Here is a 144,179-nt window from a genome sequence, read left to right as displayed (position 1 = left end):
ATGTGATGTTAAGAATCCAAAAGAATACAAACTACATCGTGGCTCACTGCAATTTATAATCTGGCAAATGAAGAAAATTTCCATATTTTTAAAATAAGAAATCAGAGTAAGCCTGCAGCATTATCAAACTCCTTCTCCTAAGTAACTTCAGACTACCACTTTACTCTTACCTCATCACTGATGAGTACGTGAATCCCTGTAGGCCCTTGTTTGTAGATTTGGCTGATTTGTTGAGAGGAAATGCTGAAGAGTTGGGCTATTTTTTCTGTCAGCTCTACAGCAGTCAATTCTTCTAAGTAGATTGCATGGTAAACTGCAGAATCAATAAGAATGAATAAGTAGGAACAGTTGATCTTAACTAGGATGAAGGGAGAAAGTGCTTTTAAAAAAGCAAATGGCAATACTGTCTTTTTTATCATTTTCCTCAGATTCTGCAACCAATTCTCCTATAATCTTACTCTACTGTTCAAAACAAATGTACACATTCCCTGACTAATAAATAACGGTTTGAATGTCTCATTTCTTTCAATAGACATTGTAATATCTATGATATACAGAAGATAGAAAATTGTCATCAGATTTATATGATAGCAGTAATATTTTAAAAGCAGTGGGCTCATATTAGAATTAAGCAGATGAATGGAATTGAGAAATTTTGGTGCAACAAAATCAAAAATGAACTACAACTAAACTGCAACACTGATCACTGATATAACTTATACCATCATTCCCATCACCACAGGTCCAACATCTTCTTGAAGTGATGAACCCATTACAAATAATATATCTCTGCTGGTCTTGTTGTATTCGGGTCTTTTCCCATGTAAGATTGAGATTGTCTTGGCAATGTTTCGGCGAGGTCTCACTCGCCATCTTCAGGCTGGGTTTTGGGCTTAAAGCGTGGCCGGAGCTGCCGTTTTTCTATAAATCTTGGTGGGGTGTGTGGAGTGCTGGCTTTGTTTCAGTAAATGGATTGATAGGGTGTATGGCTGTATCATGATTGGTAGATTGGTGCTGATTTGTGCTGGCTGTGTGTCCATTGTTTCGTGTTGTAACGGCCGGGGTGGTGGGTGGGGCCCATTTGTTGACTAAGGCTGGTTTCCAGATGTCTGGTAGGCAAGAGGTATCATCACGTTTATTCATGTTGTGGGGGTGTTTCTCTATTTCGATAACTTCCATAATTATTCTCTTGAATAATAATTTTCATAGATTTTCATGGGTACAGGTATGCGTATTCGGGTCTTTTCCCGTGTAAGATTGAGAGTACATTGGTGACTTTTCGACGAGGTGTCAGTCGCCATCTTCAGCACATCACAGCCATCTGCTTAGGACATTACATCACAGAACTCAGGAGGTTACAACGCAAAGGCTCAGGATGTTACAACGCAGCCAACCTCCCAGGATGTTGCAGCACAGGACCCGGGATATCACTACACTTGAGCTCAGGATGTCATCACACAGCCCAATACCCAGGTCGTTACAACACAAAAGACTAATGGGCACACAGCTAGTACCTCAGCCACACAGGATGTTACAAAACAGCCAACTAATCTGCATGTATCAACCCCATCAACTAATCAAGATGTAACAACACAGCCAACCAACCCGTTTACAGCAACAAAGCCAGCACTCCACACACCCCCACCAATATTTATAGAAAGATGGCAGCTCCAATCACGCTTTGCTCGCATAACCATGAAGCCGAAGGCACCAGCCTGAAGATGGTGAGTGGAACCTCGTCGAAACGTCGCCAAGATACTCTCAATATTACATGGGAAAAGACCCGAATACACCAAAACCTGCATACCTATACCCGTTAAAATCTACGAACACACACACACACACACACACACACACACAGACTTTACCCTTTACCTTCCCAATGCCCTTACCGAAAAAAGTACCATTGGCTGCATCCCCATCTTCATGTTTCTGCTGATCTCTCAACTGTTGTGACTCTTGACAAACATAGATGGTCAACCTTGGCCGTACCATCCTATGAAGAAAAGAAGACAAGCACTCTCCAGGATTAGTAGGAATATGAGTAATGACTCTTGAATGAAAGGGGAGGAAATGGATATGTCACCAATTGACTATTTATTGAGCTTCATTTGGACCTCATCTTGCACAAAAACATTTCAGAGGAAGTAATATTGTTAGTTAACTGCCAAACATTTAATAAGGCATCATTAAAAAAAAAAAACATTAGCACCAATAGCAACAAAGGAAACAACATGAAGCACACCACATTCCTTACAATCTAATCAATCATTCATAAAATAGTAAGACTGGCACTAGCCAAAAGGAAGGAACAACTGTTGTGACAGCATTTTGCAGATCACCACAATTTGATTAGTTTATACATTCAAAAAATAAGATACAAAACTTTTCCTAGGATTATTTTGTGTCCAGGATGCTGGTTAAGAAGACCGCAAATGTAAATAAATAAAAAAGAAGCTTTAGGCAAAATCAACAGGTAATTTCCTACTTTATTTCCCTGCCTGATCTCTTGCCCTTCATTTGCAGAATTTATATATGGAGGCTACTCAAAGTTCATGGGAAGCCAGAAAGATAAATCTTAATGTTTTAATGTATTACATGAGCACCTACACACATACGTTTGGCTCAGAAGATGAAATGGTCATAATTTATTTGCTTATCAGTAAGACTAAAAATGAATTTGGACTTTGTTTCACTATGGCTCACTAAACAAGCCATAATTACACATTGCACTAAGCCAAAATCACAGAGACCACATTATGACTCAATCTGTAAGTCTAACCAGGGTGTTTTCTATTCAGTAAACCATGATGTAGAGAAATCTTGATTTAGCCTTATGGGAAAATGAAGTCATGAAGTCACTCAGCAGATCCAAATCATCTTGAATTATTGTGGGATAAATATTATCCAAAGATAATATTTCACTGCAGGCACTCCCTCCCTCACATAAACATTGCATGTTTAAGGGCTTTTTCTATTCTATGTAGACATATTTAACATGGTGATGAGATGGAAGAACTCTCAACATTAAATTGGGTGGCTATGATGGCAAAATCCATTCTTCCACATTTTGCATCATCTTATAATCACATTTCTGCAGCAGGTTGGCATCATTTTTTCCATTCTGCTGAAGCCCAATTGAGCTGCAGTGTTTATTACCATTTTCTACTAAATTCAGTGAAGAGAAATAGAAGTAAACGGGGAGAGGCAGGGGGGAAAAAACCCAAGAAATGTAAAGAAAGAAAAAGGGATACTGAAATGAGATGCAGAAAGGTCACACAGTATTTCCACTGAGTAGAAAGGGGAAAAAACGGCGGGGGGATATTGTATGCAGATGAAATAGAAAGAGGAAAGACATACTAGTGCAAATCTTCAGCAGTAGACAGGAAATATGCATATTATGAAGTGAAAGGAAAATAAAGGCATCATAAATATACCATGGAGAACAAAGAAAAAAGGGGGGTTAACAAGATACAAAACTTTTTATAAAATAAAAAGGGTTGCAACAATGCCTGTGTGCTCTTAATATGGTGACGCAAACCCTTACGTAGTGTACAAAACTGGCCCATATTTAAATCGTACTGAAGCTGTTGTTAATAAGATATATTTGTAGAGGGGAGTATTTTAAAACAAGTAGTCTTTGCTTATTTTTTTTTTCAAAAAAGCTGCAAAAGCAGCATCTGTTTGAAGTTATGATGGTACTGAATGAGGAGATCGAAGACTGGCCTTTGAAGGTGTGGCTGTGGCAGCATCCTTGCGGTCTCATGAGATCTTGCACACATCCCCTTAACAGCAAGGGCAGGGAGCTTTCTGATGCAGAAGCAAGCAGTACATCAATCCAGTGAAAAGCGTATCCAGGGTGGGGAAGCATCACCCTTGCGGTTCTCTTCTTTTTTGGCGCATTCACTGCATAAAACCAACAAAGCCTACAGCATTTCCCCCCCACCCCCACCCAACTTTAGCCAGTCCTATCTGAACAATCAGAACTGGTACATTAACTTGGTGGTATGATGTGACATTAGGAAAACTTTTTTTTTTTTGCCAGAAGCTGCTATTAATCTGGGAATATCTGCTTTTTATTCACCTGAAGGACAATTAACAATCCAAGAAACCTGCACATTATTTTTTTTTTTATGTTTTTCTTTTTTTTTATTTATATATATATTTTATTATGTTTTTCATTCTATACAATCACATATTTACTGTGCTTAATCAGGGCATATAACATTGAATAATAAACACGGCCCTCACTTATATAGAAAATGCCCCCTACAATACAAACCCAATATACCACCTTGGCCCACCATACACCCTCTTTCAACCCCCTCCAACTTTCATTCTTCCTTCTCACACACCCCTCTACGCCTACTTCCCCTCCCCTTCTTTCTAACCCTAACCCTATCACTCCCTCTAATCCATTCCCTCCCTCCCTTCTCCTCCTCCTCTCTCTCCCCCTCTCCACCCTCCTTCTTCTTTCACTCGACTCTTTCCTTCGGTATATTTCTATTACCTTCCAGTATATTCGGTTTGTTCTGTTTTCGCACTAGCATTAAAAAGCAACAGTATACAAATGCAATCATGGAATTTAACACATATTGTATTTCCCCCCTCCCCCCTCCCCCTAAATCCCCACCTCCCTTCCCTCCCCCCGACTTCCCAAAGACCATATGTGGTATAACTTTTGGACAATCACAGTCTAAAATATCTCTACATTGAGCTCAGCTTCTTACTGTTACCCAAATTTTAAACAATTTAAATTGTTACTGATACTAAGCATAACCTGCACATTATTAAAGCCTGCTCTAGTCGCACCTCAAACGTGGCCAGCAGGGAGTGGTGGGGGATATCCAAAATGTATTTTAAAAAGAAGGGAAATTAAGAAGCAAGCCTTTATTTAATGAAAAAAGCATATACGCTCACATTTGCCCATACTTGGCTACCAAAAGGAAGAAAATGAAAAGCTACATAACTGAATTCTAAAATGCCAAAAAAGGGCATATATTTGTGGTTTTCTCTAATTTGCCTCATCCTGACTGTATTGCACATGCTGTAATAATCAAGTTTATTTAGTATCCTAGTACGATTTGTGTTCTCTTCTGTTTCACGGAGGCACTCTATAGAAGAGGTGCTCTTCTGGAGTAATATATCAATATTGATTATAAATAAGCAAAGTGTCACAGCCAAGTGCCAAAAAGTGATCAAAAGACAATTGGGGGAAAAAGGCATGTTTGTTTCAGTACTTCCCAGCACACATAAAGCTTCAACTGTGTAAAGTCCATTTGGCTGATACACACCGTCCTTTCAACGCGTTGAAGAGTCTGATGCCATCTGCAGGACCGCATATTTGTATGACATCTTCTCTGGTTAATTTCAGTAAGTCTGACCCTAAGATATTTTTTTTTGAAAGTGAAAAGGGATAAGAAGCATTAGTGTTGTTATTGTTGTTGTTATCAACCCCAGGCCTGGGACCAAAGTCAAATTTTCGAAGTTTTCCAGAATCCTAGAAGAGAGGAAACCTTATCTAGGGGGGAGAGAGGGGTGCTTTTCCAAAGAGTGGGAGCCACAACAGAGAAGATCACACAGGACAGCAATATGTACTTGGCTAGTGAGATGGGCAGCATATAAATTTAATAAATAGTGGAGGGGGCATAGAGTGCACCCTCTCCACTGGAAAATACTGGTTTGGAAGAAATGATTAGAGACAAGCACTCTTTGATATCCAAAGCTCTGTGTCATAGAGGGCTTTATGGGTATTCAACCAGCACCTTGAATTGCCAACTGAGAAGCCAACTGGCAGCCAATGTGTCTCGCAGAGAAGCATTAACACATGGACACACTGAGACACATCTATTACTGCTCACACCATTGCATTTTGAGCCAGCTGCACCTTTTGTGTGGTCTTTAAGAGCAGCCGTTGTAGAGAGCATTGCAATAATCAAATCCAAAGAAACCAGTGCAGGATTGACTATCTAAAGGGCCTCCTCATCGAAGAAAGAGTGCAATTGATGAAAATACTTTAAAAAAAAATAACTCAGCGTAACAGGTTATTTCACCCAATTTTCTTCATTAATGAGGGCAACTTAACCTACAGTGCAAACCTCATTTCTGTTCCCCTTATTTCCAACAATTGCTTATTTTTCTCAATTCATTTATTCATTGCTTTTCCGCTCAAACAAAGGTCAAAATGAATGTACTGAGTTGCAGGCTATTTCAGTTTTTTTTTAAAGCTCTGCCAATCTCTCCCTTCCCCCAGCCCCATGAAAAATGTGGCCCTGCCCCCTCCAGCAATCTCCCTATTTCAGCTCCTCACCATCTACAGCACTTAAGAAAATAACAACACATCCTAATCTTAAAAAAGGATTTCTGCTTCAGAGCCCAGTGCATCTGAATATTAAGTAAAAAGATACATGGTGTGCAAGGGGGAGATTATTACCCAGGTCATAAATGATCTATCACTGCCTTTTTGGCACGGGATGAAAGAGAAGAGACCCAGGTCCTTTGCCTGTTTCAGATATGAAGAGGTAGGGTATATTTTTTTAAATCTGTGCAGGCTAAGTGGTGGGGATTATAAGGTTTCTTTAAGCCTTCTCCCTCCAAACATTTAAGCAGCATTATCTGCCCAGAACATGCAGCTCATTTGTACTGCCATAACCAAAAGCCGATACAAAATGGTGCCCCTGTGTCATTTGGACAGGAAAGGTGAGATAATCCTCAAGGTAGAGAACTATTCAAATGCATTAGCCTGAAAGGAATTCAGAGGGGACAAGTCATGAAGGGAGAGGGTTAAGAGAAGGTGGCAGGGAAATAAAAGGATGCAAATTCAGAAGGCCTCTCCCAGTTATCAAAGAGAAAGGAAAAAAAAAGTGTTGGTTTTACCTGAGAAGTTTGTGAAAAGCCGTGAGAAAGCTGAGAAGCGATTCCGGTGCAGCCACTGCTGAGCTTCCTGAGGTGTGGATGTTGGCAAGAGGTTCTGGAGGGAGGGGAGGAAAAGAGATTCAATTGCTTCTCTACAAGAAGAATGCAGATTGATTACAGAACTACTGTAGATAACTATTACCACATTTAAATTTTGAAACTGGGACTTCATACACAATTTTCTCTCAGCATCTCCAAATATAACGTGAAACCTCCAACTAAACCTGCAGTGTTTTTGCTACGTGTGAAGCCTTGGAGTAATACCAATTTGTAACTTCTATTGGCCAGTTTGAATAGCAGGTTGAGGGTAGCCCTCCAAAAATGGATGGAGGCAGGACCCATTCTAGGAAGGTGGTTTAGGAGTTTAAAGAGGCAAAATAGGTGCCATGAGCATCTGCACAGTTTAAGGCGTCAATTTTCCCCTTAAATCTTCCCACATTTTGGCTCTACCCATGTAGGAATGGCGGGCGGGCTCCATGGTAACCTCAGGCTAATCATTTGTCCACCTTGATGGCAAGACTCACTGTGAATCACGTTGCAGCATTTTGCATCAGGAAGAGATAATTCAGGGAAAAGAACCCTTTGGTCAGCTAGATCAGACCATCCCATGCCCACCTGTAGTCAGCAGTGGGGTAGAGAAGAGAAAGAAGCGGGAAATGTGAATTAAAACGTACATCTGTAATTGGAGCTGGAGGTTCAGGTTGGTGGTTTGGAGACCCGTTCCTAGTTTTAGAAAAACAAAACAGAAAAAGCACCTGAATTTTGCTTTTCTCTTCTTGGCATCTTATTTAAATATCCCATATCCTGCCAAAAAGATTGACAGAAGTTTAACAGAATCATAGTTAAAAAGAACAACTAAAAAACATGACCTTTCCATGGCCTTTCCTTTTAAGCATCACTGAGGTTCAAGCTTTTATCAGAATTAATCTTAATGACAATTATTAAGATGGAAGGTAAGGGTAGCCTACAAAATCATTAAAGGTCGTGTGAATGTAACACTTTGTGTTTTGGTTTTGAAATAGATTTTCAGGCTATTTAGTCCAACTCCCTGCTGGATGCAGGAAATCTGAAGCTGCAAGATTCCCTGAATAACCATTACGTCTTAACTCAAAAACCTCCAGCCAATAAGGAAAGCTAGACTTTTGCTCAAAAGTGGAAAAAGCAACCACTTTCCTTTCTTCTATTTTTATATAAAGACAGAGTAAAAAGCTCTTTTGCGTTTGCTGCTGCTGCTCAAGATTAATATCCTCCTCATTTTCTATCTGATTTATATAAGTCAGGCTGCCTGAGAGACATCTGGGAAAAGAATTTTAATAATGAGGTTAGTTTCAGTAGCACCTCTATCCCTGCAAGCTAATACACCTTCCCATAAACAGGTTTTTTCTAAGTGAAAAATATCCATTCCCTTGAACATTCACTCTTTTTGTCCCATGCTTTTTTTAGGAGGGGAGAGGAAGGGGTGTACTAATGCAAAGGCAAGAGAAGATGACCAGGGCCTCAAAAAATTGCTAAACCTTAGGGTAAAGAAACCAATAAATAGAAAGGCTTTTGAAAAAAAATATACAGGCAAAAGGCATATACTTACCCTTCACTGATAGAGAAACTGCTGTGAGAGCTGCTAAAACCAGGTGATGGCACATTGTTGACACATGTGATTTCAGGCCATGGAGAGCACTGGAAGAAAAAATATATACCCTTCTAATGTTCCACAATGTTTCTGTCACATATTTTCTAGTGATAAATATGAATGTAATCTGCATTCCCTCCCTTTGCTTCTATGGCTTTTCACTTTTCCAGCTCTTGATAAAGGGGGAAAAAAAGCACATCCAATTTATCTGAGGAAAAGTACCGTATTTTTCAGAGTATAAGACGCACCAAAGTTTTGAAGAGGCGAATTTTAAAAAAGGTAGGTAGGTAGATAGAGGGAGAGAGAGAAATAGAAAAAGAGAGAGAGAGAGAAATACAGTAGGTAGTTAGGGAGAGAGAGGGAGTAGGTAAGAAGATAGAGGGATAGAGAGAGAGAAATACAGTAGGTAAGTAGAGAGAGAGTGTAGGTAGGTAGGTAGATGTTTCCAGGTGTATTTATCCATGTGCTAGAGAAGGAAATCGCTGACAATCTGCAGCATCTAAGACTTTGTTTCTGCTGGCACAGCACCTGATCAATCGGTTCCACCACAAAACCGCGAAGCCCTTATCCGCGCTGACATAAGTGCGTAGGGCAAATCCGCGCCGTTTGAAGCGCTAAGGAAAAACGCTACCCTACCGCGATGACATAATCGCGGAGGGCAAATCCGCGCCTTCCAAAGCACTCAGCACCCTAAACCTAACCCTAACCCTAAACCTAACCCCTAAACCTAATCCTAACCCTTACCTTAATGTAAATCGGCTTTCTGCCACCGCGCTGTTTTAAAGCGCCCTTCTGCCGCCGTGCTGTTGTCACGGCGGTGATGACGCGCGGTGATGATGTCGCGGCTTTAGCGACACGGCTTTATCACCGCTATTTTGACGAGTGCGGTTTTGTCGTGCCATGGATCAATCAGTTAAAGAGCTTTCCAAAAGCAAAAAAAAAGTTTTTGCATTCTGCAAACGGCCCTGTTTTTTTGTCCAACAAATTGCATGCATAGCCCTATGGAGCCTTATAGAGTGCTGGAGGGAGGGGCTGGGGGGGAAACGGCCCATTTTTTGCTTATTTCTGCCCTCCCCAACCCCCAGGGGCTCTCTGAAAGCCTCCATAAGGGTATGCATGGCCATATTGGTGAAGGGGGTGGGGCTTTGGAAGGCAAAAAATGCTGTATTCGATGTATAAAATGCACCCAGATTTTCAGGAAAAAAGGTGTCTTATACTCCGAAAAATATGGTATACATTTATTCAAATCATTTTGTTCATTCTAAGCTAGCAGCACAAGTTCTAATTTAAAGCTTTCCTTTCGGAAATGCTACAGCAAACAAAGCTTATTTTGAGGTTAAAGGTACAACTGAGCTTTTTCAAAAGAAATCACTAAAGTTGGCTATGCAATCTTTGTATGCTCCATGTTGCTTTTAGATTGCTTCTCAACAGAAACTATGAAAAATTGTTTATTTTCATAAAATTGATATACTAGAGTATTTGAAAAAGCATCTTTTTGCACCAATCCTCATGCTAGTTGGAAGGGATGAAGTAATGCTGATTGTGCTTGTATTCTTCTTATGCAAAAGGTATTGATTTTCATCAAACTGTGACTCAGGTTAACACCTTTTGCTATTTATGAATACAACAGTTGCACCAGTGATTTATAATCTGGGAATCTGATGCAATGATGTACTAACATAGAAGGAATGGCTGCCAGCAATCTTACTTGAAAACAACATGAAGAACACAAAGACTGAATAGGCCACTTTAGGGATTATTTTATTGTTTGTCATGCATCTATAGAATATACATATTAACAGGCCTGAGGAGATATTAATAGCATGGCACAATAACCTTCTCTGTGTGAAAGAGCATACTTCTCAGCTGCTTATCTGTGTTGAAACAACTACTTGATCCTGGAATGGTAAACACAATCAGATTTGCTTAATACTTGAATGGAAGATCCCAGGAAATCCCAAATCCCAGGGCTTTTGACTAGACTAGGGAATTTAAAAAAAAAAAAATTCCAGAAAGTGACAATGATAGATTAATGTGTATGATTGCGAAGAAAGCCATATGGATACATCTGTAAAATCACTAGGAGCCAAGCTTGATTCCTAGAGAGACATTATTAGTTTTCAGTCATTAGCATTCTTTTATTTGGCTGCTTAATACTAGTATCTCTTTACTACAGCCCTCAAATTCTAATTTAACTGAGCTTTCATCCTTTCCAAACATCTTATCTTCAAAATAAATAACTATGCTTACTGTATAAGGGTGTTGTAATTTAACAGTGTCTAAGGGCATTAAACTAGGAAAGCCGGATTTATAATGCTACCAGTATTTGATCTAAATTAGTATTTGATTAGTAATACAGCACTGTGAGCATATGAACAACCCTCTTTCTTGAATCCTAGCCGAAGTGTTTTGTTCACAGATTTTGTCTTTTACCTCTGTAAGTATTGTTGTTTCATATGAAGGTTGGTACTTTTCCTTCTCATGAGGAGTTCGCTTTTCCATTTTCTCTCTGTCGGTCTTTTGTTTTCTATCTGCTCCTTTGGGCTGGAAATTAAACATGTTTATTAAACTAATGTGTAAGACATAGGAAAAGATGATGTTTTCCCTCTGGTTGGGGACATCACAGTGTCCATTTGTGATGCACAAACAGAATATATAAATACACTATGACACTTGGCAGTAATAAGGAGTTGTGATTCCTCTGCCATTAACTGCTGCATTGCTGCCTTTGCTGCCTTTGACCATGAGGGATGCAATATTCAGTTTGGTCGCTGTGTGTGTAGACTTTAGCTACTCTGTTAAGACAGAAGACTGGCCGTGGTGTATTATCATGTAGTCTATACTTAAATTATGATTTTATTTTAATATATTATATTCTGTATTGTATTGTTCACATATCATTCTCTCCCTCCCTCCCATAAACAAATACTTCATGCCATATGTCAAATAAATAAATAAAAACAAACTGCTGTATTTGAGAGGCAGTAGAAAGCCAAGCCAAGTAATGCCCTCCCAGGCTTAATTCAAGATCCTGTTTTTATCTCACAATCAGCACTGACAAAAGTTAGATTCATATTGTTGGATAAACCATCACGTGGTTTATTTGATATTGGCTCAGCTACTGTGTAAAATCAAGTTTATAACTTACTCCAAAGTATAAAGCCAGGGAAGAACTAGCAGGACTGGCTATATAATTTTGGGTCTGCCATGGTAGAATTCCGCCCAAGTGCCTATTAAGTTATTCAGAAACTAGTCAGGATGTTTTCATCTAGAAGAGGCTATCAAAGCTGTTCTTTATTTTTTATTTATTTTATTTATTTATTTTATTTTTATGCTGCCCATTTCCCCTATAAGGCAATTCCGGGCAGCTTGTGTATATTATACATGTAGGTTCTGCTGCAGAAATTGCTGCTTTGTCCCCAACCCCCAGTCCCGTGCGGAAAAAGGCTGTGAACTCTGTTCTGAGTTAAACGAGTATTTCAATGGCATAGATATAAGAAAACTGATGTTTATGTTTAATATTTTTTTCCATTAATCCCCACAAGGACATAGCACTGTCCAGAAGAGAAGGTAACATGCACTTCCTCTACTGGGTGTAAAAGTTCACTCTGAAAATTAATGCAAACATGAAAAACCAGTTCCGCTGCCTCCCTGCACTTTCTGAAGTCCTGTACTGTAGATGCTTATCTATGCAAGCATTGTAGAATCTGTTTGAATAGTTATAACAGCAGTGCTCACCTTGTACAAGATTATGCACAAGTAGTCTTTTTTTTTACATCCCAAGAAGTGTGGGTACTATCTGCAAGATCATCAGGTTAAACTAAAAGTGACCACAGAGGAACAATTTGCTTCACCAGGCATGCCCCAGATGCACACAGACTAATGGGATGTTATTTTTAGAGCAAAAGAATACAAATCCTTTGCCCAGTGGAAATTTTCTCTTCAGGCATACACTAATTTCTAATTTTAAAAAATGTCTTGGCATTTGGTGATGGAATAAAAGTGGTGAAGGTGGGAGATCACTTACCACTTTACGAAATCTTTTGCTCTTGAATGTTTCAGATATACAGCAAATGTGACTTCCCCACTGCCTAATGTGATTTAGCACACAAAACCTGTGTTCTGAATTAGATTAAAACCATCATATGTTCCCATTTTACGATTCTTACCAAATTAAGAATGCCAAATTCTTTTGTAGGATGTAATCCAATACTTCACACACATATAATTCAGACTTGTATCTCATTATATTTACATCTAAAAACTAGGGATATTAGAATCCTAGCTTCCCACACATAAGCACTTAGGCTGAGTCATACAGCAATTGTAAGAGTGATGCTGATTAGAATGGAAACTGCTGGTATGGCTTCCCTTGATGATAAAGTTGAAAAGATAAAAGTAAATGCGAAGGTATCCACAATGAGAGTAAGAGCAGTCCTGAGAAAGTGCCATTTAAAAGAAGGAATTCCAAAAATTAAAGCTAGAAGAAGGCAAATCCTTTCTATATTGTTGTCATGAAACTGTGTAGACACAACTGAAACACATCTATGGAGATTCTCAGTCATCCAGGTCATGGTGGTCCCAAAAGCGCTTTTTTCAAGAGGCAACTGGACTTTCTGGTTTTTCTCTGAAGACATTTTGCTTCTCATCCCTCCAGAGCTGAAGAAGCTTCTTGGATAAGAAACAAAACGTCTTCATTAAAACCAGAAAATCCAATTGCTTCCTGAAAAATTGCCTTTGGGATAACTGAAACATTTGTAAATTTGGTTGTCATGTGATAAGAGCACCACATTGAAAAGCACTGCTTGAGTTACTGAAGAAGAACCCTGAATTTTCTCAAGGAGACCTGAAATGGCACAATGGGATCCAATCAACAAAAGCACAAGGATCTCTGGTCACTGATGGTGCTATCATACTGAAAGGACTACTTTTTATAAGGACACATGCAATAGGAACATGGAACGTTAAAACCACAAATCAAGAGAAAATTGAAACTGTCAAAGTAATATTAAAGCATAATAAGTAAAGCATAATAAGATTAAGGTGGCCAGAAGCACTTTACGCGTTCTGAGATGTCGTAACATTGTAACTTTGAACAGTTATTAAATGACATGTGAAGGGTTACCTGTACTATTAACGGATATTTAGAATGCGAAAGTTGTAAAAATAGAAGAACTTGCAAATGCAGGATTATCTGGATAGGATAAATGTACTAGTTTTATTAACATACATAAAAGGATATAAAAGAGAAGAAAGAAAACCAACAGATTAAAAAAAACCAAAAGCACATTTCATATAAGAAATTATTCAGCCTAATTTTAAAATCCTTCATTAAATATTAACAGAGGCTTTCCAATACAAAGTCAGAGAATTAATTAAAACCAAATGAGCACACTTTGACAATCTAATGTGATAAACCTGAAATCTTTCCAACAGCAAATGGTAATTTAAGGAAAGTTATTCTTCAGTGTTGTAACTTTAACAACAGTAACGTAAGTAAGTTTTGATTAAGATCTTCTAATGAAGAATGGAGCCATATATAAAGAAAGAAATGCTAAATGAATAGGCAGGTTTAAGAAAAGGCAGAAGGATATGACATCAGATAGCCAACATAAAGTGGACAATAAGAGAAAGCAGGAGAGTTTAACAAAGTTTCCCCTTTGCTTAATTTTAAACTACAGAAAAACATTTGAACATTAAATCATGTTAGAATAGTGGTCTATATTAAGGATAAAGGGGTGCTAGGACGCCAAGTTGAATGACAAAAACAAGAGGTTACTGTAATAATTGAATTTAGAAAAACAGCAGATCACAATAGGGAAGAGAGTGAGAAAAGGGGGGCATATTGCTCACATATATATTTAGTGAAAAACTTGAACTAATAATAAATATTAAAGAAAAGATAATGTCAGTCAGCAAGTTTAGAGAACTCACAGTTGACAGCAAAGAAGGAAAGGCAGTAGTTTTGTTTCCTTGGCCTCAACAACTAGGATGGACAGTGTTCTACAGAATAAAGAAGATTAATCTCATTTGGAGTAGGGATGGAAGCAATGAAAAACTAAAAAAAAAATATTCACGAAAGGTAAGAATATTTCTATGAGAAGAAATATCAGAACAGTTAAGGCAATGATATTTCCATTTGAAATATACATGTGAGAAAAATGGACATATGAGTGGGCAGAAGAAAAAGGTAAGACATCTTTAAATTATGGATGTGGAAATAATCTCTCACAGGACCATGGGCTACAAGAATAAGCAATCAATCACTGTTGGGGAAAATAAACAATTGCTCTTAAAGCAATGATTGGTAAATAGAAACATATATACTTTGGGCATGTGATGGTAAGCGATGAACTGGACAAAAATATTTCTATCCAAGATTGAGGGCAACAGAAGAAAACAATTGCTAAGTCAGTTAATTGATCTACCTGTCTAACCAGATAGCCCTGCCATCTTTATTATTCACAGCAAAAACTTAAGACCCCCAAAGGCCTGAACAAGAACATGTACACCAGAAATGCCACAATTCTGTTTTTTCTTCTTATGAAATAATTTAACACCTACAAGCTTTTTTTAAAAAGCAGCAGGATGCTAAGAAAATCAGGATCTGTGTTCTCCAGCTCCTGTTCTTGCATTATGTATCATAAAACACAGGTAATACCTTGAAAACTTTGATCTGGCAACTGGCAGAATGCAAATGCTCTGTGTATTCCCCATTTTCGTTTTCTTTGAAGGTGTCAATCTGGACTCTGAAGGGCACACCTTTCTCGCCACCATGCTTCCTCATAGTGAACTCTGTACTAATGCAATGTACCTGTAAAAGAGAGGCAAAAATATGTTCCAAACTGCAACAGTGCAATAGCGATCCTCATACAACACAGAGTAATAATTAAACTTTCAGTGTATGTCCAAGTCAGTTCTAACAAAGCCTGAGATTCTATCTGCCTAGCAAACCAAGATCGCAGGGACATAAAAGAGCCATGGAGGGTGGGAGGCATTTTCTGCAAAGTGTTAATAGTTGCATTCTCTCTTTAAACCAACCTGGCAAAATACTAGACCTAACCAACAAAAACATAATTAAAAAATGTGCTTAATACACCATATTTGACATCTACGCAGAAACCATATGTGCATGTCCCTCAAAGAGAATGAAGAACAACCATGGATGAGAACAGGAATCACGCCTGGGGTACATCAAAACATGTCATTTATTTCTCTTCTAAAACTTACGCACAGCCCAAGTTATTATAATAAGCAAACTATGCAGCAAGAAAGTACAGATAGTCCTTGACTTACAACAGTTCATTTAGTGACCATTCGAAGTTAACAATGGTATCTAAAAAGAGATTTATGACACTTTTTCACATTGACAACCATTGCAGCATCCCCATGGTCACATGTTCAAAATTCAGATGCTTGGCAACTGACTCATATTTACGATGGTTGCAGTGTTCCGGGGTCATGTGAACATCTGACAAGCAACGTCAATAGGGAAGCCAGATTCATTTAATAACTGTGCTACTAATTTAACAACTGAAGTGGTTCACTTAACACTGAGGCAAGAAAGGTCGTAAAATGGGGCAAAACTCACTTGACAATTGTCTCACTTAGCAACAGAAATTTTGGACTCAATTGTGGTCATATGTTGAGGACTACCTGTACTTCAATCGGGTATATCCAATTTGAAACTCCATAATCTCGTAAAAGATCTGGAAGACATAAGACTGAGATGTACCCCGTATTTTTCAGAGTATAAGATGCATCTTTTTCCCTCAAAAAAGAGGCTGATAATCTGGGTGTGTCTTATACACTGAATACAGCATTTTTTGCCTCCTGAAACACCGCCCCTTCACCAAAATGGCTGTGCATAGCTTTTAGAAGGCTTTCAGAGAGCTTCTGGGGGCTGGGGAGGGCAGAAATGAGTGAAAAATGGGCAGTTTTTATCCTCCCCAGCCCCCAGCAGCACTCTATAAGCTTCCTAAAGGCTATCCATGCCCTTTTTGTGGCAAAAAACTGCCCCATTTCTCGCAAAAAACCAGGCCATTTTTTGCTCATTTTTGGCCCCCACCCTTCCCAGGAACACTTTACAAACCTCCTAAGGGCTATTCATGCCCTTTTTTTGTAAAAAAAACGTGAAATACGGGCTGTTTTTGTAGAGTGCAAAAACTTTTTTAAAAAAATTTCCTCTTCAGAACCTTGCTGCATCTTATACTCTGGTGCGTCTTATACTCGGAAAAATATGGTACTTCCTTTCCTCAGCCTTACAGATATAATAATTTTTATCAATGCTAGCACCAAGTTAATGCTAACAATGCTCTGAAGCCATGATAGGATCCTGGACAGAGCACTATTTTGACTGGGAAAAGAACAGAAATTGAGCAAGAAAAGAAAGAAGCAGGAGAAAGGAAGATGAGAGTTATTTTACTGAGTGACTTTAAACATTGTTCTAAGCCAAGCCATAATGATGATTTTTAGTTTCTGGCTTAATGGGATGTTCCAATTCACTACTGTAGCTAAGATATGTGTATGGTTCAGATCACATTAATTAAACCACATTGGTCTAAAATTCTAGGTCTGTATATGTATCAACTAAGTTAATATTTTAACCGTGATAAAGAAATAAGGAAAACGAATGCATACACAAAATTCACAACACTGAAAATACTGTTTAAAGTTCAAGGAACATAAACTGGGTTAGTTTGTTCTTGCTTTGTTTAGAAGCTTCTAATCTTTTTTAAACAAATAATAATTCTAATCAGTATGTATAAAGCTTTATTGTGTAAAAATGGTATGCATTTATGTTGGAATGGAAAGTGAAACATTGTTTTCCTTGACATAAGGATATGTGAACAGTGTAAAACAAAGAAAGCACGAACACCTAGGACACTGGAAGGCTTTTGTGTGTGTGTGTGAAATCTACACTTCTCTTTTTACTTTTCCCTTAGTTATTTTTACCCTTGAGAACCATAAGGCGTCTATGACGAGACGTTCTAAGATGAAAAAAAGAGACAGAAGTAGCAGCAAAAGGAACACCACATAATTTCAGGAATATGATCGAGGGGGTTGCTCTGGGGACACATTATTAGGAGTGTTAGTTTGCATGATGAGTATTAACTTCTGCTTCAGAAATAAATTCATTTCACAGTTCACGTATGAACTTTGCAGGAAAGTTCAGCAATTCATAGCTTTGAGATTTCATGCTTCTAATAATTACCTACGTCAACAAGGTGTAAAGCTAAGGGAGTACGCATTATTCCTTAGAGTTTAAGGATCAGCAATAGATCAGATATTATATACTGTATGTCAGTTCTAAATTTCTCAATTGCCTAAATGTAGTATCAGACCTTCTGAAAAGGTCTGATATTTTCTTCTCCCTTTCTAATATTTGTCATGTAGATTAGATTAAATTACAGTAGATAGGCTCCTCTCTCAAAACGTCATAAAATGAACGGTAAGTTTACCAATTTTGATAGCTGGGTAGCATTATTATTTAATTTATGAACTTCTCAACATTTACTGAAGCTCCAAGAATTTCCAGAGACCTTCACCAATTGTGATGAAGAAGTTGATCTTAAAACAAAAGCAATGCTGTTTTGAATTGAAACATGGTAACTATGAATCCTAAATTATATTTAGTCATTCATAGACGAGAATTACATCAAAGCAAAGAAGGATGGTCAATAGACAGGCTGGGTTTACACATTGCATTATAGTGAGTTTGGCTTGTGTTTAACTTGTATTTCTCCAGTGGTATCTCCAGAATAAATATTCTACAAATTCTAATTAAACAAACAATGGCATAGCAGAATCTCTAACTTTAACACATATGTTTAAATACAATAATAGAAAATCCAACCCCAAAAATTGGAAAAACAAGAGACTGTGAATTTATTATTGTGATGGGATATATAGGTTACATGATAACTAGGTTACAATATTTCAGTCAAAGCACAAAGCACATTTAATCACACATGTTCTGTAGTATTTTCTAAGTTCTGTTCTCTTGTACTCCAAGCATCAATATTTTAAGTTAACTATTCAAATCTTATCATGTTCCTTCACTATGTACACTTAAAGAGATGTTGTCACATTATATGCATGGTAGAAGAACACGTTATTGGTATAAAAAATACATAAATTTACAAGAATAAAGTAATCAATACTTTGCTTGCTGTAAGTTATATCTATCTATCTATCTATCTATCTATCTATCTATCTATCTATCTATCTATCTATCTATCTTTATATGGCTATCTGTCTCATAAAACATGACTCTTCTCGATTTACCTGAATAAATACGGAAGTTCTCTTTGAAGGATCCCAAAGAAACTCTACTGTATTCAATTGTGTTGGATTTGCTCTGGGATCTATTATACCCACAGACATTGGAATATCTAAAGACAACAAAAATTAGCCACACTTTAGCACAGAAGATAATATTTAACAGGTCCATTCCAGTCCAAGTAAAATAATGTAATAACTAATGCCAAGACTCTACAATCAAAACATGAACTGTACTCACAAGCAACAATCTTGCTGAATAGGAAATTATCAATGATACTCATGTACAAGTAAAACAATTAAGAATGTTGGAATTAGCAAGTTTGACAGAATGCAGGCCAAGGGACAAACTAAAGGCAAAATATTTGTATGTATGATTTAATTGAACTAGAGGCATTATCTCTTTGGCCATTCGTGCCTCAGTACAAGTGAAGACTTTTGTGAGTGACCAAAGTTATAAGAGAACCAGTTTGCTGGTTAAGATATCAGGCTAGAAATTGGAAGACCATGAGTTGTAGACCTGTCTTAGGCATGAAGCCAACTGGATCACCTTAGGCCAGTCATTTTCTCTCAGCTCTAGGAAAAAAACAAGGGCAAACTGAGACATCTTGCCAAGAAAACTGCAGGGACCAGTTCAGGTAGTTGTCAAGAATCAAAACTGAACTCAAGGCACAAAAATGTATGATATATGATAGCTAAAGCATAACTTAATGATAAGAGAAAAAAGGGTTTATGTTGGGAAATAACCTGAAAAATGTACATGTGTGCAAAGACTGTATCAATATATCATATATATTATATATGAGATGTTCCAAGCCAATTTAAGAAGGAATAGAAAATTCTTCAAATCATTTGAATAAAAATCTTTGTATTTTAAATGGCCATGATCTGCTTCCTCCAACTTTTCAAGGCTTTCTCACATTTCAACTCTCTGATTTCTATCTATAAAGAAGAACTAGTATTTTTATTTCTTTCTTAATGGAGAACTAGCAAAGATTCAGCATTTCTAGTATACAGAGGACTTGTAAGGATATTTTCGTCAAATCACTCAAATAAAAACAAAAGCAACTGATTACACATAACACAACTGTGTAGAAATAGGAGACAGGGTGAAACTCTTTTAAGAATTTTACAAAGGTCTTAACTTTTACTAGAAGCACTGGGATCCTTTACTCAGAAATTCAATTCACTTTGTTTCTAGGCGAAAAAAACAGGATTGCTGCTATCATTCCCTACTTATATAGAACACTCTGATTGTTCTATATAGGTAAGGAATTAAATAATTAGGGAAATACACAAATGAAATAAGATATGCTTTCCCAATTTAAAGCTACCTTCAACGGATTAATCGTACAGGAATATGAAGCCAGAAAAACCTAAAAAGATCTCTGATTCTGTGAGGATTTTAGCCACAAGGGCCTAAATAATGCAATCCAAGCAATAATGCAGCCTGAACAGAGTACAGGATTGTGACATAAAATTGTTTAAGAGGACAAATCACACAAGGTAGTTAGTCCAAGCAATCAAAAATAAATCTTCCATTGGAAAATAATATAGATTCAAATGATGTAAACCAAGGAGGAAAACTACTTTCCCAAAGCAATAATGGAAAGTAAAGGTTCCCGTCGCACATATGTGCTAGTCGTTCCCGATTCTAGGGGACGGTGCTCATCTCCTTTTCAAAGCTGAATAGCCAGCGCTGTCCGGAGATGCCTCCGTGGTCATGTAGCCAGCATGACTAAATGCTGAAGGCGCACGGAAAGCTGTTACCTTCCCATCAAAGATGGTTCCTATTTTTCTATTTGCATTTTTACATGCTTTCGAACTACTAGGTTGGCAGAAGCTGGGACGAGTAACGGGAGCTCGCTCTGTTACACAGCGCTAGGGATTCGAACCGCCGACCTTTCTGATCGACAAGCTCAGCATCTTAGCCACTGAGCCACCACATCCATTTTAATAATGGAAAGTAAGCTGTTAAAGAAAATGCTTTCCAAATTCTGTAACATAATAGCACTACAGATTTACAGGGAAAAACTCACCAATATCCAGTATCCTGTCCCCTGGCCTGTTCCACCTCCAGCCCTCCAACTGTTGATGCTCTGTGTACTGCAGCCGCCGATCATGGAACACCACTCTAAATATACTCTAAGAAACAAATGAACTTCCCATTGAGCATAATTAAGACATTGAAATGCAAGCAGGTTTAAAAGACAACCAATCAATGATTGAAAACAAGATGATTCTTGGAAGTGTTTTCCAAAAATATGCCCTCACGAGCAATGTTCCCTCTAATTTTTTTTCAGTGTGAGCGGAAAAGTATAGTGTTTGAGCGGCACATTTTCATGCCTGAGCACCTGAATTTTTTTCACAGATGTCACCTAAGACAACAACGAAATCAGTGTTATTTGAAACTCAAAGTTATGTTTATTCAAGGTGCCCGCTTAATTAAAAGTGTTATATAATATCAGTATCACTTAACAACGGTCCTGCTTAGCAACCAAAATGTTGGCTCAGAAATTCTGGCATTGAAGCACGCAAGTCTTAAAGCTGTCAAGTTACAAGACCCTTGCACCCCTAACCCTTTAGGAAAAAAAAACCCAGGGGTCTTCAAACCTGACAGCTTTAAGCCTTGCTGACTCCCAGAATTCCTCCTCCAGTCATGTTGCAGCAACGTCATCTGCGTGGATCTGCTCCATCTTCGGTTTTTTTCACAGGAGGCAGGGCTGCTGCTGAAGGTGCCAACGAGCCCCCACCGCCACTAGAATATGCATTTGTTTAGCATGACATAGAATAGTCTTTCAACCAGAAGTATGGAATAAAAGAGAGACTGATAAATATTAAAAAAATAAAACCAAAAAGCAGCTATTTATTTGAGTTCTAGATAAACATTTAGTTCAGATTTAATAGTGTTTCAGAGATGTGGCTGTCAGCTATTTGTGTATGTATGTTATTATTATGGAAGGTTAGATGAGATTTCACGAACATTATTCACCCCTGATTAATGCATTCATTCTAATAATCGAGTCTGACTCTGAATTACAAATCTATGTCTGAAGAATCTGGGTTAAGTTTTGGATTGGAAATTTGGGGAACATGAAAGTTTATGCATAATTTTTGTAATTTTTTCATTGGGTCTTAATAATGATTTTATTCATTTGGGATTTTTTTCATAGGCTTAACACAGCTCTAATTTTGTCATTAGGAGCAATGTAACATTGGCCACTAATGTATTGTATACAGGTTGCCTTAGAAGGCAATACCTTTTGTATAGTAGGAACTTAAGATAGGCAGACTTCATACAGATAAACAATTGAGAAATATTGTTCTTTTTAAAAAGCAGTGTTAATTGCTGCACCTTTCTCATATTAAGTATATTAGCTCAAGTTCATGTTAGGAAAAACTTTCAGTCTTAAAGGTTTGGTGAGGAGAAATCCAAAAATTCTTTTAAAGAATTTAAATTAAATTTGAGGCTACCTCTGCTTTCGCTCTCCCTCCCTCAGTTGTGTAGCAGCGGCAGCGGCAGCTCTCAGCCTATGGCGGCAGCGTCACGCAGGCTGTGGAAGGAGGAGGAGGAGGAGGAGAAGGGAACCAAAGAGAGGCTTTTACCGGGTCTGCGCCCCACAGCCAGGACCGTCCTTGCGCCTCAAGCCACGTTTCTTCCTGCAAAGCCCTTCGGGCAACCCGAGAGTTCCGCTTGACGCCAGAAGGGCTTTGCAGGAAGAAACGCGGCTTGAGGAGCAAGGACGGTCCTGGCTGTGGGGCGCAGACTCGGCAAAAGCCTCTCTTTGGTTCCCTCCTCCTCCCCCTCCTTCCACAGCCTGCGTGACGCTGCCGCCCAGGCTGAGAGCTGCCGCTGAAACAAGTTTGGGGAGGTCCTTTGCAGGCGGCCAGTTCTAGCCGCCTGCAAAGGACTTCCCCACGTTTGCTTTGAAAGAAACCTCTGCGCGGCAGTTAGAAACCTCTGCGCGGGGGTTTCTTGCCATGTGCGCGGCCGCGCAGCCGCGCACCTTAGAGGGAACAGTGCTCACGAGGTCTCTCTGCCATAACATTCATGAATTATATGGATGGAAAATATTGAGCTTAACACTAACACCAATCAGCAATTCAAATTCATGTTTCTATTTATAACAAAAGACACATAAAAGCCAATATTCACTTCCACACAGCATTGCATTCTAAAGCAGAATACTAGAGCAATGTGTGAAAAGGTTCCAAATTTCTCAAAGGACTAGTTCAAATATGATTATAAACGTGAGTCAAGGGAATGCATGAACAGGTACCGGTAAAAAGTTTTTGCTTCTGAGTGGATGTTCTATCCAAGACATTTGAATTACAATTTACAGGTAGTCCTCAGGTTACAACCACTCAAAATTGGCCATTCAAAATTATGACAGTGCTGAACAAGAGGGACTTACAATCAATCCTTGGAATTCAAGCTGAGGCAGGGCCCTGTGGTTATGTGATAGCAATTTGGGCACTCAGTGTCTGGCTGACAATTAAAACATTGCCACAAACCATGGTCGCGCGTAGGCCATTTCTGATGTTCTATCAGCTTCACACAAGCAAAGTCAATGGGGAAGCCAGCAGCAACCTGGCACAGCAACCTCTGCTACCCCAGCAGCTGCATACAGCACCCAATCCCCACCTGCATTCGACAGGACCTGCTCGCAGTGTCCCTCCCACCCACCTATAGCTATCATCATGCCTGGGACTTCCACCTCTTCTTGCTTGACAACACTCATAGTCCTATGATTATGATAGTAACTGGGACTGTCGGGATTGCCATCACTAAGCAATGCAGTCATGTGACATTGCCTTTATGACTGCATTGCTTAGCAAAAAAAATTCTGGTGCAAATCACCATTGTAACCCAAGGGCTACCTGTACTTTCATAATTATTTGCTACAATTTAGTATTCCCATGGAGGGATGTGTATCATGTGATCTATTTGGATGTGCCTTGTAATTCAGCATCAGCTACGACAACAAAATAAGGTATTCAGTAAGGTTATTCTTACAGGGAGCAACCCCAACGCATTGAATACTTCCATGATTTCTAAGCACTCCAGAGGCCAAAAGGCTAGAAATTATCACAGTATTCAGAGGAGGGAAACTATCATTATTAGCCAATAGTAGATGATATAATGAATCAAGTTTCTATATCAGGGCCCAAAATGTGATTAATTCAAAAAGCTTAGGCTTCCATGTTTTAAAAAATGCAGTATTAGAAGAATCAACTGTTAGCAACAGACTCATTATCTGTAACATAGGAATATATTTGGGTGAAGTACGCTTACGCACAAGAAGAAAAATGCTATACGTAGTACTCATCCGTTATCACCTATCTTAGCTACTGTTTAATTAATCTTTGTGTGTATGCCTTCAAGTCAGTCTTGAGTCCTGGCAACAATCTGGACAAAATCCCTGCAGTTTTCTTGACAATATTTTTGGAAATAGTTAGTCAGTGCCTTCTTCCTAGGGCTGACAGAGAGTGACTACCCCAAAGTCAACTAGCTGGTTTTGGGCCTAAGGCACCTTAATCTCTTGGTTTCCAATCTGACGCCTTTATTTACTAAACAAAATTGGCTCTGTTTAATTTGCATAAGGAGTTACAAAACGGGATTCTTTGAATAAAATATTTTTCATGGCAGTAACTTTTTATATGTCCACCAATTTTATATTAATAAACATATTCAAGTATAAGCTATAGTCAGAGCGCAAAAGACAGTTACTTATATAATTTAAAACAAAGCCATGATTGTCTGAATATTTAAGGAATAGTTTACAGCACACTGTAAATATTCATGTATCTTCCATGCTAGTGTGTTTTGTCCAGGATATCATTCTATCTTAGAAAAATGTCCAGGTTAATGTTATACATTCCATAACATGGAACAACCAACCAGGCTGGCATTAATAAAAATGCAGAGATCATATCACACTTGGGTTGAAAAGTATTGAACTGGCTGCCTGTTGCTACCCAGAAAAATATATATAATGAGGTGGATATTATTTTTAAAGCCTTATGTAGATTAGGCACAAGCTATCCGGGGAATATTTTTTTTCTATAGTAACCTTATTGAACTTCCTTTGTAGTTGCTGCAAGCTGATTTGGAGGAGCTGGGGTCAAGCCTTCTCTGCTGCCACTTCAGTTCTTTAAAGTGTACTTCCCAAAGGTTCAGGGACCTACCGACTTCATTAGCTTTTTAAAAACCCTTATAACACATTTTACTTAGAATTAGTTTTACTAGAATGGTAAATTTACATTGCTATTTTAACTGTTTTAATACACTGATTTTAAATCTATTTTAATTCTTAACCGCCAAGACTTCAAAGGTCAGAAATTTACTTAGTTAAATACTTTTGCTGTTTAAGGTAGGGTATGTTTTAGCTCAAAGAACCTGGATCTCAAACTATGGGGAGTTGCAATGGAGATGATTTCCCTACTTTGCATATTACTTCAGTTTGTCTTCCAGCAGTAGATAAAAAAGAACATTTGTTCCTGCAATTTCTGCTGTCTAAACATTGCTAAATTTTCCTGCTTTATGTTTGAGTAAATATAAAGCAACCTTACAACTGAAGTTATTTTTCTATCTTACTTTGATGCTGAACCTTCTACTGCTTCCCGAGCTTCATGCAAAACAAAAATAGTGAGATAGTGGAGGGAAAAGTGTCTCACTTGTGTTTTATGCTATTTTGCCATCCCTCTTAAAAATCGTCTCTTACTATACTACTTTATTACTAAACTGTGGCAAGCCACACATTCACAATCTTGATTCAACATCATCTAACAATCTTTTTAATTGATGTGTCTTTGGATGATTCAGTGAAACGTAACACTTTTAAGAGATACAAATTTCCTCTGCCTTATTTATTAACTTTGCAATATTTATGCTTTTGAGTAGCAAGGGCTTCTCATTCATCGGTGGCCTACGCACATAATTTATCACCCACTAATCTTTTATTTTGCTGCTCAATAAATTGCCATTTCTAACATCACCACCAAGATTTGTTGGAATGGTGTACGTGACTGCATCACTTTGTATGATTTACTATCACTTATTACCTGGAAAACATGCTTATGGAAATCTGATTAAGTTTTCTCTCACATATTTTGGGAGAAAACAGATTATTATATACCTTTACAAGCTTCCCATTTAGTTCAGGTAATTCCCCCATTTTCCTGTTATCCAGCATTCTGATTTCATAAGACTGGCCTGAAAAAGAAAATATATTTGCAGTTATGCTTTAAACAAAAAAGAATTGGCTGTCTCAGTCAGTAAGAAAAAGTAAGCAACTGACTGTCCTCAGAATGTATAAGAAGCAATGAAAAAGGGCCATTTTGTGTAAAGGTATATCTGTATTACTATATACTCCTGTTAGAATAATCGGCCTTTCGTTAGGTCTGAACTTGACTGAACCAGAAATGACTTGAAATATTGGTGGTCAGTTATGTTACACTGAACTGTATTACAGCTATGAGAAATGTAAAAACGGGGATGTCAATTAATCTTTTACCTCTCCAGTTACACTGATCCAATTACAAGATACTACAGATTGATGCAGCTGAGTTCCAAGTCATGTTAACCGAATGACACTTCTAATAAAGTCTGTATACAGCTAATATGCCAATGACATTTTTCACCTACCAGAATTATCATCAGCCTTTTTCAAATTAGCTGCATAAATATGCGAGGAGTGTCAAAAGTTAGATGAATACACAAAGTACCACTTAAATTAAGGTTTATTGAAGTTGAGATTCATTTGACAGTAACCAAGGCTAAACTGACTGAGAGATTATAAAGTGCACATTGTTAGTCAATTGCACTGCTTTGTCAGGTATTTCTAAGCCCATGAATCACTTCAAATACTCATGCCTAGGATTCTTGTATTTCCAACTATTTTTTTAAGCTTTACTGTAAAACGTTTTGAGTTTTACTAGACAACAGCATATAAGAATTTCAATTCGATTAAAAATACTACTGTTTGTTGTTTGCCCTTCCTGTTGGAATTTTAGCCCTTCCTGTTGAAATTTTTATTAACATTAGTTTTTGTTGGAATTTTAGCCCTTCCTGTTGGAATTTTTATTAATGTTAATTTCAGCAGCCATCTTACACTGATATGAACCCAGAACTATAAAGCAGCCTTTTGCCCACCTTGTATTCGAACAAAAGAGAAATGTAGCTTACCTTGATTGAGATAGGTGAGTGTTTCATCATGAAGTTTTACAGCAGGAGAAGTGGCAGCACACAATACATATTGGAAGGGTAGAATTTTGTTCTCATTGTCAGTAGGCAAGCTGGATTCTTCTTGCTTAAAGATGGGCAAGGCAAGGACATCGCTACAAAACAAATGGTGTGGTCAGACTAATTACTTTTGTTTGTTTTACCCAAAGCCTTTAAAATTACAGTAAATCTCTTTGGTTGACAATTAAACAAATTATTTAGCACATTAAAATAAGGATTTCTTAAGCAGAATAAGAGAACAATACTGTATGCTGTTACATATCTAGGTTTACCATGGACAACTTCCCTATCAAATAAATTCTTTCGGGACAGATATATGTGTTTTAAAATGAAAATAATATTAGTTGGAAATCTAGAAACTATATTTGTTATAGCATTGCTAAACTGAAGGATGAGCATATTATTATCCAATTTTAAGGCTAAACCTTTCTTAGACTTCAAAGAAAAGGCTCTCTTGGTATTCAGCCGGTTCTCTCCATTTCGGGAGAACCTGTAGCAGTGGCTAAGGGAGGCTGCACCCACCCGCCCCAATGTAATGTGCCAGCACTGCACATCCACAAAAGGTGCACACGTGCAGATGAGGCATGTACAAGCGAAGTGAGCGGGCGCACGAGCGCGCTCACATTTGCAAGCCAGTAGGGAAGGTAAGTGAATCTCACCTCTGGTGAGATGTTTGGGTTTCTTAAACAACTTTGAGAGCACTCTTATCCACTCTTTCCCAAGTTGATGCACTACTTCTACATCAACTTTCAATTCCTATAAGTTCCAGCCAGCATTTTTGGGAGTCCAATGTATCTGGACTCTACATATATTGGACTTAGGCTCCCAAAAAATGGGATTCCCAACCTTTTCTATACCCCGCATCCCTAGAACGCTTCTGACATATTCTCGCACCCCTTACAAAAGTAAATAATTCTATGCATATAACTATGCACATAACTATAATTTTGAAACTTCTAAATCCAAGTTTGGCGCACACACCCCGGAATATCATATTCCACCCCCAGTTAAGAACCCCTGATTTAGAGAAAAGAGAAGCAATGGTAGGTAGGTTGACAACCTACCATCTCCACAAAAGGCAATGTGGTTTTATAAAATGGCATAGCACTTTTGCTATGAATCCAGAGGAGATATGCATTCACACAAGGACTAATTTTTAACCTATGAGATTTTAATGCTACAGACATGTTGAGACTTCATTTCAAATAAACAATAGATTTGACAACCTCTCAGGATAAAGACATTAGTCAAAATACGTTTTTTCATAACCCAACTAAATGCTGCATATCGATGAACATTTATGTCTTTATCCTGAGTAAGGCATAGCAACTTGTGTGACCTAAGAAGGATGCCCCAATGTTGATGCTGCTAAAAAACATAATATAAAATCCTTCTTACCCTTCAGGAAATTAATGCGGATTACTGGGAATTTATTAAGACTCAATATTTCTTCACCATAGTAACTATGGCTGCTTGTTTTCCAAACGTACTTTGAAGCAGTCCCATCCACAATTTCCCTAACTAATAGTAAAAGAAAGATCTCAATTTTTCTCTGCCATCTGCTTTTAGAATCCCAGCATAATACTATAATTTGTTTCAAGTATCAGCACCCCAGAGGTGGGTTCCTACCAGTTCGCACCAGTTCGGTAGAACCCGTTCGTCAAATCTACCGAACCGGTTAGAAGAGGTTCCACCAGTGGACCCGGAAAGCAGGCCACACCTACAGAAGAGGTTCCAAAAAATTTTGAAACCCACCACTGACACACACACACACACACACACAGAGAGAGAGAGAGAGAGAAAGAGAGAGAGAGAGAGAGAGAAAGAGAAAGAAAGGAAGAAAGAAAGAAAAAAGAAAAAAAGAGTGAGAGATGAAAGAAAAAAAGGAAAAAGGGACAGAGAGACAAAAGGAAGGAAAGAGAGTGAGAGTGAGAGTGAGAGTGAGAGCACATGGCCGGCAAGCCACTCCTACCAGGTCACATGGCCAGCAAGCCACTCCCACAAAGGAGGCCACACCCACAGAGTAGGTTCGAAAAAATTTTGAAACCCACCACTGCAGCACCCACTACAAATAGTAAGGGATCAAGAAAGCAGAACCATTTTCACAAATACATGTATGAGCAATCTGAATTCAAAAGTACTTATGTTTATATGGATGATCAAGCTATACTGAAACAATGAACTGGGGAAAAAGCAAGCACACGTGCATATTTAGGGTAAAAACTTCTGGCATAACTTCCCACACAAGCTAGAAATCAACACACAGGAAAAACAGGGTGGCCACCCTACTGGGAAGCTATGAGGGATGAGGTTGAGTAAAAAAATTAAAAAAACTAATGACATTCTTTTTTTTCTGCTCTTTATTCCTTCTCAGAGTCAAATGCAATAAAGTTCTAAAAAAATGATGGTAGAAAGTTACAAAAGACTTACTTATAAACATTTTTATGTACTTTTGTAGGAGAGGCAATTTTGGGTGGATCTAGTGCAAAACACTAATGCTTCCTAGTACCGTATATACTCGAGTATAGGTCGATCCGAATATAAGCCGAGGCACCTAATTTTACCACAAAAAACTGGAAAAGTTATTGACTCGAGTATAAGCCTAGGGTGGGAAATGCAGCAGCTACCGGTAAATTTCAAAAATAAAAATAGATACCAATAATGTTTTTGAATATTTATTTCAAAGAAAAACAGTAAACTAGCTCTGTAAGTGGAAAAGAGGGTCAACAAAAACAATATGGTATCAACAATAACTTTAAAAGTACAAAAACCTTAGCTCATTCAGCAACCAAGCTAAAACACGAGTTAAAATCCTTCAAAACTCATAGGCTCATAATATACATTCTACCAGTGTCCTGCCTGTGCCCATTGAATATACAGCCTGTCCTGTGTCCATTAATTACAGCCTGCCATTGCCCATTGAATAACATATACAGCCTGCCTGTGCCCATTAAATATACAGTAGCCATTGTAAAAATTTGCTCTGGATAACAAATTATTATCACACAATACCGGTGTATTCAATGAAATACTTCACTCACCTCATCTCCATGCAGTTTAAATTCATCTCCCTGGAACACTAAGTTCTCTTTTTATTTGCTAAACTGTTGGACTCCTACAGTAGCATGCAGCTTCATTTTCAGACTTTGCTCTATTGAATGATGCCAAATAAAACTTAAAAAAGAGGAGATTTCTGCAAAGTTTGTCCAAATGTATGCATGTACAACATACCTGTGTTAAAAATTCTTCTCTGACACACACACACACACACACACACATTTCTTGGTTATCCCAAAGGGCCACAAAAGCATCCCATTGCCACTGTTGCTTTCAGCATGTTACATTCCACCATGGATATCTTTAAAGAAAGAATTTGAAACTAATAAAGGATGTGCTGTCCAATTTCTTAAATGAATTATATTTGGTGTAAATAAAATGAACCCTGAAACAATTACGTTGGCCATTGATGTGTTTGACCCTTCCCTTGGGCTCAGCTTGGTCATCTCCTACAGCTATCAGTCTTTTGCATACGTGGATACCAAAAGAACAGTTTACAGATAATCCTTATTTAGTGAACATAACTGGGACTAGTATCTTGGTCATTAAATGGTTGTTAAATGAAACTGTGACTGGGCTGAGGATCCTATTCAGTTTTCCTTTGCTTTACAGGTCTTTTTCACCATCATTATAGCTGCAAACAAAACAATCACTAAACAAGGCAGCAGATACAAGGGGGTAATTCAGTCCACCTCATCCCTTTGTAAAACACCCCCCACCCCCAGCCGCTCTGTGAAACACCCCCCACCCCCAGCCGCTCCTCAGCCCCACCCGTTCCCAGACACCTGATGAGTCAGCACTACTTTCCCAGATGGGGACAGCGCACCCAACGCTTAGGTAGTCCGAGAAGAAGCGGGGAAGGGCCCCACTTCTTCTTCTTTCCACCCCACCTCCGCAGAAGGAAAACTCAAAGCATCACGGCGATCCCGGGAAAAAGAGGCGAGCCGGGGAGCGGCGGCATTTCTCTCTCTCTCCCTCTCCCTCTCTTTGCCGCGACCTGCTGCCGGCGGGCAACAAGGACGGCCACCCACGCCGCAGATCCACGTCCAGCAGGGAGGAGGAGGAGGGAAACCCACCCACCTGTCAGCCACGGGAGAAAGGAAGTCGGCGAGCGGAGGAAAAGACGGGGGAAAAGGAAGCTCGGCGGGTGAAATGCGGTCCCCGCCAGGATCTCACCTCGCCCTCTTAGCCTCCCCACCCTTGACACACATGCACGCACACGCACCCTCCGCCTAGCCCGCCAGAACATTCCCGGGTGGGAAAAGCCGGGGGTGGGGGGAAGAGAGAGAGAGAGAGAGAGACGCGATCGCGTTCCTGGCAGTCCAGAGCAGGAGGCGCTTTTTTCCAAAAATAAACACCGTGGATCATCTATCTCAGTGTTTCTCCACCTTGGAGACTTGAAAGTGTGTGGACTTCAACTCCCAGAATTCTGGGAGTTGAAGTCCACATATTTTCAAGTCTTCAAGGTGGAGAAACACTGATCTATCTAATTAATATAATTAGTTATAATTAGTTGGGAGGGAAAAGCGCTTGGTGCAAAGAAGGACTTTCTTTCAACCAGCGGAACCCCCTGGCGCAATCGGGCTGCGATTGGCGGCCGTCCTTGCTACAATCCGCGCCGAGCTCTGATGAGGGGGAAATTAGATTCCGGCTGACGCGGCAGGGGCTGCGCTGGTGGGGACGGGTGGAGGGGATGGGACTTGGAGTCCTACCATCTTGGCGAGTGGGGAGTCTCATCCCACCCCGCCCCGCCCGCCCCGCCAGCGCAGCCAGGCTGCGATCGGCGGCCGTCCTTGCTACAATCCGCGCCGCCCGCCTCATCAATGGGGTAAAGTCCTTACGTCCAGCTCTGATGCGGGCGTAAGGAAAGTCCTCTCTTTCCCCCTCATCAGAACACAAGCCCGGGAAGCGAGTGGAAGTTCTCTGCGCGACTGAAACGGAAGCCACGGCAGGAGAGTGAGGCTGCTGCCGGCCATTTCACCTCGCGCAGAGAACTTCCACTGGGTCCCGAAATGGAGAAGAAAAAGGGGCGCCCCTTTTTCTCCTCCATTTGGGCAAATTTTTCACTGACTCGAGTATAAGCCGAGGCAGCTTTTTTCAGCCCAAAAAGTGGGCTGAAAAACTCGGCCTATACTCGAGTATATACGGTATCTAAACCAGTGTAGTAACCTTTTTGGCACTGAGTGCTGAAATGGGGGCGGGTGTGTGGCAGAAAGCAGAGATCAGCCACCCGGTGTGCATTCCGGGAAGATGATCTTCCAATTTCTGGCGCATACATGCACAACGGCAACCTGGTCTTCTGATTTCTGGCACACATGTACATGTGAAGACCAGCTGGCCAGTGTGCATGCGCATACCCGAAACCGAAAGACCGCCCAGTGCACATGCGTGCGCTGGAATGATGATCTTCTGGTTTCCAGCATGTGCATGCGCACCGGCCACCTGGTCTTCCAGCACTCACACACACGTGAAGACCAGCTGGCCAGTGCACCGGAACCTGGAAGAGCAACTGCTGACGGCTCACATGCCTGGAGAGATGGCTTTGCATGCCACTTCTGGCACGCGTGCTATAGGTTCGCCATCACTGATCTAAACCTTCATTAAGAGTTACTGTTTATTTCTCAAACAACACTCTCTTTCCTTGCTGGCATGGAAGAACTCTTGGCTCAGTACACACAAAAGCAAGACATCTCCTCTCTGGGCTTTGCCATGCAAGCCAAATACAAACATATAAAAATCTGTTACTCTCTCAAATGCTATTCCTGGGGCAGAATATTTTGAGGGACAAAATCTCCTAGAAGAAAAGTAGTTCCCTCTACTATTCTTCTAGTAGGACCTACTTTTGTAGGTCTAATTTATAAATTAAATGTACAGGTGCATATTATCCCATTACTCATGATTGAATGGTATACATATCTACTATGTTACTGTTTAAAATGCCCAGATGCTTGAAGTTTGAGATGGCACATTAGGCAAAACCGTAATTTACTCATAGTTTATAAATAAATCAGTGACTGTATTGCCTCTACAAGAAAACCCATTAACTAAATATGTTCCCCAAGACATAATGGCTGGACCACACAACGTTAAGTGATCAGTCTATATTTAATCTTTTGAGCATAGTAAAGCTCATCTCAGATAGGACAATGATACTTAGTTAAGACCCTACCATGCAAATAATCTAGTCTCTTTCTCTTTTTTCTGGGAACTGGAGTACTTCTTTATATAGTTTTAACTATGCTAAGCCTTATATTACAACTTTTTGAAACAATCGTAAATCAAAGTTTGAGGGTGCATTTGAAGAAACCTTGGAAGTTGTCAAAACAGGGTTCAATGTCAACTGTGAGGCTGCTTGTCACCTGATCTAATCCAAAACTAACAAACCACATGTCTCAACCTTTTCATAGGGAGCTTTAAGGATTGAATCTTGGCTGTTGCCTGTATCTCCCCATCTCTTGTAAAGTACATCAACTTTCCTATCTTAGAAGGAATGCTGTTTTAAAAAATATTGATTTTCTTGAAGAATGAAATGACGTATCCAATAATCACAACCTACCATCCTTTCAATAACAAAAATGATAAAGTAAACTGTATGACACTTTTTTTTGGATGTAGTTGAATTTACATTGGACATCAACCACATCATAGAGTAATGATGCCTTTCTATGAACGTCAATAATTAAGTTAGCAGGAGGTCAGTACTATATTACAGCTCTGCTTGGTGCACATCTTAATTTCATTTTTGAGAATAAATTAGGAATTGTAACTAAGTTATTGGTACAAAATATATACATCTTATATTCTATTATATTGCTATGGCCAAACATGTAGGTACTCCTACTAGGTAAATCTTTGCTACTCTCAATTTTTTCCTTCATCCCAGATACATAATTACTTTAAAATGTGAATTAAAAATTAATCTGGTCAGCAATAATCAAGGTAATACCAGTAAATGGTATCAAAAGATTGAAACGTAAAACCAGTTTCTATATAGTTCTTTTCCCAGCCCAGCTCTGCATGGCAAACAGCAGCAGTATAATTTGTAGAAACCATAACATTTCCATGATTATGCAAAACGAGAAGCCATGTAGTATGTTTTCACATAATTTATCAGAAGCGCCAAAATAAGCTTTTCTTATTATTTTTTAAACATATTATTAAGTTAGTAAAGATCAGACAGATGACTGATTATGGCTAGGACAAGAAATACGAAGGATGTACATATGTTTCAAAGCAATAAGCAATCCCACTTGCTGTAAAATAAAATGAATGACATAAAAGTTACTTCCAAGATAATAAAACTTCATGGAAATAAGGTTCAGACTAAGTACGTGTTTTTTTCCTTGAAATTAAGCAAAATTTTCTGAATAGCAAGCCTTATTTCATCAAAACCGCTTACCTCTTACTATCCCAATGAGCTGCATTTCTGGAGCTTGACCATGAAGTTCTACATGCATCTTGTCCCAAATGTCCCACCACTTTTAATGGTATTATTCTTAGGACAATGCATATTGCATTACCTTTAAAGTCATTATAATGAAATATATGAAGGTAAGTCCTTTCATTGTAACATTATTCTTTGCTAATGTCCCATGATAGTAATGTGTTAGTACATTATATAATAATATGTAAATATAAACGCGATTCTTCAATTTGGGTTCAATGTATCATATTTTGTATTGTGAATCTAAATTAATATGTTGCCAACTCATTCAGTCTAAATTATGGATTAGAGATAGTTCTGCAGAGTTCACAACTTTCTCTCACCACTATAGATTTCAGGCTCTTTTCATAATTTTGAATTCTTGCTATGTTTTTAAATTAATAGAATCTTAAGTAGACTATACAGGTAGCCCTTGACTTCCGACCACAACTGAGCCCAAAATTTCTGTTGCTAAGAGACAGTTAAGTGCCCCATTTTACGACCTTTCTTGCCACAGTTGTTAAGTGAATCACTGCAGTTGTTAAGTTTAGTGGCATGGTTGTTAAGTGAATCTGCTTCCACATTGACTTTGCTTGACAGAAGGTCACAAAAGGTGATCACGTGACCCCAGGACACTGCAATAGTTATAAATGAGTCAGTTTCGAAGTATCTGAATTTTGATCTTGTGACCAGAGGGTCATAAGTGTAAAAAATGGTCATGTCATTTTTTCCAGCAATGTTGTAACTTCCACGAGGCACTAAATGAACTGTTGTAATCAAGGACTATTTGTATCAACATATGAAATTACCTTCCTTTTTCTATAGCTGTCTCCAACCATGAAAAGCATGTGAGGCATCTGGCCCACAATTTTGACACCTCTGGTTTAGAATCTTACAGAATTTTTTTGTTTAGAACTTTCCCCACTCCATATGAATTTCCTGACATTGCCTTGCCATTCCTCCAAAGTTCTCCCGGAAATTCTGACTAGGGCAATTGAAATAGATCATTTATCTTGGGTAAAACATTCATTTGAATGATTGTAATTGATCTTAACCAAGACAGTTTTAGATTCTTCCACCTTTCAAGATCCTTTTTAATCTTTTGCCATAATTTGACAGAGTTATTCTGACAAGTTTCTTGATTATTTCCTATTAAGTGCAAACTAAATGATTTTGCTGAGTGGGCTAACCACCAGATTTTTTGCAGAAAATTCCTTCTTGTGTTAAAAATCTCTAAATTATTTTCGTTTACTGAACACCAATTTTATATTCCAAATATCCTCCTTATTTATGGATTATGTCCATTAGTCACTTTTTTGCTATTTGTGGTTCTGTAAGAATTAATATTACATCCTCTAGATAAATATTTAAGCTTATATTGCTGTCCATGGATTTTGAGGCTTGTTATTTGTTGTTTGTTTTTCTGCCAATATTTCTAATTTTTTTCTGCCAATATTTCTAATCAAAATCAAAGAAGAGAATCTTTGCCTTGTTCCTGTACTGACTTAAAAAAATCTGCTGTGGGCACTCCCTGAGCTGCAAACTTTGCTTTTTGCCATTAATATATACTTTTAACTGAAGCTTGAAATTTTCTCTGAGATCCATTTTATTCAGAACCCGCTAGCATGAAGAGCCATGGCAAATTATTAAAGGCTTTTTCTGCATCTAAGAAAATTAGGCCAGCTTTCTTTTTTATTTCGTATGTTCCGTAATATTGATTACGGTTCTTCTGTTGTCCTTTATATTTTTCTTGAGGAACGAAAGTCAGTCTGCATAATGCCTGAAATACATTTCTTCAGTCTATCAGTTAACATCGTAGGAAAAAACATATAACCTAATCTTATAACTATATGTAACAGGAAAATTGGTCTACTGAATATGATTGTGATTTCTCAGGGTAATTTCCTTCTTTATAAATCAGAACTATATAAGCTCACCCCACCCCACCCCCCGCCTCTCTATTGGAGGTATTACTTTGTTTCTTTAATTCTATTATATTTACAAATATTCCGATAGCTCTGTATTAGAAAGAATTCAAAGAACAACTATCAGCCCATGTGAGTCTGGTGTTTTTCATAATTTCTTTCATTACAGTTTTTGTTTTTTTGAACAGCTATAGGTATACTTAGTATTTGCCTACACTGGTCATTGTATTATTTGATGAACAACTTCTTGATATACTACAGGTGAAACTCGAAAAATTAGAATATCGTGCAAAAGTTCATTTATTTCAGTAATGCAACTTAAAAGGTAAAACTAATATGTGAGAGACTCATTACATGCAAAACAAGATAGTTCAAGCTGTGATTTGTCATAATTGTAATGATTATGGCTTACAGCTCATAAAAACCCAAATCCACAATCTCAGAAAATTAGAATATTACATGCAATCAATAAAACATCGAACAATATTGGACCTCTGAAAAGTATAAGCATGCATATGTACTCAGTATTTGGTTTGGGCCCCTTTTGCAGCAATTACTGCCTCAATGCGGTGTGGCATGGAAGCTATCAGCCTGTGGCACTGCTGAAGTGTTATGGAAGACCAGAATGCTTCCATAGCGGCCTTCAGCTCTTCTACACTGTTTGGTCTCATGTCTCTCATCTTTCTCTTGGCAATGCCCCATAAAATTCTCTATGGGGTTCAGGTCAGGTGAATCCCACGGTCATCCCACGGTAATCCCACATCTCACATGGGGCTGGGAGAATCCTGCAGACCTCTACAGGAGCTCCGTTTTCACTGTCAGAGGCACAACAGGTTGATCCTTTGCTGTTTCCAGGGCAGCCCTGCAGACCAGATCTAAGCACCCGGCGGGCTAGATTTGGCCTGCGGGCCTTGAATTTGACACCCCTGGCATAGAAGAGAGAAACCTGTTTGCATGTCCTATGGATGCCTACCTATTCTTTTTGAAGTTAGTATGGAGAAAATAAACCTAACAAATAAAAATGAAGTTGCACCAGCGGTGGAATTCAGCAGGTTCTGACCAGTCCTGGAGAACCGGTAGTGGAAATCTTGAGTAGTTCGGAGAACCAGTAAATACCACCTGTGACTGGCCACGCCCCCATCTATTCTCTGCCTCCTGAGTCCCAGCTGATCAGGAGGGAATGGGGATTTTGCAGTAACCTTCCCCTGGAGTGGGGAGGGAATGGAGATTTTACAGTATCCTTCCCCTGCCACGCCCACCAAGCCATGTCCCCAGAACCTATAGTAAAAAAATTTTGAATCCCACTGAGTTGCACCAATTTCTTCCCTGTTGTTGGACATGATCATGATCAACCCCAGTTCATCTTTTTGCTTAATCCCATCAGACCTAATCTAACCCTCTCTGTCCTCTGAAATCCCATCAAAATAAAGAACAAAAGCTTCCTCACCAGCTCATATATAGCCCAAGGGCAGTTCTTATAAGGAAACTGCAACATAGCAATCATTCCATCTTCTATCAACCGATGACTTCAAAATTCCATCTCCTTCACAATGAACTTCTGCTGCCCTCCTGAAAGGCCATTTTGCCAAACCCAAAAAAGAAACTTGTCCCAAATACACTAACAAAAATCTGCCTAAAGATAAAAGTTCCCCTCGCACATATGTGCTAGTGGTTCCTGACTCTAGGGGGCGGTGCCCATCTCTGTTTCAAAGTCAAAGAGCCAGTGCTGTCTGAAGATGTCTCTGTGGTCATGTGGCTGGCATGATTAAACACAGAAGGTACACAGAACGCTATTATCTTCCCACCAAATGTGGTCCCTATTTTTCTACTTGCATTTTTACATGCTTTCGAACTGCTAATTGGCAAAAGCTGGGACAAGTAACAGAAGCTCACTCCATTATGCAGCACTAGGGATTCAAACTGCTGAATTGCCGACATTTCTGAGTGACAAGCTCAGCATCTTAGCCACTGAACCACCACGTCCCTACCAATCTGCTTAGCTATTCCAAATTAGCTAGCAAGTCAGATCCTTGGACTTCCCACCTTGAAGCCCTATAAAAATCTTTGCTTTTCCATTGCACAGAGTCTCTCTTTCTTGTAAAGCAGGCATCCAATGATTGTTGCAATAAAAATGGATCTTCTCAATGTTATACTCCTTCTTCAGACTGAATCCATTAACAGCTTAGCTTTTCCAAGGGAATATATTTTGAAAGACTTCCTTTTACAGTTATCAATCTAAAGACCAGCCTGTAGAAGTAAATTCTTACATGGACATATACTGTAATAAAATCAGACTTTTTCAAAGTCTATGTCCTTCTTGGCGGGATCACATATAGCGCATGGCATAAACCAGTTACACAGGAACTTTTATGGTATTTTGGAAGCAGCCTGATTTCTGTTGTAAAACTGCAGATATGCAAGTCCAGGATGGCAGCTGTAGATATCACAATGCTTACACCTTCCTTAGTACTTAGGAAACTCCTTTTTTTAGGTTATGTGAGTGGAACTTTAATCTTTACTTTTCCTGGATTCAGTGCAAGTACATGGCACAAATTATCTAATCAACCAGGGTAGATAATGACAACAACCTAAGACATGACCTTGCAGATATGCAAAAAACTGAGAGATGGAATGTCAGGTTTACAAAGTTCTAAGTCTGTGGCTTATTTTTTGTTGGACAATAATGGATTTATTAAAATAAAAAGTTTTGCCTAATGCAAAAACACAGTTTGAAAAAGGCACAAACATGTTCAGTTAAATCTAGGAATAAACACGGAACATCCATTTCCATTCACTAATTGAATTATATTTTAGGACAATAAAGCAAAATTTGAAATAATAGTTTGTCGTCTTCTTGACTTTAGAATTATAAGCCAGTATTGCTACTAACCTTAAAATAAATGGCTTATTCAACCAAACAAACTATATTATTGCTCAGCACAATATGGGCATCCAACTAATACAGATAACAGTTTCATTACCAACACACCAACAATCAAAGGGACATTAAGCTTTGGATTCTGTGCAATAAATTAGCACATCATTCAATATTAACACTATAATGTTTATTATGTTTTTTCTCCCATATTTATAGTTAATGGTTTCATTTCTTTTTTTACTGTTAACATTTTTATATTAACGTTCTAGTTCATTCTGGTATTGTTTTATCAGTGGAAACAAATCCTATAAATATAAATTAAGGGAACAAAAAAACCCCGACTTATGAGATTTAAATGTGGATATTACTTCATAATAAAAAAAACAGCTGACATGCTCTCCCTTCTTTAAATAGTTTTGCTCAAACTGACAGGCCTGCAGGTTTTCTCTATTTACAAAAAAGTTAGGAAGCCATATACTAAATTAAATAAGAACTCCTTTAGTTACGAAGCATTTTAATTTGGTTATTTATGCAATGAAAGTATGTAGGAAAGAGCAGGTTTACTTTGTTACTTGGTCCATAAACCTTTCACCAGTACACACCTTTGAAGCAAGAGTTTGTTCTATGCAATTTTACAAGTGCAATAAGATATCTTGAGAAAAGAAGTACAAGGTAACCATTCAAAATTAAGAGAAAATATTTGTTTTTCAACCAGATTAATTGCCAATGTGTTTAATTACTTCAAATATGAGACTGAACTCGAATCAAGACGAAAGTTTCCAAGTTTATTCATCATATAATATGGTAATTTTTTCATCTCCTAGAATATCGTATTACAAATCTATATATACAACAGGGGTCCCCAATCCCTGGGCCGCAGTCCAGTAATGAGCCACAGCCCATTTGCCCACCACTCGCACAAATGGACCTGCACACATGCACACCTGCCGCTTGCACAGAACCATTTCCTCTAACATCTCCTCCCCTGCCCCCCAGTCCACAAAGCTGGAAAGTTTGGGGACCACTTTATTACAAGAAACCCTAACATTTTGGCAGGGTCAACTTTGAAGCACAGCAGTGAATGCAATGTGCAACTCTTCCACCATTTTAAAGGGCATGCAACTATCACTTTCCACATATCTACCAATCACTACATGTTGCAAACAGGGAATGCCACTGGTTCTACATCAACATCAACATGTATAGCCAAGTGTGAAGTATCTGATCCAGTTGGTTATAGGATGTAGAACCCATGGCATTCCACCATGTTTGCACCATGTAGTGATTGGTGAATGTTTGAGCATATTTGCTCTAACTGCACCTCTTCCACCTGACATCACTCAGAACATTCCCAGTCCAATCTTTTTGGGTGCAGCATTTCCCAATCTGTTAAAATCTCTCTGGAAAAAAAAATGGGCAAAAGCACCTCCTTGACTTACCTCATACTGTACGCACCAGCACCTAGCTCTTGGCCAATGCCAGAAAGGCTGGCATCAAAATCCTGAACTAGGCCTGACTCGATGACTTCATCCGCTAAGGGCAGCTTCAGAGCCCAAGCCATTTTTGAAGAGGTTTCAGCAACTGGTTAGCTAAGGATAGAGAAGCAACTCCTCCAGAATCTCCCAAGGCACACTAGGATGCCGCCGTCGGGGCTCCGGCCACCATGCCCACTCCAAAACCACCTCTTTAAGACAAAACAAAATACCAAAAAAAACCAGTTAAGATGCAGAAGGCGTGGGAGACCTTCCTTCCCCAACACATGCAGTTCCCTTAGGTGCTGCAGCTGCCCCTTATCGCGGTGTTTGTAAACAAGCATCCCCTTACTCCTCAAAAAAACTCTTTTTTAAAAGTTTTTGCAAGGGCTCAGTCTGCTTCCAATAAGGACGGGGAGCCAGGTTTGCTCTCCAATCGCCCTCCTCCAGATTTCCGCTTCTCTTGGATTGCAAAGCGGCCGCAGCCCTCCGTAAAGAGAGAACTCCCCACCAACCCCAAGTAAGCAAAGGCACCGGGACCCCTTTTGACAACTCTCCCTCCCAGGTCGGCCACCTCGGCGGATCTCGTCCGGTTCTACTCAAGAGGAGCCCCGCACCAACGAGGAGGGCGTCCGATCGACCACACGTCCCACCCACCACCGTCTCTACAGCCAGCCCGGTGATCTGGATTACCAACCATGCTGGGACTCCGGCAAACAAACCCTTCCTACTCCCGAGGCCCCGAAACCACCCACGCTTCCGGGCAGCACCATTGCTCTCCATCCGACCCCTGCCTTTTGCATGCACCTATTCTGCCTAGGCTCCTCTAGCGATCCAGCCCAGCAACGAACAAACAAAAAAAAAACACCCGAGCGCAGCAAGGTCCCGCTCTAAAAGAGCGCGGGAACGGCCTCCCTCCAGCCCGGCAGCCCCCAAAGCAAACTAGGCACCTTCTCTCCCCCAGCCCCGAGATCCACTCAACATGGAGGCAGACGAGGAAAAAAAAGAAGAAGAAGAGGACGCCGCTACATGCAGCAGCCCAGCCGGGCTCCCGCGCCGGTCCCCGCCCCCTCCCTCGGCTGCCGAAGCCAATCGGGGCTCTCCTTCCCGCCCCTTCTTCCGCTTGACCAATCGAATCGTGAGAGTGAAGCACCGTTTCCCTCTCCCCCCCCCTTGCTTTCCAGGCCGAGCCATAGCCTTGCGGAGATGAAGTAAAGAGAAGGGGCGGGACTTGCCGAGGTTCCTTAGGTCCTGTTTTTAGAAGCCTGGCCAGGATAGATGGGCAGGGTTGATGGAAGGTGGGGGTGGGGGGAATAGGCTAGGTTAATGGGGCAGCGGCATCCTGCATTAAAGCGAAAGTTAGCCAAAGCAGCCGCACGGGGAGTGTTCTGTGGGAATACTTCCCTAAACTTAGCATTCGATTATGGAGCCTCAAGTCCAGTGGTGTATTAACCATTAAACAGGCTAAGCACGTGCTTAGGGCACCAGGCTAAAAGGGCACCACAAAGTTTGTGGTGTATGTACAAAGCAGGGGGTGGGCACCAAGATTTGTCACTGCTTAGGGGCACCTGTGAGCCTTAATCCGCCACTGCTCAAGTCTAGTGGCTCTTAAGTATGTTTAATGACGTGATCCAAAGAAAACTTGAAAGCCAAGTTTGGTGTAACGGTTAAAGACACTAGCCTAGAAACCAGGAGATTTGGGTTCTACTTCTGCCCAAGGCATGAAGCCAGCTAGGTGATCTTGGGCCAGTCACTTTTTTCAGCCCCTTAAGGAAAGAGCCAATGGCAAACTACTTTTGAAATCTTTCCTAGAAAAATGCAGCGACTTGACTAGGGACCGGCCAGGAATCAAGATTGAAGGGACCCCCTTCAAGAATAAAAGCTCATCCTTAGGCTTGAGACTTATAATTTTAGGCACATTTATTTTAGACTATTTAAAAATTTAGTTTAGATTATTATTTTATTTTATTTCATTTTAAACTATTAAAAAAATATTTATTTGAGGGACACGGTGGCTCAGCAGCTAAGACGCTGAGCTTGTCAATCAGAAAGGTCAGCAGTTTGGCGGTTTGAATCCCTAGCGCTGGGAAACCAAGTGAGCTCCCGTTACTTCTCCCAGCTTCTGCCAACCTAGCAGTTCTAAAGCATGTAAAATGCAAGTAGAAAAATAAGAACCACTTTGGTGGGAAGTGTTCCATGCGCTTTCGACATTTAGTCAAGCTGGCCACATGACCATGGAGACACCTTCAGACAGGGCTGGCTCTTTGGTTTTGAAATGGAGATGAGCACCGCCCCCTAGAGTCAGGAACAACTAACACATATGTGTGAGGGAACCTTTACCTTTTATTTTAGACTAGACTAGAGAAAGTCCTATTTACATTATGGAGAGGGTTGGGGGTTTTTTTGGCAAGCAGTACCCGTGGGTCATGTCCATTCATGTGTATCTTGCTTGTTTGGCACATTCATTTTGCATCTGAATATTCATTCTGTTTTTGTTTTTGAAAAAAAGTGAGGACAAAGGCATATGTTTTTGTGAGGTGCAGCTTTAGAAAGTCATGCCATATTTTTTGTTGCTTTTAACATTGTTGAAAAGCCCTTCCCCATTTATGCCTAACCAAAGCATTTATGCTGATAAAATCTCTTCTTCTACATATCCCCATGACGGTGCCTTTCTCCCAGCCCCCATCCTATAGAATGAAACTGCCTGAGGCTGTGTTTAGCTGCATCTGTGTAAAATTGCATTTTTATGCTTGTTTTGACAACATCCAACAGCACTCTCCAGGCGTATGGAATCTGTTCGGCTTTGTCACCTATTTGGGAAGGAGGTTCCTTAAATTGTTGCAGAGAAGAGGATATGGTCAGCCATGAGATAGTGGGTTTCATAACAGCATAGCTTTCAACTGACTAAAGCAGGGATCTCCAACCTTGGCAACTTTAAGACATGTGGAAGTCCACACATCTTAAAGTTGCCAAGGTTGGAGACCCCTGGACTAAAGGATGGTTAGAAATTCACCTCTAATGTAGGTGTGCAAGCCAACCACAGAAAGAATTCTGAAATGTTTATTGACAAGTGTTGTTTTTGTGCTGCTCTTATGTGTAGGAAAGTTTTCTCTAAATGCACCCTTGGACTTCCACTCAGATCTTTCCTAACAGCCTTGCTGTTTTCAAGTGTTCAAAACATTTTGCATCAATTAGATTATAACAGGTCTGCAAAAAAAATTTTTCGAGAGCTGTTTTGGTTATTCCACGTAATCTTTATGTTTTTTGGTGCACTGAATCTGAAAATGACCTTTATATTGTCATAGGACATCACCTGACAATTTAGGTAACTATGTTAAATAAGGCAATACCTCAAAATAAATGGAAATAAGACTTATAAAATTAAAGTTTTATTACAATATTTTCATGAAAATCCTTTTTTGAACTGAAATGAGCTCACCTACACACACTAAACTCGATTCTTCTTCCTTGTGAGGCTGCTCTTGGTGCATTTACGCTTGTGAGTAGATCTGGAATATCTCTCTGAAGCATCCAACAGTAGTCTGCCATCATTGTAATGCTCCATTTTCCCTGGTATCTCCTTTCCATCTCTTTAATGTCTTGGTGGAATCGTTCACCTTGTTCCTCACTCACGGCTCCCAAATTTTCAGGAAAGTAGTCAAGGTGGGACTGGAGGAAATGCACTTTCAAACTCATCAGGCAACCTAAAGCTTGAAATGCTTTCAGCATTCTTCCGACGATCTTTTTGTAGTGAAGATCTTTGTTATTGCCTAAAAATTTCTGTACGACTTCTTTAAATGCAATCCACCCTTCTTTTTGAGGATCCGTCATGGTATTGACAAACTCTTGATCAACTATAAGCCTTCTAATGTCTGGTCCAACGAACACACCTTCCCTCAATTTTGCCTCCGACAGGCATGGAAACTTGGTGACCAAGTATTTGAAGCATTCTCCATCTCTTGGAAGTGATTTTACGAATTGCTTCATCAATCGGTCTCGACTGTCTCATAGACACAGAAAACAAGGGTATTTGCTTGTTGCCCGAGCAGCATGCACAAGACCTTCAAGTCTCCACACACTTGCCAACCATGGTCTTCATATTTAAGTTTACGAAGAACCAATTCCAAGTTCTCGTAGGTTTCCTTCAAGTGTATGGAATGACCTATAGGTATGGAAGCGTAAAAACCATTGTGGAGTAAAACTGCTTTGAGACTTCTTTTTGAAGAATCTATAAAAAGACGCCATTGCTCTGAATCATATTAGATTTTAAATTGACCCATCGATGTAATAAACCAACTTGTCTTCCTGGGCAAAGTAAGGAACAAACTCCTTTTCACAATGTCTGAACCATGAAGATGACACTCCTGACAACAATAAATTCCTGCTTTTCAGCCTTGATCCGAGTAACTCAGTGGCATCTTTGGGAAGATTCAAGTCTCTTACCAAATCATTCATCTCCTCCTGAGAAAACAATTTTGGTCTTGTATCATCTTCAAAGTCAGAACTTGATTCATCATCTGGTTCAGGTATGACTTCACCTTCATTGGAGCTAGGTATCTCTTCCAAGGTAGCAGGGGGCTTGGGTACTGGTATATCTGTGCCATGGGGGATGGGACGAATTGCTGAGTGAAGATTGGGGTATGAAATGGAATGCTTCCATTTGGAATTAAACCCTTTCACATCACATGAACAGAAGTAATAGTCATCACTATGGTTCTTTTGCTCTCACCATACCATAGGAATCCCGTAACGGAAAGATTTTTTCTTACCCTTGAACCAGTTTCAGAGATTCTCAACACACCATTTGCACACTTTATGAGGCACCCAAACTTCTGATGTTGCTTCAACATTGTATATTCACCACAGATGAAACAGAAACTGGCGAATTAATACACTTTCGCAGAGCCATAACATAACGGTTTAAGAATGACGAGCTAACATGAATTGCGCTGAAAAAGTGTGAACAGCCTAGAACCAAGAACCTGATGATGATTTGTGCACAAGTGTGGCATGCAGGAGAGAGCAGCTGTGTCTGTACACGAGACATCACAGTGCTGGCCACGCCCCCTGCACTGACTGGAGTTGCTGCTATCTGCCCTGTGTCTCCCTCCCACTGGATTCTTCAGGAAAGATTAACCCCTTCTACCATTAGAAGCACAGACTTAAAACTTGCTTAGCTTATGTATATATTGCTGACCATCAGATTTACAGTGCTGTATTTTTTTTACATAACTCGGACAAACCCTTTAAGGTTTTTTTTGGTATTTTATATCTTAAATGCACTTATGTGAATTAATTAATAGTAATTTGGACTTTAAATTTGGTTAAAAACCCATAATATAAAAAATACCCCCCAAAATGATAAATTTGAAGACAATTTTGCATGTTGTGGCAAATCATGACGTCTAGGAGTTTTTTCAATATTTTATTTGTTTTCAGCACACTTCAAAATACATGGAAATTAGATGAAAATAATCAAACAGCTTTTTAGTCGCAGACCTGTGTTACATGTGTCCTGGCAACAATTCCTTGAGTCAGAGAACCAAAACGGAGAGGATTGCTTGCTTGAGGGCATGGCGTTTATGGCAAGACACTGTTCTCAATTTTATTATATTGATAACATCAGTCAGTGAGATGAAATGAGAGATAAGTGGCTGGTTTCCAAATGTGGGTCTTTTGATGGTTTGGCATCTCCTTCATCAATCTGAAGCTTATTCTTCCATGGTCATTGACACAATGCTGCCACCACCAGGTTGTAGCATGGTCCCATCTTCATTAGTCCTTGGTGAAGGCAAAAGGAGATATATATCTACGGTATTGGGAAAAACATTGAGAACTGGGTTTCAAAAAGTTCCAAATCAGATACTCACGATAAGCAGAAATGTGGCACTTATAATTCTTTATTCTTCCCCAGTTTGTGAGAATACATGGTGCTTTGTGCAATGCTTCGGTAGGAACAACTGCAATCTTCCCCCTTTCTTCCCTCTTCACGCAATACAGCTCATTTATTAGCCTTCTCTGGGATTTCTTTTTGGTCAAGTAGTTACGCACCCCTCTGTCACCCATATTGATTATGCCAAATATAATCAATAAGAGCATCAGAAAAGCAACATACAGTATAGCACATGGAAAAAATACATTATTGGATCAGAGCAAGCAATACCTTAATAAGGTAAAGGTTCCCCTCACATATGTGCTAGTTGTTCCCAACTCTAGGGGGCGGTGCTCATCTCCATTTCAAAGCCGAAGAGCCAGTGCTGTCCAAAGATATCTCTGGTCATGTGGCTGACGGGTAAACACCGAAGGCACACGGAACACTGTTACCTTCCCACCAAAGCTTGTCCCTATTTTTCTACTTGCATTTTAATGTGCTTTCTAGGTTGGCAGAAGCTGGGACAAGTAACAGGAACTCACTCCATTACGCAGCACTAGGGATTTGAACCACCGAACTGCCGACCTTCTGATTGACAAGCTCAGCGTCTTAGCCACTGAGCCTAATAATAATAATAAGTCAATATTTTTAATAGTGACTAGCAAAAAGAGTACTCCACAGGCATTAATATCTAATAAAGGCAGTCCTTGCTTTACAAAGTTCATTTGGTGACCATTTGAAGTTACAACAGCACTGAAAAAAGTGTTTATGATAATTTTTCACATTTACAACCATTGCTGCATCCCTATGGTCAGTGAGCAACTTGGCAATGGACTTATATTTATGACGGTTGCATTGTCCCGGAATCACATGATCCCCTTTTGCAACCTTCTGACATGCAAAGTCAATGGGGAAGCCAGATTCACTGAACAACTGTGTTGCTAACTTAACAATTTAACAAGCAGTGATTCGCTTAACAAATGTGGCAAGAAAGGTAAAATGCAGTGAAATTCACTTAGCAAATGTCTCACTTATCAACAGAAATTTTGGGCTCAATTGTGGTCATAAATCGAGGACTATCTGTATTTGTAGCTCTCTACTGAATATAGACTAATCTACTCAAAGCTTAAACCCTATATATAATTTATCCAATCTTGTAAAAAAATGCAAGAGGTTAGATATGGTGTGACTAAGAATAACTTCTGCTTTATTCTCTTCTTCCCATTTCTAGAATGCTCTTTGGGGAACCTAACTTAACACCTTTTAAGTATTTCTTTTTCCTTTTCTGCCACCCACCTGACCCCTAGCTTCTGTTAGAATAGCAGTTGAACTTCCTTTTATATTTATTTCCTATACCGAACTTTGTTTCTGCTGGTTTCATTTTGTTATTTCTTTTAAGTTACAATGCTTGGCTATTTTTTATTAATTGCTAGTTAATCAGAGAGCATCCTGTGAAAAGATTGAGTGTTTTTTCCCCTAATACAATAGTCGCCACAAACATTTCTTGTAGTACACTAGTAGTGAATGCTTCCTATTCATCATAAAAATGTACTTTTTTAATGACTTCCAATGTATTGCCATTTAATTGTAAATATTGATAGTTGTAAATACTGGAATTACTATTACAAAGAAAAGGAAGGAAATGTTTTTTTTTTCTATGCCACTCACAGGGAACAGGATTGAAGATTGTAGTTGTAGAGAATTGCACAGATGACCTTGGAGAAGGTATGCAAAGTCAGTTAGCAAAACATGAACTCAGCCCAGAAAACAAGATAGAGTGGAGAAACGTAAAGTGACCCTGCTCTGACTCATTTTGATATAAAGCTGAGGGAAGGGAAAACCTTCACAAGGTGTCAAGCTTCTGGTATTACGGCCTTGGTCAATGGAATAGAATTCTAGTATTTTTATTTTATTTTATTTTTTTGTGCAACACATTTTCTGACTTGACATATTTTGGGGGTTGATAGTAATCTGTCATCTCTCTTCTTCCCACTCCATTATAAATCTCCAAAGATTTGATAGCTCAGTCTGAAATATGTCCATTTAAAAATGAGCAATACTGAATCTAGTGGAATTTATTCCCAGGGAACTTTGGCTGAGCAAAACAACTTCATCTCAAAGTATCTTTAAGTATAAAATGTATGAGCTTGAGATCCATAGATGTAATCTTTTCCCCACTGTCTAGCTGATCACCATAGTGGGTGGATCATAAGGAAATGGACCACCCAATTCCTGCTGCCATTGGTGACAAGTCTATGGTGTGGCTGTTGAAGACAGCTTGTTTATTGCCTGGAAGAGACTAATACTGCCTTCTCTTTGCTGTTGACAACAGGAACCCAGTGATCTGCCTCAGATCATTGGTATGTGGGGAAATGGACGAGAGGAAGATATAAACGTTTACTTATGGTGTACATGTCTGTGAAGGGATCTTTGTATGTTTCTTTTGGGCTCCTCGATCATCGGTTATATACTCTGCGTGTATAAAATGGCTGTAGTTCTATACTAGTCTCCAGACAGATGTCCCAAAGACTTTGGGATTTTTCTGAATTTCCTTTCAGAACCTGATGAGTTCGGATCCTGATAAAGCAGGGGTCAGCAACCTGCAACTATGGAGCCTCATGTGGCGCTTTCATCCCTCTACTGCGGCTCCCTGTCGCTCAAAATATGTGTCACAACCGCCAATGTGTGATATCCACCAGCACCAGTGATTTATTGGGCTTTTCAACCCCCAGTGGGCCAACCATGGATAAATCCAAGGAAAGTTTCAGAAGAAAACAGAACACTTAATTCAACTACATATGCTAGTTCTGGGGCCGTTCAGGAAATAGGCACGGGAAGGGTTTTGTGGCTCCTGGTATTTTCTTTTCTGTGGGAAACAGGTCCAAATGGCTCTTTGAGTGTTTAAGGTTGCTGACCCCCAAGACAGTGCAGCCCTGGAAATCTGTTCCTACCAACCATCGTGAGGGCTTCACAGCACCAGAGGTGGGTTCCTACCGGTTCGCACCGCTTCAGTAAAACCGGTTGGTCAAATCTACCGAACCGGTGAGAGGAGGTTCCACCGGTGGACCTGGAAGTAAGTTCCGGAACGCCTGTCCCGGCCTTGTCGCTTGCTCGCTCGCCCCCGCCGTCCAGAAGCCGCTCCATTGCTCACTCCTCCCGCCTGTCCGCACTATCCTAGCCCCACACACCGCTCACTGATTGGCTACCTCACCAACATACTATTTTTTATTGGGGATATATTTATGAATTTATTTTTTTAACCAACAGGCCAGAACCTGTTCATATTAATAAGTAGGAAATCTGTTGGACATCAAACTTATTTTAAAAGTATCATTATGTAGAACTCTTTTTAGTGGTCTGGATTATGAAAGAATTGCAGGAAAATATTAGATAAGACAGAAATAAGCTAAAATAGGGGTGGTGGTGGTGGTGGTGAATCAACTTCTTGTTTCTTGCCCATGTTTTGTTACAAACTACACTAACTGCTGCCTGTTTTTTTTTAGCAATGATTACATTGAATATGATGTTAATATATAAAGCATGTGATGTGGTTCCAGGATCAGAGCTAGTCAATATTTGAATAGCCTGAAGGTGTGTTAATATTCAAGGAAGCTAAAGCTGCGATCTAGGAAAGGCAGTTCTTGGCCCTCTAAGTATTTGGAAAATAGACCACCTGTGAACCATATGTAAAACCACCCTGATTGCCATATAGAAGAAAGTATGAAATAGGCTTGTATAAATCATTTGGTGGGATTTCAAAGCATTGGAAAGTTGTGGGAGTACTTTGGAACATCTGCTTCATTGACCAGATCTGGAGGAGTGCTCAAAGCCCTGTAAAATAGCTTGCCTAGCTTTAGTACAAATGCTAGGACTACATGGTACTTGGGACTCTGTTCCAAACAAAGTACTGAAGAGAATACAAGACTGTAAATATAGTACCCACCCACAACTCTTTAAAGTAGATATTTCATGAATCTAGGAAAAAGGTGCCGCTGCTTTAAAAAGTACCAAGTAGATGCTGTGGGCTTTACATTCCTGTATATTCAAAAACAGTGCATAGCCCTAACAAACATTATTATTTAATGAATTTAAGCAGTGACATGCAGTCAGGGGAGGCACACCCTCACCACTGTCAATCATGAAAAGGAAAAAAATGTAAACAGGAAAAGGTGAGTGCTGAGGTTAGGCTAGCTAGCTGCTGCCACACCGTGAATGACTGCCTGTTTAAAAAAGCCTCTAAAAAAGCGCCCTCTACTATGAGGTAGGAGAACTGCATGCCTCATCTAGAGTTTTTAGGCGCTCGAGCAGAGTTAAGCGAAGGTTAAAAGCCTAAAAAATCCCGAGGTAGTTAAGGCACGCAGTTCTCCTACCTCATAGTAGAGGGCACATTTTTTAGAGGCTTCAACTCTGTCATTCTGTTTAAAGCTGCAGCGTCGTGCTCACTCTTCCTCCTCTCTTTCTCCGTTTCTTTTTTTTTTTTTAAATATATTTTATTCATTTTCACATTCCATTTTACAATCACTTATATACAGGGTATTTGCTATAAGAAAAAAAAATAAAAAAAAAATAAAAAAAAATAAAAAAGAAAACACAACTCATCATTCACAACCCCACCTGACACTTCCATCCTCCATACACCCCATCTACCCCCTCCAACTTTCCTTTCCTCCCTCTAACGCTCCCCTCCTACTTCCCTTTCCCCTCAAACCTTCCTTCTCCCCTTACTCCCAACACACCCTCCTTACATTCCCCTTACTCCTTCCTTACTCCTCCCTCCTCTTTCCCTCTACCTCCCTCCTTGGTGTATTCCTTTATTCAAGTGTTGTTTATTATAATCTAATAAAAAGTAAAATAAACCAAGGAAAAAAAATTTAAAGAAAGAAAAGAGAAAAAAAAAGGAAAAAAAAAGAACAACCGTATATAAGTGCATTCTTGTTCTTATTGAGACTATGTTAACACCCACCCACCCACCCCCCATAAATCCCCATCCCTACTCCTCCCGACTTCCCAGGGCCCACACCTGGCACTGCCTTCTATCTAAAGTATCTTATATTCATATGGATTAAAAATAAAAGTAATATATTAAAGGAAAAAAAAAACCAAAAAAAAAAAGAAAAAAAGAAAAAAAAAAGAAACTCTTTGTGTTAAGCTCAGCCCCCCATCTTTATATATGCTTAAATAGTGTAAGTCATTCTATCTATATTTTATTCTCGTCTCTTGCTTCTTTGTTATTTACCCCGACCTCCTGTAGACTCTCCCACTCCTCTTCCTTAACCTTGTATTCAGATAAACATTTATCCAAATTTGTATAGACATCAATATACAATCTAACTCAAAAATAATCCCTTCTAGTAAAATTTAAGCAGCGTGGATCATTCCACATATTCAAATATTACTTTACAGAAGAATAATCAAACTTTCCCTTTCTTAACCTTAATTTCAAACAATAATTCAAAATAATCTGACCAAACTTTCCCTTCTTAGTAAAGTTTAAGCAGCGTGGATCAAGTATTACTTTACACAAAAATCAGTTTGCATTCTATCTTGAAATGATCCCGACCAGCTTTCCCTTCTAATAGGATTTAAACAACGTAAATCATTCCGCATGCATTTTGCCCTCATCCCTTGCTTCTCTGATATTTACCACTATCAAATTTATGCAGACATTAGTTTAAAATTTAGCTCAAAATAATTTCACCAAGCTTTCCCTTCTAATAAAAATTAAATAGCATAGATCATTCCACATATTCAAATAATACTTTCAACAAGAATCAGTTTACCTTCTATTTTAAAATAATCTCTTCAAACTTTCCCTTCTAACAAGATTTAAACAACGTAAATCATTCTGCATGCATTTTACATATATACATTCAGTATCACCCCACCAATACATTCCGCTTTTTCTACCGGAGAGAGGTCGCAAACCCCCATTCAATCCACAACTTTGGCGAATATTTTAGAATGTCTAAATCCTCAAACTCCGCTTTTCTGCTACTCCGAGGGAGGGGGAGCTACCCCCTCCATCTTGCAGCCATGTGGTCTGTTGCTTGCCTTCTCCTTCGGCTTGTCTCTCCTCTTTTCCAAGTGAATCAGGAAGTCCCGCCTTCAAAATCTTGTAATAGAAATCTCGAGCCTCCGAAACAGAATTGAGACGAAGTCTTTGATTCTCAAATGTGACCGTAATGCCGGCTGGGGCCTCCCATTTATATTGAATCTGATGATTTCTAAGCTCTTTAGTTAAAAAGGTATAGTCCCTTCTTGCCTTTAACATCTGGAAAGGTATTTCTTTGAAGACAATCAAGTCCTGGCCATCAACTCTCAATCTATTATTGTAAAATTTTTGCATGATCGCGTTTCTGGATTCTTTTGTGGAGAAATATATGATTATGTCCCTCGGGAGCTGTTGCTGTTCCGCTACCAACGAATTCTGTCGATAGATTTTCCGAATCTGCCAATCAAAATTAAGTCCCGGGCTTCCCACCGCATGGCTGAAGGCTTCAACAAAGGTCTGTTTCAGATTCTCTCGCTCCTTTTCGCGGAATCCTCTGACTCTTATTGCGAATGCCTTCTTATTAAAGTTTATCATAACGAGCTGTTCTTGGGTGTCTCTAATTTTTTGTTGTAATATTTGAATATTAGTAGTCAAATTAGAATTAGCCTCCTCCAAACTTTCCAATTTATTCTCTATTTCAGCGGTATAATCTGACAGGGCAGACACGGCTGCAAACGTATTCGCCTTCATTTGGTCAATTTTAGACTTTAAATCACCATGTAGCTCCAATACAAATTCCTTAATTTCTTGTTTAAAATCATTAAACATTTGAAAAAAAAATTCCTGTGTTAAGAATTCTCCAGTAGAGGGCGTAGGAGACAAGGGCTGCGATTCCAGTGTAAATTCTTTAAGCTCATTCACAGATTCTTTAGGCACATTTGTAGAGAGACGCTTCGATTTTGACCTGGGTGCCATTATAAATAAACAAATAAACAGCGCTTTCGCTCCCCTCTGTTTCCAAAAAAAACAAAAAAAGTTATTTTGTTAAGGAGCGGTCTGCAGGAAGGTAAAACCGGCTACGTACATCCCCTATCAGTCACCAACGGAGAGAAATCGCCATTTTGAAGTCCGTTTAAACAAAGAAGCCTCTAAGACAAATGGTGCTGGTATTTAAGATAGTAATAAAAGCATAAATCTCACAGGAGTGGGACCCGCCCGTATTAATCCTAGCTTCAAACAACTTTGCTTTGTCCTGGGGGGGGGGATCGCCTGTCTAGGGCTGCAAAAAAAGGCAGCTGAGAAGAACTGGCTGGAGATAAAAGCTCCGCTCACGCTGGATCTAATCTCTGTCCACAGCCAAAAAAAAGAGAAAGGCTGTGAATTACGAATAGACCCTAGCACACAGAGCTACTCCCTGCCCCTTTATAGCCAAAAAGGGGAGATATCTATGATCTTATTTAGATATACAGACCAGATCTCTGAGAGAGCTCGGTTGAGCCCTCCTCGGCGACAGGCTCCGCCCCCCCGGAAGCCACTTTCTCCTTTTCTGATGCCCCTCCACCCCACACTCCCTCTTTTCCTTCAAATTTCCTTTTTTTCTTTTTTCTTTAACAAATGCAATGCTCAGGCATTCTCTCCTCTCCCGCAACACCCCACTGACTAAAGCACTTTCTTTCACCCGCCTGTGCTCATGGCAGAGCTCAGGTGGGCTGCTGCGAGCTCAGGCGTGCTAAAGAAAGTGCTTCAATCAGTGAGGTGTCAGGGGAGAGGACTGCCTCACCAGCCATAAACCTCACTGCACGTCACTGAATTTAAGTTGTTGCCACTGCTTTGAAGTTAAATTCAGGTGTATGGATGCCTCTTTCTTTTCTGTATAATTTATACCTCTATCCTGACTGGGAATGCTGACATCTTGGCCACTCCCACCCGGTCACATGGCCAGCAAGCCACTCCCACCCGGTCACATGGCTGGCAAGCCACTCCCACCCAGTCACATGGCTGGCAAGCCACTCCCACAAAGCAGGCCACACCAACAGAGTAGGTACCAAAAATTTTTGAAACCCACCACTGCACAGCACTGAGGGCTTCACAGCACAGCTCTTTCAAACGTTGGCAATATCAAAAAAGACTGAAAGGAAGTTGGGCTAAGGCAGTTGTGAAGTCAACCATTGTCACAGTGTGCATTCAGGGTCGTCATACATTATGCAAGTCTTGGCAAAAGGAACTGAGGGAAGGAACAATTACCTTCTACTATCAGGCAATGCAATTCTCTGAGCGGGAGAACAAGAATGGATGTTTGCCAAATACTGCAGACCAAGAAAGGATAGCAAGTGCCTCCTGAAACCAAGAGAAAGTTAGGGTAAACAGCATCAAGAAGGACCTGCCATAATGTATCTATGGACACAAAATTTATTTATGTATACATTCTGTTTCCAAGATTCTACTTTTTTTTTCCTTGCAAAGTATCTGACTAAAAAAGAATTTATGAAAACCTAGTTTTTTTGGGGATAGAGGGCTTGACACATTTCTCTGAAACAACAGGTTTTGTTTTCTTCCAATTTTCAACCATAAAACGAGATACGTGTTAGTCTAGACTAGTATTTATGCCTTGTAAAAGATGCATACCTTGTAGTATGTACAACTTCTACTAACTTTTACATCAATACAATAATCTGTGCGCTAGGAACTATTACAGAAGGATAATGGGTGGGCTGTACCACGTGAAGGGGAGGGGAATATTACATTTGTATTATATTATGCTTTGTTTATGACATTCAAAATGTTTAAAAGTTTGAGATGCAAACAATATGCCTCCTCTCAACTACCATATTTTTTGGGGTATAAGATGTACCCTTCCCCCACTCTTCAAAATCATGGTGTGTCTTATACTCCAGTGTGTCTTATAGTTCTAAAAATACGGTATCCTTTAAAGTTCAAATCTTCTTTGCTTTTTCCTTCTTCCATTTTACCCTTTACTATCACATCATATTCCCAGAATTTCGTTATTGATAACCCATACATATTTACATGCAATTTTAAGGAAGGGAAATCTTTGTAGATGCAAATGTAGAAAAATGATTGCAAAGGTAATAAAAAAATGCTGGTTTTCCAATATACACTTTGCTAGTAATTGAAAGACTGCATATTGATCAAATTCATTGGAGCAGATCCAGTTCTATATTTTTTCCAAGAATGTCCTTCCACACTAAAAAGCTGCCATGCAATTGACACATACCAAAGAAAACTAAAACTTGGTCAAGATGTGCTAGAAGTAAAAATTTCAAAAATCTGCAGGAGGTAAACGAATTTGAGAAAAATTTAAAATCTTGCTTTCAAAATTTGATTTTGACAATCCTTTTTTAATATAAACCTTAAATATTACTTTTAAGGCAATCAAAACCACAGCTTACTGAATGCAACTTTTTACATCCCTTCCCTCACCTTAATATTCCCAAATTGAGTGATTTAAATTAAAAAAAAAACAAAAAACAGGTGTTTTTTGCACACACAAAAAATTGGAAGAGTGGAGAATACATACCCCTTTCAGGAAAAAAAATAACTTTGGTTCAGGTAGGAAAAAACATGACTTTATTTAATGCAATGTTGAATAAAAGAATCATTTTTGTTTTTCCCTTAACAGACCTCCTCAGACACTTACTTTTTACATGCACAATAAGTAATAATACAATTTTTGCATTATTTGTAATGCCACATCAGTTGTGCATGTATTGGAAGGGCACTATGTATCATGAATTACCCATCAGCAGTTTTCTTTCTTGATGCAAGATCACTACTAAAAAAGAGAAAATGATTGTTTCTCCCTAAGAAATGAGCTCTGTGCTACAGTGTGCAATTCTGTTCACACATTTTTAAAAGTTAAAGGTGAAATGTGTTGAATTGTCTCAAAAATGTTGGGGAGGCAGGAAGAGGAACCAGACTGAGGGATTCAAAAAGGCAAGATTAACTCAGGTTTTAAACGCTGTTTTAATTTTTGTCGATACCTGTAAAGATAATGGGGAAGATGACCTTGAAAGAAACTCTTGCCTAAGCAGAGGGAGCTGAAATATCTTTTAAGATCTGAGAAATATTAGGAAGTAGCCTCTGATGTATTGGAGAGTATAAGTAGTACGATAGGGAGGAAGGTACAACACAATCGGACTTGCAAGTTTCTTTTTATAGTAGCCAATCTCAATAAAGTTAATTCTGGTTTTCCTATAGAGTTGATTTCCGCTATCTGGTCTACCAAGTGAGGCTGACATAACCCCATTTCAAGGACACAGCCATATTCCTCCCACCCTCTTTATTGTATAGAAGATAACATTTTTACCTTTTTTTAAATGGAGCCGTTCCATTAAGCTAGAACTTCTAAGTACTGCTGGAAGAAGACCAGGTACCTGCCATGACCCCCACCTGTCCTAGTCCTCTAAGCTCTGATTTGTTCCAAATCAGGACCACCTGCTCAAGGGGTTCAACAGCCAACAACCTTGCTGGATTTTGGAAAACCATCATCAAAGGGTTTCTTCACTGCAAAGAATGGGCTCAGTGATAGAATACTAGCTTTATACAGGTAATCCTTGACTTACAACAGTTTAGTGACCGTTCAGTTACAGTGGCACTGAAAAAAGTGACTTATGATCGTTTTTCAGTTATGACCTGTCCAGCATCCCCATGATCATATGATCAAAACTGAGGTGCTTGGCAACTGGTTAATAGTTATGATTGCTGCTGTGTCCCAAGGTCATGTGATCCCCTTTTGCATCCTTCTGACAAGCCAAATCAGTGGGAAAGCCAGATTCACCGAACAACTGTGTACTAACGTAATAACTGCAGTGATCCACTTAACAACTGTGGCAAGAAAGTCCATAAAATGGGGCAAAACTCGCTTAACAACTGTCTTGCTTAGCAACAGAAGCTTGGGCTCAATTGTGATCCTAAGTCAAGAACTACCTGTATGCAGGAGGGTTTCCAGCTGAATCCCTGATATAGATACTCCTCATTTAGTCATGACAGGAACCACCAACTCTATTGTTAAGCAAAGCACTTGCTTAGTGAAATCATGACTGTTGTAATGGTGGTAAGTGTGAGGATTGGTCATAAAGCTGCCTTTTCATCACTGTTGTTAAGTGCAAACAGTCACTAAATGAGAACTATCTATTTTGCAGGTAGCGTTGGACAAACTGCTTAAAAACTCTAGATCGGTAATGGTGAACCTATGGCACATGTGCTGGAAGTGGCAGGCAAAGCCATCTCTCTGGGCACACCAGCCGTTGCTCTCCCAGGTTCCGGCACGCATGTATGCACTGCCCAGCTGGTCTTCATGTGCAACGGTCTTTGTGCGTGCAGGAGCATCAGGAAGCTGAGCTTCCAGGTTCCGATGGGTGCCGGCCAACTGGTCTTCGCATGCGCATACACGCCAGAAACTGGAAGACCAGGTGACCAGTATGCATGCACACGCCACAAACTGCATTCAGCTTTCCAGCACACACATGCCAGGAATTGCTCTTCTGGTTTCTGGCACTCCCCCTCCCACGCACTCCCATTTTGGCACATGCGCACCGGGAAACTGCCCTTCTGGTTTCTGGTGCTCGCATGTATGTGTGCTGGAGAGCTGCTTGTCCAGTTTCAAGTGCTCCCCCATGCACTCCCATTTCGGCACTCAGTGCCCAAAAAGTTCGCCAATATTGCTCTAGGTAGAGTTGAAGCCAGGCAAAGCTGACATTAATACAACAGATGGACCAGGGTTAGGTAGTTTTTTGTGTTCCTCTCTTGTTACTACTTGGCTAGATCCTCCTTGCCCCTGTAATAAGCTAGGCCCAGGACTACTTATTACTTGTAGTGCTGGCATGAGATTGCCAAGACATCAGGGATGAAATCAACTTATCTTCGCTACCGGTTTGTAAATGTGAGCACACGCAGAACCTTCCATGCCTGCGCATAGCGTCATAAACGGGACGTGATGAAGTCCGGGCAGGTGGGTGGAGCCTGCTACTGTGCATGCTTACAAAGGTAAGTAGAACAGCGGAGGGGGGGAATCCACTGTGCCACGCGATTTAGGTTAGCTAGAAAGCAGGAAACCTGATGTTTCTAACTAATATAAATTGCGAATCACAGCTGATTGTCGGAAATACTAGTTCGCCTGAACTGGTAGCATTTTTTTACTACCGGTTTGGGCGAACTGGTCAGAACCAGAAGCATTTCACCCCTGCAAGACATACACTATCCCAAGATATAAACAATTGCACCTGCCTCCTCCTCCTCAGCATTCTTCTGGAAGGGAATCTTTAACTGGCAAATCAGTCTTAAAATAAAAGAATCAACAGGGAACCAGGATACTAAACGTCAAGATCTTGGTAGCTGAAAAAAACCCATTCAGTTTAATGGTGCTCTGCCTTCACAGTAATATCCATATGGAAAGGGAGATATAAATTATGCCACAGTTCTGCTCAGATATGATTAGAAGATTTTGTTGCTGGATAGAAAATCGCTATGAAAAAGTGGCTCAAATAAAACAGCGTCCCCGTACCCCCAATCATTCCTGGTGGATGCTATGCTGGTGTCAATCCTAATGCCACCTTTGAAAAGAAAAAGAAAAAAAAATGCACACCAACTAGGTGAGGAGAACCTTTTTCCTTTTAACAGATCAGGATTTGTCTGACACAGAAGGAAGTTAAACGCCAATGGGCTCCTAAGGCTTCACAGCTCGGTGCAACGTCAGGGAGGAAGGAAGCAGCTGATGAGTAGGCTGGGATACAATAAAACACGAGGAGATCTCCCCTCTTTTCACTTCAGTCATCACTATAAACAGGTGGCAGGGGCAGGGGAGACTTAGCCACAAAGTGCTCACGGCAGCCAGGTAGGGAAAGGGAGATTCTCACGTTGAGCTCCAGCCCTCAAGGGATCTGAAAGACGTTGAGTTTGCTGGTGTTTTTGAGTGTCTGTCGCCGGTTGCAGAACCAAACCCGGACCACCTCCCGGTCATAATTGAGCTCCTTGGCGATCTCGGTGATTTCGTGGCCAGTGGGGAGGGTGTTTTTCTCAAAATAGGCATTGAGGGCCTCAATGGCCTGTGGGGTGAATGAAGTGCGACGTTTCCGCTTCTTGGAAGGCTCCCCACCCACAAACTCCATCAGGTTCTGCTGGCCTTCCTGATTCCGAAGCTCAGCTTCACTCAGCCACTTCTCCAGCACAGGCTTTAGCTTCTGGGCACTCTTGGGGGTGATATCCAACTTTTCGAATCTGCAAAATCAGCAGGAACCCATTGAGGAAGGCAAGGCGGGCTTCTTGTCACTACTGTTTGCTACCCAGCCCTGAGGAAATAAATATCTCAATGTTCAGGTTTGATTCATTAGTCATTTAAGGCAGGGCAGAGCTCAAAATGATCCCTTAGAAGTAGCTGCCATCATAACAACAATCTACTTAATTCAGGATTAGAAACTTATATGGAACCCTACAGGGGTGGAATGTGTGCCTCGAGGAGGAGAGATTTGGCAACACAGAGCTTTCCCAGAAAGAGGCCCAGAGTAAGAGACCATACAGTTCTGAGGTGGATGTGGCAGAGGTGGGCTGCTGGGGATTTGCATGGTTTTGGGAGATCCACTAGCTAAGATTCCGTGCAGTTCAGAGAACCCCAAAATTCTACTCCTGACTGGCCCCGCCAACCCCTCCCAGGAGTACCCACGTGACCTGTTTTGGATGCAGGTAAGTGCAAGGCGTGCGCAGAGGCTCGCAGAGGGCGAAAAATGGACCTACCGGACTGGAGACTGGAAACGGGCCCAGAGGGCCTCCAGAGCCTTTTTTGCTCGCCTGGAGGCTGAAGGAAAGTCTCTGGAGCCCGGAGAGGGCAACCCCCCTGGCCTGGTGCAGGAGGCTGACTAGGCCATGCCCATGCCCATGCCCACCCAGCAACCAAGCAGAGAACCTCTTGCTAAAAATTTTGAAGCCCACTCCTGTGGGAAGGATGAACAGGTTCAATGTAGCCACCCTAGAATCTGTCAATAAATATAGCAATAGCAATAGCAGTTAGACTTATATACCGCTTCATAGGCCTTTCAGCCCTCTCTAAGCGGTTTATAGAGTCAGCATATCACCCCCACAGTCTGGGTCCTCATTTCACCCACCTCGGAAGGATGGAAGGCTGAGTCAACCTTGAGCCGGTGAGATTAGAACAGCTAAACTGCAGATAACAGTCAGCTGAAGTGGCCTGCAGTACTGCACCACCTCGGCTCTATATATCTATAGCCCTAAATATCTAGTAGAAGTTATGCCTTTAGTTTGGCAAGGTTCTGTCTCATCTCTGGGCTTGGGCCTAACACCTATTTAGGGTTATAGTACTCCGTTTGGGCTGAAATTATTTAGATATCCTCTAGATCAGTGGTCTCCAACCTTGGCAACTTTAAGACCTGTGGACTTCAACTCCCAGAGTTCCTCAGCCAGCAAAGCTGGCTGAGGAACTCTGGGAATTGAAGTCCACAGATCTTAAAGCTGCCAAGGTTGGAGACCACTGCTCTAGATGATCATTAAGAGATACAAACAATTCTCTTTTGCTGCCATGTAGTGGTCCTCTGGATTTTGCATCCTAAATATGATAGCCCCATCTTATTGTTTTGATGATATTGAGCTTGAGAAAGAACAGGGAAGGAGGAAGGCCGAGTGTTGTTTTAAAAGAAGACTGGGCAACCTGTTTTTCTATTGGGGGCTGCATTCCACCCAGAGTCATCTGTACAGGGAAACAGATTTGCTTACCTGCATATAGCAGACTGGCTGTAGGCAGGTCCTTCAGTGGCAGTTAATGCCTGCCCCACCTGGGTTTGGGTGAGACCCAGAGAGAGACGTCGAATCTTAAAGTTCTTGGCAAACTCTCTGATCTCCTCCAGGTTTATGCCATCTTCATCATTTCCACTATTTGAAGGTTGAGGCTCTGGTAGGAGAAAGAATGAAAAAGATACCCTTGTTCCATTTTGCAGTTTCTGACTAAATTGCCCTATAAATCCTTTTCTCCTGCAGCCACATGCATCTTTCATGCCACTGGGCAGGAAGTAGTTTTAATTTCACAGCAGTTGAGTTGTGATCTGAAAATGGGGGACAATTTCCATCAATCTCTTTAGACCTCACACTCTGGTCTCCTTGGATTAGGGGCTGGTGATTCTCCTTCCTGACTGAGCAGTTGGTTCCAGTCAGTTGAAGAGGTTCAGCCTGCAATTACTCCATGACAGGGTGCCACAGGGCTCGCCTCTTTCCCCTTTTTTATTTAATATCTATATAAAGCTGCTGAGGGGTGCCCAGATATCTTCCGGAGCAGATTGCCTTCATAAATAATGAGTAAAGCAATAAAACCTGGCTCTTAGGCAGATAATTTGCAAGATGTTAGATTTTGGTATTCATTCTGTTGGTCAGTGTCATTACAACCCATATTGTTTATTAATGTTATGTTGTTCTAATCCTCTGTTCTTCTGTGTATGCTGCTGTTTGTTATTAGAAGTAGAGTGACATGTTAAAAAAAGTAAAAGGTAAAGGTTCCACTCTAGGGGGCAGTGCTCATCTCCGTTTCAAAGCCGAAGAGCCAGCGCTGTCCGAAGATGTCTCCATGGTCATGTGGCCGACATGACTAAACGCCAAAGGGGCACAGAACACTGTTACCTTCCCACCAAAGGTGGTTCCTATTTTTCTACTTGCATTTTTTACATGCTTTCAAACTGACAAAAGCTGGGACCAGTAACAAGAGCTCAGTCTCTTGTAATATTGTAAAATAATACTGTACATGTTTTTTTGATTAGGATTAACACTTGCAGGCATCCCCACCACCAGCCTTTTTCTCAGCAGCTGTAATGCAGAAATCAGGCCACCCTCCCCCCTCTTTCATGGTTTTCTACCATAAATGTTCCATGCACGTGATCCTGAACCAGTCTCCACATACTGGCAGCTTCTTTCTCTGCCTTCTACAAGAATCACAGGGATACCAACATGCTTACTTGAAACCAGCTGGCTGACAGTTGGTGTCTCTGAGCAGGTGATGGGGACAGGAGTGGAAGCTAGTTTGGATACAGGGGGAGGACTTGCAATGACCACAGTTGGCTGTGAGAGAGCTGGGGCGGGCTGAATTGGCTGGACCTGGCAACGGAGCAGAAGAAAGCAATATTCAGACCAATACAGTTTAATACTGCTTTTGTGGATTTCGCTTGGCTGCCAATTTTCTACAGGTAGCTCTTGACTTACAACAGTTCATTTAGTGACCATTCAACATTAAAACTGCAGTGAAAAAAGAGAGACTTATGATTGCTTCTCACACAACCGTTGCAGCATCCCCATGGTGACATGATCTTGGCAACTCGCACATATTTATGACGGTTGCAGTGGCCCAGGGTCATGTGATCACCTTTTGTGACTTCTGACAAAGTCAATGGGGAAGCCAGATTCACTTAACAACCTTGCTAACTTAACAACTGCAGTGATTCACTTAACAACTGTGGCTAAAAGCTTGTAAAAGGGAGCAAAATTCACTGAACAACTGCCTCACTTAGCAACAGAAATGTTGGTGGTCTTAAATCAAGAACTACCTGTATTTATTTTGCATCGTTTGTAGTTTTATTGTGAGTTTTTCAAATTGTTGCAAGCCGCCAAGAGATACCTGTTTGAGATGAATTGAGATGAATTGGGTGAATGAATGAATAAATAAATGAAATGAACTACGAATGAAGAATGGCCTAATAAGCCATTATGCCGGTTGCAATCAGGGTCAAAGAAGGTGCATTAGCCAATGAGAATTGTGCCAGGTAGGAAATACATTCACTTTTGTTTATTTTATGTGATTTATACTGTTTGAATAAAGTTAACATATCCTGACTCTCAAGTGCAGGCTACAATAGCTCTTAATTCAAGCGTCAGTGCCCAGCCTTCTCACTTCCCAATTGAAATACCAGCCATCAGATCAGCCAATTGGATTGTAGCTCAGCTGCAGGACACGCCTCTCAGCCTTAAAAAAGTAATAGTCCATAAGTATCAGCTAGGCATCACTAAATTCAACTACAAAAGGAACGGGATCAACTTTTCCAGAGCTTGGTGCTAGACATGAAAATGGATTGGAGGAGGACATTTTAGGTCTGCTGTGTCTCAAAACACTGTTTTCTGTTTTCATCTCAATCCAGGATGATATTATTTCAACCAGGATTCTCTGCACATGGTCCTTAGTTGCTAACCTGAGTATCAGTGTTGCTATATCTAGCATATAAATGCCGCTGATCACCTTGACACAGCTATAACATATTTCAGGCCTCAAGCAACACTTGACAAGAGGAGTATTTTACACATTCAGTTACCTAGTCATCAAGGATTAGGGCCAAGCGAAGAAGTTTTGCAGCCTGAGGCAAAGCAGGAAATGATATTCCTGCTTCCAGCCAATTTTGTGACACCTCAGGCTTGATTAACTAATTTGACAGGTGAGATGCAAAATCCCACTGACCTGCCTCCTCTTCCTCAGCAGTAAAAATAATAAAGTGCCTGGTACTGTGCCTTACTTTTTAATATATTTTAATTTTTCATAATGGTTGTTTTATATTTTTATAAGGATTGTATTTATATAATTGTTATTTTTTACTGAGATATGCCATCCAGAGTGGCTTTTTGTGAGATAGGTGGCTGTTCAAATGTGATTGATAAACTGGTATATTAATCTAAAGCATATGAAGAATGATTGGAGGAATTGGGCATGTCTAGTTTAATGAAAAGAAGGACTAAGAGTGACATGATAGTAGGGTTCCAATATCGAAGGCAAGGATGTCAAACTGGCAGCCTGCAGGCCGGATGTGTCACGTGCAGGCCACACCCAAGCTCCATGAAGGGGGAAAAATGTCACCAAATGTCACATGACAGCAACGTGACACTGCGAGTTTGACACCAGTGATCTAAGGGGCTGCCACAAAGAAGAGCGGTCAAGCTATTCTCCAAAGCACCTGAAGGCAGGACAAGAAGCAATGAATGGAAACTAATCAAGGACAGAAGCAACCTAGGACTGAGGAAAGCTTTCCTGACAGTTAGAACCATTAACCGGTGGAATGGCTTGCCCGCAGAACTTGTTGATGCTCCAACATAGGAGATTTTTAAGAAGTTAGGACAACCATTTGTTTGAAATGGTATAGGGTTTCCTGCTTGAGCAGGGGGTTGGACTAGAAGACCTCCAAGTTCCCTTACAACTTGTTATTCTGTTAAATAATTTGGAGCTCTTTCATGACTTCTCCTAGTTTAACAATCTATCAAAAGCAGTAGGCTCCCCATTTCTATTTAATCCACATTCCTCTCTCTCTCTATAGGTGCCTCTTTGGGTATCTTGGTAATTTCTGCTGTTAAGATCCTCTGGTGATTTTTCTCAGCAGCGTTGCTAGTTGCACTCACCTCACTCTTGGCAGGAGATTCGGGGGGGGTTGGTTTCCTGACAGTGGTTGCTGTCTGGATGGTGCTAGCCAAGGTGGCGATGACCTGACCTTGGGCATTTAAAAGCAGCTGGGGTGTCACCGCCTGTACTTGTAGATTTTGTGCCGGCAACGTAGCAGGGGCAGGGGTTGCCGTTGCAATTCCGGCTGGGTTCACTACCCATGGAAGAGTTCCAATAACCTGGAGGACAAAGGGAAAGCACCAAGGTTGCAATGTGTTAATTTTCTCACATTTTCCTATCAAAACCATACAGATTTAGTTTTCCCATTAAGATTTCTGTATCAGAGCCACGATAGTATAATGTTTAGGGTATAGGATTGGGACCAGGCAGAGTCCCATCTGAGTCCATCCATGACTCAAAATTCACTGGATGACTCTGGCTTAATAATTATCTCTCTGCCCAATCTATATCAAAACAGGAGAAGAAAATGCTTTCTAATGCGCTTTAAGCTTTGGAGTAAAGGCAGGTGTATAACATTAATGAATAAGTTGCACAGATGTTTTGTTTAGCAACTAAAAAAAAACATTATTTAAGCACGGCCTACTAATACATTAATTCTGTTTCCAGAATGGTGCAGCACTTACTTGCCCTTGAGCATTAGTCAGGATTTGTCCAGTTATTCCTTGCACACTAGGAATGGTGTTTGCAATGACAGGCGTGGCAGCTAGCGAGCTAAGCAGCTGGGTTGGGGCTCCAAGAGAAGCTGCACTGATCTGTAAAAAATATCAAAAGAAAACAATAAATAAAAAGCAATATATATATTTGTCCCTCTCTAAGGATATGAAGTGCTTATTGTATCAAGGAGCCTGATCACTCCCGAGGAGGTCAGTTTGCCCTGTGCCACGATCTGAATAATAAAATTACCTTTGAAAATATGCAATTGGACTAATCTCGTTCCAAGTTAATACATGGATAATGATTGTCATTTTGACACCAATCTTCAAATATGGCTAACAAGTGATTTGTTACTGAAAAGGTCAATGCTTCCTTCAATGAGAAAAGAGTGGCTGGATTCTTGTTTTTCTTATTGTTAGCATTTCTCTCACTTTGTTGCAATATCTGCTTGTTTTGCACTGCACACTGTAGTCGACACAGCAAAGTTATTAATGCATGATGTGATGAGAGTTTTTGTTTTTCAGCCACCGTGTTGTAGAGCCTGACGCTGATTAGAGCGGAGAAGGTCACCCAAGCTGACTTCTAAACTGAAGGGAGGACTAGAGCCTTGGGCTTGGAACTTGGACTATAACCTAGTCTAGCACTATAACCACTATGGTATACCATACCCGTGTTTCCCTGAAAATAAGACCGGGTCTTATATTAATTTTTGCTCCAAAATTAAGGGCTTATTTTCCAGCTAGGGCTTATTTTCAGGGACATATGATACTAAATGCATCCGTCTGGCTGACAATCTTAACTGGGGCTTATTTTTATACTAGGCCTTATATTATGAGGATCCTGAAAAATCATGCTAGGGCTTATTTTTCGATTGGGTCTAATTTTCAGGGAAACACCATGGTGTTTCATACCACCATTTGAAATGAAGACTGAATAGATTGTGGTTCAGATCGGTGTGGGATTCATTTTTTTTTACTACCAGTTCTGTGGACGTGGCTTGGTGGGTAGTAGGGGAAGGATACTGTAAAATCCCCATTTCCTCCCGATCAGCTGGGACTTGGGAGGCAGAGAATAGATGGGCCAGTCAGAGGTGGTATTTACTGGTTCTATGAACTACTCAAAATTTCTGCTACCGGTTCTCCAGAACTGGTCAGAACCTGCTGAATACCACCTCTGGTTCAGATTTTGTATCAGGGACATTGAAATCAATTTTTATGTATCAAAGAAATAGATTTCTCATTATTGGCGCAGAGGTTTATTCTATACATTTACTAGATTTGTTGAACTTATTCAGGATTGAATTCATTACAGAAAAGTACATGTGATTTTCTTCTTTGGCAAAATCAGAAAGGACCAAAGTGATTTGGAAGGCCTTGAGTTGGGTCAGAAATGTATTTCTAGGTGATTTGTCTGCTCCAACCCTGGTTCCCATGCAGCTCAAAAGTCTTCTTCAAGGGAAAGGGTTTTCCAGCATCTTACTATTCCTGCAAATCCTGCCGGTTGAACCGTGATCTGTGTCGGAGTTTCCAGTGGCTTGGCGACAGGTGGAGTGGCTGTTGGGGTTGGCTGTGACAAAAGAGTTGTCTGAGCTGGTGGTTGGAACACAGTCTGTGTTTGGATGGATGGCCGGGCCTGGGGTGTTGGCTGTGCTTGGAAAGGTTGGCCTGGCTGCAAAGGGGCTTGTACTGTTGTGTTCAGCACTGCTGTGGCTGCAAGAGCAAAACAGAAAGAGATGCATTAAGTATTGGGTTGTCGCAAAATGTACTTTTTGAAGGGGAGGAATAGTCTGCAGGTTTTTCATGATCCATGGGAAAGCAAGGGGAAGAATGACTTCTCAGCATATACGGGAGCTAATGAGCCAAGAGCAAAACCTTAACGATAAAGCAGGGGAGCGGATACAGGTAGTCCTCATCGTACGGCCACAATTGAGCCCAAAATTTCTCTTGCTCAGTGAAACATTGGCTAAGTGAGTTTTGCCCCCATTTTACAACTTTTCTTGCCACAGTTGTTAAAGCGAATCCCTGCAGTTGATAAACTAGTGACCCGGTTGTTAAGTGAAACTGAATGTCCCCCTTGATTTTGCTTGTCAGAAGGTCGCAAGAGGTGACCTGCTGGACACTGCAACCGTCAGAAATGTGAGTCAGTTGCCAAGCAGCTGAATTTTGATCATGTGACCTTGGGGAGGCTGTGATGGTCGTAAGCATGAAAAACAGTCATAAATTACTTTTTTTCAGTGAGGTTACTTTGAATGGTCACTAAACTGTTGTAAGTCGAGGACCGCCTGTATTTCATATTCAAAAAAACCGTTGCACCAGCTGGAGTTAAAAGATACACCACACACAAAAGCAATTATATTGAAACAGACAGGGAAGGTTTGAGTTCCGTGGAATCCTCTCTACTGGTGCTAGAAATTCTCTCTCTAATGCAGTGTTTGTCAACCTTGGTGACTTTAAGTCCTGTGGACTTCAACTCCCAGCTATGCTGGCTGGGGGATTCTGGGAGTTGAAGTCCACAGGACTTAAAGTCACCAAGGTTGACAAACACTGCTCTAATGCAAGATGAAATCAGGGCCACCTAAACAAGTAGCCAACAGCTTGGTAGGCTGGGCTCCATCATTGCCAGAACAGCTGTTGCAACTCAGAGTAACCACAGCTACCCGGATGCTTTGCATGACTGGCTCTTTGTGTGAATTAACGGCTAGCAAGAAGTAGCGCCTGGGGAATTAATCCTAGCTCTACATTTTTAATTAAACACTGCTGTCCTAACAGTCTTCAGAAAATGAAAGTTATTTGCAGAGATTACTGACTTGAGCCATGGTTTCCTTTATAAATAACAGGCCCCTGAAACCAAATGGCACCGTATTTCCTGCTATCACACGGACTAGGAATTTAAGTGACATTATTTAGCCAAGAAACTGCTGGTCTGCAAGGGAACATCCTGGGGGCTGGGAGCATTGATGCATGCATGAAACTTAGAAAGATGTCCCCATTCATTTCGGAGAAGGAAGCAGATCCTTTCCATCAGTGGATCTGGTTCCTGCACTCAGGTTAATGGGGGAAGTCTGAACACCTTGGCCTTTGACCTGGAACAAAAGAGCTAGCCCACCCTCCCATCCTGAAATTCAAAAAAGTTATCAGCCTCCCAACATGCTCCCTCCCAGATTAAGCCTGATTCTGGTTAGGGCCCAAGTGCCTTGGACTCTTGCTCCCCTATGTGACCTTCCAAGAAGCAGCGGTTACCTTGCAAATTGGCTATAGGTGATTTGAAAATTCCCCCAGTAGGAGAGGCAGCCGTCAGTCCTGGGAGGGCAGCCACCGTTGCTGCAGGAAATGTCCACACAGCCAGCCCCTGCTGACTTGCCACTTGACCTGCAATACTGATGGGGATAAGAAGAGGTTGAGTAACTGCCCCTGCTGGAACCATTACGCCTGTCACAACTGTTGCTAAGTTTTCCTGAGTCAAGACCTGCAAAAGCAAACGAGATGTAAAAAAGAAAAAAGGAAAAACAAAATCAACGCCACTGCAGACAGCATCAGTGCAGCAGTCACGTCAGCCAGCCCACCAGAGACCCAGCCCAGCCAGGAGATGCCTGACTGAGATGTGCCGGGTGCGGCTTGCCCCCCCCCCCACCCCCAGTGGCCAGCAGCTGGTTGACCCAGCTCTGTAACACTCCAATGGGGGGGCTGGTTCAAAGTCAACCATGAAAGAACCAGGCACATATCTTTTTTTTTTCTTAATTCCCAGCCCTGATCGATTAGTCTCTGCTGTCTGTTCACCCAACCCGTTTTGGCTCAAAATGCAAAATCCAAAGCATAGCACAGTAAACCCTAGTTATTTTAGTTTATTAGTTATCCGGCCAGTTTTAGCCAGTGATATCTCTTTCAGAAAACTGGCCCTACTGTACTGCATTATGGGATGCATGGCCATCCTACAGGTCAGCATAGACCAGGGGTGTCAAACTCAAGGCCCAGGGGCCGGATTTGGCTTAGATCAGGCCCATGGGGCCGCCCTGGAAACAGTGAAGAACCGCCCCCTTCCGGCTGCAGGAGGCCATCACAGCCAAAAATGGAGCTCAGGAGCACATTTTCGCAGGCAGAGCCACCACAGGCATCCCCACGAGTGACGTCAAGCTGGCCATGCTCACCCTGGCCATGCCCACCCCGGCCTCCTAAGGTCAAAGACAACCCTGATGTGGCTCTCAATGAAATCGAGTTGATACCCCTAGTGTAGACAAAGAGGGAGGAAGAAATAATTTTCTTGTGCTGTTCACAAGCTATCTAAAATACATGCTGCAAACAGTATTGGCTTTGTTTCTCATAAAGGTGGGCAGTAGATCTTTCTGCTGGGAAATCATTTCATGATAAAAGCTACAGCTTTCCTTCCTTCCTTCCTTCCTTCCTTCCTTCCTTCCTTCCTTCCTTCCTTCCTTCCTTCCTTCCTTCCTTCCTTCCTTCCTCCCTCCCTCCCTCCCTCCCTCCCTCCCTCCCTAGTTGAACTACAAATCCCAGCAGCCTTGGCCAATAATAAGAAAAGCTGGGTGGTATTGTTAAGCAATTTCTTGAAGGCCAAATGTTCTAGGATGTATTCCAATCTGCTATTTCAGAGGAAAGTTGATAAACTTATTTGACAATGAAACTGTAGCTGCCAACCGCAGTTTAAAATATTTTAACAAGAAGAGGCACGAGGAAGGAGGACTCTCCCCATCTTGGCAAGCAATGATAGGTGATTTTAATGTATCACCTGTGAAACTGTCTGCATCACCTGAATGGGGAAACATTTTGCCTCTGTCCTCATTCATCTCACTGTTGATATCCTATAATTATTTTATAAACAGGTGAGATTTTCCAGAGTAGGGAAAAGAATTACTTTGTATGAAGTTGTGGAAATCAGAGGTGGGTTGCTATCGGTTAGCACCGGTTCGGGTGAACTGGTAGTGGAAATTGCGACTGGGTTGCTGAACCGATAGGGACAGCAGGCTCGCCAAACCCCCAAACCGGTTGCCCGGTTGCTGCAGCATGGTTTTCTGACATTTTTAATGTTCTGCGCATGCACAGACCTATTTGCAGACAAATTGCACATGCACCGAACCGGCAGTAACGCCAGCAGAAACCCACCCCTGGTGAAAATAACAGTTCTTGCATCACAATTAAATGAATCAGAACTCAAAGGCATGTTATCCATTCCTTTAAGTACCAAAGCCATACAAATAGAATCAAAACCCTCAACAGGTAAATAACCTTTTTCTCCATGTGACAAAGATAAGATGCAGGACAGTGAAGGGAAAAAAATCAAAATATACTGTAGAAAATCAATTTTATTCTCTCTATGTGTCTCAAGATGTTCAACCTTTCAGCACTTTTCTGGGATAATTTTGTTCTTCTGAAGAACTGCAAAATGAGTGAAGAAATTCTACATCCCATTCCAAGAGCTAAAAAAAGGACATTACCTCATGTATCTGACACTCTTAAATGTGTTATTTTTGAGAATGAAACTAATAGTCTGCAGCACATTTGGATATTTTCCTCTTTTGTGTTTTTTTTAATCACTGAATTAAGGCGGTTCTCTTATTTCTACACTGTGAGGCAATTTACACTAATTTTCTTGTACAGCTGTTGCTCTATGAGAGCTTGTATGGAATAAAAGGTATGCAGGCTTTATAGAAGATAAACAAGGCAAATCTCTTTTTAACTCCTTAGTTTTGTTGGGTGGGACTCTCATATAAGGGATTAATCAGATGTCAAGCTGCATTTTTGTATCCTGCAGCACTCTAAAAAAAGCCACACAAATGCCTGCCAAGAAAACACTGGAAGGGTGCATTTGATTTCCACAAAGCTTTGTCAACTGCATCCTTTAAAAAAATGTGAGCACATTCCAGAACATCAAAGCTATCTGTAACAGGGGTCTCCAACCTTGGCACTTTAAGATTTGTGGACTTCAACTCCCAGAATTCCTCAGCCAGCATGTCTGGTTGAAGTATTCTTGGAGTTGAAGTCTATAAGACTTAGACTTGCCAAGGTTGGAAACCCTTGATCTATAACATCAAGAAGTATCTTAAATGTTGAGAACCTCTAAGTTCCATAACACTCTGGGAATATTGCTGTGGGCTTTTAGTAAAGATTCTTCTTCTGCCTAAGTATCCTGCCCATATCCAGCTGCTCCATAGGGCACTGAGATTTCCCAACTCCACTAGAGAAATTGAAGGCACTACAGTATTTCCTTCGTTCATTGAACAAGAGATTCACTCCTGTTTATTAAAACTACTATAGTAGGGTAGTTACCTGTGGTGCCGCTTGCACTGTGACAGGAGTTAAAGTTGGTGTTGGTTGGCTTGTCATTTGGCTAAATGGCACAATTCCTGGGATAGGCACAGGTGTTATTTCAGGCAATGCCTTGATTTCACCTTAAAAAAGAGAAAACATGTTACTCTGTTAACCTCTTCAATTCTCATCCTAGATATTTTATATCAAAGCAAATTACTTCTATTGACCAAAGAGGACATCCTGAACATGGGTCAATAGATTGCATGCATCTCAAATTGGTGGGATATAGGTCACAGTCTATTACATCTTTCAATACGTGAAGTCTTCCATGGCTACCACAAGGAAGAGGGGGCAACTTAGTTACCACAGCACCAGAGGGCAGGACAAGGGGCAATGGATGGAAATTAACCAAGGAGAGAAACAACCTAGAATTAAGGAGAAAATTCCTAACAGTGAGAACAATTAACCAGAGGAACAGCTTGTCTTTGGAAGTTGTGGGTGCCCCATCACTGGAGGATGTTAAGAAGAGATTGGATAACCATTTATCAAAAATAGTATTAGTATTAATATAGTATAGTATAAAAAGCAGGGGGGTGGATGACCTCCAAGGTCCCTCCCAATTCTGTTACTGTCACTGTATTATCTGCCAGCAAGTAGTATCTGGATTAGAGACCCATAGAATGCTTATGTAGGAAAGCATGATTTAGGAAAAGCTGGCCTTTGCTTGCTGTTATGGCATGCTGGACAAAATGTTCCCAAATTACCACTATTAATAAAGAATGCTATTATGATTAAGGCTGATTACTTAGTCTAGCCCACGAGTGTCAAACTCATTACATCTCATTGCCATCATGTGACATATTGTGACGTTTTTTCCCTTCAGGGAGCTGGGGTGGGTGTGGCCTGTGTGTGACACATCCGGCCCGTGGGCTGCCAGTTTGACACCCCCAGTCTAGCTTTTCTTTCTCTAATTACATGTATTATGCAACCATTTTGATTTATCTACCCTAATGATGCAGAGGAAGGTACTGAAGTTCTGATTATTTTCCCAGTTATTTGAGCAAAATTATGGTTGAACCCCTGACAGATGTTTTTTTTTTTTTAAAAAAAATGCTGTTTTATGTTTGTTTTCAATGTTTATTATTATGTCGCTTTGGGGCTGTTCATGATTCCTTCTTGGGTTTTATATTTTTAAACTTTTTAAATTGTACATATGTTGGTCAGGTAAGTTGGGAGTTTGGCGGTCTCTAAACGGTATGCATGTGTATTAATAAATCGATACATCAATTTTGTTATTTAACAGGTTTTGAAGGAATATTTAGAGTTTACTGTGCATTTGTTGATTTAAAGAATGCATATAGCTAAGTGGGTAGGCTTCAAATATGTTTTATATAAACATGAAGTTAATAGGGGGTTAATGAGTAAAATAATATAAATAAAATCTTAAGTATGGTAAGTATAGAGAGATGGCTTAATAAACAATTTGGCACTTTTCATGGAAAAGTCTGGAAATTATAATGGTATAGCTTGTGAACTAGATTTATTTGGATTTTATTTTCTAATCTCATACCTTTAATTTCTTTTTCTTCTTCTTTTCTTTTCACAACCTTGTAATCCTTTTTATTGGAGTGGAGTTGGGGTGACTGAATGGAGCAGAGTGTTTACTGGCCAGATGCCCTTCCTGACACCTACATGGAGTTTGCAGCAGATATTTTCTCTTTGTGTCCTGATATAGAGAAACATCTGTTGCTGCCTAGAATTGAACTCTCAATCTCCTGAGTGTGAGGCAGCTGCCTTCATCTCTAGGCCACCACACCACTCTTCTTTTTCTTCTTGTTTATTAGTAGATTTTTTTGTGCTTTTTATTGCATTGCATGATGGGTACACATGTGCAAAAGTATACATATTTAGCAAGCGTGATGTGAAACAATAATTTGCAAGCAGGCAACCAAGTTCAGAGAGCACAAAAACCTCATAGTTCAACTCTGACCTACAGATATTCTCTTCAATTGGAACCATATATTTGAGCATCAAACATTTCAGAAAGCATGCGTAACAGAGGCAATGATGATGTTACCTAATTAGGTAATGAAATGTCTGCAAGCATGCAACCAGGACCCTAGAGTGTCAAGGACTCCACAAATAAAATTACATCAACCACTCCTTCCCTACTCTCTATTTCCTATCTTGATTTTCCTCAGAAAAAAGGTTTACCTGTTAAAAAGGAAAGAAACCCTTAATTTTGACGCTCAAATTTCTCTGTTATTTGTGATCATGATTTTTCCCCATTGCAAACTGAATTGATTCTGAACTAGATGGATTGCTTAAAACAAGCATTTATATTGATAATGTTTCCTGATTGCTGATTTGTACCCTATGACTATCATTAAGTGTTGTACTTTATGATTCTTGATGAATGTATCTTTTCTTTTATGTACACTGTGCATATGCACCAAAGACAAATTCCTTGTGTTTCCATTCATACTTGGCCAATAAAGTATTCTATTCTATTCTATTCTATTCTATTCTATTCTATTCTATAAATCTGATGAAGTTTCTCCTTCAGAGAGTGTTAAATGTTTTTTTAAGAACATGCAATATTTACACACAAAAATGGATCATAGAATTTCCAAGGGGACTCTTCTTAAGGCCTGCAGCAGAGTAAGGAACATAACACTTGTCAGAGCCACAGATCCTAAAACTACACGCAAGTCCAATACCCAGGAAGTAGACATCTCCCCCTCCATCTCGTATCCATCTGACTTCAGAAGTAGAAACCAGAATTCAGCCCAGGAACTGAACACTTTGAATAGAATATTTGTAGTCAATAAATCACATCATGAGATAAACACACCATCCTCCACTACCATTTTTTAATCCGAGTAACTTCTTGTTGCCAAAAATGTCACCCGACTGGTTCTGCCTCACTACCAATCAGCTGTCTTCTTCATTTGGCCCACCTGTCATTTCCTCAACCTCTCTGCTCTGTTGTTGCTTGGTCCACTGCCTATAAATTGTTATTTGAGGTTTGAAATTTGGATCATCCAATACTGCAGCTACCCGGCTCCATCCATTACTATTTTCTGCACACTTCACATGTACAAAGGCCCAGAAATGGAACACCTGACCATAGGCTATAGGTACACCATTCTCTAATCATCTTATCTGTGTGGTTTTTTCCGCCTATCATGATGAATCTCCAGATTGTTCCAGAGGAAGTTTTTATTCCCATAATGTTCCTGCCTCAGTTATATAATTTAAGGTTGGGGAAGAAGATATCCCGATGTCTCTCATTTATAGCCCTTCTGTATTTTCTCATTAGGTAAAGGGTGAAAATTCCCCTCGCACATATGTGCTAGTCATTCCTAACTCTAGAGGGAAGTGCTCATCTCCGTTTCAAAGCCAAAGAGCCAGTGCTGTCCAAAGACGTCTCTGTGGTCATGTGGCCGACACGACTAAATGCCAAAGGCACACAGAACACTGTTACCTTCCCACCAAAGGTGGCCCCTATTTTTCTATTTGCATTTTACGTGCTTTCGAATTGTTAGGTTGGCAGAAGCTGGTACAAGTAATGGGAGCTCACTCCATTACGCAGCGCTAAGGATTCGAACCACCAACCTTTCTGATCGACAAGTTCAGCATCTTAGTCACTGAGCCACTGTGTCCCTGCGTAATTTTCTCATTACTTCTGTCCTATTGCAAAAGAAGAGTTGCAGAATGTTTGCTGAGTGCTAGCCCCAAAGCCCTCTATATGGAGCTATTGGAGAAGAATAAAACAGGGAATTTCAGTAGTTGGAAGCAGGACCTAAGGCTCCATGGTTCAGCTTATGTGTTTTTGAGGTCTATAGATTCTCTGATTCCAACATATCATTTTATCAACCAAAGAGAAGGTTTATTTTTCCTGAATACAGACACCCATTAAGGACCCTTGCTAAACTTTGTGAGAGCCTCACACAGTCTGCTTCTATGTTTCTTGTGAAATTGTCCCATATGGCTTTTATTCTATTGTTGAGGGCAATATGCTAACTCTGTAAACCGCTTAGAGTGCTGTAAAAGCACTATGAAGCGGTATATAAATCTAAGTGCTATTGCTATTGCTATCTTTTCTGATTTTCTGATTGGGTACAAGGTGGGGACGGAGAGGATTCCCCCCCCCAAATGGAAACATGAAGTGCCACTTACCGCTTGACTCTCTGCATGCCTTCTCTGGGCTTTGTGGTACCCTTTCCTGTCCTGTTTTACTTGATTCTGGAGGGCAGTTTGCAGAATCCTCTCCTCCAGCTGCTGCATCTGTTGCTTTGAGCGTTTTCCCTTCATTTTTTATTGAGACTGAGCATCTACTCCCACTTCCAGTAACCTAATTGTCTCATGTCCTGACATCACAATCACCTGAGAAAAGATAGCAAAGCATAAGGGGACATCAGGGCTCCAAATCATCAATTCAATGGGCAAAGGAAGTAACTAGGGAGACAGGCATTCTTCTGTCTATTATTTCCTTTTTCTGTATTACTTTTTCCTTCATGGCTTTTAATATTTTTGTTAAATCATTTTCTAAGTTTTAGGTAATGATTGTTTATGTATCTACTGTATTATTGAACTGTTGTACGTTGCCCGTGGTCACACACCCTGAGATGGTGGCTATATAAATTTTAGAAAGAAAGAAAAGAAAGAAAGAAAGGAAAGAGGAACAGAAGGAAGAAGGAGGAAGGAAGAGAAGGCGGAAAGAAAGAAGGACAGAAAAAAGAAGAAGGAGAAAGAAAAAAGGAGGAAGAAGGAAGGAGGGAGGAAGGAAAGAAAGAAAGAAAAGAGGAAGGAAGGAAGGAAAAGAGGAAGGAAGGAAGGCAAACTGATGATTTTCTATTTTTCTACTTTGGACCCTAAAAATCTTTTAGCAGCCACAAATCCAGCACATGGCTAAACACTCCTTTTGCACATCGACACACAATTTCTCCATATAATATGTGGAGATCTCATTCAAAGGCCACAATGAACCAATCAGTGCCTTTGCTTCGTACTCTGCCTTGCTGCAGTTCTTTCCTCCTTTCCCACATTCTCGAAGGCCGGGGAGACTCATACCTGTTCATTAACAGTCAGGGAAGCTTCCTGTGAGGGCACAGTTTCAGTCTCCATAATTCAGTGCTGAAAAATGCACGCTACCACTGATGGATCACATACTGAAAAGCAACAGAATAGTATATTTTTTGTCAAACTCTCCTTTAGCTCATCTTATTCTCAATGTTTATGGATTTATTCAGTCCTGTCATAGCATTTTTAAAAACCTTTTATCTGGTTCCTTCATCACCTTCTGATTCTGCTCATCATTTCTGTTAATGAAGTTCAAAATGTTTGCTTTCTTAAGAAATAAGCATACTTCTGAAAGGATGGACTCTCTATAGCCATGATGGTGAACCCTAACCCTAACTCTACTGTATTGAAATAGGCAATACATAATTTTGCAACTCTGATTGTGCTTCCCTATCCTTGTTTCTTATTATATATATATACATATATACATATATACATACATACATACATAACACACACACACACACACACACATACACACACACTGTGACAATTGTAGATTGTCAAATAATTATTTGCATTTCAGCTGCTAACTTTAATTAACCTGGGTGAGCTTGGGACATGTTTAGAAGGAAGCAATAAGGTGAAAGGATTATTGTGTGCATTGTGATTAGAGGTGAATAGAGCCCGTACTCAGTGGTAGGATTCAAATATTTAACAACCAATTCTCTCGTCCTAATGACTGGCTGGGTAGGTGTGGCTGGGTGGTCATGTGACTGGAGGATATGGCCAACTCAACGTCACTCATCACACCCAGTCCCGCTTCCTGGCCACTCACCTTAAAGACCTCAACAAGGTAAAATTTCCCTCTCTATTTACTACTACTGAACATCCACCCCAGGGCCAAAAACGGCCTGAAAAAATGGCCAAAAAATGGGCAGGGGCACACCAACCTGGTGGGATTAGCTGGTTCACTGAACAGGGCAGAGTTTTAACAACATTCGCAAGAACTAGTCCGAATGGACTGAATCCCACCTCTGCCCCTACTGTTGAAAATAGAGGGGAAGAGTTTTCTTTATTTTTTTTAAAGTTAAAATAAAAAACTCCCAGAAATTTAAATTTAAAAATTTTTAAAATGAAGAAAAGATACAAGACATTAAAAACAAAAAAAAAAAAAAACCAACATAATTCCCCTGGTTGAATTCTCATTAATACATACATTAATAATCATTAATACATTATTAGTTCCCACCCCTTGCAAAACAGCCCCACACCCTCCAGTTTTAAAAAACTAATAAATCTATATGCAAACTATTCACCTGTCATCTATATACTACATTAAGGAAAAAATATCTAACAGGGAGAACAATAAGAATGAAAAGGACAAGATTAGAGTTTCAAACCTCTGTTAACAAATGTTACTGTAATCAACTCGTAGAAAATGTACCACAGCACATGCCAAATCTTCCCAAAAGTGAAAAGTAATTCATCCTGGATCAAATATCCACATTTGGTTTTTTGATACTTTTTCTTATCAGTTGTTGTCTAATTAAATATAATACATTTAATCTCTACAACAAAGTCCAGATAAAAAGTGGCTTGCAATTAACAGTAATAAATCCATTCCTCAATCTCTCCTGTCCTCCTAAGAAAAAACCAATTTGTCACTTCTCCATGTCAGGCTTTTGCTATTGTAAATAATACAGATCTGAAGTTCAGAGAAATGTATGGAATCAACAGTTCCCCATCTGTACAGTTGATATCTCTTTGATCTACAACTGCAGCTTTCAAATCAAATTTCTCCAAAGCTACATGCCTCTGGATATTTTCCATGATCATTATCATGTCATCAAACCTTTTTTAAAAAAGCTTTCAATTAAAAGCTGCATGTTGCCCAAAGATCTTTTCTCAGATTTCAGCCACTGCTTGTCTGTACTCTGAAACACTATTGCTGTATGAAGCTCAACCAGAGAATAAGGAGCCTGAAGCAGAAAAAAACAGGAAAGGCATTTTCTAGATATTTCAATTGAAGATTAAAATAAAATTAAAAAGAAATAAACTACAAGTATTTTGCAAATTAGAAAGATGCAAAAACATTGTGGTAAGAGTCCAATTTAAATCCAATGAAGCCACTTCACCATCCACAAGCATGCCGTTTCCATACAGAAATGAAAGTTATAAATCAAAGAAAAAAAGAAAGCAGCTAAAGTCCAGGAGGGGGGTTGAAATAATTTAGCATTCAACCAGTTGGTCTATAATTTTTTTTTTATTGTTTTTATTAAAGAGAAACACAAAAGAAAAAATAATCTTTCATTACATCTTGTAGAAAGCGTATCCATTGGTTAGAGGTATCTTTCGTGCGTTTCTTCCACAATCTTTACATATATTTCATTCAGTTTGGGTTGTACATTATAGAATTTATATATTTTACTATCATTATACCACAATTTTCATTTATTAGGGTTTTAAGGACACAACCACCTACTGGCATTTTTTTCCCCAATCTCAATGAATCTGCCATAACTTTACATCTTTATACCATATTCTAAAAAAAGTCAATTAAAAGGATATCTAACATTCCCTCTCCTTCCCCCCCCCCGACCCCAAACTCACGGATTAACACTTCTGTCCATTTTACTTTTACCAGTACAACACACCTAAATATATCATTAAATATTGTCCATTAGCATTTCTTTATTGTTATTGTAGTTAGCTATAAATTTTTACTATTTTCTCACCTCTCCTTTTCACAGGCCTAGAAGAGATTTACCTTTATAACCGTCTCTAAACAAAAAATTATTAATAAGTGTTAATAAAATAACCATTTAAAATCTAAGACAATCTGGAAGGTGTTGACATTTCTAGTTAACAATCACCAAAAATAACATTAACATTTCCTTCTCGTTATTATAGTTAAGAGAAAAAAAACAATTGTTTGCTTTATGTCACGTCTCCTCTCTTCTGATCCAAATTATTTATACCTTCATAACAAGATTTAAACAAAAAGTTTGTAAAGTTTATAAGTCTTTTCACCAGATCTCAATTTATAATTTGTGGCCCGGTTATTTATCCTAATTAAGGTTATCATTTCATTATAATTCATAGTAAATTATATGTTAACAAATAAGCATTCAATGATGATCTAAGACAGTCTACCAAGTACTAAAATCCCTACTTATTAATCATCAAAATTAGCTAATTTTTATCATCGAGTAGCATTATCAACCGGTGTCTTTCCAGTAGCAAAAAGGTCCTTTCTCTCTCGCTAGCTGTTGTGTCAATTCTTTTTAGCACCTTTTCAGAGTTTAAAACTTCTCTCCGCACTTTGTGGCTTGAAGGATCTCTCATGTAGTTTCGTTGCCCTTGAGTTGTTATTAACGTAAGCTTAACTTTGGTTATCAAACTTATTTCTGGATGGATTTGTCTTAATTCCATCCTTTTTGCTCTTTTTTTTCTCCTGCATCTTGGAATTTGGGAGAAAGTTCCAAATTGTCACTTTTCCAGCTTCCCTTCTTTCCACTTTCACTCACATTTACTCCATTAATGGGTTCATCTAAGATCTTGTCTTTGTTTTCTGTATTTCCATTCTCTTCTTTAATCTCTGGAACTCCAACACTCTCTTCTTTTACTGTGGTACCCCATAGTCTGTCCCATTTCTTATCAAATCTCTCAAATTCTTCTGAAATGTTTTGGAGGCCAGCCATGATATTTTGGATTATTAAGTTTTCTTCATCTGAATATTGATCCATTTTTTTAAAATGCAAAGGAATGTAAAAAAAAAGAAAGAGGAAGAGGAATCTGCCACTCTAGCCTGTCAATTTTTTTGAAGAATATGTCTATATTTATTTTCAATCTTAAGCACAAGTTCTTTTGTGGTTTTCAAAATAGAAGGGTTCTTGTCTCTTTCTTTCCTTTTCCTTCTCTTGCCAAAATATTTTCCAAGAGCACTAGCAAAACACTGTTCATGCCCTTGAGTCTTTATCAGGTTTTATAAACAGAATTCCAAACCCTTCCGTTGCAAAGTCAGTGAAGTCAAATAGAAAAGAACAAACGATACATTGTTTCAAGGCAGGAGAAAACTTCAAGCTCAGGCTTTCAAATGGCAGATTCAATTATTTTTCCTTATGCTTTTTTCATAAGTATCTTTAGTGTGATTTTATAACAAATAGAATTTTTTAAAGTAAGAAAAAAATTTTTAGTTTAAACCAAGAGAAACAATTAAGGTAGTAGAAAAAAAATAGAGGAAGAAAGATCAATCCATACACTTCAAGCGGAGAAATAGGAAACATGGCAACCACTTCAATCCACAAAACATTGTTACAAGCAGGAACAAAAAACTTTCTAAGGCAGTCCAATAGGGATTGAATTTGCCGCTTTATTCTTGTTTAGAGGACTAATTTTTTTTAAAGGGTTTCTTAGGGCAATCTTGAGAAAGAAAAAAAAACCTCACCAGATGAAACTTTTTCACTTCTTCTCTTTCTTCGGGAGCTGTCTCCGACTATGTTTGCCGCTGGTTGGAAGTGCTACCCTTGGGTCAATCAGGGACTTTGCGGTGTCCCTGCGACCAGCAAGGTTTTGTCTTCCCAGTCACCGTCTCTTCGGGATGGTTTAGGTCCTGTCGTACCTAAACCTAAGGGCAAAAGTGTCATCGGCAGGCTCAGACAGTTGAGTCCGCATGATGTGCCATCACGACATTGGCTCCTCCTCCCTGGTCTACTTTTAAAGATAAAAAGCAAAGTAAAAATTCAAAAAGCCCATGTGTGTATAAAAACCTGAAATGCCAACAGGAAGATAGATGCCCATGCTTTCTGACTCCTCCCAAAGGAACTTGAACCTTCCAGACTCCCCTTCTCAAATGGTTCCACGATTGTCCAAAAGTCATCTCAGAACATTCCTAAGTGCTCCCATTCAAATCCAGGGAGCAGCACTATCAGAGAGCCAGTTTACGCAGCAAAATCAGCAGATTGTCAGCAAGAGAGAAATATCCCCTTACTGTTCAGCAACCATCTTGGGGAGGAGAGTTTAAAGGTATTTTTCTTGTGTCTTAGCTCAAGAAATAAGACAGAGGCACAAAAGTTCTTTGTATCATAGGGCCAAATTTGGGCGTACAAATAGGTTATCTAGAAATGAAGCAGTTTGAAAGTGCTTTGTAGGTCACTTAACTCAAACACTTCGTAATAAAGGTAATCCAGAATGGGAGCATCCATAAGAGATGCATATTGGCCATCCACTGAAGACTTCTACTGAACATGAACTTGATCCCTTGTGCAGCCATTGTACAATTACATTAATTCAGGTTAAGAATGTTACATAAATACATCCTGTAAGGACAGTGCCCCCCCCCCAACTCTCTCTCTCTGACTTAATACTAACTTGACTCCTGGCAACTCCCTGGATTAGTCCCTGCAGTTTTCTTGGCAAGTTTTTTCAGAAGTGGCTTGCCACTGCCTCCTTTTTAGGGCAGAGAGGAGAGACTAGCCCAAGGTCACCCAGATGGCTTCTTGTCTAAGGTAGGACTATTCTCCCGTTTCTAACCTCTACATCAAACTGGCTATTTTATGGTTGGCTTGCTAACCTTGAATTCGCCTCGGATCATCTATCACACTTTAACCAGCGCAATAAACTTTAACCAGTTTATTAGCTAAATTACCACTAAGAACCTACCCAATGCTTTGCTGAAATCAAAATACATTACGTCCACAATATTAACATAATGCTATAATAACCTGATTGAAAACACATTTGGTCGGAAACATATTTGGCAGGAAATGGTGCATTGTTTTCTATTAATTCCACAAAATGTTGCTACAATAATTTGTTTTGGTAAGTTCCCATACTGTATTGGAGTCACTTTAACTGATTTATAGCTTTATCTATCTTTCTTTTTTTGTTAGATACCGTACTGCTCTTCTGAGTCCTCTCTTCCCACTTCTGTGGCATTTTACCCATTCCTCAAAACATCTCAGAAATGATTGATTTTCTGAAAACACATGAGCAAGTTGCTTTAATAATTGTCTGGCGCAGAAGTCTTGAATTCCTGATAAACACCTTATTGTTTTTGAACCATATAGCCCTGATCTCAAACCAGCCATGGCACTTATTAATCAATATAATTTTCTTTTTGTCTTAAGAAGAACCATGTTTACCTTTTCCATTTTATTTTTTTTAACATTTACACCATCCTCATTGAGTGGATGACCTATGAATTCAATTCCTTTCTTCAAATACTCAAGATACTTTTGGGGGGTTATGTTTCATGTTCCCAGTCCTGCCTCGTTTTAACTTTTTTTTTCCTTCTGTCTCTGTAGATGTGAACCAATTGTCCATACTCATCTTCCCATTTCTTAAACATGTTCTTTTAACAATTCTGGTATCCACAAAGCATTGTGGTGTGATTTTTCCTTGTACTGCAGTTGCTTATTAGCGACCGTGCTTGGATAAGTTGCTTTTCAGGAAGTCTAATCTATCTGAAGGCTTCTTTGCCTCTGAATATATCCAGCTATTGAACCCTATCTAGCCTTTTTTCTTGATTTATTCAAGCCACTTTCCTGATATCCAAAGTACGTACTTAATTACGCTTATTTCTACTATCTAGAAACAAAGTAAGCCAAAGCCACTGCTTCTCAACTTTAGCTATTTTATAATATACTAGCTGATAACCTGGCACTGTCCAGGTATTTATTTATCCCAACCCTTCTTCCATGAATGTCACCGCAATTTCTAATGTTGGATTTTTCCCCTTACCAGAGGGAGCCCTTTTGTAGAGTACTGTGAAGCTCTTACCATGGCAATTCCACAGAACTGTACAGAAGAAGTCATTTTAAGGCAGTATGGTAGAAGCTGTTTTAAGACACAACAGGTTCTTAACAGAACACACACATTGAAGAGTGTTAGGGATTTCTTGCCCCCACAGTATTTGTTTCCAGAGGGTAAGTAATCTGTGTACCAAGTTTGGTTGAAATTGCTCGAGGTGTTCCAAAGTTATGCTGGAACAAACACACACACACACACACACACACACAGAGGGAGGGAGGGAGAGAGAAAGAGAGAGAGAGATGGAAATTATGAGAGTTGAAGTCCACATATATTAAAGTTGTCGAGGTTGAATAACATTGATATAAACTGATCTTCAAATCCTTCGGCAGAATTTTAAACTCTTCAAGTTATTGTCTGGAAGACAACTCAATATCTCCTTTCTCATCATCTACCTTTCTTCCCAAGGCTCTCTGTATTGGATTATTTTTATTCGGGTCAGGCTCTGTATCTGTTTACTTGTTTTGGACCCAGAGCTCCATTGCAAATGTTTTCATAACCTCACATACGGTCCCTGTACTGCCTTGTGGAAAGGTAATTGTCTTTATAAAAGACTTGATTCATTTTTTATAAGGAGTATCTGTAATGCACTTATCTAGTTTTCTGGATGGCATTCAACTCCTTGATGCACGGAGTTGAATTTTCTCAACACAGGAGGTCACAAATTCCAATCTCCAAGCTTCACAGTTCTCGAGAAAATTTTGAAACGGAGATGCTAACAGGCTTATGAGAGCAGAGCTACCTTCCCAAAAGATTTTTTAAGACTTCCAGCTTCAGTTTCTCCCATTTTCCAAAACTTGAGTTGTGTTAAGTCACTCTTCAGGCAGTGATTGATTTATGGTCATTTCCTGAGTTAATTTTAACGTCAGATTTTTTTGTCAACTAAGATGCTATTTTCATTGTTTGCCAATCACATCTACTTCATCTGCTTATGCTATACATGTAGAAAATCTGCCACTGTCTGCAGTTTGAAATCTTATAATGCAGAAACGAAAACATCATACTGTCTTTTAAAAAAACTGGATATAGCCGAGAGCTTTATGTATAACTTCAATGTATTAAAACCGCAGAGCCCCTTCAGATTCACTTAGGCCAACCTACAATCCCTCAAGGCAAACTATATATATTAAAAAAAATCACATGCCAGCTCTGTAGCTCATCTTTGCTGTCCCTTTTCCTATGTTCCATTTCTCAAACATCTTGCTCTTATCTGCTTTTGGTATCTCTTTGGTGTCATCTTCCTTAAGTGGATTTCATATAAAAAAAGAATGGGAAAAAGATTAACGCACAGAGATTATTATCCTGTAAGCACTGCTTTACAAGAAAGGAGAATTCAAACAATTAGTTAACTTAGAACAATGTCCTTATTTTAATTAGATTTACTACACAGATACTGATAGACAGACCTACACACTTACCATTATGCCTACATATAATTTTACCAGTTTGGGCCATCTCACCTATAAAAAATGATCATGCATGCAATCATTTATTTGTCCTCCAAAGACAAAGAAACTAAAATTACAAAACAAAAAAGAATAACAATATCAAATAAATGCCTGATGGTTTCAAAGGTGTGGAAGCTGCAGCATTGTGCATGTGTGCCTGCAAGAGATTTCTAGGGGTTTTCATTGATACACAAGATCAATGAATCAGGATCACCAGTTATGTGGCAGCATAGATTTATTCAAGCCTATACACAAGAAGATGATTTTACTCAGAAACTGAATGGAGAACTTGCCCACTTAGAATATTCAAACAGGAATAGGGTTTAGAAGAGCAGTCAAAACTTGAGAGTATGCAGAGTTAAATGTGTCATCAGCTTAGAGTCGTTGCATTCCCAAAAGTGCTCCAAATCCAACTCTTCCCGAATTCCTTATCTGGCACCAATTTATTGTTGAACTTTAGTGGACCAGATTCTTGGGTATAGGCTTGAATAAATCTTCTATGCTGCAACCTAACTGGTGGTCCTGATTCTTTGCACCCAATATAGGATGCTCCATTAATGCATTTCCACTGTGCTTATAATGAGAAGTCCTGAACTACATTCTTTTATTGGCTTGCCTAACACTGGCTTGGCAAATAATTATGGAATCCATCGGTAGTATAGGTAGTACCTCAACTTACAACCACAGTTGAGCTCAAAATTTATGTTGCTGAGAAATTTGTTGGGTGAGTTTTGCCCCATTTCACAATTTTTCTTGCCACGTTTGTTCAGTGAATCACTGTAGCTGTTAAATTAGTAAACATGGTTGTTAATGGAATCTGGCGGCTTCCCCATTGACTTTGCTTCTCAGAAGGTTGCAAAAGAGGGTTGCATGACTCCAGGACACTCCAACCAATATATATGTGGGTCAGCTGTCTAGCATCTGAATGTAAATCACATGACCATGGGAATGCTGCAATGGTCATTAAGTGTGAAGCGTGGTCAGAAGTCACTCTTTTCAGTGCTGTTTTAACTTCAAACAGTCACTAAATGAATAGTTGTTGAGGACTACTATATCAAGGTATATGAAGTCTTGATGATAGACCTACGTTATTCAGGTAGTCCTCGACTTACAACAATTTATTTAGTGACTGTTCGAAGTTAAAACGGCACTGAAAATAATGACTTCTGACCACTTTTCACACTTACGACCATTGTGGCATCCCCATGGTCATGTGATGTACCATATTTTCAGAGTATAAGATGCACCTTTCCCTCCCCCCAAAAAAGAGGATGAAAATCTTGGTGCGTCTTATAAACTGAATACAGCCATTTTTGACCTTCCAAAAACCCCAGCCTGCGTATCTCCTTTTTTGCAAAAATGGACACACTTATCAAACATCCGAATGTACCATATTTTCAGACTATAAGACGCACCAGAGTATAAGATGCATCAAGATTTTGAAGAAGTAAATTAAAAAAAAGGTTTTTGCCCTCCCAGCCCCCAGGAGCACTCTGTAGGCCTCCCAAACCTCTGCATGCCCTGTTTTCATGAAGAACCAGGCATGCAGAGAGTTTGGGAGGCCTGCAAAATGCTCTGGGGGCCAGGGAGGGCAAAAATCTGAAGCAAAAACGGGCATGCAGAAGGTTTGGGAGGCCTGCAAAGTGCTCCTGGGGGATAGGGAGGGCAGAAATGAGTGAAAATGGGTCCATTTTTCACAAAATAAGTGTTTTTGCCCTCCCCTGCCCCCAGGAGCACTCTACAGGCCTCCCAAACCTCTGCATGCCCCGTTTTTGCTTCAGATTTTTGCCCTCCCTGGCCCCCAGGAGCATTTTGCAGGCCTCCCAAACTCTCTGCATGCCCGGTTCTTCATGAAAAACAGGGCATGCAGAGGTTTGGGAGGCCTACAGAGTGCTCCTGGGGGCTGGGGAGGGCAAAAACCTTTTTTTTAAATTTACTTCTTCAAAATCTTGATGCATCTTATACTCTGGTGCGTCTTATAGTCTGAAAATATGGTACATTCGGATGTTTGATAAGTTGACTCACATTTATGATGGTTGCAGTGTCCTGTAGTCATGTGATCCCCTTTTGCGACCTTCTGACAAGCAAAGTCAATGGGAAAACCAGATTTATTTAACAACCGTGTTACTAATTTAACAACTATAGTGCTTTACTTAATAAATATGGCAAGAACAGTTATAAAATGGGGCAAAACTCACTTAACAAATTTCTCACTTAGCAACATAAATGTTGGGCTCAATTGTGGTTATAAGTCAAGGACTACATGTAAATATGACAATTGATATTACTAGGTAGCAGCACCAAAAAAACCTAAGGAGTGTCAGACAAGATTAGCTTCAACGGGAGATCAGGAAAGCTGAGGGCTATTGCTAGACTGGCAAAGCAGAAAAATAAACATGCTGGAAGAAGACAACTATTTCTATATTGCTACCCTAGAAAACTACAAGTAATTATGCAACTAGTCACTTAGTGACTGTTCGAAAAAGGACATGACCCAAAGTCAAAATTCTGACAGTTGGGCCCCCTCCATGTCATGTGACCAAACTGTGAGTGCTTGGCAAAACATTTACAGCCATTTATAATACCCCGTGGTCATATTTTGTTGATGGTTTTGTCAAAACCTGGCAGTAACTTCAGATGTCCATCCAAACCACATCCTTAGCAAACCATTCACTTAACAACCAGAGCATTCGCATAACTAACCTGGGGTTAGTTTAGGACCGCTGCATTTGCTTAACAACTGCTGCAAAATAGTGTGTTATGACTGCCACAGCATACCATCGTAATGGGCAGGCTCGATTATAGTCGTATGTCAAGAACTATCTGTGTAAGGATGTATTTTTGTAATGAAACATCAGAAGTTGAATCCAAATTGAAGGAATCTTTAAAAGTCTGGGGATAATGGATTCAGGTCCATTCTGTTCAGTATGAACAGAAGAAACTGTAAAAAGAAGAACCCACAGTAGCTCTTGAATCTAGAATAATTCACTTTGTGTCTACTTCATTTCTTTCTTCTAAAGATAAGAAGTCCATCAAGAGAAAGGCCTATAAGTCCTTCGACTGAGGAAGGTGAGGCAGCCTTTAAGGCTTGCCTCACATAAAAAGCTTGTAACTCCTCACCAAGTGCCATGTCTTGTACTATTGAACAGCAGCTAAACAGGATTTGCAACCACACATGTGGTACTCAGAGCCACTCCAGAATTTGCCTCCAAAGTGCAATCTTTAATAAGCTAAGGAAAGGATCATTAAGTATGTGAGGAAGAGATAATGAAATTGCATATTCAGTAATTAATTTAACTAACAAATGAAATCAAAAGCAAGGTTGATATGCATCTACTTCCAGCAACTCCAGAGCGAAGTCAAGATATATTTAGCACCTGCCTGGTGATCAATTCAATTGCTTCAGTATAGATCAGTAAGAACTATAAGTTGATAAGAGTGCCATTAATTCTGCAGCTCCAAGTTCCTTCCAGAGCAAAAATAATTGTATTGGAAACATGGATGGGGCAGGGGGAAGGAGACAGGGCCCAGGGGAAAATAAAAGCATACATACCTCCTTACAATAAGAGTCCCTCAGAAACTGAGAGCAGATATCCTCCCCTAAAACACTGGGAGAATCAAACGAGAGGAAAGCAGTGAAAGGCCTTCAATCATTCTGTGTTAAGGTCAATAAGCATTCAGATATGTCCTCACTACCAGTCCACAGAGGGGGGAAATTGCTGGAAGATGTGAAGGCCTCAAGAGACTTACAACTATATGTGTGCATAGGTGCATGTGTAGTTTCCCCCTGAAAGTTTCAGGTGATGGTAGTAGGGTTTGAAGATCTCTATCCCTGCCTTTACAAAAAGGTTCATTACACAAAGCTGTGGTACCAAGTCAAATCAAAGTGTTACTTTTAGACTCTCTCTGCATACAAAAAAGATTAATCGTCTGAAGCCAGGATAACATTCAAGCCAAAGTATTTATAATTTGCAAAGAAACTCAGTTCTTCTCAGATCCTCCCAGTGGGACACAGTCAAGCAGAGAGCTATTTTTTTCCAATGCCGTGCAGAGACCAATTAGCAAGAAAGGCTATTAAAATAGACATTTATAATGTCAAGCTCTGTGCATGTTCTGTAGCTCACAAGTGGGCCGGATTTCATTTAGCCGACATTCCACTAACGTGTAGTAGCATTTTCATTTGCTTCTCCATACATTTCTGCAATTAATGGGACAAACAATTTTGCCCAGATGGCAATGTTATGTGTGCACTGCAAAAACAACAACAACAAAACCACAGCCATTTCACAGCAGATGGTGACAAAGAATTGAAATGTTCAAAATTAAAAGAAAGAGAGAAGGAGAGGATGGATTTGCAACATTCCGAATTTCATGAACATAATTACCAAGTTTAATTACAAGGGTTGGTGAGTCAGACATAAAACTGTCCCAAATAGCATCCCAAGGAGAATCTTATCTTATTCTACCATAGGTAAGAAATATATCATTGGAAAACTGTCCTGGTGTCCTAATTCTCTAATCTTAAAAGAACTGGCCTGTAGGCAGATTGCAGATTTATCCCTACACAGAAATGGTTCTCCAACTTTGAAGCGTATGATGCAGAAGACTTGGATGGTAACTTTGGTTGCACATTTATTTACACATTATGTTGTCAGAAACAAGGCAAAACACCAGAGCAACACAGAGCCCAAAGACTTTAAAACAGTGATGGCAAACCTTATTGGCACCAAGTGCCCAAACTGGAACATGCATGCATGTGTGTGAAAGTGCATGCATGTGCATGTCGCAGCACCAGAAGCCTGAAGACCACTGGCTGGTGCACGCATGCCTTTTTTGGGGCTGTTTTCAAGCTGTTTTTCGGGCCATTTTTCAGGCCATTTTCGGGGCGTTTTCAGGCCATTTTTGGGGCTGTTTTGGCCTGAAAATAGCCCAAAAATGGCCAAAACAACAACAAGCTGAAAATGACCCAAAAATGGTTCAGAAAACACCCCCAAATGGCTGTTCTTGTTTTTGGGGCTGCTTTCAGGTCATTTTCTGCCGCTCTGGCGCCTGCAAAGACAAGCTGGCTGGCGCACATGTGCACACCGGAAACCAGAAGAGCAGCTGGTGATGGCATGCATGCCCAGAGAGGGTTCTGCATGCCACCTTTGGCGCATGTGCCATAGGTTCACCATCACAGCTCTAAAACATATTTCTTGTGAAAACAAGCTATAAATGTGGAGAATGTGCTCTGTAGGGGAGGTACAGAAAGGATCTCTTTTCAAGTTACAGTAAATTGCAAGTGAGGATATTTTTAGACATCCAGTTTAGTCTAGCAATTTAGTCTAGCAATTTAGACCTAGAAAGTAAGAGACATGAGTTCAAGTCCCACCTTGAAAATCCCTGAAAACCAGCTGGGTGATGTTGGACCAGTCACTCTCTCTCAGCCCAACTTACCTCACAGGATTATGCTTGTTGTGGGGAAAACAGGAGGAAGAAGCTGTGCTCGAGAGGTTCGCTGCCTTGAGCTATTTGTAGAAATAATAAAGATAGGGAAGAAATAACAAATGTTCCTTGCATTTTCCCACCTTGGCTTTTCTGTGCAATGGGAAAAGCCCTAGTTAGCAGATAGTATCCAAGCACATCTAGGAAATCTTGAAGGTTCTAATATCCACATTTTTTTTCCTGGAGGGCCAAGTATGATGTCTATAGCATTTATATTTAAAATGGGCAAAGTCCCAACTTCAAACCTAGATGTGGACAAAACTGTATTACAATTACAATTACCCTGTTTCCCCGAAAATAAGACTTCCCCAGATAATAAGCCCAATCAGGCTTTTGAACACATGTGCTAAAATAACCCCCCCCCAAAAAAATATTGCAACACATCAGCAGCCATGAGGTGACCATGCTCACCGCCTCCTGCACCTCAAAAATAATAAGACCTCCCCGAAAATAAGGCCAAGTGCTTCGGGGAAAACACAGTACATTTAAATATTTGTTTTCCTCCCACTCCAGCATCTTGGGCTCTTATGGGGACACCTCCACAGAGAGGAGCATTTGGAGCCTGACACCTTTCAAATTATATTGACCATCATTCTGTGCCTCCTTCAAACTGGATGGTAACATTTATAGTCCCAATGGAACTAAAGGGCCTGCAGCTGGGAAACCACCAAAGAGCCTCTTAATTCTTCAGCTGTCCTCATCCTTGTTTCACTGCTTGTTCACCTGAGACCAGAAACAACTCACAGAACAAGGGAGAAAGAGCATACTTGCTTAACACTCCTCCTCAATATGGTTAGACAAGTGGAAAAGTAGTGTGTAGAGAAAGAGGGAGACAACACGGATGGCATTTTTCTTAAGGAGGCTATGCAGTTTCTCTCCCATAAGACAAAAATATCCTTTGTGGGTATTGACCGTAAATTATTGGCAGAAGGGCTGCAACCTTTAACCAGCTTGATTTGGTTTTATGTGATAATCAGTGGCTTTAATATTTAATCAAAAAAGCCGAGATCAGAAAGCTGACGTATCGATTTCTCGATTCTCCATCTGCAAGTGCCCTAAATCTTGCCTTTCTTGTATTTTAAAATATTGGCAGGTACTTCCCAGCAGGCTTTTTGGAGAGATAGCTGGGAGGGATTATTTTAAACCTACATTTATCCTGTAAACGTGCTCTGCACAGCATTCCGAGATACTGTGCATTTCATGCTTGGAATCCAGAATCCAGAATGTAGGTGGAAAAAAAAACAAGAAACAAGGGGAGCGGGGACCTCAGCTTGTATAGGTGATTTTAAAAATCATGAAAATAATGAGAAATTTAGTGACTCCTGCTGATGCAACTTTTGGAACACATCTGGCTGCCTTCAATATCCCAAATTTCCATAATTATTTAAGGTGACTCATTCTTATCCCTGGAAAGACTATGCTGGGATATCCAGCTTAGAATAGCTTTTACTGGTGGAGTCTCTAAAAATACATTTACAAAATAAATAGACACCAAAGAATCTGCTTAACATTGTTGGGAGGGCATGGGGTGGGTTGGAGGAATATCATCCCAAACACATTCCTGTTTCATCTAGAGACCTAGTTCAATTACGCTGTCCCTAAAAGAAAACCAAGTTACTAATGACAGCCACACACTGAACTAGACATCTAAGCTAGATAGTTTAAGCTGCAGTCAGCAAAACAATCCTAAATAAATATAAGATGCAGCATCTTACAGTCTCCTAGTGCAGCATGATCTATGGCAATAACCCAATATGTTCGCACTGAAAATGCAAAGAAATTGCAGTAGGCAAATGGATCCATTTGCAGATACGTCATGAGCTAGAAGAAAACACATTCCTGTTTCAAAGTCTCCTGCTTGGGCAAGGGGTTGGACTAGATGACTGCAAGGTCTCTTCCAACTCTGTTAATGTTACTTCTAACTTCAAACAACATTATCTGTACAATGACATGGTAGTTTCACATACATAACACTAAGCAATAGTTTTCTTAACCATGATTTGTATACTAAATTGAAATTAACTGGTTTCATCACCACTTTAAAGTATAAGCCATTGTAAATTTCTTTGCATAAAAGATTAAACTAAAATCAAACCGATCATGTTATGTATTACATACTGTGTTAAGCTAATGATTGTTTCTAATTATCTTATTACTGTTTTTGAGCTCTTAAGATCCAAGGCAAAGCAGTCCAATTACCAAAATCTGAACCAACTGTATCAGGTTGAATTAAGTGATTCCACTTAATTAAAAATTGGAATACCATCCTGTTATCAGAGATAGAGGTAGGGGATTCCAATTAAATTTAAATATATTATACAGTATAAATTATTGCTTTATTTCTACATGGCAATGGGAAAAGAATACTGTTCTGTATAAGAGGCAAAATTATTCTGCCAGAAATAATGAAATATTATGAATGCTGTATCTGGAGATTGTCATAAACATGACTCACATTTAGCCAGAACAGAAGAAACTTCCTACACCAAAATAAAACTGCCATTTTATTGTGTACATTTGTTAATAGGATGTAACCCTGCATCCCTTTGATGTAAAGCTTCATCTACTTTAGTAGATAGTTACTACTTTGCTTCCTTCTGGTTCAAAAAATAGCAAAAATTATAATTTCAGAAGTTTACTGTAAATTATTGTTTCACAGGGAAGGCAATGCTGTGCTATATTTTTTTCCCAAACCCAACAGAATATTTAAAAATAGATGAAGGGGCTCTGCCTGTCTGTCTGCCAGCAGGGTAATTTTCACAACACAGAACAGATTTAGACCAAATTTGATTTTTGTTTGTATGGCAGGGGTCAGATTTAAAAATGGATCAGATCTGGTCAAGAGCTACCAAGGAGGGGAAAAATAATAAATTTCTCCATTGCCTCTCTATAGGAGAGGCCAACTGGGTGGTATCTTGGAATGCGGACAACTGTCTCATTCTAAGCTTTTCTCTCTCCTAGTCATGTGACCCAGAGTTCTGATGCTATTAAGCAGAGGTGTCAAACTCAAGGTCTGTGGGCTGGACCTGGCCCCCGAAGTGTTTAGATCTAGCCCACGGGGCAACCCTGGAAACAGTGAAGGACTGACCCGTGGTGCCTCTGCATGGCCCTCCGAGCTCCGTTTTTGCTGGCAGAGGGTTGCAGGAGGCCGTCACAGGCAAAAACGGAGCTCGGGAGCCATTTTCGCTAGCAACCACCACAGGCGCCCCTGACACAAGTGACGTCAAGCTGGCCATGCCCCCTGGCTCCCCCGAGATCAAACACAACCCTGATGCAACCCTCAATGAAATCGAGTTTAATACTCCTGCCCTTAAGGGATCAGAATGAATTCCAGAATCCAGAATCTGCTGGCTTTCCCTTCCTTGTTTTTGAACAATACTATATTATATTATATACCTGTTGCACAACAGAGAAATGTGATAATTTACTCGCCTTCATGTACTAAAATAAAAACCAAAGGCTCTTTCCTGGAGTTTTCGATTTGCAAGAGAAACCTGCCCTACCAAAGAGAAGAGCAAGACATAAATGTAAGTTGTTGTTTTTAAAAAACTTTAGCTACTTTGTTCAGATTATTTCAGAGAAAACATTTGCAATGAATCTGGCAAGGCGAATAAAGAGATAAAAGCTATTTCTTGAACTCTCAGCACATGGGAAGAGATATATTCTTGCCTGCAGTGCAAAACAAAACAATATATTAAATACAACGTTAAATTAAATGTTTGCAATGTATTGACATTTCCATGTTAGAGAAAAGAGAAGGTGATATCTAGTAATACTATAGTCTGTTATTGCTGATTAACAAAATTTCAATGTTAGCCGGTAACTCTACTAAACATTTGTTGGTGGAGTCCTCTCTGAGCTTGTTTTCTTGCAAATATTTCATTACACAACTACCCAATGTCTGCAAGAAAACAACCAAGCTCAGAAGCACCAAGGACACCACAATTAAACTCTGTAGTACAAGTATTATCTTTTATTGATAAATATTTGTTTCTTTCCACTTTAAATAGATGAAGTATGATGCATTTAATAATAGTTTGAACATAAGATTTCAAAAAGGCAGGCACAGGGCCAATAGCTTGCCTTCCTATCCTAATATCTAAACGGTGAATTAAAAAAAATGGATTACACATAATTTTTTAAAATAAGGTGTAGAGCAACGGATGCATACCATACCATTTATTTTATAATTCTGTAGACTGCCCCAATCTGGTCATATATCAGGCAATGAACATCAGAAGTAAAATAATCCTTTGTATAATATCTAATAATTTCAACACATATATAAACCTGCCTATGATGGATGGCTACAATCAGCTGGGTTGAAGGCATGCTTTGGAAACAGTTTTCAAATGCAAGAAAGGATGGGGACAAGTATTTGGGGGTTGATATCTTCCAAAGCTTGGAGCTGTTTTAAGTTAACCCAAGTGAAATGAGTTCATTTTTAGACAGGTTATCTAAGTAAATCTATCAAGTTATCATAAGTCCATGATGGTGAACTTGTGGCACGCAGAGCCATCTCTCTGGGTACACAGACCCATCACCCATTGCTCTTCTAGATTCCGGCATGCTGGCCAGCTGGTCTTTATGCGCGTGGGAGCGCCAGAAACCAAAAGAGTAGCCACCCAGGGTGCACACATGGACCAGGAAGTTGATTTTCCAGTTTTACGGCGTGCACATGTGTGCCGGCCACCTAGTCTTCTGGTTTCTGGTATGCATACATGCATGAATACCAGATGAACAGTGTGCATGCGTGTGCTGGAACCCATAAGGGGAGCAAGAGCATCTGCTTTTCCAGTGGGTGTTTTGGCACTTGGTGCTAAAAAGGATCGCGCACGCTCCCGTTTCGGCACTCAGTGCCAAAAAGGTTAGCCATCACTGCCCTAAGCAAATAAAATAAAAGACCATTTGCAACCTCTCCAGCATTGCACCTCCAGACAAACATAATAAACTACAAATGAAATAGCAGTACAGGTGCTGAAAGTAGTCTGATCCATGATTTTTTGCTTCTCACTTCTCCTTTTTTGGCATTACTTAGCTGTTTTAAAGAATGTAGTATCTTCATTTGAATGAAACCTGTAAAAGAATCCATTTCAAATGAAAATGTATATCAATATTACTGTTATTTGATTGGTTAATGATATTGTTTACTTGTTAATAATGTGATTAGTGTAGAAGTTTTTAACTGACTGATTTTTACTTACAGTACCATGGATGTTTTAAGGCTCAGGTTATGATTTTAAATCATCAATGTCCCAGCAGTGTAAGACAAATGGGACAACAAACAAACAAGTAAGATTCCTTCCATCTCTCTCTTACTTATACAAGGAGCTCATGGCCAGGCTAACTTCATCTCATGGCTCATCCATCTCTCAATCTGACCTTCATATCAATCCAGGGAGCATGAGGGAAGTCAGAATGAGAAAGGGTATCCAAAGGGTAAGGGGTAAAATCCACTTACCTTTGCTACTAGTTCAGTAGCAATGTGAGCGCATGGATGCGCAGGATGCAGGACCTTCCACGCCTATGCAGAGCGCACCTGCAAAGGTAAATGAGCACCGGGGGAGGGGGAGGAACCCGCTGTTCCACGCGATTTAGATTAGCCAGAAAGCAGGAAATCCTGATCGCCGGAAAAACAGGTTTGCCCAAACTGGTAGCATTTTTTTCTACCAGTTCAAGTGAACAGGTAGCATTTTTACTACCAGTTCGGGTGAACCGGTCCAAACTGGTAGTATTTCAACCCTGGTCCTATCTCACATGGCTGTGGGGATCTGAACTGAAATCTCCTGTGCAAAGAATCTGGATTACATATAAATTCCAGTTCATAAAGTTTATTGCTGAAGCCAATACATAAGAATTTAGTTAACTAACATACAATACTAAATTGGCACCAGATAAGGTCAATGGAAATCAAGAGGGGTTGGACCTAGATTGTTTATGAGAATGTAAGGACTCTAGGCTGATAACTCACTCAACTCACCCTTCCAACTCTGCCTGCTTTTCTAAATGAAGTCACATTAATTTTAGGATCGTAGCCTGTACATTGTCTTACACCATCAGCCCCCAACTTTTCCAGCTCTAGGGACCTGTGCCAGAAGTAGCATTGATTGGCGGGGGGGGAGAGCAAATGGTTCTGTGCAAGCAGCCTGTGTGTGATCGCCCACTGCTTGTGCAAATGGAGTTTTGCCCACTCGCCCACCGCTTGTGCGGCCCAGATCCCAACAGGGGTTGGGGACCCCCCTTATACAATAGCATTTACATATATACTTATTATAATATTACATCAACACTTCATTCTAGATTCTCTAGGAGGCTTGAAATGTACTGTCATTCACCAGCTATCTGAGGATGTGTGAACATCTATTACACAAACAGTGCCTCTCAAATTCTGCCAAGAGGACTGTGGACAGAATAATTCAGCAGGCACTAAAGCAATACTGCTACATCTCATTTCCTGCTCAACAGGAGGATTATTTTTAGAACAGTTATCACATAATATTTGAAAAAGATTAGCTCTAATTATCACATTTTATTGCTATGTTGGTTCATGACCAAAATAAAGATTTTGGTTGATATATTTTTTAGGAATGGTTCATGGATGAAGACAAGAAACTGTCATCACCAACAATAACTCAATGATTCATCCAAATTTCCTATAGGACACCCTCCAGCTATACCGGTATTACCTGACCTTATTTTACAGTGTTTTCTATGCATAATGTTTTTTTAGATAGCAGAGGTATTTGTTAAAATGTACACACGTTAAACCCATGCTCACTCAACAATCCTTTTCAAATGCATTCTTTTCTACAATCCTCTAGTTCTTACTAAGAGGATAGTGTCTTCCTTGTACTTCTTGAGATTATAGGCAGGCACTCATTAAATTGTAAATAATACAGGAGAACCAGCATTTTCTCAATAGAGGTGGGGATAGAATCCATACATGGGTTGACATTGTCCGCCTTCTGATTGGACTGAGTCTGATAAAAGTTAGTTAAGACACGCCCTTGTTGCTAGCCTTACCCAGCTTTTCAACTCAGTCCACTTCATGGACAGTCGGTTCATCGTGTATCTCCCGAGCCCTTTGCTGATTTAATGATTGGTTATTGATAGGAAATTGATTGCTGGTGATTACTTATTTTGGCTGTATTGGAATTCCACCTTAGCCAAATTGGTCTGGGTAGACTGGAGCGACAAAGGCTTCTAAACCTCGGCTCACTCTGAGGGGCATCACCCTACGACTTCACCAAGGCGGGAGAGAGTGCAGCGCTCTTTGAAGGGTCACTAAGTGTGTCCCAGAGCCCGCTTAGTGACTGGCATGCCTCCCTGAGCAACTGGAGTTTGTGTTCCTTGGAGGCTTGGCTTCTGACTGCCTGAGTGTGCCTTGGCAACGCTGTTGCTTCTCTCACCCTAATAGTGACGACGTTGCTTCTGAAGCGGCAGGAGAGAGTGAGGGGGGAAAAAACAAACAAAACACCAAAATGAAGTATTCTGAGCTGTCAACTTGGGCTGGACTGTGAGGGCTTAGGCCCATAGCTCGCCCTGTGGGCCATCTGCCTCCCAGGCCCCTGACTAAGCGGGAGAGAGCATAGTACTCTTGAAAGGTCACTAACTGGACCTCGAATCCCTGTTTATTCGGATGGCAAGGAAAGATCACAGTGCTATTGCGGATCCCTTCAAAACGGAGAGGCAGGAGGTGAAGCCCTGAATCGGCCCAGGACTTTCTCCCTGCAGCGTTCTGCCCAGAGCTGCCATTTTGGTTGCTAGTTCCCTCCAAAATGGCAGATGCTGCAATTGCTGTTCCAAATGCTGAGGGAACCGGGGCCCAAGGGCTTCTAATCACAGTGGAGGCTTCCACTTCCCAGGCTGCAGCAGATCCTAAGGGGCACAAAAAGTCTGAGAAAGACACTGCCCATGCCAAAGGGAAGAAGTCCTCCAAGTCAGTCCCACCTGACAAGGGAGATGGTCTATCTCCTGAGGACAAAAGTTCCAAGGCCTCATCTCGAAGGCATTCCTCATCTTCCCCCAAGGGGGAATACTATGCACCAATCTAGCAGCAATATTTCTGTCCAGCCCTCTCCAGTTACATTGGAACAGGCCCCTGGTCCTTTCAGCTCTGATCCCAATAAATACCTCTGGGCTGTGGGGCTATGGCTCTGATCTACAGGGACATTTTTTGCAAGATGCCCAGTTTGGGACAGGGGGCAGCAAGCAACCAGAGGCTACGTTGACTCCAACAGCTGCAGGCCTCCGCCCAGAACTACTCGGTTCTTCTATGACCGTGTCTGACATACAGGAAGCCATAGTTTCGGCCATTGCCCAGGGCATAGCTGCAAGTCTCCAGCAGAAGACTGGGACTGCTGCACCAGTGGCTTCCGTGACTAACACTGCCCCAGTACCTCCTGTGGCCTATTCTACATCACTTCCAGCTCCACCAGTGGCCTATTCTACATCACTTCCAGCTCCACCAGCGGCCTATTCTTCATCACTGCCAGCCCCACAAGTGCAGAGGCCCTTGTCACCGGCTAGATCCCAGCGTAGCCAGTCCCATCTCTGAAGATGGGGCTATTAAGGATGCTGAGTTTTCTAGGGATGAGGAGGCACCACCAAAATAAATAAATAAACAAATAAATAAATAAGCAAACAAATAATAAAAATACCATTTTTGGGTTTGTTCCAACCTGCCCACTTCCAGATCTTGCTGACCAAGGCCAAATATCTGCTACCGTCACAGCAAAGAATTTACAATGTAGCCACTGACCTGGGACAGCTCCTTCAAGTTCCGAAGGGTGACACCCCGATAGCAGCCCTTCACTCGGCAACCAACATTCCGGGTTCCCAGGAGGATGTCCTCAAGCTGGAGGACAAGAGGGACGACCTTACGATGCAATGTGTGCATCAAGCGGCGGCTTGGCGGTCTGAGCTTCCACGTCCACATCGTTCTTCTCTCGTTCCTGCCTGTTTTGGCTACAGCAGCTTCAACAACATCTACCTGCAACTGACCTAAGGGCCCATCAAGATCTCAATAAAATAGTGGCTGCCATCTAATTTACGGCTGACGCCACATTTAATTCCACTCTCTTTGCCTCGAGGGCAATGGCCGCCTCGGTTGCCTCCCGCCGTCTGCTTTGGCTCCACCAGCGGCAGGCGGATATGAGGCATAGGTGCAGCTAGCCTCCGGCCATTATATAGGGGGGTCCCTGTTTGGAGGGGCTCTAGAGCCACTTCTTATTGAGGACAAGGACAAGCGAAAAATCTTGCCGTCCACTTCCAGAAAGGGAAGTGCTACGTGCTACTCCATATTCTAGGAGGCAGCCCTTTCGGGCACAAAGATGGGCTGGAGAAATATGACTTCAGGGCCCAGGTGGGGGTGCCGTCAGAAGCAGCACCAGCAGTTCTTTCGCTACCAGAGGGGCAGCCAGGCCAAGAAGACCTTTCTTCCTGGAGGTCGTAACTCCCGAAAACCATAGATCCCAAGGGGTCCCCATTCCCATTGGGGGGCGGTTGCAGTACTTTGCAGATCAATGGGATGCTACTATCAAGGACGACTGGGTATAAAGGACCATTAGGTGGTTCACCGCTACCCCACGTGGGACTTGCCCACGGTTTTGTCTGTCCTAACGGACGCCCCCTTTGAGCCCATTCGGTCATTGGAACTACAGTTCCTCTCTTGGAAGGTGGCCTTCCTGGTGGCCATCACATCTGCCAGGAGGCTCTCGGAGCTGCAGGTGGTCGGTAAGGGAGGATCTTTGCATCTTCCACACTGACAGGGTAGTGCTTTGATTAGATCCTTCCTTTACGCCAAAGGCCTCATTGTGGTTCCATAGAGCGCAAGAGGTAGTTTTGCCCAACTTCTGCCCCTCTCCGGTTCATCCCTTGGAGAGATGTTGGCACAAGCTGGATGTGCGAAGGGTACTTAAGATTTATATCTCTTGTACCTCCGAATTTAGGAGATCCAAATTGTTGTTTGTCTCCTTTCAGGCTGAGACCCTAGGTAGGAAGGTGTCTGCCTCTACCATTGGCAGGAGGCTCCGCAGTTGTATAGCCACGGCATATGCTTCCCAGCATTGGGCTGTACTTAAGGGCATAACAGCGCACTCCACCAGAAGTGCGGCTATGGCAGCAGCCTGGGCCACCCAGGCGTCTCTCGAAGAAATCTGCCAGGCAACCACCTGGGCTTCCCTTTCTCCATTCATTTCAAATTATAAAATTGATAAATTTGCGTCTGCGGACGCAGCATTTGGCCACAGGGTTTTACAGGCCATTCATTCTACTGCACCTGTTCCGGATCAGACTGGTTCCCTCCCATGGGGAAATGTGGCCTTGGGTATGTCCCATGTATGGATGCTATCTCCACCTCTATTGAGAAAGCGTGTTGGTACTTACCTGATAGGCCTCTTCTAATAGGGTGGAGATAGCATCCATCCCCTCCCTCTCTGAATAATCTCGTTGCTATACCATTAGTGCCGTGCGTTACAAAGAGCTTTGTATTCAAAATTTTACTGTAAATATGTGGTTCATTTCTCTGGTTTGAGAAGTTTGTTTACCAAAATGTTTGTGCGATGACCCATTGAGTCTGTCTAAGTTCTTCTTCACCGAAAAGCTGGGTAAGGCTAGCAACAAGGGGCATGTCTTAACTATCTTTTATCAGACTCAGTCCAATCAGAAGGCGGACAATGTCAATCCATGTATGGATGCTATCTCTATCCTATTAGAAGAGGCCTATCAGGTAAATTACCAATGCCCTTTCTCTCCACATCTGGATTGCTATGCAACACGATTTTTAGAATGAAGCTGTTCAGGACAGTACGGATAAGAGCAATATGGTTCATATGGCTTTTACCACCACATTGAATAGCCTTTAGTCTTTAGTTTGTTGCTAAATCTGTAAAATGTAGAGGAAGCAGGGAGGGAAAGGGTGTTGAGAAGCTGTTGCGGAATTTGTGTCCTTTGGCCTTGATCTTCTCATTCCTTAGTTTCAGATTTCACAGGATTTAAGCAATGATTTCAAGGCTAACCATTATGTGACTGAATGAAAGATCTACCGATTTCAAGGATTTTTAGGCAGATTTTAATGCGCAAAGGACTAAGTATGGGAGCAGACATATCTGATCCTTTGCTCCAAATGTATATCATCTGATAAAAGCTACTACCACTTACTGTATTAGCAACAGATTGGAGAGAAAAGGGGAATAAAATATGGAGCAGTTACCTTTCTTTTTTGCCCCAGTGCTACAATTGAAAAACATCACCAGATGTCACTTTTCAATCCCCCTACATACTCTCTCCCTCCCTCCCTCTCCCCACTCGCCCTGATGCTTTGAAGGCTACAGCCACATAGCTAAGCCTCCCCATTGCAGTCGATAGGGGTTCCTGAGTAGACAGATTGCTCTGTACAGCTAATAAATTGGTTTCCTTGTTTATATATACCCCGTAATAACCGCCAATCCGTCTGCAGAATAACCTCCAAGGGCGCATAGAAGATCCTTTGCGTCGGATTTTAAAGATAATACGAGCCACCATAAATGGGATCGCCTTTGCCTTTACACACAGCGCAGGTCTCGGTTTTGCTGGCAGCGTTTCTCTTTTCTCGAATTTTCTCATTATTTATGTATTTAGGGCCGACCTCCGGCTCTGAACAGAAGCTCCATGGCTGCGCTGGGGCTCCACTCCGAGCACTCGCGAACTCCCAGAATTTCTCCTTTCTGTTCGCTGCCCGCTCCTCCACCCCATCCGCAGCCCAACTCAGCCTCGCTCTCCCTTCTTGGTTGGAGAGGAAGTTCCGTTCTTTTTCCACCTGCCTCAACGTCAGTGCACCCACTTCGGGCTGCGAAACACTAGTTTCGCACCTCCTTACACCGCCACCCCACGCAGACTTTGCCCAGGTCAAGTTCTCGCCCGCCACCGCCTCCTTGCCCACCCATCCCCAATGCTCAACTCTTCAACTCCCAGGGGAAGCTGAAAAGGAGCGCCCTCCTCCAGGCGGCAGCCCTTCATCCTCCTCAGCCTTCCTCTGGATGGCATGAACGACCTTCCCTCAAGTGGCTCCCCCGACCCACAGATCCTGACAAGGAGCACGATCCGGTTTTCCACTCCCCACCAAAACCATGTTCCCCGCACGCTCCAGCGAGATCTACCCCGAGGTGGGTTGCTTTTCCCGACAGTCCCGTTTTCTGAAAACCCAGAAACGCCGACTTTTCCATACCTCCCCTCCCACCCCATCGCACCCACAGCTTCCCCTGCAGCCCGTTGCCATCCCCCGGGACTAACCCTGTCCCCTTTCCCCGTTTCCCCCACTAGCCTGATATTCCCAAGACTTCCTCCGCCGCCTCCTCCCTCTCTCTTAAGCAGCCTGTCCCGGTCCCGCCAGGCTCCGGCATCCAAGCGACGGGTTGTCCTCCAAAGCTCGATTTCCACCCCCCATTTATTTGGGAGGGGAAGACTCCCCCCTCCAAGACCCACTTCTGTTTGAGCGAGCACCAACTTCCCGGCCGTCTCCCAAATATCCCGAGCGATCGATCGGACTCCTTGGCTTAAGCCTCTCCATTATTTTGGTGAGCCCCCTCCCCAATCGGACCCTCCCCCAATAATATATTTCCAGACCACATACAACTCCGTCTGCCCTCATTCCCTTGCGCCCCGTTCCCTGTTTCTCCCCTCTCTCTTATCATAAATATATAAATTATGCTAATTAAGACCATTGCATATTCACCGAACCGGGTCCCCCCCGCCCCCGATCCACGCCATACCGGCCCGCCGCACCCCCACTCACCGCTGTGCAGCCGGGAGAGAACGCTTGTCCCCCCAAGCCCGGGCTGGGGCTCCGCCGAGCCGATTTCCCCCACCTCCCCACACTTTTTTTCCCTTGGGAATGATTAAAAATTCATCTCACAGCAGCTGGAGCGAAGGTTCCTGCACACACAAAAAGGGGGGAGGGCAGCGCTCCCACCCACCCCCAGGCCCAGCCGGCCTCAAATCCTGCTGGAACCGCAGCCCCCGAGGGTTTGCATCAGGGATGCCCCCTCCCCATCTCCAGGTACAGCCAGCGAAGCTCTTGCCCCGCCTGGGGGGGCTGGAAGGCAGGGGCAGATTTTGATACTCGGGATTTTTAGCTGCTGCGTCATGAACATAATTTATGCAAAGGCCTTTGCCGCATCCTGCATAACTCCGAGGTTGCCGCTAGGTGGAGCAGAGAGCCCCCTCCCCTTTCCAGCCGGCTTCCCCTCCGGCCCGTCCCATTTCCCCACCCACAACTCTCAACGCGAGGAAGGCTTCTTGGGCATATATAATATATTCCTTCTCTTTTCCTTTTCCCCCCTCTTCAGTTCTCATCAAGTCAGAGAAGTGGGTGGGGGGATGAAAGCTGCCCAAACTGAATGTATTTCAGTAGCGTGTGTTTTTGATGCTGTCTAAACCTCTCTCAGCTTCAGACAGTGCTGTACTATAAAGGCAGATCTGATCTTCCCAATCCTGCCAATTGCTTTTGGAGGAGGTCTGGGTGATTTTTTTTTTTAAAGTTCAACTGGATTACTGCAGTCAGCCTAACAAAGGACAGGTAAACAAACTGCAATGACCTAGAGAATTAAAGCAGAAATCCAGTCGTGGTGTAGTCTAAAAGTAACTCCCATTAGTATGCTGCCAGTATTCTTTCTCCAGCAAAGGTCTGTGCTGTAGCTTAAGCAAAAATTCAGTTCTTCCATGCCTGAGTATTTCCACTGCTACAGATAGACTATATAGTTGGTTTACATTGGGAGATGGTTGGAAATTCAGTACAAAAAAAATACCTATAGGTTCAGCAAAGGTAAGGTAAAGGTTCCCCTCACACGTATGTGCTAGTCGTTCCCTACTCTAGGGGGTGGTGCTCATCTCCGTTTCAAAGCCAAAGAGCCAGTGCTGTCCGAAGACGTCTCTGTGGTCATGTGGCCAGCATGACTAACGCTGAGGAACTTCCACCAAGGTGGTCCCTATTTTTCTACTTGCATTTTTATGTGCTTGTGAACTGCTAGGTTGGCAGAAGCTGGGACAAGTAACAGGAGCTCACTCCATTACGCAGCGCTAGGGATTCGAACTGACGACATTTCTAATGGACAAATTCAGCATCTTAGCCACTGAGCCACTGCATCAGTAAAAGAGAAGAGGAAAAAAAGAAAGGAAAGGAAGGAAGGAAAAAAGAGGGAAAGAAGGAAAGAAAAAGACCGACCTATACAGAACTGTATTGCAATTTGCTTGATAAGAAAAGTAGATAATTCTGGTGTCTCCTGGGAAACAATAAACTAATCTCCCTTTTTCAATGGCAAATTGTCGTTTACCTGACTTGTCAGCCCTTCAGGGTAGGCCAAGTCAAGGGACAGATTTGGCAGTGATCCCAAGAATGTGCCTTTACAGGTAGTCCTGGACTTACAACTACATTTGAGCCCAAAATTTCTGGTGTTAAGCAAAACAATTGTTAAGTGAATTTTGTCCCATTTTATGACTTTTCTTGCCACAATTGTTAAGTGAATCTGGCTTTCCCACTGACCTTTCCTTGTCAGGACGCTGCAGAAGGTGATCACATGACCCTGGAAACATTGCAGCCATCCTAAATATGAGTCATTTGCCAAGCACCCGATGCGACAATGGTTGTAAGTCTGAAAAATGGTCATAAATCACTTTTTTCAGTGCCTTTGTAATTTTGAATGATCACTAAATATACTGTTGTAAATCGAGGATCACCAGTATAATAGTAGGGTAGAATAACAAGTTTGAAAGTCCTTCAGAGATTTCCTGTTCCCCACTTTATATTGAACAAAATCAAGGCAGGGTTATTTTGAGTTTCTTTCTCATGCTTTCCTCTCTCTCAGAATGGAGTCATATTTTCCCCAAATTCCCTTAAGGGTTGGCTCATTTCTTCCTCATTCCCAAGATCAGGTCTACATTCCTTCACACTTCTACCCACAGAGACCACAATTCAAGTTATTTCTTTACACTGCTTATCTATCTTATCATTCTGTGATTCTAAAGGCCTTAAATCATAAGCTTTATTCTGGAATTTAGTGGCAAGAAAAGATGATTGCCCCAACTTTGTAAATCAACAAAAGAGACAATATATGATAACTTGCAGTACAAAACTTGGTTAGGATTTTGTATTCTGGAAATGACCCAGAAAAGGGTCATCGTGGGAGGGCTAGTTTAACAGAGAACCATTGAGCTTTCTACACAATATTTCAATCAGCATAGAGAAAATATCACATGAATAAAAGTATTTGCATATGAAAGTAGTCCTCGACTTATGACTTGCAACCAGAGATGGTATTCAGCCAGTTCGAACCGGTTCTAATGTACTGGTAGTGGAAATTTTGAGTAGTTTGGAGAACCGGCAAATACCACCTCTGGCTGGCCCCACCCTCCCGCCCCCATCATTCTCTGTCCTATATTCCCTTGTTTTTTTAACTCGGCTGATTCGCACAGGAGAGCAAATTGCTGTACCTCAGCTGAGCTAAAAAACAGCTTAGCTCACCAGCGCTGACACTAAGGGCGGTCTTTGAGTGCTGCATGCGCGCAAAGCGCACTCCCATAGAACCGATAGGAAAAATTTTGGAATCCCACCATTCCTTTAGTGACTGTTCAAAGGCACAATGGGACTTATGACTGGTCCTTGTATTTATGACTGTTGCAACATCCCCACGGTCATGTGATCAAAATCCAGGCCCTTGGCACCTGGCATGCATTTATGATGGTGGCAGCATCCCAAGATCATGTGACGACCTTCCTAGCCAGCTTCAGACAAGCAAAGTTAATGGGGGAAGCCTGTTTCACTTAATAGGCACATGATTCTCTTTAACAATTACAGTGATTCACTTAGCTGTCATGGGAGGGGGAGAAAGGTCGTAACATTGAGCCCAACTCACTTAACTCACTTGCTGAGCAATGGAAAGTCTGGTCCAATCGTGGTCATAAGTTAAGGATATCTGTAATTTAAGTTATCATTTCCTATCCGGCTAGACCTTTGATTCACCTAATTCAGTACTATACTATAACTGCTTGGTGGCAGTGTCCATCCTGAGACTAAATCTGAGACCTTTGCAAAACATCGTTGCAGGCTGCATTCTGTCAAAGAAATGACAGCAATGTACATTGGTCAGCCTCTAAAAATTTGGCATGTGAGAGTACAAATCATTGTTGACTTCTTTGAGCCAAAGAGTCTGTTTTACATTGGATAAACACACCAGATCAAAGCTGTGCTCTGAGTAAATGAATGAAGAAAGGAGATGAGCATTTAATGGAAACAAATTAGGGTAACAACTGAGAGCTGAATTTATAGCTTCCAGAAATTTAGTCCCGTTTGCCATATATAGCCAGCTACTGCTTTTCTAAACATGAAAGTAAACCACATTTTCCATCAAAGCAAATGTTTAGAAAAAAAAATGGTTGTCTGCATCCAGATCCATGAAGCATATGAACATTAATATTATTCATGTTCTTTTTCTGTAATGTATACCCAAGTAACATTGTCAACATTTTCAGTAACAACTGAATCCATTATGGTAAAATGCCTCTGCTCTGGTACAGCTGGTTTTCAGACATCATATTGCAATTCAGCTAAGAACTTAGTTTGCATAGGCTGCCTGGTGATTATGAATATTTAAATACATCAATCTCACTGAATTTAGACTCATTTACATACATTGGCATACTATTAATATAATACATTCAGGAAAATAGAGCAATTATTTTTTAGCTCAATCAAGAGAGCAGCAGAAATTCTTTCTAAAGCAATATTTTAGAAAGGGGTGGGCAAAATATACTTTAAAAATGAAAGCTCCTTCTTTATAGATGTTATCAAATGTATGATGTAGAAATCTTCATAGATCTTTATTCCTTTTGCGATAAATCTATTTATTGAGGTTATTGTAGTTAGAGATGGCTCCTCTGTCATAGTCAAAATTCCCTTTTATACATTCTTTCTGCATTCTGTGACAGGTATTCTTTAACTGCTGCAATTCTTTATTATCTATATGCCCATTTTGAAACTTCCTGATGTTATTGCTAATCTACACTTACATATGTTCAACAGTAAAGCTGAATTTCTCCTAAAATGTCTTTTCATTTAGATATTGTATGAGTACTAAAAAATAGCAAAAATGTCCAAGTTGAATTATAGATCTTTTTCAAGGTAATAAATGGTGCTTAACATAAAGATATAAGGGACTATAAACCTAACAGTAGTGTAAACATATGTAATACTCTGTTTCCCCAAAAATATTGCAACACAGCAGCAGCCATGAGGTGACCAGGCTCGCTGTCTCCTGCACCTCAAAAACAATAAGACCGCCCTGAAAATAAGGCCAATTGCTTATTTCAGGAGTCAAAAGAAAATAAGACCCTGTCTTATTTTCAGGAAAACATGGTGTATGTATTTGTGTATGTGAAATATATATCTATCGATATAGAGCTATAGAGATTAGATAATCATGCTGCAGCTTGATTCTACAGTTGTTGAATTTCATTTTTTTTCTCATTAATAATGACAAAGTGAAAACAGAATTTTAGAAATGTCTGTAAATTTATTAAAAAGAAAAAAACCTGAAATATTACATTGGCATAGGTATTCAGACCCTTTGCAACAACACTTGAAATTTAACTAACGCACATCCCATTTCTCCTGATCGTTGCTGCCATATTTGCACACCTTGATTGGAATCTACCTGTGGTAAATTAAATTGATTGGACATGATTTGGAAAGGCACACACCTCTCTATAGAAGGCCTCACAGCTGACAATGCATACTGTAGCAGAGCAAAAGCCATGAGGTCAAAGGAACTGCCTGCAGAGCTCAGAGACAGGATTATTGCAAGGCACAGATCTGGGGAAGGCTTCAATAAAATTTCTTCTGCACTGAAGGTTCTTAAAAGCACAGTGGCCTCCATAATTCTCAAATGGAAGACATTTGGCACAACCAGGACTCTTCCAAGTGCTGGTTGCCTGTTGAAACAAAATGGGGGAAGAAGGGCCTTAGTAAGAGAGGTGACCAAGAGACTGATGTCACTCTTACTGAGCTTCAAAGATCCTGTGTGGAGATTGGACAGAGTTCCAGAAGGACAACCATCACTGCAGCCCTCCACCGATACAGTATACGAAACAGTTGGTGTACACCAGATTGAGGAAGATTATAGTGTACAGAGGATGTTACAAGAAGTGATGTTCTTTTCTCTTATACATTATTGCCTCCCTTTGAAAGCCTCTGCCCACAATTTCTAATTTAAGAGTGAAATGGAAAAAGTTTTTTCTTTGGGTTCATTTAACTGAAAAACTGGAAGACAAGGAGATGAGAGATTTTCACAGTGGAAAAACTGGATATTCACACAGCTCAATCAGCGAACTGATTTAAGTGTCTGATTAAGTATTAAGTATTTACTTGGGACGTGGTGGCTAAGATGCTGAGCTTGTGGATCAGAAAGGTCGGCAGTTTTGTGGTTCAAATCCCTGGTGCCGCATAACAGAGTGAGCTCCCGTTACTTGTCCCAGCTTCTGCCAACCTAGCAGTTTGAAAGCATATAAAAATGCAAGTAGAAAAATAGGAACCACCTTTGGTGGGAAGGTAGCAGCATTCCGTGTACCTTCAGCATTTAGTCATGCTGACCATATGACCACGGAGATATCTTCGGACAACGCTGGCTCTTCAGCTTTGAAAGGGAGATGAGTACCACCCCCTAGAGTCAGGAACGACTAGCACAAGTGTGCTAGGGGAACCTTTACCTTTATTTACTTGGGGGGGGATTGGACTAGATGACCTACAAATTCCCTTCCAACTCTGTTATTCTGTTAAGTATAAGAATCCCCTATCAGCCATAAGAATCTTTCAAAATATTCCTGTCTTTTGGGGAAGTAAAAACAGTTTCTTTTCTATTTATCAAATATGACTGGTAATGGATAAAATTCAGGAGATATTTTCAGCATTACCTCTAACCCAGGGGGTAGTCAACCTTTTTATACCTACCGTCCACTTTTGTATCTCTGTTAGTAGTAAAATTTTCTAACTGCCCACTGGTTCCACAGTAATGGTGATTTATAAAGTAGGGAAGTAACTTTATTTTATAAAATTTATAAAGCAGAGTTACAGCAAAGCCCTACCGCCCACCATGAAAGCTGGAACGCCCACTAGTGGGCGGTAGGGACAAGATTGACTACCACTGTTCTAACCTAACAAAAAATATTGTAGATATGTTTTGCCTTTCCTTCAACTTTTTGTGCATAAAGAAAAAAAAAAAGAAAATGCTAGGGAAATGCAGAAATGGTTTCAATGGGAAGAGAAGCTCATCTGGATTCCATTTCTCTCTACCCAGGAAAATCCTGAAAATGAGACAATCGTTACCTCTGACAACTTAGCTCTTGCTTTCAAACTCTTTCTCCTTTTAAGTGAGCAGTCGTAATGAATTTGCAGCAAGCCTGCAAATTTACTCTAAATTTATCCAGGACTCTTTCCCACTTTTAAAAATAAGAATATTTTTCTACTCATGAATTATTTAAGCTTTGTGCCTAACAGTTCATTCTGCGCATTCACGAGTCTACAAGAGTTGAAGTTTTACAGCAAGGAAATAGAGAGTGTTGATCAGAAAGCTTAAGACTGTCTAAAACAGAGGAGAAAGCTTTTGGTTCTCTAGCTCAGGGCTGAGCAATTAATTTTTCCAAGAAACTGGGACTGGGCTAAACCAATGCACTTGTTTACATTTAATTTCTAATTTCTGATTGACTTCACATGGGCCAGACAGGGACAACTGAATGGTGGGATGTAACCTGGGGATGTAATTCATTGTTTACTATGATTACCAACCCTGTTATTTAAAGTGTGGTTTATGGGTTCCCAAAACTATCTCAGGTGTCTACAAACACTTTTTTTGCCAGATATTAAGGATATTTGTAAAAGTATTGAACACTACCAACATTAACAAAATCACCATCAGTCAATTGCAAAAGGCAGTTTTATTTGGAACAGCTTACATCTGGCAACAATGTCTTTAATGCTATGAAACAACATCTGCCTATCCCAGATCCTAGTCAATAGGTAAATAAAATTTCCAAATATAATCTAAATATCTAGCTAACTCTGCGATCAACCATAATAATATACCTTATGTCTACTAGAGTCCTTGAAATCTCTAATAAAAGCCGCCTCTGTCCTTAATCTGTCTTACATAGATCACTGCCTGAATGAACTCATCTATATTTACATAGAAATCAGAATGCATTCAGAGCTTGCTGTCAATTACTATCGATTATATACTGTCGATTATAAAGTACCTTTTGGGAGGTGAGTCGGTCATAACTTCTAAAAATCAATAAATGACCAGTTGTAAGTTGAGGACTACCTGGTAATGGTGTTTTTCCCCCTTGTATTTTCTAGTGCAATGAATCCCTCCCCATTCCGTTCACGTTGGAGGCACCGTTCAAGATGCTTTCCACTTGGAAGGATTAGGTGGTGACATCATCATTGCTTGGAGGATGCCCTTGGGGCAATGGTGGGATTCAAATAATTTAACAACTGGTTCTCTGCCCTAATGACCAGCTGGGTAGGCATGGCTCGGTAGTCATGTGACCATGTGGCCATGGCCAACTCAACGTCACTCACGTCGTTGTGTGCTTTGCCTTAGCTGTTACAATGTAATAAGGGTTAACTGGAGAGGCAGTTTTTGTAAGCAGGGCAATAAAGATTAGGCTAGAACAATGGTTCTCAACCTGTGGATCACGACCCCTTTGGGGGTCGAACGACCCTTTAACAGGAGTCACCTAAGACCATCCACCTCCACTGGCATCACCCATGCTCAGGAGCGCATACTGAAGCGGCAGGTGCATGAAGAGCCCCGGGTGGTGAAGCAGCCTCCTCCCAGCTCCAGGCGCAACCTAGAAGCCGCTCCGCCCGGTCAGGAAAAGGCTGAGGCCCTGAAGGAGAAGAGAGATGGGTTCTTCTGGGTGGCGGATCAGCTTTGGCTCCAACGACATCCATAGTGAGCGTGGTCAGTGGTGCCGCTTCAGCACAGCTGTCTGCACAGAGGCTCGAAGGCACCCGGAGAGCAGAAGACCGGCGGGGCAGTTGGGCCACCCGCTTCAGCCAGCAGGACGGGCTCTCGCCCAGGCAGGCGCATGCTGGGATTTAAGACGCCTTGGGCCTGGATGCTGCCTTTGCCGCTCTCGGTTGTGTCCTGCGGGCTAAACTGAGCCCAGAGGCTTTTTGGCCCCCGGGAAGGGCTGGCAGGAGAGGCCAGAGGGGAGGACAGGCCCCGCCCACCCATTCCTTCCATCCCGAGGAATTCCACTCAGGACAGAAGCACAGTTCGATGTAGCTTAAGCCTCCATTTAAAATCCCATTTAAAGAGCAACTTCTTAATCTGTGTGAAAGAAGAAAGAAAGAAAGAAAGAAAGAAAAGAAAGAAAGAAAGAAAAAGGGAGGGAGGAATGGAAGGAAGGAAGGAAAGGAAAAAGGGAGGGGAATGGAAAGAAAGAAAGAAGAAAAGGGAGGGGGGAATGGAAAGAAAGAAAGAAAAAGAAAGAAAAAAGGGAGGGGGAATGGAAAGAAGAAAGAAGAAAGGGAGGGAGGAATGGAAAGAAAGAAGAAAAGGGAAGGAGGAATGGAAAGAAATAAAGAAAAGAAAGGAAAAGGGAGGGAGGAAGGAATGGAAAGAAAGAAAGAAGAAAAGGGGAGAGGAATGGAAAGAAAGAAAGAAAAGGGAATGGAAAGAAAGAAAGAAGAAAAGGGAGGAAGGAATGGAAATAAAGAAAAAGAAAACTGGGTAGGTGGGGGGGCAGAATGTAAAAAAAGTAAACTTAATAAAGTGAAATTTATGTAAACCATGAACTGCTGTGGGAGGCAGGCACGGAGGTTGTTTTATCCTGGAAAATCCCAGCCTGGCTGATCTTCTCCCAAACCAATATTGGCAGATTAATCACTATGCTTTAATTATGTTCAATTTGTAATAATGAAAATACATCCTGCATATCAGATATTTACATTACAATTCATAACAGTAGCAAATTACAGTTATGAAGTAGCAACAAAAATAATTTTATGGTTGGGAGTCACCACAACATGAGGAACTGTATTAAAGGGTCGTGGCATTGGGAAGGTTGAGAACCACTGGGCTAGAAGCAACACCAGAATGTTTCCTTCCTGCCTTCCTTACAGGATTAACTTTGAAAACTGGGAAAAAACAAAATGAGATTTCTTCCAATAACCAGTTCTCTGAACTGCTTAGAAAGTTAACAACCGGTTCTCCTGAATAGGTGTGAACTGGCTGAACCCCACCACTGCCATGGGGGCTCCTTTCATGTCCCCGTCATGGAGCTGGAGCAAGTGACGGGAGTCACCTCACCATGCTGCAGCATTTGGGACTTGAACACTGGCTTATTAACCTCCAACCCAGCATCCTAACCAGAGGTGGGTTGCTCCTGGTTCAGCCCAGATCAGGCGAACCAGTAGTAGCAGCAGTGGGAGGCACTGCCCACCCACCCAAACGCTTCTGTGCATGCGCACGAGTGCACGGGAGCACACCCAACCAATAGTAAAAAAAAATGGCAATCCACCACTGATTCTAACCATGCGAGCCACTGTGCTCTAAGTGCAATGAATGAAGAGTAAACATTCCTTTAGGTTTTTCAACTATCTTGCCTAGCATACAGCTGTGACTTCCTAGTGGTCTTTCGTCCAAATATTAATACCTGCTTAATACTTGAGTCAAAGGAAAATCAACTATATGTTGACATCTGCTGAGGTTTTATAACAATCATTTAAGCCTAATATTGTAACACGTAATACTATAATGTATTCCTCAGTTAGGTGACAGTGCAATGCACACTTATTTTCATACAAAACTGAGCCAGTGGGGTCTAGCTTCTGAGTAATTTATTTAGGTTTATGCTATGAGCCAGAGTCTGCAGTAAAAATCAGAGTGAATCAATGTGCTTGTGGGAGATCTTATCTACTTCTTGTTTTATCTTAAGTGAGGAAATGTTTTAAATCTCCCTTCAGTAAAGCTATTAAGGTGACATATAGCAAAATATAAAACATTTCTTTTTTTAAAAAAAATCAATGAAAAATCAATAGGGAACAGGCTAACAATTCTAATGAAATAAAAAATGTCTTATCCAGATAATCCTAGAATAATATCATGCATGCTATTTTGAGGAGGATATGAGTAACAGAAAAAAACCTCCTCTTTTAACTACTGGTAAACCTATATACTTTAAATATTTGAAGGTGTCAGAGAGGTGAACAGAACATTTCTATGCTGAACAGATTGTTTCTATGGTGAACAGAACATTTGCGCAGATGAATCTTGAATTTTATAGTGCCAGTGCTTGAAACGGTGGGGTAAACTAGACTGGAAGACAATGACATTGATGAAAAACTGGTGAAGTATGCAGTATCCATTCTGTATACTTACTCCTATGTAACTGCTATAGTAAGTTGTACTGTAATATGCTTCATAGGTGTAATACATTAAACGTAAAGGTTCCCTTCGCACATATGTGCTAGTTGTTCCCGACTCTAGGGGGCGGTGCTCATCTCCATTTCAAAGCCAAAGAGCCAGTTCTGTCCGATGACGTCTCCGTGGTCATGTGGCCAGCATGACTAAATGCCGAAGGTGCATGGAACACTGTTACCTTCCCATCAAAGGTGGTTCCTATTTTTCCACTTGCATTTTTACATGTTTTCAAACTGCTAGGTTGGCAGAAGCTGGGACAAGTAACAAGAGCTCACTCCTTTAGCACTAGGGATTCGAACTGCCGATCTTTCTGATCTACAAGCTCAGTGTCTTAGCTCCTGAGCCATCGTGTTCCTAGTGTAATACTTTACAGAAATCTAATTTCACTCCTCAGAAAAACAAATTGCATATTAGCATTACTTTTTTTCGTAATGAAAAAGTCATGCCAGAGTTTTTTACCAGCCTCAAATCATGGCTATTCAAACTTCATTTTATTAGTGTGGATCCCTGAAACAAACACTTCTGGGGTTTTAAGCATTGAGTGAACCTGGGACCGTTGGACGAATTTACAGCATTGGGGTTTGAAAAACTCAGTACAGCCATCTGGTGGATGAGAGAAGCCAAGGAGGGTAGCAAACATCAGTTGGGTTTTGGAAAAGAAATGGAAAGCTTCGAAGAATGAATATGAAGGGCTGCTTGGATTGAAAAGCTGATCATCGTTCTCAGGGTAAGTACTTTGCAAGAAAATATTTGCAAGTAACCAGAAACCTTGGAATAAGTCTGCCTACCTCTAGGAAGTAATCAAGAGCATGCAGAACTTTTCAGCTATGATAAAATCAGTGAGGTTAGACTTTAAAGTAACTATCATTATTAGCTAAGGCTGATGCTAAAATAGCAATGTGAGAAAGCATGCTTTTGATGTTAAAGAACAGTATTCTCTAGTGCAAATTTATAGCTTTCTGGCTTAATTAAACTTGAAGCCTATGTGCAAGGTCTTCCATTGATCTCATATGCATGAATTTGGACATGTATGCAGTTCTTCAACTGGGAAAGTAACTCCTGAAAATTTCTTATTTGATTTTTATCTCCCTGAGAATTGTTATTTTGCAAAAAAAAAAAAAAAGAGAGAGAGAATCAAATTGATTTGTATTAATCAATATATGAAAATAGCTTCTTAATGTATGATGTATTGCCAACAGGCCACACAGGGTTGATATATATATGATTCCTTATTGGTTTTAGAATCAATATAACACCAAGACCTATTTACATCATAATAAGCCATAATGAGATTTACTGGGTTTTGGCTTAGCACAATATAAGAAACATACTATTATGGCTCATTCAGCATGCTGAGATTAAATTAAACAAAGTCTCAGGGGAATGTGCTGATTTGCACTTGTAATTTTGTCCCACTCAAGCATATCCTATCCCAGTGGTATTAAACTCGTAGCTCACGGGCCGAATGTGTCACGTGCTGGCCACCCCCACCTCCGTTTGGGTGAAGGGGGAGGGGAAAGTTGCGATACGTCACACGATGATGTGTCATTGCAAGTTTGACACCCCTGTCCTAGCCCCGATTCCATCAGTGCCGGATTACAACTACAGTTATTCATAATTGGCATAATTAATGGGAGTTGCAATGTAACATACTGTAACCTGAAGGCGCCAGGTAAAAGAAGGCTGGTTTGCTGCAATATAGATAATTGTGCAGTATTTTGGAAGTAAAGTATTTTCTGATCTTGGGAATCTTTGCCTATGGTGGCCTCAAAAGAGCCGTTAAATTTCTTCCTCATTCTTGGTAGGACACATAAGTTGGTAACCATTAATAACTGTTTATCCTTCCCCTTCAGGTCTTACTATAGCCCAACACAAGAGGCTTCCGTCCGGAGAGGTGTTTGAAGCGAGTTGGTTCTTGGGACTGGTTGACGGGTAGTTGTGGTGCTAGTTTCACCATTTCCATGATGAGACTGATGTGAACGTTGTTCTCCACGCTGTAGATAATGTGAATGTTGTTCTCCCCGCCGTAGACCTTGATGTATCCTATGGCTGCCATTGCCTTTGTTGTGGCGATAGGCAAGACGGGGACGTATTTGTGCTGGACGGGATCACTTTGGAGACAACTCAGGAGGGCATGCCACATTTGCCATTCTTGCTTCCATTGGTTGTGCTGTTTGTCACTGGACCACATGAAACATAGGTAGCTTTCTCTGACAAGGAATAAATAAAACATCTGCTGGATGTTTTCCAGGATGGCTATGAAGTGATTGAGCATACTGAGCAGACTGTTGTTGAGGTCAGGCCCTGTGAGCAGCACTTTGTTCAGAGAGGGGCCTTGGGATTGCACGCTGGTATCAAAAACTGCTTGAGCTTGGCCTGGCTCTTGTGGCTGGTACTTTCTAAAGAATGGTAGGTACCAACATTCTTCATCATTTCTCAGAGGTGGAGCGAGTTCTACATGTCCGTTCTGGACTGTCTGGTCTAGGAACTCCACAAAATGAGCTTTCATGTTTATGATTTGTCTCAGATTGAAGAGGTGAGAGAGAGGTTGCTCAGGGTTATTTGGACACCGTTGCTTTGGTATGCAAAAAGGTATTGGAGCCATCCAATTCTTAGTGGCCTCCTGTTGGAATTCCTTGACCATGAGCCTCAGAAATTCTTTGTTCTCTAACGACAAGGTCAAGTCGTTGTCTTCTTTGCTGGTCTGGAACACTGTTGCTCCTAAAACTGGCTTGAGTAAGGAAGTCGTGAAGTGTTCTTGGCATGGTTTCAACTGAGGTGCTCTCCTATTACTAAGAATGGAGGTCGTGAAGACACTCTCCTGGGTTGGGACCCGTAGCCTTTATATGCACATTGTTCCAAAGATGACCTAACCAAGTCTTGTCTTCTGGGTGAATGGGGCATCCATTGGGCCCTCGACTACTTCCTGTGGAAGAAAGGCTGTGGAGGCGTCTGCTCCCAGCAGGAGCAGGATTTTGGCTTCAGGATCTGGGGGGGGGAAGCGATTGGCTATGTGTTTCAAGTGTGGTATGTTGTTCGCTAACCATCTGGTGTTGCAATCTGGTTGTGATCGTTTGGTAGGTCGTCCCATTCTAGTAATGGCGGCAATGGGAATTGTGCGCTTCCGTCTAATGCTTCTATGCAGAATCCATTGACTTCCCTCCCCACTGTGCGCTGGGACTCAGTGCATTCTGATATTGCGAATTCTATCTCTTTGCTTTGGACGTCGAAGAGATTAAAAAATGCTGACCTTGCTAACGACCTGGTGCTTTGCCCGTCCAGAATTACGTACATCTTCATGGCCTGTTCTGGGTGTGTCACAGGATAGACTTTGGCTAGGCAGATCTTATGGCATGTGCAAGGGGTGGAGGAACCACCATATACTGCGGTACATCTGACACTTACACCTGTGTTAGCTTCTGGGTGCGTTTCAGCGTCTTGTGGAGAATTATTGTTTGGAGGAAGGTCAGTCGTTGGCCGATGCGTCACCGTGGAGTTTGGATGCAGGGCGCCAGGGTGTCTGTTACCAAAGGCGGAAAAAACTCCCAATGCATCACATGACACCGCCATGGTGACAGGAGTAGGACACCCCTGCAGTAAGGGCAATGAAACAGCAATACATCTTTGACCTTATTGGATCCTCAGACAGAACAACCTTGTTTAAGATGACCTGCGTTTTCCTAGAGAAAGAAGACTTTCTGTCTACAAGGCCGGATGGAGGCATTTGCACAGCATCTGCGGGATAAAATCATTCACAACCATTCCAAGTTGGATGCCAACTTTGATACAGGTCTAAGGGAGATGATAAGGTAGAGTCTTGATTGATTATCTGGGAACAGTTTGATCCTGCTGGACCTGAGGAAGTGGACCAGATGCTTAGAATAGTGAGCTAGCTACCTGCTCCTTAGATCCATGTCCTCATGCTAGTTAAGGCTGCCCCAAAGGTGTTGTACGTTTGGATCTTAATGATGGCTAATTATTCCTTGAAAGAGGGTTTTGGAACAAAGCAGCATTGGTTTGCCCTCCTCTTCAAGAAGCCATCACTGGATCCTACTACACTGGACAATTTTTGTCCAGTATTGTGAAGAAGGAAGCATCTTTAGAACCCTGGATGAAGCAAATTATCTGGATTCCTTTCAGTTGGGATTTAGGCCTGGACTTGGGATGCACTTGAGAAATTTTGGGCTCAATTGTGATTGTAAGTCGAAGACTACCTGTACTATAATGGACTGTACCAGGTGCCTGCCCTTGAAGGCTATTTGGAAGCATCAGCTGGTGCAGAATGTGGCTGCACAGATATATGTGTCCCTAAGAGGGTACACGATACCTCAGTTCCAGAGTTTGCTTCCAGGTGCAATTCAAGGTGCTGGTTTTGACGTTTAGAGTCCTACATGTCATGGGCCACAGTATTTGAGGGATCCTCTTTTCCCAATTGCATATATCTGTCCCACCAAGTCAGGCAGGAAGGGTATGCTGTGGGTCCTATCATTCCCCCTTCCAAGTGAGGTTAGCTCGTCTCTGAAAACCTTGAGAAAGGTCTTTAAAACCTGATTTTTTTTGGGGGGGGGGCTGCAAGATGGCTGCATGTTAAGTGATGTTTGTTCTTTTTTTATCTCGGGTTTTATATTTCACTGCTTTCTTTATGTGTTTATTTTATTTGTTTTTAGGTTGTTATGAAGTTAACAGTTGCTGTAAACGGCCCAGAATCATGTATTTGTGAGATGGACGGCTATATAAATATGCTAAATAAACACATGAATGTAATTGTGTAAACATGAAAGGATAGGTAACAACTCGTAAGGCTGTATGTTTTTTTTCCGCTCTCGGCACAAAACACGTAGAACAACTCCTTCAACTCCCGCCCTCCGCCCACTGCATAAAGAGCGCCACGCCCCCTCGCCTCTGTAGCCCCACCCCTTGACACAGCCGGTCGGTTTTTTTTTCTGTTCCGTTCCTCGCGGCAGCGCTGCGGCGTGACGTCACGCGCTGTAACGTAACCCCTTTCATCAGGGCTGCAGCGACAATAACAAGGAAGTGTTGAGCGAAGAGGGTCGCCGCCGTTGCTAAAGCTAACGAGTCGCCTGAACCTTTCGTAGTCGGGTGAACCGTCGTTCTCGTTCATTCGTTTGCAGCGCCGCCATCATGAACAGCAAAGGCAAGAGGCTGATTTCCTCCTCCTCCTTCCTCTTCTCCCCTCCCCCCGCACAACCCCACCCAACCGCCTCACCTTTAGCAGGGTCGCTGCTCCTTTAAGGCTATCGCCGCAGTGTTGTTATGTGCGGGCCTAGTCAATGACTGGCGGCAGCCCTGACCAATAGAAAGCCGGGCGAAGTGGAGGGTGGAAGGCAATGGGGGAAGGGCTCAGGTTAGGTGGCTATGACGTAACCTTCCTTGGCAGGTTGTTAACCCTTTGGCTGCTGCAGTCGGAACGGGTGGTTAGTGGGCCAAAAGAGCCCTCTCCTTTCCACGGATTCCGAGATGCTCGCTGGAAACACGCGAGTCGGGAGGGCACCGTAGGGTGAAAGGTTTTTAATGGGGGGCACCGTTTCCCTGGGAATGGAGCCCCTAGTGCCACATGCACGTGAAAACACTGACATTTGGGAGAAGGGTAGAATTTGCGGGGGAGCTTTGGGGGGGTGGGGTGGATCGCAGCTTTGACAAGTAGTAAATCCTTTGAAGTCGGAGCTTTTGCGATGGGAGCTCCACTTTTGGCACCGGACCGCAATGGGCAGGCATGGGGCCTAATACCGCTATGCTCCCTGCCTGTTAGTTCTGAAAAGGATTTAGATGCCAAAAGTTCTTATGCGGTTCCACAACTGATAAGTCAACCATTCTTCTTCTGTATACACAATTCCCTGATGTTATATTTGGGATGCTTTGAAATTTACACACAACCCCCAGGGGTCAAGGGGGGCATCATTTGCTCCTATCATAAGGGTGGCTCTGTCTGATAACATTCCTTATTTCCTTTGCAAATTTAAATAACAGAGGCCAGGGTGGACAGAGGGTGGATGGAATGATAACTAAAGAGAAATTGATCCTCAGGGAGGGGTTTGTTCGATACCAAGAGTGTGCCCTCTGCCCCTAGAGTAAAATGGGAAATGAATGAACAATGAACCACAGAATGCAGAAACAAATGGCAAAATTGCAAGAAAGGTTTGCATTCGTTTCTCCTTTTGCTCCTTATTAGGTGTTGCCCTGCATTTAATTCATTACTTCCTGGATGAGAGTTGTAATTTGGTTGACAGGTCCTAAAAGGAAGGAATACAAGTGGCAGGATCATCCCTGGATAGTTCAGGGCATGTAAGAGTTGGTTAAAACAGTACGCCAATAGTCTGGTCCTTTTCAGGAAGCAAACCTGACCAGATTTAGGGTTGCATTTGAATTGGTGGTATATCCAAGCTTACAGTTTTACTTCCCATGAAATTAAAAAAAAAATAGAACTGATTTGGTAGGTTTCATAGTTCAAACATTGCTCTAAATGGGATAGCCTGCATCTGTTTAAATCCAGCACATTCCAAAATGAAATGTGTACAGTTTGGGACTTTTCTTAAAATATGCATTGTGGTGGTATAAGCTATTGAGAATAAAAGTACAAAACGTTGATTAAAAAATTCTGAGTAATCTTAAAGCATTATGGCCTCTTGAGTTGCTCAGAATATGAACTATTTGGCCTGAAATGACTCTGAGTCACAAAGCTTATTAAATAGTTCATAGTAAATGGGGTTACCCTAGCAGAATTCATTTAGCTTATAAATTGTTATAAATTGATGTTATTAACTTTATATGTCATTTACTTATTTCTCATTGCTTCCTATGGCTTTTTTCAGTACATTATTGCTTAATTGCTACCTACCTACCGAATATCAGTTCAACTCCTTTAAACCACAAAACAGTCTGACTACTTGAGCATACCATCCAAATGAAAGCTATATGCTCAGGGATGGCCAACCTAATGAGTGATCCCACATAAAATTTCAAGTATAGGAAACTGGAGAGTAATGTTTAGTTTCTTGTAAAATCTAGCTCCTTATAGCTGAATCCGGCCTATGGTTCTTTTGATTGTGTTTGTGGCAGGCCAGAATGAGGCATTTGAACAGTTTTAACTACTTTGGCAATAGCAAAAGATAGCCAGTTTATTTGTGGGTGGGTGCTGGTGGTAGAACCCTAAAATCTGGGTAAAGGTGCTTTTTGTGCAGTACTATATATATTGGAAGAAATACCCATGCACCCTTACAACTATCAAGCAAGCAACTCATTGGTTTTGCTTGCTTGTTAGTTAAATCAATGGATTTAAAATAGATTTGGTATCCAATGGAGAGAATGGTTAAGCAATTAATTTCTTCTGAAAAATATTTATGGTGCCCATGAGATGGCACTGTCCATTTAAAAATACAATTGTAAAAACACAATTATTGACTACCTTTATTTTTAGTGGGAAAGCTGGTTTGAATGATATCACCTGGATCTCATCGCAGAAGTTTTGCATATTAAAGAACAAAAACACCCGTTTGGCTCTTTTGCTGTTCAGATATAATTTTTGAAGCCTTTTCTTTCTTTCAGATAAAGCTACCAAAGGACGTTTTTTTCTTTATTTCATAAACTTCCAGGTCCTTTTACAGAAAAGACAATTGTCCTGACATTGATTAATTTCTTCTCTTAGGTCAATACCCTACACAGCCTTCCTATCCAGTTCAATCTCCTGGTAACCCGTCTGTGTTCCCACAGACCATACAACTTCCTCAGGCTCCACCTTATTCTGATGCCCCTCCTGCCTATTCAGAAGTATGTACTCCAATCACTTTCTGTTGTAAGAAATAAGATAAGATTTTTTGGATCAGATCAAAAACATCTTTTCACTTATTAAAATGACAACTGTGATTGATAATTGATGAACAAGATAGATTACTGTCATACCATCTGATTTAGTGACAAGAATTTTCTCTAGGTGGTTTCCAATTATTTTGGAGGTAGTTTTGCCAAATGTTTACATTGTTTGAGTTGTGATTTCATCATATGCAAATTATAGATCTGCCCTGAGCTCGTCATTATAAACCAGGGTCAGCATGATGATCAAGATACCAATTGATGCCAAAAGCAGAAGTATGTAACTTCAGCTTTAGTTGAATGTAAATGAAAAGAAAATTTTATACTGAACCTCTTTCACTTTCCAAACTGCAGCATCTGGCACTTAAGATCAGTTGTGGCCTTTGGTTCAGATACTCTTTTAAGGCAAAAGTTTTACGGGGCAAAGGACAAATGAGAGAAAGTTATAAAACTTGTATGTCCTGTTGTGAACTTCCCAGAGACATCTAGCCATTTATTTATTTACAGAAGCTTATTTCCATTATCAGTGGCAAAACATCTTCCTAAGTAGAACAAAAACTTTGAGAAGGAAAATTTCTAAGTATATAGCCATAAGGAATGCTTTATGTGTTCTTTCTTCCTCAGCTGTACCGCCCAAGTTTTGTACATCCTGGAGCTGCCACTGTACCTACCATGTCTGCAGCTTATCCTGGTGCTTCACTGTACCTTCCTATGGCTCAATCTGTAGCTATGGGGCCAATGGGCTCTTCAGTTCCAGTGGCTTTTTATCCTGTTGGCCCTGTCTATCCTCCTGGATCTGCTGTACTTGTGGAAGGTGGCTTTGATGCTGGAGCAAGGTTTGCAACTAATGCTCCTGGCAATATCCCTGTAAGTAGGCACAGAATATTGTATTTGCTATCTGTGATAGAGGATTATGAAAGCAGTCCCCCTCCCTATCTGTCATGGTAATAATGGTATATTACCAAGATGCAAATGAAATCATTTCCCCTCTAGATTTCACAATTGTAAATGCAAAGTATCTGCAAGGATTTTAAAGATTTTCAGCCTCAGGTATTAATGTGATATAAACTGTGGGATGAGACAGGGAAAAGGCTTGCGAGGGTCCAGTGTCACTTATGCTATTATCACTGTAGACATTAGTGAGAATGATAACAACATAAATAAATTTCCTTAAGCTCAAGGTGACACTGGAGCTTTTCTAAGGATGCTGTGATCTTCTTGTAGTTATTTCATCTTTATTGAGGAATTACCCTTCTGAAAGAATAGCCTTCTTGATTTGCAAACCTAACTCATCAATAGAATTGTCAGGGGGGGGGGGAGTTAAAAAAAAATCCTAGCCTGTTATAATTTAGTCACCCAACCATAAAGTTTGGGAGTGGGGGGGAGAATCTAGTTAGTGTAACTCGTGCATCTTGGAAGCCATGCAAGAAGCTTGCGATTTTTGCAGCCCAGCCTGGCAGCCTCTGTCGAGTCTGTGGTCTGCACTTTGTTAGCCTTGTCATATGGCATCCCTCTAATATGTTGCTGTTGTTCTCTTTCAGCCTCCTCCTCCTGGCTGTCCTCCCAATGCAGCCCAGCTGGCTGTCATGCAGGGTGCCAATGTGCTAGTGACGCAACGGAAGGGCAACTTCTTCATGGGGGGCTCCGATGGTGGCTACACCATCTGGTGAAGGAAGGGGGGGGGCTACATTGGTGTAAAGGAACGACATCACATACTGTCAGCACTTCTCACAATGTAACCGCTTTAGTCGTATTAACCTGGAGTTGCAATTTAGACACATGATGATGCGGGGTGTCTTCCTGGTGCCCTGACCCTTCAGGCACTTTTTCTTTTTTTTTTAAAAAAAAGCAAATTTTAAAATACAAAACCATGCAATGGTAGGAGTGCCTCTCTTAAACCTTGGGGGTTAAATTGTGAAATGAATGTGAGCTAAGCTATCCCTCAGATTTCCCTTTAGTTCCACCAGAGAGTGCTTTTCACTGCAGCTCTCTTTCTCTGTGTCTGGCTTTTATTAATCAACTATATATAAAAATGGGGTTGGGGTTGGGGATGAGAAATGGTTGGGGGAGGGAGGAACAGAAGTTGGAAGAAAACTGGCTTCCACGTATCAAACGTACCAAGCTTGCAGATCAGATATACCTGTTGCCAATGACTAGGGCTAAGACCCATCTTTCCTTTTCCTTAGAATCAATGGTGCTGGGGAGATAGATAGTCAGACATAATTTTTTTTTGGGGGGGGGCATCTGTGCTAGATGCCTATTGGAAGAGTATGATGGGGGGGCTCAGTTTTCCATTTCAGAACCCCTTGGTTGGTTCCTTCTACTCACCTTTGCTCTCTGTTCCTTTGCTAGGAAAGTATGCAGCTAGAGCGATGTCCCAGGATGTCCTTTTTTATATATTCTTAAGTGATCTTGGACTCCTTTGCACATTAAAAATCTAACTGAAGCCATGTTTTGGTGCCAGAAATACAACATTTCATTAAATGCTTCCTGTATGTTTCAACAAACAAAACAAAAGAGCTTAAAATGAAACCATTTTTTTAAAAAAGGGTGTGGGGGAGGGAAGCAACCCAGTGTCGTAATAACAAAAACTCTAAGTGGAATGTTATTCAGGCTAGAGAGACAAAAAAAAGAAGTCTGGTAGATCAATCAGTGTGCAAGTTTGCTGGATTGATGGGGTTGTTTTGTTTTTGTTTTTTTAGACGCAAACATTTAAAAAAGTGACTTGGGTACAATGAAGTCTTATTAGGATTAAGAAGAATATTTCAGGGATCCTCAATCTTTTGTTGTTGTTGTTGCTTTTGTTTTTATGAATTAAAAAAATTATCAGATTTGGTGAATATATTTTATCTTAATTTTCTGTGTGTTGTATGTGTCATGGTCATCCATACAGCTGACTGTTAATGGAAGGTTGGGATTCTAGGTCTCTCTGTAAACACTGTGGTGCACTTAACTTGTGGACTTTTTATACTAAAAACTAGTAGAATAAAGGCTATTTTGAAAATTTGAATAAAGTGACAAAGTTGAATTTAGCTTCTTAAATTCCTGTCCATTCTAATGCTGCAAGTTTTAAAATCGATTTTGCCTTTGTATCTGTTCCTTTGTTCACTGTGCTGTCAGTGTGAAAAAATATAAATTATATGATATAGGGGATGTTATAAATATTGAACACATTTATCGCTACATATTAATGTTAAGTGCGTCATTAGGAAGCCAGTTAGTATGCTTTTAAAAAAAATTAATGCAAGGCCAGTTAAAATCTCCCCCTTCCTTGAAGCTGCTATTAATCTCAGAAAAAAATTGTCATTAGCAGTCATGCATCCTTTCGTTTCTCGGATGACAGCAATGTAGAAAAGATTATTTTCTTTGGGACGGAGTCATGGGAGAGAAAGAGTTAAAACTTTTCCTTTCCACATGCCACAGTTCCAATGGAAATCTTACTCCTGCTTCTGCTGTTAATAAGAATACAGTAAACCAATATTCTTCTAAAAGTGTTTTAAACTGTCTGTAGTCCTGAATGCACTGATATGGAAGTAAATATATTTCACTATTTTCCAAGTATTTTAAAAGATAGCAATCTATTCCCCCTCCGCTTCTGTCAAGAGCTGCTAATGTATATTCTTCCTCTTGCTTTCTCAGCCTTTGACAATATTTGCCCTCATGCAATGCATTACCATACAAATTATTTCATTATTATTCCTCTTGATACATTGGAAGTTTAGGTATTTCCGTTAGCACATGTTTGAAACTATGAATGTGGATGTTTCTTCACAGAACCAAAGGTTTCATGTGCACAGACTCTACATTGCGGAATTATTCTATTATTTATAGAATAAATAAAAAAGCCATTAAGGTATGTGTGAGAAATATTCATATTAAGGAGGTTTCAGCAAAATAACAAGGCAGCCCATTTTTCAGAGCTTTGGAGTTGGTTTGCTTAACTGAAAACAACACCCATAGAGCCATTTCTTGTGACATTAGAAGTTTCTAATGCCTCGCTTCCATGTGTGGAGGGTTGTAACAGCCAAAAAGCAGCTATGTGTGTTATTTTTGGTTTGAAATGGGTTTTATTTTGTTGCTTTACAGATGGTAAGATGTGAAAATAGATAGCTGTCATTTGGGTCAATCCTCACCCTGATGTTTTCTTTCCTATACCAGATAGCAAACGGGGGTTAAGAAGTGCCTATCTGCCTATTCTAATTGTAGATAATTAGAATTGGACAGAATGATGACCACTCTTCATTGTAAGGGTTTCATCACTGCAATCCATAACTTGTGTTGTTGCCAGCAAGGTATAGAACTCCTCATTCACTACTCTCTTTACGACAGAGTTCCCCACATATATAAACAAAACTTACTAATACCGCTTTAATTCCATGAGTAAAAGAATGACAAACCTAAAACCTTTGTTTATTTAAGTTAGGACAGTCTAAAACATGGCAGCAGTCCGGAATCTTCTATATGAAGTACTCTTCTTTTTCACGTTTATAGGGGAAGTCTTCCATTTGGACTGATCCCTCTGGATCTGCTTCAGGTTGTTCATAAGTGTGATAGTTGCCCTTATTTTTGTACAGGTAAATAACGATTATCACAACGACGGAAAGGAGAGTGAGAAAAACCACGGCAATAACAGCTTGGAACAAAATAGAGAAAATAAACTGTTTAGAGCAGTTTAGAGCTTTTGAGCAGATCTAACAGAGCAAACAATTGTTAGTCTGAGAATAAGCTTCTATCTTACCTGCTTGTTTCTCTGTAGCACAGACCCCCACCCTTTCCCTTTACCATTTTATCTGCCATTATAGTTGTTGCCAGAAAGGTAACAGTTGAAAACAAAAACATAAGAGTTCATTTAGGGGAGCTAATGTTAATAATGGTTAGAACTATAGCAATCTCGGGACCCCAAAGCCTTTTAGGCTGAGTGCCTTTCTATGACTCTAAATGGTAAAACAAGATTAAAAGAATTGAAGCAAAACAGCACTGAGTGATGGAAGAATTTATGAAGGGAGGAACCTAGCACCCATTCCTTACAGTTTATTTAAAAGTAATTTATGCTCTTAGACCCGTCTTTCTCAAGCTCAGCAACTTTAAGCTATGTGAACTTCAACTCCCAGAATTCCCCATGCTTTAATATATGTATGCAAGATTTTAGACAACATGGGAATCGGATCAAAATCCTGCACATGCCTTGTGATCTACCTTGAGCTCCCACTGAAGGAGTGGACACACAGCGAATGGATCTCATCAACAGTCTTGCTTGTTTTTCTGTTCTTGCACCAACCTCGCCTTTGCCTACTAAACCCTGCCAAGTCATATTCTTCCTGAATCTGCAAGCCTTCACTTTTCATATTTATGCACGGAAAGGTTATATAGTTTCCATAACAATACAAATGCTGAAATTGACAGGCTGCAGGATTCTGGCCCTCTTTTAAGAATTGCAGCCCTGATTCGACAAGAGACTTAACTTCCTATCCTTTCATGGGATGATAATGTGGCTCCTTCAGAGGTTATATGGAGAGCAGCAGAAGAGGCTTCTAATGTGACCATCCCTTGAATGAATTCTCTGCCCAGATCTGTATGCCTGATCCTCTACAAGCAGGCAGTATAGATACATTAAATGCGACAATATGGCTTGAAAACAGTGGTAGTCAAGGTTTCAGCACTTGGGTAAAGAAGAGAAGGCTGTTGCATAATATCTCCATGTACTAGATGGGCGATATTGTTCCCCTCTAGAACTGCCTAACCATTTCTTTTTGAGTCAAAATAGGCAACCCATACACAAGTGGCAGAAGCCTGCCTTTGAAGAGGGAAGTTGGATGACTTTAAGGAAAAAAAAGCATAGAGCAAGGATGGAAATGGTCATTGCTCCTGGGATCATTACCCTCAAAAACACTACCAAAAAGGAATGGTATGACACCTTGCATATCGGGAAATAAAATGTGCTAAGTGGGTAGTCTTAGCTAACCTCAAGGGATAAACAAGACCAGCATCACACTCTTGTCTTAGAATGCCCCAAAGTGTACATGCTGTGCATAGGTGGTATTCAGCCAGTTCTGACAGGTTCTGGAAAACCGGTAGTGGAAATTTTGAGTACTTCGGGGAACCAGCAAATAGGCTGGCCCCGCCCCTACTACCTCCCAGCTGGTCTTCTTTTGTTGCCCTGAACAGGAGAACGGAGCTGGAAAGCAGGTTAGTGGGATTGGGGGGGAATGGGGATTTTATAGTAACCTTCCTCTGCCATGCCCACAAAGCCACGCCCACAGAACCAGTAGTAAAAAAATTTGAATCCCACCACTGACACTGTGCATGAATATGTACATGTGTACCGTGCACGTACTCATATACAATGAGCCACTGGCTGAAAAAAAAATCTGCTCTTGTGTCAAAGATACTCAGGTCTGATCTGGGAATGCCTCCTAATACATAGGATACAGTGGCACTTTTATCACCTGCCATTCTATGCTGCTGGCTTTACCATTAGTGCTTTGGAGCTACGTTGGAGCGCACCCCATAGTTAACTCTGGACAGATCATGGATAATACCTCCTATAACAGCCATATTGGCATCCTCTGGGGATGTAGGCGTGTTCATCTTCTTCATGAACGGACTGGTCAGCATCCCTTCATGGAAGAGAAAAGAGGGAGACATCAATATAGCAGCAGAGGGTGCACTTGATTTGAACCAGGAAGTCCACACTCAAATTCCTTTCTATCATGAAAATGGAAGAGGGAAAGGATGACGTTGCAACAGGCTCCCCCTGCCTGTCCCCACAATTTTCAGGTTAACCTACTTCCCAGAGCTATACTGACAAGAACAGCAGGAAGGCGCAATGATTTCCTTGGAGAAGGAATGAGAATATATACACTGTTCTAACACATATACTACATCTTCCAGAAGTAGGCATGCATGCATCCTGCACATGCGCGTGCACACACACACACACACACACAGACTTCTTTTCTAGGGGGAAAAAGTGTGCGCTAAATTATTGAAGCATAATATGCAGCAACAATTGCAAGGTGAGAGCTTAAAATGATTAGGGACAAGTACCTTTTTAAAAAAATAACTGGCCAAACTGCAAGGGGAAGAAAAGTGCCGCTGAAGCTGCTGGAAGAGTTGCTCAATAAAAGCCTTCAACCCTTGGCTCCAGTTACAAAGCAGAAACAGGTCTGTTCTGTAGTGTTTCAGGGCTTAGGTAATCAGGCTTACTCAGTGAATATCTAATAATGTACAACAGTGGAAGTGCCAGCAGGAACAAATGTTCTGCCAGCAGCTCATTTCTAAAGATTTCTCAGACTTGCCAGCTATTCGGGAGCCAAACTCTTTGCAAGAATGTATGACATCGAGGGATCTTATCATAAAGGCCTCTGAGCCAGACCAATGTTTTCCAGGCTGCAGATAACAACCTATTCCTTCCAAACTGTGGCCGAGTCCAAGGCATCCAACCATATACACACCTCACCCTTTCCTCCCATTTCCCCTGCTGCAAAATTGAATTATATTTGTGAAGCATTAAATTATACCCTCTCCATCCTGTCAAAATCATCAGTAGGCACAAACGAAAACATTATGCATGACAGCAACCTATCTAATGTCTGGTTAGCTAAAATTGATGTGTGGAATTATGCCTTTTGATTCTGTCCCTTGCAAAGGTCCCTTTCTAGATTATCCAGCATTTTCACCTGGGCAGAAATGAACATCTGTTTAACAATACACAATGTTTAGACTATGTATGTACAACATGCTAAGCTAGCATTTGTTTAACTTGATTACTTTTTTAACTAGGTGAAGTTTATATCCAATTTAAGCTGTAACCCATAGTTTATAAATCACACTGACCAGTTTTAAAACAATACAAATAAGCAAACCTAATTTTGACTTGAAATCTGTCTTGGAAGCAGTCTTGGTTTGGCATCATATGCTAAGCAACAATGTAGTAATCTGTTTAATTGGATCAGTTTATATTCAGTTCATATACTCAGTAAACAATAGTCATGCCAACAATGGTTCAGCATGATGTGAAAACCTAGGTTGTTTAAGAAACATTTATTTCCAAATAAATAGGCTGCTCTGAAGAACTCTGAGCTTTTCCTGAGACATTAGAATGATTGCAAACATGCTACAACATTACAGCCAGTTCAGCCAGTAATTGTTTGGAGAAAGTTAAATGGAGTTAGAGAAGAAGCAAAAAGGGGAAAAAAGCAGAATGAATAGATGTGTTCCTATGCATGCAAAGCTCACAATCTTTATTACATTTCTCTCTCTCTCCCTCCTCCCCCCCCCCTCTCTGTATTTGTATACATACCAGTGACATGCAGTCAGGGGAGGCAGGGGAGGCAGAGCCTCACCACTGTCATGAAAAAAAATGCAAAAGGAAAAAGGCAAGAGCTGAGGTCAGGCTGAGCTAGTTGCTGCCAGAGTCACCGTGGATGACTCTGCTTAGTGCTTAACTGTTTAAAAAAGCGTCTAAAAAAGCACCCTCTACAGGAGAAGGTAGGAGAACGACGTGCCTCATCTAGTCTGGCGTTTTATGATCACTCGAGCAGAGTTAAGCAAGGGTTAAAAGCCGAAAAATTCCTGACGTAGATGAGGCACGTCGTTCTCCTGCCTCCCTCTGTAGAGGGGGCTTTTTTAGAGGCTTTTTTAAACAGTTAAGCAGAGTACTCCACGGTGACTCTGGCAGCAACTAGCTCAGCTCTTGCCTTTTTCCTTTTACATTTTTTTTTTCTTTTCATGATGGCAGGCAAGAGCAGGGTTGAAATCCTCTCTGAAACAGCTGGAAAAGGTACGTGTGGATCGGAGGGAGGGGGAAGAATTCAAACTTCATCCTTCTGGTGCGGGGCTTTGGTCAAAGGCTGGAGGGAAGTGCTCTCCCTCCCCAAGTGTAGTTTGATTGCAGGCAGAGCCACGTTGTCTTTTCAAACCTGTAATCAGTGAAGCTGGGCTGGATCCTTCCCAGGGCTGGAGAAAAGTGTGTTTGCTCCAGTATGGCTCTTTGACTGACTTCCTGCCTCCTCCTGTGGTCTCCCTGACTCCCTCCAATCCAACTGTGTGTGTGTGTGTGTGTGTGTTTGAGGGGGGGAGGGAGGGAGGGAGGAAGGGAGAAAGAAGGGGAAGGGAGAAGAAAAAGAAAAAGAAAGAAGGAAACTTATTTTGCAAAGTGGAAAAACAAATGCTGTCGCTTTAAATTGTAACTGAGCATGCCTGGCTGTAGAATTCTGGGAGTTGAAGTCCACAAGTCTAAAAAAATTTGTGTCAGTGTCTCACCAGCCATAAACCTCACCGCACGTCACTGATACATATACATATAAAAATCAGATTACTGAACTGCTCAATTCTCTCAAAGAGTGGACTTCTTATTAGCAAAGAAAGAAATTACACTAGAAATAGTAGAAATGATAACATTTGTCTGCCTTTCAAATAACTTTGGGATGCTGAAGCATACTGTGACATTTATTGCTAATTGTTATAGCTACTTGCCAAAGAAGGAACAGTGGGATGGCTACTATCTTAAGATCATGCGCTACTTTCAACATGGATGATACCAGAACTGAATAGAGATTGACATTCTAGTATTGTTTCAGGAATACTGTGACAGAGTTCTGAGATTTTCGTCATTGCAATGCACAAAGAAATGTGCTGGATAGCTATAGATTCGTCCAGCGGAATAATTGTCTTATATAAATCAGCACTGAATCAGTTATTAGATTTGCACACTGCAGTAAGTCAATGCTTCTCAACCTTAACACGTATGGATTTCAACTGCCAGAACTGAATGAATTGAAGTCCAGACGTCTTTAAATCAATCAGATTGAGAAACCCTGTACTAAGCCATTATTTGATTTACTTGGTTTCCATTTTGGCAACCCTAACCCTAATCCTAACAGCAGCAGTGATTTGCAAACCAGCCTTATTATGAACATAGCCTGTTTTGCCTCAGTCAAGAAACTATGATTAAAAATCATGGCTCAGTACGGGGTGATAATCTAATAATTTATGTATGAATCAAGTCTAATGAGAACAGAGGAAATACCAACTAAATGGGCTACAATCAGTATAAAGTATGAGACCTCCCTTCCCAGCAGCAAAGAACCTTGACAGAAACACTGCTTCCTTATGTTTTCAAAGATAAAAGAGGAAGGAAATTGACCAAAACCAAGCATTTCTCTAAATATTTTTACACATGGAAACATCTACATTCTTATCATTCAAGGAAGAGGCTCACAATTTACGCTAAACAATAATGTAGCTTCCTTGATCTGGGTTTCTAGTAGAAGCCATGGTGGTAACAAAAATCTGAAGTAAGCCATTGTGCAAATGTTGTGAATTACATACTGGTATACTGCAAAATGTCCACAGAATGTAATTTGTGACCTTTAGGTGCTGATAGTAAAGGTAAAGATTTCCCCAAACATGCATTCTAGTCGTTTGTGACTCTAGGGTGCGGTGCTCATCTCCGTTTCAAAGCCAAGAGCCAGCGCTGTCCGAAGATGTCGCTGTAGTCATATGTCTGGCATGACTAAACACTGAAGGTACACGGAGTGCTCTTACCTTCCCACCAAATTGGTCCCTATTTTTCTACATGTTTTCGAACTGCTAGGTTGGCAGAAGCTGGAACAAGTAACAGCAGCTCACTCCATTACATGGCGCTAGGGATTCGAACCGCTAAACTGCAGACCTTCTGAGAAACAAGCTCAGCATCTTAGCCACTGAGCCACCGCATCCCTTTAGGTGCTGATATCCTTATTGTTGCCTTCCCCTTGCATGTATGTCCAGGAAAACATGTATCAAAGCCATACAGCTTGTACACCATAGGTGGTCTATTATCTTGTCATCTATAATTGATAAACCTGAGGAATACTGCACAGCCGAATAGACCATTCTCTCTAAATACTTCAGCGTTCACTTTTCTGAATTCAAATTCTGAGAATGCCAGAAGCAAACCGGTAAAGCAACATAGCAACACCCACACAGACAGGCAAAACCTGGGACTTTTGGTCTAGAGACTGCATTGAGAATGTTTGGGAAGAAAACAGTGGCATGCCTTCCTTGTGGAGCAAAGATTTAGGACAGTGGTTCCCAAACTTGGCAACTTTAAGACTTGTGGACTTCAACTCCCAGAATTCTCCAGCCAGCTCTGCTGGGGGTTGAATTCTGAGGGTTGAAGTCCACAAGTCTTAAAGTTGCCAAGTTTGGGAACCACTGATTTAGGACATAAGCAAATTTAGGTGAATTGAAAAAAAAGTTCAGCATATATTTATAGGATAAATCTTAGCACTCTCTGCCTACGCAACAGCAGCTGTCATTACTGAAAAAGGATTTCCATTCCAAACGTTGATATTTATTGCTCAGTAGGGTGAACTGGGCTCAAATTCAGAAGCTTGCCATTGGAATTGGGTTTCTTTAATTATGGGCAGGCAGACTTACGCTTTCTGATTGTGGCTTCTGTTGACCATAATTAGTTTAGTTTAGTTTAGTTTTATTGAGCTTGTATGCCGCCCACTCCCGAAGGACTCCGGGCGGCTTACAATAAAACAAGGGAGGGGGGGTAATACACAAGACAACATATTAAAATATACAACAGTCACAATTTCCGAGGGGCTGGATATTTCGAAAGCCCCCCAGTTCCGAGGGGCTGGATATTTCGAAAGCCCCCCGGCCTGCTGGAGCAGCCAGGACTTAATGGCTTTGCGGAAGGCTGGGAGGATAGTGAGGGTCCAGATCTCCACGGGGAGATCGTTCCAGAGGGCTGGAGCTGCAACAGAGAAGGCTCTCCCCCGGGGAGTCACCAGCCGACACTGGCTGGCAGATGGGATCCGGAGAAGGCCTAATGGGACATATGCTAACCTTCCAATATTTAATCAGGTTTTTTTTAATCTGCATATCCTCAGAAGTCTTAGGGAATTGAATTCCAACTCCAGGGAAATGTTAGTTCCATTGGTTAGAAGTATGTTGGTCAGGACTCCAACTGAGAAAATCTGTATCTTGTTCTCTTGCGCTCTGCAATATTGATATTAGTAAATCACATAACTTTATTTGCAGTGGCAAATTTTAAAAAATCAGAAGACTATTTTGCTTAAGTTGCAAATGGTGAAGTCAACTGTTTTGGATTTGCAAGTATTATTTTATCTTATAATAATCTCTCATCACACACAAAATCAAATGGAATGGATCAATGATTTGTAGCTTAGAGTTGAGTATTACAGTATGGTTTATATGCTATATTCAACAAACCATGTTTAAACTCAACTATGTGTTTATGTGGGCCCAATTAGAAGGAATATGTTTCCTGAGTATGCTCTCCTTTGTTTCTCTACAGCCACCTCCACCTCTTGATTTAACAGTGAAAGATAACCATCTTCTCCCCTACTACTACCATAATTTGTTATAAAGCGGCTAAATATGTTAGATATTGTACATATACTTTTAAATCCTATCCACAGGTTCTCAACAATAAAATATTCTGAGTTGCTGAAATCAGAGAGCCTGGGGAAAAATAATTTTCCACATCCGTTGTTTTGGGAATAAGCTTATTCTCCATCCTATACCAGATTAAAACAGCAAGTTTTCCTTTCTCTAAGAATATTTTTATTTTATCATCTCCTTATTCCTGAGCACACTTACCTGTGGCTGATGACGTTGTTGGAGTAGCTTCCATGGCATCACCCTTCTTTGTTAAGTTGTTTTGAATTTTAAAATTGTAAAAAAAAAATTGAAGCTGAGGAAACTAAAAGAAAGAAAACCAAAAGATAATGCTATTATCCACAAAATGCTATCAACAGAAATATATCAATTCATCATTACTGCTGATCATAGTGTGCAAGATGCTATTATGAATAACTTCTTTCTTTCTTTCTTTCTTTCTTTCTTTCTTTCTTTCTTTCTTTCTTTCTTTCTTTCTTCTTCTCCTTCTTCTCCTTCTTCTCCTTCTCCTCCTCTTAAATATCAATCACAGACTGGTAACTTCAGTAATGCTACTTGCATTTTTAAACAAGCTTACTAAAAAGTACACCCCATGGACTTTATTAGCTCCATCAGGTCAACCCTGCAGTTTTCTTGGCAACATTTTTCTTGCCGGTTCCTTTCTTATGTTGGAGAGAAGCTGACTGTCTCAAAGTCACCCAGCTGGCTTCCATGCCTGAGGCAAGACTAGAACTGTTAAGTAATAGCAACTGAATTTCTAAACAGGCTTACTAAGAAGCACGCCCCAAGGAGCACACCCCAAGGAGCTTACTGCTCATTAAAATTTTAAACAATTATTAGCCGTGCAGTTTTTTCTGTGACTTTGACAGGTCACAGAAAAAAAGGGAGGAAGGAGAGTACCGGTTAAAAGCATGCACCAGCACTTTTGAATAGGGACTATAAGCAAATAAACAGTCTGTGAAGTTCTTTTAAAATTGGCAAGTTATCAGAGCAACCAGAAGTAATCACGTCTCTGACTGCTGTATCTTGCTCTGACCGAGGCTTTTAAATTATTTTCAGAAGTAGTCTGGCATGTAATACATTTAGAGCAGGGATAATAAAACAAAGGACCCAAGGGGCTGATTATCATGAAGAGTTAATAACGAATGGAAGAAGGAGTATTTCTAAAACAAAAATGAAAATCAAATGTATCTGTGGGAAGTTATCATCCAGCCCTCTCCCAGAAAAATGAAATATCCTAGGAAATATTGAAAAGGCAGAATATTTCTCTGGATATGAAAAGAAAGAAACATGTTTTAAAAGACAGAATAGTTGCCTGTAGCTTCCTGCCCATCCCCACTGTTAATGGGCCATTAAGAAGGCCAAGCTAGTCCCTTTTACATAATAAAGACTTCTCCACTGCAGCCCCAGGGGGGATGGGAGTAAAGGCATGATAATATTGGCCCTTTACTCAACTGACCACATGGCATCTGAGAACTCATCTAAACCTGGATTCAAAACACAGCCCAGGCCCCAGAGAGTTGCCCCTGCATGTCCCTATGGGAGTCTGACAACCAATCAGAATACATTTCTTACACAGGAACAGGAAACAGAGAGGTGGGACTAAACAGGTTATAAAAAGCCTAGCAAACCCCTCCTTCAGCCCTTCTCTTCTTCTCCACCAACATTGAAGCATGTGATCACCTTTTCTGTTCAGGGCTCAAGCCATGCGGCCCTGTCCAACAATAAACCATCTTTCCAAGCAGCCTCCGTGTCTCCAGTGTCTTTTTCCCCACTTGGAGCCAAGCCCAGAAGGACATTTCTTTCATCATATCAACATGTACGGGCTCACAGATCACAAAGAAAAATTCTATGAGAAATAAGTGGCATAAAAAGATATAGAAATGGGATCCAATGAGAGAACTGCACAGTAGAAAAATTAAGAGAACAGGGCAGTTCTGAGATAAGACAAGGAAAACCACAGCAAGAAGTTATTAGTTTAGGTAAAGGCTAAAAGGTGAAAGCTAAGAGATGAAGATCAGGATAGATGGCAAAAAGCAGTTGACTCATAGAATGATAAAGATGACTGCAGGGAAAAACCCCAACATCTGTTCCAAGAATTCTGCAAAAGGAGGAAAGAAGGGCCAGATCTATTTCCAGACTGAACATTCAGAGTGGGTCACTGGGTTAGGTCACCTATATATTCCACAGGGAAAAGGGAATTAACTACAAGTGAGGATGTCATCCTTTCAAAGGTAAGTGCTTTTTTTAGGTACAGTAATATAGATAAAGGTTTCCCCTGCCAGTCGTGTCCGACTCTAGGGGGCAGTGCTCATCTCTGTTTCCTAGCCGAGAAAGCCACCATTGTCCGAAGACGTTTCCGTGGTCATGTGGCCAGCAAGGCTATACGCTGAAAGTACAGGGAATGCTGTTACCTTCCCATTGATCTCCATTTATCTACTTGCATTTGCATGCTTTCAAACGGCTAGGTTAGCAGGAGCTGGGGCAGGAAAGGGAGCTCACTCTATCATGCGGTACTTGCTGTCAAACTGCCAGCCTTCTGGTTGACAAGCCTCACGACTTCCACCTCTTGATCAGTGGTCATATTTTCTTGCAAAAATAAATAAATAAAGGGCCAATCCCAAAAAGGACTCACTGAATATTTAGGGGGTGAGGAAACGTCCGTTCTGGAGACAGTTATCAAAAGCGATCTAAGAGCATGTGGATTGACTATGACTGGGTTCATCCCAGACATTAACTGGGTCACACATTTAGCCCACTGTTTGAGCTCACACCCAACCTATACAATAAACGTCAGGGGCTAGAATGTTTTTACGGGTTAAGCCATGCACACTTAGCCTGTTGTGCAAATGCAACCACTGCCCTAGTTAAGCGTGCTATGCGAAGCCAGCCTATAATAAATGACTCAGGGAGGGCAGAAGCATATAAGACACTAGCCCTATCTGTAGGCCTCTGCAGGGCTATTTTGGTTCAATGGTGGCTGGATCCAGTTTGGTAGGAAGTGGAGGCAGAGAAGAGCAGGAGGGACCATAGGAGTAAGAAGCTTCACTTACCGCCTGGTCTTGTTTCCTCTTGTCCCCAAAACCTCAGAACTGCCGAGGGATCCTGTCGAGCCCCATCCAAGGCCTAGATTAGCCAGACAAATGCACACCAGAAGCCACACCTTCTGGTCCGGGCCTAGGAGAGAGGAGGGCAGGAAGTTAGGAGCAGGAAGATTGGAAAAACTGATCATCAGGCCGCTGCTGCAGAGCTTTAAGAAACAAACTGTGCTTGGTGTGTCATGAAAATAGCAAGACCACAAAGCTTCATTGGAAGTACCGATCTCGTAATATATCACAGGACAGCTTGAAAGGGGAACTAGCTTGAAAGGTCTTTTCAAAAGACATTGTATGTGAAATGGAATCTGGAACGGCAAGATTAGCTTCCTTCCATTCATCATTTATCCATGTTAATTTTTATTTCCATATTTCACATGTTTGAAAGGCATCCCCATATGTGAGTCTTAAAACTCATCACTTTTTAAAAATGATATATTAGAGAGTGTGAGTGTGTGCAACACGAGGCATACTCCCTTCTGTTGGACATTTTATCCAGCACCAATAACCACAATGAACCCAGAATAGTTTGTGATGCTACTTAATGGTCATTTTGGCATGGAAGACCATTTTTATTTTCTGAGATATTTTAAGTGCAGTTTAAACAATGCTATGCTGTAAGGAATAAATAGCCATATGCCTTCTAATGCTTCATTTAAGTATTACTTAATGTAATTACTTAAAATGCTTCATTTTGTTTACATTTTAGTTGTTTTATTCATTTTTGTGAAACACCATGAGAATACGATCAAGGGATAATTTAAATATACTAATACGGTAGTAAATTAATACAACATTCACAAGTTACTTTGATGAGAAGAATGGTTCGAAAGAACACATGAAGCCATTCTAAGAATTTCTGTAGCGTCAGACAAAATCATATCCATAGACTATAAAAATGCATGCCAGTTTACGGTAATTATGCCATTGCTAATTGTAGCTAAAGAAAGCCACAAATGATATTTTTATCTTCCTGAAGAAGGCAGCCACTGGTTCTGTGGCTTGGATCAGGATTTAAAGCTGCTATTGTTTGCTTTTAACACCACTGTTCCGTTAACTCTCCAGATTGGTAAAATTTGTCATCCCTTTTTATCTAGAAAATGACATGGACATTCTTCATCACCTCTGAGATCGTGTCTTATGAAGTGAATGACATAAGAGAGATGGTGGACATGAAACCTTGGGAAATAAACAATGCATTAAAGTCCAGTGAACAATTAAATCTAAAAGAATCTTAAAATGGAGTATTAGTATTAATAAAAGAAAACCAAAGCAAATTGGTCTATAATATTTTACAAGTTATATGTAAGGCGTATAATCAAGTTGTTTCGTGTTGTGCAAGGAAAATTTATTCTTCGGTACAGAAATCTTGTTCACAGGAAAAATGCATATTATGCTCATTCAGTCTTCAGGCCCTTCCTACCAAAATCAGGAGATTACTGATTGCTTTTTACATGCATGATTGATGCATGATCTATTTAAGTTATACTATCGCCGATATAACCCTCACCACCTAGTAAGAAATTACACTCCGGTCTGAGAAAAACCACAGTGCAAATTTAAACTGGTTATTCATTTTTTATTAGCGGTATATATTAATTTTCCTTTATACTTATCCTAATATTTGACCAATAATGCCTTTAGTATTCCTCAAAACAATTCTCATTGTGTAGAGTGTAGAGTTGCACATCTTTGAGGAATTAGATACACTTTTTACTCTGCTATTGGATTTCAGATTATCTGGTAAAAATATAAGTCACATATTTCATAAATGAAGAACAATGTGCCAGCTGCCATTCTGTTTGGGTTGCTAGATTACAAACATCTGGAGTCAGAGTCCTCTACTCAAAGATTGGTGCTACTAAGTGTTCTTATCACTTAGTGTTCTGTATTAAGAATAGAAAAATATGGAAGACAAATTAAGTTTGGAAACAATCATCCTCCCACCCTATCCTTGATTGAGATTGTGAAATTATAGTCTCATCTAGAAGCAGAGCAATCCACCATTCCCAGTGGTAGGAGGAGGAACTGCTACTCAAGACTAGTTGAGACTTTACCCCACATAAATGTTTCCAGTCCTATCATGGTCCCCTCCTGTTAAGCTTCTGGACTAGTCACCTTCTGAATATCATTCTTGGGATATCCTGCATAGGCAATTGGTAAGAAAACAAGAGAGAGACATTTTGATATAATGGTTAAGGCTCCAGGCTGGAAACCAGGAAGTCATGAATTCTAATCCTACTTTAGGCACCAGTCTCTCTCAGCTTTAGGAAGGAGGCAATGGCAAGTCACTTCTGAAATCTTGCCAAGAAAACTGCAGCGATTTATCCAGGTAGTTGCCAGGAGTCAACACTGACTGGAAGGCGCGCACACACATACATATGCAAAAAACTAGACAATCTGGAGAGCTTTATATCTTAGAGACAACAAGCATGCTGCTCCATTTGTAAATTAAGATGCAAGGGATGGTCATTTGGATTTGGATTGGATTTATTACATTTATATGCCGCCCTTTTCCCCGAAGGGGACTCAGGGCGGCTCACAATTCAGTCAGGGAAAGGGGTACAGACAGGGGATAAAAAGACGAACATAACAATACAAAATTTAAAAACACACAACAACCATACCATTCGAGGAGGGGGGCAGAAGCTCTTTAGCCCCAGGCCTGTTGAAATAGCCAGGTTTTAAGGGCTTTGCGGAAGGCCTGGAGGGTGGTGAGGGTTTGAATCTCCACGGGGAGTTCGTTCCAGAGGGTCGGAGCAGCCACAGAGAAGGCTCTCCTCCGGGTAGTCGCCAGTCGGCATGGGCCGGCGGATGGAATTCGGAGGAGGCCTAATCTGTGGGATCTGATCGGTCTATTGGAGGTAATTGGCAGCAGGCGGTCTCTCAAGTACCCAGGTCCAATACCATTTGGCCTCAATTTAATGCCACTCTCCAGTCTACCTCTTGAAACAGTTTCTTCTTTCACTAAATTTTGAGTTAACCCTACTTGTTATCTATTCACTAGATCAGTGTTTCTCAACCTTGGCAACTTGAAGATGTCCGGACTTCAACTCCCAGAGTTGAAGCATTCGCTGGCTGGGGAATTCTGGGAGTTGAAGTCCGGACATCTTCAAGTTGCCAAGGTTGAGAAACACTGCACTAGATAAACATGAGGTGTCTACTATTAATTGGAAATTCTAACTGACCCACCAAGCAGCTTCCCAAATGCCAACAGGAAAAGAAAATAAGAACGCATAGCAGAACGCAGTACTGCTTACCCATTTGGATTTGCCTGTTTCAAAGTACTAATTATGGTCTATGGACTTAATTCTCTCTGAGCTCCTTCCAGACAAATAGCTCCTACCATGATCTCATCTCACAACTAGTGTATTCTATCTTTTGTTCTTTCACAAAAAAAGTCTGTGTGAGAGGGCATGTTGAGAGGGGGGGGGAAAGATAGAAGAAGCAGTGTGAAAATATGGAACATTACACATGAAGATGATCACTTTTTGTGTGTGTGTAATTTCACGGTCCAAGTAGAGACATTATAGAATAAAAGCCTCCTCTGAAGCATCATAGGTTAACAAAAGACTAATCTTCATCCATCTAAACACTTTAGTCATTACTTATAAGATTTATATTCCACCTTTTATTCAGAAGTTCGAAGTTGCATGCAAAGCACTCCCATATTTTAAGACCTTTAGGTCACTGTCAAGGTATGTGGCAATGCTGGTTAGGAGGAAAAGCAACAGAGTTTTCTGAATTATGGGAATCCCTTTATGTGGTTTTATTTTTATAACTTTGATCCAAGACCTTCAAGAAAGTTTTATAAAGCAGATTTTTAAAGCTGATATTTTCCTTATATGTATCTCTTTCAAAATTTCAAGCTGGATTTGAATTATTGAATTCCAATGATGAGGATGATTTTGTTATATGCTTGCTTCCAAATGTTTTTGAACTCAGATTCTACATAGACAAATAGCACAATTCACTAAGAAAAAAATTGAGCAGCATTATTTGGCTCGTTAAACAAATTGTTGATATATGCAAACCACATATATTCATTGGAATGTTTTCAATTTGTGGGGGGGGGCAATTCTGGTTGTTTTAACACAGTTTTGGGGGGAAAACCCAAACTAATCAAATATATGTTTGGAAAAAATAGCAATAGCAATAGCAGTAGACTTATATACCGCTTCATAGGCCTTTCAGGCCTCTCTAAGCGGTTTACAGAGAGTCAGCATATTGCCCCCAACAATCTGGGTCCTCATTTTACCCACCTCGGAAGGATGGAAGGCTGAGTCAACCCTGAGCCGGTGAGATTTGAACCACTGACCTGCTGATCTAGCAGTAGCCTGCAGTGCTGCATTTAACCACTGCGCCACCTTGGCTCAGGAAACTATTAGCCAAGGAAAGTAAACAATCTGCAGTGTAGAAATTGCTCCTTATATATTGCTCTGTATCCAGATGTGCAAAGTGGTAGCATATATTTCAGCTAAACATCTTAACAAGGGACCTGTTGTATAGACAAGCAGATTTGCTCATTGGCTCCTTGTTAATTTTGTGAATTTGGCTAAGAATGTTGCACCCTTTACCACTGTGTATCATGGCTACATCAATTAATTACAACTAACTAATAAATTGATTGTGTGTCTCCTTTCCTCTCCATAGTGCTTCTCTCTTCTTATTCCTCTTCCTTTGTTTCCTATTGTTCTTTCACAATCTAGTTTTTTCAAGAAAAAAAATACGTTTGAGTGGATAGGAAGACAATGCTGCAATTGCATCTTAGAAAATTGTACATGAATAGTACCATATTGCCACTACTAGTAAGAAGCAGTGCAGGGATTCAGTTCTGCAGATATAAAGCTATAAGCTTGAGAACAAAAATACAAGTTTTTCCTGCATCCATGATATCATATGCTTGCATAATTGATCAGCACTCTTTTATCATTCAACTGAAGGGATTGATCTAAAATGACTGATATAAATTAAGTGAGCTGCATATTAAAAGTATCCTCACACATCTAGGTTGTTTTTAAGGAAAAGTGAAATCAGTTCCATAGAATGAAACATTCTTAGTGATTCTTCCAAATGTCTGACTTCCTATTTATATTTCTCATTAATTCATGAAATAAGAATGATCCATATTGATGGATGCCAGATTTGGAAAGCATGCAATTATAAATATTGCATTTGGTTACAAAGGACTCAATCACTTGATTTGTTTTTATATTCCCCTTTCGCTACCCCACCATATCAAAAAGCAATTAGAACAAAAGAAAAAAGAAAAAAGTTTTGCATCAAAGCCCTCACTTAATGTTTTATTTCTACAAGTTTCATCCCCTTTTCATCAAAAGTATATGCCAACATTCACTTAAGAAACTTAAGTGAAACGAAAGTTTCTTACACTTAAGAAACTTAAGTGGCTGGTCCTTATGGGAATCTCAGTAAAACAACAACAACAACACACCTGCAGACAAGAAAAAGATTGGGGAAATTGGATAACCAGCACACTGTACGAAATTAGTGGTGTTTGTATTTTACATTCCTGTTAGTGTGCCTGGAGAGCGTGCTACGGAGCAGCAATAGCTCCATTTATGTGTAAACATATAGTTCAGACCATTTACACGATCCCAGATGTAGAAATAATTTTATTTTCTATTTTATTTTCAATTAATCCTGGGGTTCAATTGGTTCTCTAACCAGTTCTTACCTGATTGGAGCAATCCTGGTTGGTGGGAAAATAATATTGGCTTTAATTTCTTCCCCGGCTCCACTAGCAGGGATATTTCTTTTCTACTTTCTTCCTGTAGCTGCTTCCTAGCCTTCTAGTGAGTAGGCTGAGGCGTTCCCCTGCCCATCTCACCTTTCCAGTTTCACTACGTTGATAATAAACAGCCGAGTCATCAGAATGCTTATTCCTTAACACTTTGTAATGCCGACAAGACAGACAAGGCCCATAATGTTCTTGTGTCACTTACTAATAAAGCAGAACAGTTTAGTTCAGCAGGAGGTGCTTTATTCAAAGCTGCTGAGGTTGCCAAAATTAAAGATTGGGGTGATTCCTGCAAGCCAATATTTCTTATATAGCCCGAAATCACCTTTTTTTCCCTGAAGTTATATAATTTGTAGTCAGCAGAACATACAAAGTAGTACTAATGTTTTGGGGACCATTCAGCAGCTCTCCACAAAAAAATGCTTCTGAATGTACTATAGATGAGATCAATCTTCTCCAAATTAGTTTCTCCTCAAGTCAGCAAGAAATTACACCTCCAAAGATATAATAGAGCACCGCATTGAAGGAATCAGATGCACGTGTTTGAATTTGAAATGCAGACGTATTTTATTATGTGTTTAGGCAGAAAAGAATTATGTTTTTATTAACTACTACAGGTACAGATATATTTACAATACTTCTCAAAAGGTATCCAAGCAATCAAGCTGGAGGAGATAGATTGATCAATGATTACCATCCATGATCATAATAAAATGCTTCAAGCCAGCAACAGATGAGGGCTGTAATCCTAATGCCTCATTTGTAGGTGTCCAAACCAGACATTTCTAGTTAAAACAGTGATCTAAAACAGGGGTCCCCAACCCCCAGTCCGTGGACTGGCACCAGGCCAAAAAACGGGCTACGCAA

The 144,179-nt window shown here is 40.7% G+C and overlaps 4 protein-coding genes across 5 annotated transcripts in view; 1 reads left to right on the top strand and 3 right to left on the bottom strand.

Annotated features, from left to right (window-relative positions):
- The window catches only part of TFCP2 (transcription factor CP2), a 48,933-nt gene extending 7,045 nt beyond the window's left edge, over window positions 1–41,888 (bottom strand). The window contains exons 1-14 of the mRNA XM_032210201.1: window positions 41,774–41,888; window positions 40,791–41,035; window positions 27,012–27,163; window positions 25,963–26,039; window positions 20,863–20,968; window positions 18,830–18,936; window positions 15,204–15,356; window positions 10,976–11,086; window positions 8,501–8,589; window positions 7,590–7,638; window positions 6,877–6,970; window positions 5,295–5,385; window positions 1,893–1,996; window positions 171–313 (exon numbers count right to left, since the gene is read on the bottom strand). Of these exons, the coding sequence (XP_032066092.1) occupies window positions 171–313; window positions 1,893–1,996; window positions 5,295–5,385; window positions 6,877–6,970; window positions 7,590–7,638; window positions 8,501–8,589; window positions 10,976–11,086; window positions 15,204–15,356; window positions 18,830–18,936; window positions 20,863–20,968; window positions 25,963–26,039; window positions 27,012–27,163; window positions 40,791–40,912 (1,398 nt within the window). The 5' untranslated portion in view covers window positions 40,913–41,035; window positions 41,774–41,888. The remainder of the gene's footprint in view (window positions 1–170; window positions 314–1,892; window positions 1,997–5,294; window positions 5,386–6,876; window positions 6,971–7,589; window positions 7,639–8,500; window positions 8,590–10,975; window positions 11,087–15,203; window positions 15,357–18,829; window positions 18,937–20,862; window positions 20,969–25,962; window positions 26,040–27,011; window positions 27,164–40,790; window positions 41,036–41,773) is intronic.
- A 16,933-nt stretch (window positions 41,889–58,821) lies between these two features.
- POU6F1 (POU class 6 homeobox 1) lies at window positions 58,822–102,567 on the bottom strand. The gene is given in 12 exon segments (XM_032212109.1): window positions 58,822–59,923; window positions 61,430–61,604; window positions 62,656–62,794; window positions 65,072–65,290; window positions 65,696–65,824; window positions 67,206–67,435; window positions 68,966–69,191; window positions 72,005–72,126; window positions 76,169–76,318; window positions 76,321–76,375; window positions 77,063–77,160; window positions 102,187–102,567. Coding segments are annotated over 11 exon segments (1,845 nt in total). The 5' UTR covers window positions 77,117–77,160; window positions 102,187–102,567; the 3' UTR covers window positions 58,822–59,577.
- Window positions 102,568–102,687: 120 nt separating this feature from the next.
- DAZAP2 (DAZ associated protein 2) lies at window positions 102,688–123,835 on the top strand. 2 transcript variants are annotated; one of them, XM_032212110.1, is made up of 4 exons: window positions 102,688–102,899; window positions 121,876–121,997; window positions 122,664–122,906; window positions 123,581–123,835. In XM_032212110.1, exons 1-4 carry the CDS (start codon window positions 102,779–102,781, stop codon window positions 123,707–123,709), a joined length of 615 nt encoding a protein of 204 aa, XP_032068001.1. In that variant the 5' UTR covers window positions 102,688–102,778; the 3' UTR covers window positions 123,710–123,835. The 2 variants fall into 2 exon arrangements, with proteins under 2 accessions (XP_032068001.1, XP_032068002.1); XM_032212111.1 differs by lacking the exon at window positions 102,688–102,899 and adding an exon at window positions 119,202–119,367.
- Window positions 123,836–126,467: 2,632 nt separating this feature from the next.
- Window positions 126,468–134,742, bottom strand: SMAGP (small cell adhesion glycoprotein). The gene is made up of 3 exons (XM_032212112.1): window positions 134,661–134,742; window positions 128,579–128,656; window positions 126,468–126,672 (listed from the first exon to the last, which is right to left on the bottom strand). Exons 1-3 carry the CDS (start codon window positions 134,692–134,694, stop codon window positions 126,497–126,499), a joined length of 288 nt encoding a protein of 95 aa, XP_032068003.1. The 5' UTR covers window positions 134,695–134,742; the 3' UTR covers window positions 126,468–126,496.
- Window positions 134,743–144,179: the final 9,437 nt, after the last annotated feature.

Source organism: Thamnophis elegans, chromosome 2, assembly GCF_009769535.1.
Source record: "Thamnophis elegans isolate rThaEle1 chromosome 2, rThaEle1.pri, whole genome shotgun sequence".
Taxonomy (NCBI): domain Eukaryota; kingdom Metazoa; phylum Chordata; class Lepidosauria; order Squamata; family Colubridae; genus Thamnophis; species Thamnophis elegans.
Note: the sequence above shows the minus strand (reverse complement) of the source record. Positions and strands in the feature narration are given on the sequence as shown.

What these genes read in the sequence shown, in the direction of transcription:
- DAZAP2 (XM_032212110.1), top strand. Translation starts at nt 102,779, where the DNA reads ATGAACGACCTTCCCTCAAGTGGCTCCCCCGACCCACAGATCCTGACA. An exon ending in CCCCTCCTGCCTATTCAGAA is followed by an intron (nt 121,998 to 122,663) that starts GTATGTACTCCA and finishes TTTCTTCCTCAG; the next exon opens with CTGTACCGCCCAAGTTTTGT. An exon ending in ATGCTCCTGGCAATATCCCT is followed by an intron (nt 122,907 to 123,580) that starts GTAAGTAGGCAC and finishes GTTCTCTTTCAG; the next exon opens with CCTCCTCCTCCTGGCTGTCC.
- SMAGP (XM_032212112.1), bottom strand. Translation starts at nt 134,694, where the DNA reads ATGGAAGCTACTCCAACAACGTCATCAGCCACAG. An exon ending in AACAACGTCATCAGCCACAG is followed by an intron (nt 128,657 to 134,660) that starts GTAAGTGTGCTC and finishes TCTTCCATGAAG; the next exon opens with GGATGCTGACCAGTCCGTTC. An exon ending in CAATATGGCTGTTATAGGAG is followed by an intron (nt 126,673 to 128,578) that starts GTATTATCCATG and finishes TTTTGTTCCAAG; the next exon opens with CTGTTATTGCCGTGGTTTTT.